The sequence below is a fragment of the Pan paniscus genome, chromosome 1 (genome assembly GCF_029289425.2).
Source record: "Pan paniscus chromosome 1, NHGRI_mPanPan1-v2.0_pri, whole genome shotgun sequence".
NCBI classification, from domain to species: domain Eukaryota; kingdom Metazoa; phylum Chordata; class Mammalia; order Primates; family Hominidae; genus Pan; species Pan paniscus.
In genome coordinates this window covers 104,208,863-104,333,707 of record NC_073249.2, presented here as the reverse complement: position 1 = coordinate 104,333,707, position 124,845 = coordinate 104,208,863, and the positions used below count along the sequence as shown (strand labels likewise).

The following is a 124,845-nucleotide window of genomic DNA, read 5'->3' as shown; positions in this document are numbered from 1 at the left end:
TTTTATTGCAACTAAATACATCTTCTATAAGAAAACTAAGATACATCCCTGATAATCTACCTTTCTCCTCCTATATTCCGTCCATCAGCAAATCCTACTGGTTTTTACCTTCCAAACTTTCCTTGAATCTGTCCTCTTCTACCTCCTCCATCACCACCCTAGTCTAGGCTACCTTCACCTGGGGAGTGGGGGTGGAGGGACTACTGACCTAGTCTCCTTGTGGTTTACCCATATCCCCTTTATCACCTCTCTAATCTCAACACAACAGGCAGAGTGGCTTTTTCAAAATGTAATGTGACCCTGTCACTTCCCAGCCCAAACCACTTAAACACCTTCCCATTCTCTTAGACAAAACCTCCTAACTAACCAAGCCCTGAATGGCCAGGCGCTTTGCCCACCTCTCCATGTCTTCTTACAGGTCAGACCAATTCCATCCTGCTCTCTCTGCTTCAGCCAAACTGGCCTCTTTTACTCCCTATTTACTCAGCTTCCTGGACTCCACAGAGCTTTTGCTCATGCTTTGCTCTGTGCCTGAAGGTTCTTCCAACCCTCATCCTTCTGACGACAGCTGTAGTCTCCACCTCTGAGAGGCAACTTCTGACCTCCCTACGGTGGTCCCTTACTCCCATCACATTGCATAAAACTGTAATCGAGTGGTTATGTTGGGGAATCTACCATCAGCTCCGTAAGTCCAGGATTTGGTTTTGTTTGGCTCATGGTTGTATTTCCACATTTGTGAAATACATATTTGTTCCTAAATGAGAACAATAGATGCTAGAAGTTGAAGTAAATTTGGCATAAAGTCAGAGAAAGGTAAAATGTCACAATCTGATATTTGGAGGCAGAATCTAAAAACTTCAGTTATATTAAAACTGATTTTATATCGTTTTAGGCTGGATTGTTGCAGGGACTCTTTGGGTAATCTTTAAAACTGAGTTCTCAGAGAGCCTTGTATAAACACCTGAATTAATAATGATAGCCCTGGGATGGTCCACATAAAACGAATAACATTGGTTGCTTCAAGAGAGGAAGACCGAGCCAGGCACAGTGGCTCATGCCTGTAATCCAAGCACTTTGGGAGGCCAAGGCTGACAGATCATTTGAGCTCAGGAGTTTGAGACTAGCCTGGGCAACTTGGTGAGACCCTGTCTCTACACAAAATACAAGCAAAATTAGCTGGTAGTCCCAAACACCTGTAGTCCCAGCTGTGTGGGAGGCTGAGGTGGGAGGATTGCTTGAGCCCAGAAGGTTGAGAGGCTGCAGTGAGCCATGATCATGCCACTGCACTTCAGCCTGGATGACAGAGCAAGATCCTGTCAAAAAAAAAAAAAAAAAAAAAAAAAAGAGTGAGAGAGAGAAAGAAAGACTCTTGACTGGTGGCTACTGGTGGGAAAGAGGTTTTTACTACATCCCCAATTGGACCTTTTTGTTTTAAAGTATGTGAAGATAAATAAATGACACAAAAGAGTGCATACCATCCCATTTATTTGAAATTCCAGAAAAGGCAAAATTAATCTGTGGTGAAAAAATCGTAACAGCAGTTCCTTCTAACAGGATATTGACTGGGAAGGCACACAAGAGAAATTTCTGGGTGCTAAAAATGGTCTGTCTTGATAGGGGTAGGAATTAAAAAAATTCAGTTAACATTTCAATGAATGTAAATTTTATCTTAAAAACTATAAAAATAATTTAAAATTTAAAATCTAGTAGCTAACACCTAGTTGAGCGCTCAGTGTCTATGGGTATTGGCCAAAGCTATACATACACAATTTTGTTTAGTCCTCATACTGTCCTCACGAGGTAGGTATTATTATCATAACCCCCTTGCATATGAAGAAGCCCAAATTTAGTAAATACTAAATAACTTTCCTTAATTTATACCCCCTGGAAAATGGGGGAAGAGCTTTGAATACCATCAGTCAAATGCCATAAGTTATTAAATATTAGACCCTATAGCACTTCTCTGAAATTGTAATATTTTTGGTATATATATATATAACTCATCTACTAGATCAAGAGCTTCACAATGATTGAAATCATAGTTTGCTTTTTGTTTGAGGTTTATGGGTTTATTTTATGTCATTATTTTAAAGACTGGGTCTTGGCTGGGCATGGTGGCTCACGCCTGTAATCCCAGCACTTTGGGAGGCCAAGGTGGGTGGATCACTTGAGGTTAGGAGTTCGAGACCAGCCTGGCCAACATGGTGAAACACCATCTCTACTAAAAATGCAAAATTAGCTGAGTGTGGTGGCGCATGCCTGTAATCCCAGTTACTCGGGAGGCTGAGGCAGGAGAATCACTTGAACCCGGGAGGTGGAGGTTGCAGTGAGGCAAGTTTGTGCCACTGAACTCCAGCCTGGGCCACAGAGTAAGACTCCATTTCAGAAAAAAAAAAAAAAAGAAGACTGAGTCTCACTATGTTGCCCAGGCTGCACTTGGACTGTTGAATTCAAGCCATCCTCCTGCCTAGGCGTCTTGAGTAGCTGGGACTACAGGCACACACTATCACGCCCAATATTTTTGTCTTAAGTTTCTAAGGAGTCCCAACACTGCACAGTAGCTGTTCAATATATTTTGAGTGAATGATTAAAAACAAGCTTGGTGTTGATTTTATTGGTACAATTTATATTTACATATGTAATGTCTATATTATATGCTTTTTATATATTTATATGTGTGTATGTATATAATTGGCACCAACGTAGCATTGCTGTGCTTAAGTGCCTGAGATGTATCTCAAATGAATAGACCTGAGGAGAGAAGCTTGTGTCATTAGCTCTGACCCTGCAGCACTAATCCTGGTTTACCCCTTTATTTCACTCACCCTGAGCACATCAATTTATTTGGTGAAAGAGCTTACACTTTAACATCTCACTGAAATAGCTCATTCCAAAGAAAGAGCTAATTCTAACCTCTCACAAGTGCTTGAGCATTTGCATAAGTGAAATTTCACTGTGTGAGTTTCACCCAACACCACCTCTGCTCCAGCTCCTGCTACTCTACTGCTCATACCGTGGAACTCCACAGGTGGAGTAGATCATCAGAGAGAGTTTTGTTTGCAGTAAATTCGGTGTGCAACGGGCAAAGCAACGAGGAGTCAAGGTGAGGCAGAAGAACAGCAGAGGGAAGTGGAAGTTGGATAAAGGGTGAACTGAGTAGGAGCGGAAGCAGGATAAAGAGGTGGGTGAGCAAGAAGCAAGATAAGCAGAAGTTGAGCAGCGAAAACAAAAGTGAGATGGAGTAGTGAGTAAAAGTTTATGGCTGGCAGGATCCAGAGCAAACCAGTAAAAGGCATGCATATGAGAGAGAAAAAGTAGCCTTAAAATGACCCCGTATGATAATCAGCTCATTAAAGCTAATGCATATGGACTGCATATCATGGGTGTACTTAAAATTATGGGATGGAGGTGATGCGGAAGCACACAGGGGCCAAGTAACTAAGCAACCCACCTATCAATCAGAAGGCACATGCTGGGTAGAGATTAGGCAGCCCCAGGAAGAGGAGAAAAAAGAAAAAAAGAAAAAAAAAAAAAACATGTAAAAAGACCCAAAGCCCAAAGTTCACCAAACTGACGCTGATCTCATTTTGCAGAAGTCAGCCCGTTCTCCCCTCTCTGAGAGTGTTACTGTGCTTAATAAGTCTCTTGCTGCTTTGCTACATGTGTGTGTGTCACTTCCAATTCTTTGTTAAAGACACCAAGAACCTGGGACTTCACAACACCAGCCGGTAACAAAGGTATGTAAGCTTGGGAGGGAGGAAAGAAAGAAGGGAGCAAGAGGAGATTCAGACATGAGATGCATTCACCCTATGAGTTGAACCCTGGTCTCCAGCGTGGGAGTTGACAATTCTATTACTGAACCATCAATGCTCCGTGTGGTATAACCTCTCATAGTTTTTTTTTTTTTTTTCTTAAAGATAATCTCTAGTGCTATGGGCAGGCATGAGCAGGCAGGGAGGATGGAGGTGGGAAAGTTCTATAATAGGCTTACACAGATATTTTTGGGAAACAGAGCTAACAAAGCAACAGCCACTTGAAGCAAAGGCTTGCCGTAAACCTTCCACAGTTTGCCAGGAGAAGAAATTCTGTAGTGAAATTTTCACTTTCTCTCTTGTGTAGATCTCTGTAAGACACAAAAGTTGGATGACAGTCGTTTTGATTCTTGGACTTTACTAGAGACTCCAAAGACGCATCTGAGGAGAAAAGCTCTGGGTCCCTGGGATGACTGTGCCACTCGACATAGCCTCCTGGAGTGGCCAAAGAGAGTGTGGATAAGAAAAGAAATATTGGAGTGAACTTTCACTCACTCCCACTTCTGTAGGTTTCTTAAAATATATGGGTTTAGAAGCAAGATACTTGGCGTTTTCAAATGACTCGAAAGAGATGTAGATGAAGAGAAGTTCGGTCATCCCACAGATCTTCCGGAGTAACCTGGACACATCCCTAAATCTCTAGCTCCTGGGTCTTCGAAAGCCTGTTTGCCTCAGGGTTGGGAGGAAAGGGTTTGGAAAGTACCAAGGCAAGGGTTGGCAAAAAGATTACCTCATCAGTGAGGAAATGAAATTTCCAGAAGTTTTCGCCAGATCTGGGACCAGAGACAAATGCTGGATGAATTTCCTATGCAAACCTTTTTTAGAACCACCGCTTCAAAGGCCGTCCAGAGACTTCAAATTAGATCTGGTGAAACTGCTCCCGGTAAGGGATTGGTAGTTCAGCGATAGAGGTTTTTGTCTCCCACGCCGGCGACTCTGGTACGACTCCCGGCCATGCAGGACTTCTTACCCTTCCGGCAGGAAGGGCTACTACGTTTCTACCCAACGAAGTTATTATATTATACAGGCTGTACTGCATTTATGGACCTTGGTCGTGGCAGCTAGAAGCTAACCTGAGGGGTGTGCCACCTCTGGAGCATTCTCTGTGCTCGAACTAATAATCCCGGAATTTACGTTCCTGTGCTCGAAGCCTGTCCTTGAAAGTGGGGAGTGTTTCCGGTGGGTTGCTGCAGTTTTAAATACTGGGAATTAAAACCTTTGCTACTTTCATCTAGTCTCCCGGCAAACCCCTGGGTAACCCAAAGCCCATCAGAGGGATTTGCGTGTTGGGCTTTCCGCTACGTTAGGCCACGTCTCACTATGGAGCGAGGATCAAGAAGGTCCGGGAAGGAGAGAAGCTGCGGGGTCCAGGGAGACTCTTCGGTGGTTGGTCGGAGAGGTTTCAGCGGCCCAAGGAAAAGGGAAGCCTGTGGGAATCTATCCGCGTAGAGATGAGGGGCGCGGCGGAGACAGTCTCACGCAGAGGTATGCCCAAACACCGAGTTACTTAACCTCCTCAACCACCTTGGCATCCGCGCCTTCCGTGGGCCCGTCGGTCTTCCGGGAGAGATTCTGTGTCCCTGGTATTGTGTGTCAACAGGTGTTAGCCTGATAGTTATATTTTTAATGAGAGAAAACGAACTACAGAATTTGCGAGTTTTGTTTTTTTTTTCTGGTTTTGCTTTATACCTCTTGGATTCTCCTTCCAAAGGATTCCGATCTGAGGGGCATTGAGGTGTGACTATGGTAGACAAGGGGTGGTTAATTTTCATCCAAAAATCTTTGGCGGATTCCCTTGCTCTCCCGCTCCCCAGTCTAAGAGCAGTTTAAAACAGAAGATCAGAAACATTTGGAGAATGTTTTTTTCTCTGCGTTCTAATGATAAACTTGATTTATTCAATTCCAAAAGTTTCCTTATTCTGAGGTTGTCCTTCCATATTTTGAGTATAAAACCATGGCCATACTATATGTTGGACCCACGAAGGTTCTTCTCTTCACTTGTTTATTTGTAAAGTCTCTTTGTAATCTCAGAATTTCCTGAGTAAACTGGGAACTGTTATACATAATTCTGTGTTTTTGAGCATTCTTTGTAAACAGGAATCAGGATTGGGGGTGGGGAAGGAGGGAGGAGTAGGAGTGCTGATTTGTGTAACGGAAAATCATAGATTACTTATGTGATGGGACAAAGGTTTAAAAAACTCTTAGCGTCCCCAGATTTCCCCTTTTACTGTTTGCTGAAGAAAATTCTGTCCTTGACTCCCTTCCTTACCCTCTCCTGGCCTGTGAGAAGCTTCCGCCCTATTCAAGTTATTTCCTCCTCCCCTCCCCGCCACCCTCCCCCAGGCAGCCCCCTTCTGTTTTTCAGTGAAGCCGCTGGAGGAAAGTCGGGTTTGTGAGGAGACCCACACAGGCAAGGACAGCAGGAGAACAGTGACATAGTTACACTCTTGTCACCAGCACTGTCATTAAGAAGTTGTGAAAAGACAAAGACAGCAGAGGAGAGCGGAGAATAAAATCTCCGTTTCAGCTATTCCAGGATGTTGTGCCAATTGTCCCGTGTCCTTGATAGGAAGTAGTAAGGAGCTAGGGACATTTTTCCTGAAGGCTTCCATTGCTGGCAAAATCTCATTAAAGGTGTCTACATTGATAGGTTGGCCACAGGATGGATACAAGAACAGGCTCTGGCTTACCTCTGCCAAGATATATGTGTAAGAATACTCTCTGCAACATTAATTTTTATTGTAAAATAGCAGAATAATTTTATTATTCAATCATTATATAATGTTCAAATGTATGTGACTTTATTTGGACAATGAAAAATGCAGTTGTTAAAAATAGACAATACAGATGATTCAGATGATGTTACTGATGAAAATGACAGATGACAATTACTGAGCATTTATGGCACTCTTACATACATTAACTTATTTAAAGTTCAGAACAACCAAGGAAATGAGCAACCTGTGGCGGGCGTGAGAGGTTCTGTGGCACAAAAGGAAGATAGGCATTCAAAGAACACCAGGATAGAAGAGCCGCAGTAGGCCGGGCGCGGAGGCTCACGCCTGTAATCCCAGCACTTTGGGAGGCCGAGGCGGCCGGATCAAGAGGCCAGGAGATCGAGACCATCCTGGCTAACAGGGTGAAACCCCGTCTCAACTAAAAATACAAAAAATTAGCTGGGCGTGGTGGCACGCGCCTGTAGTCCCAGCTATTCGGGAGGCTGAGGCAGGAGAATCGCTTCAACCCGGGAGGCGGAGGTTGCAGTAAGCCGAGATCGCGCCACTGCACTCCAGCCTGGGCGACAGAGCGAGATTCGGTCCCCAAAGAGAAGAAGAAGACCCGCAGTAGGAGGAAGAGGGAGGAAGTGGAGTCGGCCAGCTGGGATGCTGGAAGCCATTGGATAGCTCAGGCTGAGAGAGGGCGCTGTGCGCCGCAAGCCTCCCTGCAACCGCAGACCTCGGGCCGCCTTCCTCCAGGAAGACGCTCCAGACTTCTGGTATCCGTTGAGATCTAGTTTCCCTTGAGACGCTGCAAAGCGCATCGTCCTTGAGCATTTCTCCTCTCCCCAAGACCCTCCGAAGGAAGGATGAGCGGACGGAAGATTCACACCGAAGTGGTCGAGCGCCCAGATCCCCGGCTTCCCCGGAGCATTTCCCAAGTTTCTTTCATGGGTAAGAGTGGGCCCAGCAGGATAATGCCTCCGGTTCTATGAGGAGCAGTGGGGGAGATGCCCACGTGGCCACCTCTGTGGGCTACACGACCCAGGCCTTCCAGGAGGAGCGAGGAGTCCTGGGCCCGGGTCCAGCGGTGCCAAGAGAAGCAGCAAGGCAAGGGGTCCCCTCCTACCTCAGGGTCTCTGTCCTACTGGGGTTAGGAGACGTTCATCCAACTCCCTCTCCAAGTGTTGGAGAGGAGGCTAGGTCTTTCCCACGAGCTGGGGAGGAAGAGGTGGCAGAGGCGGAAGAGGAAGCCGGCTGAGATGTGTGAAGCAGCTCTGGCTATAACCGGTAGGGAGAGGGCGCGCGGGACCCAGGAGCCTCCGTGCGGAGCCAGGCCTCAGGAGCAGCCGCCTTGCTCCTGGAAGGGGTGCCTCCCTCCATCTTCTGTCCAAAGACTGTAGGGAGACCTTCTCGCCTGGTGGGAAAGCGACGTCTCCCATGCTTTCCCACCACGCAGGCCTTGTGTCCCTTTTCCTGCTAGTGTCTGACCGCCAGCCTGCGGGGGCTGCGGCTGCCGCGGTTCTACGCTGGGTGGAGGCTGCCCGCCCGCTAGCCAAGAGCCGCGCTAGGAGGCAAGAGTCGGGAAGTCGTGTGCAGGCCGGGAGGAGTCCCAAGCTCTGGGTCAGGGCTTTTTTTGCCAATAGCCAAATTCAACGTGTAAAAGACAGCTCACATCTGTCTGTTCCTGAGCTTCAGTCGGAACAACAAGGAAGGCCCTCAAGATCCCTAGGAGGGTGGCGGAAGGGTCTCTAGCGGCGATATCCGCGTCGGGGGCGGTGAGCCAAGGACTGTCAGGAGCCTGCGCGAACCCAGCCCCCGGGTAGCGCAAACACCACCGCAGACAAGGGCCCCGCGTGTAGGGAAATCGCAGGGGTCAGAGCAGCTGGAGTGTGGTGGACTAGCCTCAACCAGGGAGAGCTCCCTTCTTGACCACGGTCTGTCCCTCGCCAGGTAAGAGGAGACGAGTGTCAGTACAGCCTCCTCTCCCCTAGCCAGATGCTCAGGGTCACCACCTTCCCCTCTGCTCGCCCGTCGCCATTCTTCCAACCACTCGCTGCCAAAGATTCCACCAACAGTCACCCACAGGACAACCCAGGCCTCCTTTCAGCAGGGGCTCCCGCCCCGCAGCCACCGCGCCCTCTCACCCCCGCAGTTCTGCCCGCCGCCTCTGCCCAGTCTGTGCACTTCACCTCCCTCGCTCCCGCTCTCCCCTGAGCTTTACAGTGGACACAGGGTTCGTCCCAACCCTTCTTGGGAGTACTGAATGGAAAAGGGGGAGGGTGCACAATTGCTTGGTAGAGTGTAGACAGACATTGCGGGATTTGACTGTGGTACTATCCCTTTGATGTCCTAGTGATTTTTACACCTGCCTTCTGCTTAGGGCACCGGCCACAGTTTTCCATTAGTGCCTACTCCACCTGCTGTCGTTGTTGGGTAAGCGAACATCGCCCTCCTGTACCACCCAGTCAATAAATGGGTGGTCCTGGAGGACCTCACCCGCCGCTCACCCCCCTCCCAACCTCGCGGCCATCGCCTCCTGTCGCCTCTTCCGAAGGCCTAAGAAGCATGTTAGCTGCGAACTGAGGTGAGGAGGCTCAGCTGACCGCCTGTGTCAGCTGACGACGTGTGCCGCGCACAAACGCCACGACTTGGCTTGGCCTCTCTCTCTCGGTTATTTGCAGCTCAGCCCAATCGGCGCCTCTGGGATGGCGGAGGCGGCAAAGATGGTGGGCTTCTTGGGTACACCTCCAGGAGAGCTGGCATCTCTGCACGGTGGTGTACACCTGAGCGAGACGCTCAGTCGCTCTCTAAAGCCCCTTCTGCGAATGGTGGACACGGAGATAAATAAGAGGGTGCGTCATGAGAGGCCGTCCACCAGGACTTGCCCTCCTTCGCCAGGGTTTGCACCTTGCAGGGAGACTCTTCTGCCTCTGGCTCTTGGAGCAGGCCGGCTGACAGCGGAGTAAAGAAAGATTACTGCGGGTGGGCAGTCAGTGCAAAACAACTCCCTGACCGGTAATCGAACCCGGGATGCGGTGGTGAAAGGACTGAATCACAGCCACTACACCAGCACGGGGGCACGGGAGAGTCTTTCTCAACCTTATTGCCATTTAAGTGACTGTTTCTGAGTGCGCTGGGAGGACTTGGGCCTTGTGGGGGTCGCTGGTCACTCCTGGAGTCGTCTCACAAGGCCTTTCCCTCCCTCCTTTCTCCAAAAGAGGAGCCCGCAGGCGACACACCCAGCACTCTGCGAGGCCCACCAAGGCCCCGATTCCCGAGTCCTGGAGCGAGTTGCAGCGCCCTGGCTGCAGCTGACCACTGACCTAGAGATGTGCCTTTGCGAAGTGGCAGCGCATGGAGAAACAGTAGCGGGTCGCTGGGGCCAGAGCCGCTCACCGGGTAGCCAGGAGCAGGACGGAGCGAGGAGGCTCCCGGGGTGAGACCGGGGCACCCTGAACATCATAAAGGACTCAGACCTTGGCACTCCCGACGTCATAAAGGACTCACACGGATGCGGAAACCGAGACGGGCTGGATGGAAAACTCTTTCCAGACAGGCTCCGGGGCCCTCAACTGGTCTCCGACCTTCCCCTGCAACCTGCGACACCTGCCATTTTCCCATCTTAGGCTCCAGAAGCAGAATCAAGTGGGATGTCTTGGAAGAAAAACAAACAAAAGGCCCACTAGGTGGAGTGAAATGGATCAGGAGCAATTATGTTCAATTTCACCTTTAAGTTTTCTCAAAAGGAGGAGGATTAAGAATCAGCCACCTTAGTACATACTTAAAGGTAAATATTACATTTAAGAAAATCCTTGTTATCTTAATGTGGCACTGAGAAAATACTATCAAGTACAGCACGTGGACTAAGTTAGAACATTAAATACACAGGATCTCTTGATAGAATTATCCTCAGACTTTCCAGTTTTAATCTTCTAGATTTACTGAAACCTGATCCTGTCCCTGCTGATGAAACGTCAGAGGAATGGGATCCTGTAGGTGAAGATCATCAGCTTATAAAATCCTGTTGCCATCAATGGGGGTAGCAGGAAAATGATGAAGATTGGTTAAGGGGCCAGTGGACTTAGCATTGAAATGAATCATGGACTTGAAGCCAAAAGACTCAGTTTGTGTCCCAGCTCTCTCAAGCAAAGCCCCCAAGTCCCAGTTTCCTCATCTATAAAAAATAATAAAAATACTTAATGGACAAAGTTGTGTGGGAATCAAATGAGATAAAAGTATGCTCTGCATATACCCTAAAGTCTTATTTAAATAAAGGCATTCTTTTCATCTGAGAAATTGAAGAAAAAGATGCCCTGAACAAGAAAGACAGGAGAAAAGATTTTTTTTTTTTAAATGAAGGATAAAATGATGAAATCCCCCCAGGTATTCCTACAGAAAGGCCTTACCCATGAGCTGTAGGCATATATCCGGTCCTAAGGTCCATTTTGGAGTAGCCCAGCACTCAGTCTGAAAGATTGGACACTGAGAAATATGTGCATCCCATTTTTCTAACTAGCAGCATTTTGATCCTGTCTTATTATCTATCCATACCCAGGCTAGCACACATGATTTTTTCTGCTTGCACTTCAGGAGAAGATAGTCATTGGACAAAAGGTGGGTCATTCTCACGTTGACCAAGTTTCTGTTCCAGTATCACCCTCCCAGGTAGGCCTTTATTCACTCTAAATAGATCACACTGTCTAAAATAGCTACCTTTCCTGCACACAGTCTCTTACTATGCCATTTACTGTCAAAGCTCTTCTCACTCCCTGATATGATTTTGCACATTGATTTGCTTGTTCATTGCATGTTCCCTCACTACAATGTAAATGCCTTGCCAGTTTTGATCACTACCATATCCCTAAGGCCTAAGAATGTTCAGTACATACTAGGTGCTCAATAAGTACCTTTTTTTTTTTATAAGTGAATGAATGAATTCTATTCTTGTCCTATTCCATTGACATTTTCCTGTCTTAGCTGCCTTGGACAGCTCTGAAAGTTCTGCTATTTTGTACACTATTGTCTTTCTCTGTCATTTGAATCTTTTCCTTACTTAGTTTGGGTTCCTCCAATAGTAGAGCTTGAGACAAAGGTTTGGATACCAGTAGTGTATTTAGAAGGTGATCCGAGGATTGGAGAGAACAGGGAGAGTAAGAAGAGAAACAAAGAAGAACCAACAAAAAAGTGCCTTACCTGGGTTGCTGATGTGGGCAGCAGGCACTCAATTTCATCTGGGTTTCCTGAGAGATGTGCAGAATACCTCCCAAAATACAGAAGATGGAACATTAATTCACACAAACTGAAAAGTTTGAAAAAAAAAATTAGTCTTTGCCCTTGAGAAAACTTTACTCTGAGTGAAAATGAAAACAAGAAATGCTTGTGACTTATTCATTGTATCAAAGGGAATTAAATTTTATTGAGTACCAAACATGAGCCAGGGACTGTACCTGGCAAATTATATATATTGTCTTATTTCATTATGGCAACAGGAGCTGCCATATATCAGGCAGCTACAATTTAACCAGGTTCTTCACATGCATGCTCTCACCAGTTCTTACAACTAGTCAATATGAGTTTTTATTTCCATTTAAGAGATGAGAAAAGTTGAGACTTGGGGAAAAGAAATAGCTTGGCCTAGGTAACACCATCAATTCATAGCAGATCTTTCTGACTCTATAGCTTGTCCTATAGAGAAACAATTACATGTAAGGAAAATAAAAGGCAATATAAATTTAAGTGAGTGACTACATGACACTTTCTTGTGAAGAGTTATAAGAATTCAGAGAACGCAATGTGCAACATGAGGACCATGGTCAATAATATTATATTGTACACTGGAAATTTGCTAAGATAGTAGATTTTAGGTACTTGTACTGTAAAAAAAGAAAGGTAACTATGTGAGATGGTGAATATGTTAACTTGCTTGACTGTAGTAATCATTTCACTATACATACGTATATCAAAACATCATGTTGTATACTTTAAATTTATATGATATAATCATATAAAAAAATAGAATTCAGAGAAGTGAATGACTGTTGTGAGCTACATTTAAATTTAACAAGATTTTATTAAGAAAATTGGGTTTTTTAAAATTTTTAAGAGAAAAGTGGGGAGGAGAAAATGGATTCCTCTAGGCCAAGGAAACAGCTGGAGAGAAAGGCATGAAGATGAGGTAACTGGCTTCATGGAACCTGAATTATTTTTCATCAAAGAGCTCAACCCCCCATATTATCTTTCATAAATAGGTAGTGTGCCATGGAATTATGGAACATGAAAGGTATGGATTTAGAACATGATCTAGGTTAAAGAAAAAAGAGGAAGAAAACTAAAAGAAAGAAGAAAATCCAGATTGTTGGGATGATTCTGAGGCCCTAGAACCTTAGAAACTCTAAACTCTTTCAAAGTGTATTTGAAGAGATATATATTCAGTGTGTGCAGTCTGACAACAGTGGAATGCCAATAACATTTAATTTCCTGGACTTCTAAACTTCTTAACCTGTTGTGCTGCTGGAATGGGACTGTAAATCAAAATATGCTAAATTGTATGGGGAACATGTGTATTTAGTCTTTCCAAACTGCCCAGTGATTTTTTAAAACACTCCTCACAATAGTATTTATGCTGGTCTTGTTTTTCATAAGTCTTTCTTCTCAACCATGCTGCAACTGGTTAATATAGGCATCAAACACAGCACACAAGAAGGAAGAATGCAGAAAAGAAATTCAGAAATGGATGAGAAAGGCCAAAGTATCCCTGACATCTCTCCCATCCCAACTGTTCTAAATGTTCTTCCATTTTCAAACACTACAACAACAACAAAAAATTGGAATATTGCTTTGGGTCTAGTAAATCATTAGCAAATTAAGAACCTGTTTTTAATAACATTTAACTTGTAAATAATGCATTAATTCACTAGCCTGAATGTTAGTTTGAGCATTTGAAACTCTGCTACTAAATTTGTAATGAAAGAAATGTGCTGCAACAGTAGGCTATATGGTGAATATAACAGATTAAATATGACAGTTGAATCATATTTGTGAAAATGGGGTTATAATTAGAGGACACCTGCAGCTCTTTTCCAACCAAAACAACAGAAATTAAACTTGCATAAATTGTGTGTGTGTGTATTGCATTTTCTATTGGCGTGTTTCTTTTGTTCTCCTTGAGTCTTGTGTTAGGTTTTATCCCCCGTTTTTCAGGTCATATGTTAAGCAAGCAACAAGTGGCCTTTTGCTGGACACACTTTATTGGATCTCAAAATGACACATTTTTGGGAGGAAAAGAAAAAAAGGACACAGAGATCTTTTTTCCTAGGAGTTAGGAGTTACTAAAATTCATGAGTGATAGCCCAGCATATTATAACTGCTCAGAATTAGAGGAAGCCATGTGAAAAGGAACCAGTAGGGATTTCAGTCTCAACTGCCTTGCCTCCAACTATCAAGTAGGATTTCTCAGATGAAAACATGAAGAATGTGGCACCCTGCCAGCTATACATTATTAAAATTATGTATGGCAGTGAGTCAGATAGAGAAGTTGCTAGACATAGGGATTAAACCAAAGATAAACTAAATATTTGCAATGACTAATAATTAACAAAGTGCTGTCATTTCGCTAATTCATTGTTTCTCATTCATTCAACAAATATAGATAAGCACCTTGCAGAGGCTATACTAAACTAGGCCCTGGGATACACAGCCGAATAAGACACAAATCCTATGCCCTCAAAAGGCTGAAAATCTGGTTTGGGAAAATATCTGTAAATCAAAAGAAAGGCAGATCATGCAAGTCAGAGAAAGAGATGAAATACTAAGAAGGAAATCTTGGCACATCTGTCAAATGCAACAGGGAAGTTAAGAAAGATAAAGACAGAAGCATTTCTGTTGAATTTGTCAATCAAAGTTCATTAGTGACCTTGGCAGAAACTATTTTAGTGGAGTGTTGGGAACAGAAACCAGATTACAGTGAGCTACAGGATGAATAAGAAAGAGAATGTAGAAAAGTGAGTGTAGACTGCTCTTTTCAGAAGTCTGACCATGAGAGACTAGAGACAGAGACAGAGAGACTAGAGACAGAGAAAGAGAGTGAGGAAGTTGGGGGTGGTGGGGGAGAGAAAGTATGTAAAGAGTTGGTTTTCAAAGGCCTGAGCAAGTTGCATATGCTGAGTAGTGGTCACACCCGTTGCACACAGAGAATCTTGGCATATTAACATACATGAGTGCACATCAGTTATACATTTTCTCCCTATCAGAAGTTGAAATTCCCTTTTAATATTCCAAGTATTAAATTCTCATTTAATATGCTAATTAGCCTGCATTTTACAACAGATTGTATTAGAGCCTGGATACACATCCAACTCGATTCCATGTATGGAGCCGTAGTTGATTTGGTCAATAACTTGCATTGTTCTGCATGAGAACTTCCACAATTTGCTACCTCATTCTAATAGGGTTTGCTTGAATTATATGAAATCACCACCTTTACTGGTCAAAACCAGCTGAATATTGGCAATTTCATGTGGTTCAACCTAATAGTCTGCAGGGGTCTGGGGAGATCATAGCATGTGAATATAATATTGAATGAGACATAGGAAGAAAGAAACAAGATAGCTGGGACAAAGGGTATTGAATGAGTAGAAAAAAAGTAGTAATCTTTTTGTTTGGGTTAGGTGTGTGTTCCCAAGGGAAATAATTTTTGAGCATGTAGCTTGAAAGTAATAATACCAGTTTTAGGTAGTACAAATGGCTCAGGGGATCAATTGGGATTTAGGGAGCGGAGCTTTTACCTGCAATCTGTCCAATTTAGTCAGACTAACTTGCAATTTTTACACTGTTAAACATCTTATAAATCTGAGACCAACAGATCAAAGAAAAGCTCTTTCAATTGAGTGTCTGGGTAACTTGTGGCAAATTTTTTATCCCCGTTGTAATGTGATTCCTCCATCTCTAAAGTGAAGGCATGGATTACCCACTCATTCTCAATCCAATGTGAAAGGTCCAGAATTCTGTGTCAGAGTTAAGAGAGTCCTGGTGCAGTCAGCAAGGGAAAGTAATTTTTCCAAACTGCCTGTGCTAAAAATAAACCCAGGGTAGTCTCAGGGGAGAGCTACCCAGTCCCTTTCACGGACAGTAAATTCACTGTGGTGGGAGGTGAAGATGGACTGAAAACAAATACCTGAAGAAAGAAAAACATCCTAATGCGGGCACCAGTGGTGAGTTGATGGGAACTGAGCTACCACTGGGAATGCATCACCTGAGCATTTTCTCCAGAGCAGAGTTGTTGGACAAATCTATGAGGAGAAATTTCCACAGCAGGGCACAATTTGGGCTCTGGCTAAGTTCTTGGAATGTCATTTGTCAGCTGTCAGAATCCTATATTCATAAAGGGAGAGGAAAAGTCTCACTAAAATGCAACTAAAGAACACACAGCAGCAGAACCTGGTCTCTTCTGTGTTAACAGAACAAACATGAAAATAGTTAAGCCAACATACTTGGAATTTGTGTCAATCATGATACTTTCATTGCTCGTCTTGAGTTTTCATGTCTATCATGCCACGGCGAGGCAATCACTCAGAACAACCCATGGCATTTTGCAGAGCACCAAAGAAGAAGAAGTGGTGAATCATGGGCCTGAGACTTGGTTACACAGTGTCTTAGAGAAATATCCCAGCTCCTTCTCAAGCTATAAAATTCCTCCTGCTAGGCCAAGAATAGATATGGAATTTCCTATCATCTCTGAATTTTTATTTTACTGAGTTGCAAGCAGAGCTCTTTCTCCTATTGTATTTATATTATCATAAAATTGATCTTGAGTATGTAGAACTTAAGAAAGTCTCCAAAGACAGATCTGGATGGGCCTCTGTCTTCCAGCTTATAAGATGTATTTTGTAAAATTTAGCATAGCTGCTTTTATTATTATAATACCTAAAATGTATGTGATTAAATACATGAACTGCCTCCCTGAAGGTAAGACAGCTTCTAAATTCTAAAGCTAAATAATCTAGCCCACAGGGCCAGACATAGAATTGCACCCAGAAATTCATACCAAATGTCAAGTCACCTTGGGGTTACTCCTGAGGGCTCAATGCTGATCATGGTTAGGAAGAGGTAATTTGCCCCACTGTCTTGCTTGAGGATGATTTTTTACTGCCACACATGGAAAAAGTTGCAGCTAATTATATGATTGTTCCAAATTATGAGTTCTCCTCCCTAAAAGAAGCTTATACTTTCCCATCCCATTGACATCAAGCTTGGTCATGTGACTTGCTTTGGCCATTGAAATGTGAGCAAAAGTGACAATTACCACTTCCCAGTGGAAACTGAGAGCCATCTTGGGGCTCCACAATTGCTCTTCTCCCTCTGCCCAAAGAATGGCATGACCTAAATAGGGACTCAATTTCAGAATGAAGATATGTAGAGCTGCAACTGACCTACAGCCAACCTGTAACAAAAGAGAGAAATAAATCCAGATGGTTGTAAGCCACTGAGAAATGGTGATTGTTTGTTACCAGAGTATAACATAGAAAAAGCTATCCAACACAACAGTAAAACAAACCCATCAGGTACAGGAAGTGGATCTGCTCCCTGAAACCCATAAACAACCACTCTAGCTGTATCTTAGCACAAATAAGGAAGAGGACCAGAAAAGAAAGGAAGAAAGGAGTTAGGGAAAGAAATCTCAATATTTCCCAAGGAAATATTGGTGGTGTTCTAGAAGAAGTGGCTATGTTACAACAGTTGCATCTTAGGACATTTATTCACTTCCAGGCTTTCATCTCCTCTCAGTGCTGCAAGGAATATCCTGCTCTAAGAACACCACTTTGAAAAGGACTGGCCATAGATGACTTTGGAAGACCAAAGAGTTCTGTATTGACCTCAGTTACGTCCTTAATACTCTCCAGCAAACATACAATATTTCCGTAGTCCATTAACTCTCCTACTCCCCTGAAAACTGTTTCATGCCTACTCCTCCCTTCTCAAACCTCTAAATGCCTCTGTCATCCTCACTCCAAGCTGATTATTTTGCTTCCTAGTTCACTGAGAAAATAACAGCAATCAAAAGAAACTGCACTCAGCCTCCAGCACCACCTCCTTTTCTCCTGCATGTGTGCCCATCTGCTCAACTTTTCCTCCTAGCCATGCTTCTAGTCAAAATCAACCCCTTAGCTTGCTGCTAGATCTTCTTTTACTCATCTATTGAAGGACGCTGTTCCAGTGATTTTCTTTTATTTCTTCTACTTTGCCTGTTTTTTCTCTATTTGATCACTCTCACCAACATTCAAACATCTTGTTTTCTCATATTTTTTAAAAGACTCTTTACTCCAATTCCTACTAGCGATTCCCCTTTCTCACACTTCCTTAATAGCAACACTCTTTGAAAGAGTGTCCATATCCCCTGTCTCCAATTTCTTTCCTTTTGTTCTCTCTAGACCTCACTCTAATCAGACTTTCACCTGCACCTCTCTACAGACACTGCTCTGATCAAGGTACCAAAACTCCTACTTTGCTAAGCCAGTGGTCATTTCTCAGTCCTCATTTTATGCAAACAATCAGTAGCATTGGACACAATCACTCTCTCCTCTTTGAAACACTTTTTTTCCTCCACTGAGCTTCCAGACTCTCTGCTTGTTCAGTTTTATTACTACTTGTCTAGTCACTTCTTTTTGTTTCCCTCGATGCTTCTTCTCATCTCTGCAGTTTTACTCCCCAGGCTCAGTCCTTGAACCTTTTTTTTTTTTTTTAATCTATGTTTACTCCATTGGGAAGCTCATCCAATCTCAGAGCTGTAATAAATTGGTACTTCCAGCCTGGCTCTCTCCCCTGAAACTCACACTCATGTCTTTATAAGACATGATACATGCATGGAATGGATACCTAACAGGCATCTAATAGTTGACATGTCTAAACTAAACTCCTAATAGCCTACAGCAGCATCACAAAAACTGCATCTCCCACAGTCTTCCCCATCTCAGCAAGTAGCAACTGTTAGTTCAAGTCAAAACTCCTTGCAGTTTCCTTGAGTCCTCTTTTTTCATACCCCCATTCTAAACATACAAAAAATCCTATTGGTTTTACATTCACAACACATCAAGAATCCCATCACTTCTCATTGCTTCTACTGCTGCCGTTATAGTCTGAGCCACCATCATCTTTTGCCTGGATTAGTGCAGTAGCCTCCTAACTGTTCTCCTCTTTCCGTCTTTGACCTTTTCTAGTCTATTCTCTACACTGTTTTAATGAAGCAATAAAGTTATTTCATTAAAACATGCCAAATGGCACTCTCTCCTCAACATCTCCCCAGAGTCTTCTCTCATGCCTCCTGGTACCCTGCTCCTCATTTATTCCATCCACTCCAGCTATACTGGTTTCCTTGTTATTTTTTGAGAATATAAGACATGCTTCGATGTCAGCACCTTTACATTTGCTGTTTCCTCTCCCTGAAAATGCTTTCATTCTCTCCATGAACTGGAAGCAAAGTCATTATGGCTCACATCTTCCTTCAGATCTTTACTAGTGAAGTCTTCCAAGACTAGCCTACTTGATGTTGCAAACCCCACCCAGCATGCTCTACCCACCTTCCTTACTTTATCTTCCGCTAAGCACTTATGATTGTCTAACATATCATATGTTTGACTTACTTAGATTATTTATTGTCTGTATCCCCCAACCTGGAATGTAAGCTCCATGAGGGAAGGGAGTTTTTATTAACTGCTGTACCCCTAAATACCTAGAATAAGGCCTGGCACATAGGAGTCTCAACAAAGACTTGTTGAAAGAATAAATGAAATGTTTTTGCAAATCACCTTCTTAATGCCTGGAAATGTTGATTTAGTGTTTCATCCCCTTTACTTGGAATAATAAAAGAATATTAAGGTTGCAATGGCTTTAGAGTTAATCTAGTTTAATACTGTCATATGACACAGAAGAAAACTTTGGCCTAGAGGAGGAAATAAGCTTTCTGAGGTTGCACACCTAGCTCCTAGCTAATGGCACAGCAGGGCCAGATGCCCTGGCTCCCAGCCCGTCTCTCCTCCCACAGTACCAACCACCCCATCCTCCTTCTGGCTTCCATGAGTAAAACTAGCTCCTGCTAATGCCTCTGCTTTTATTTTGTATCTCATCTTTGTTATATCATCTTGATATCTTCATAAATCTGCTTTTATCTCATTTTGCAAGAATATTTGTATAAAAATAAAAAGGGATGATTTCCACAGAATTTAAACAAAACCCCTACAGACTCTACTAAAGGTTTCATTAGATTCTTTAAAGATGTATTATGTATAAATATGCAAAAGATGTGTTAGAATTTAAACTCCAGGAAAAAAAAAAGTTTCAGAAAACATGATTAACATGTTAATAATGGCACCTAACTCTCCAAAAAGTGTGGCAAAGATTCAGTGAGAAAACATGCATTGCCTGCCATACATGAAAGACAAAGGAAGCATATGCTATGGCACAGGTTGGTGTGTGTGAGGTGTGAGACTTCTGTGAGTACTAGAGTTCCTACGTATCCCTGTTGATGTTACACAATATTGAGACCCAATTTTCTATCTTAATAAAAACATATGTGGTGAATTTGTAATGGTCCAATTTGTCACGGCAATTTATTATTCTACTTCCTAGAGCACTTTAGAGAATACTTTTTGAATACTGATTTAAAAAAAATAAAAAGAGGCACAACATCTCCCTGAACCAGTAGGTGCCAACAGTTATCATCATCTCCGTTTTGCCTATGATATAAACTAAAGCCTAAAGGTTACTTACCTCCGTTCAAGCACAGCCAAGCAATGGGAGACATGGAACCAGAAGCTCAAATGTCTAATTCCTAAACCTGAATTAGTTCATTGAGTCAGTCAGCCTTGTAAGCACTAGTAAGCAATTCAAGATGAAAAACTAAACATTATTTTTCTTTCATACTAATAATTTTTCACTCTGTTCCCACAGAGAAATAGGGTCTACATCCCATGGCCTTGAATCTGGGTGGTCTCTGTGACTGTTTGGCCAGTAAAGCCATAGCAAAAGTGAAGCCAGCTCAGATTCCAAGTCTACACCTTATGAAACTGGTAGTTTTCACTTTCTGTCTCTTGGAACACTCTCTCTGGAAACCCTTAATCACTATGTAAGAAGTTCTACTACCCTAAAGCCACCCTACTAGAGAGGCCATGTGTAGACACTCCAGACAAGCCCAGCTGAGCCCCACTTTCTAGCCAGTGGCAGTCATGTGAGGAAAGCCATCCTGACCCTCCTGACAAGCCGACCCACCAGCTGAAAACCATTGAGTGTCCTCAGTCAATTTGAAATGGAGCGGAAGAATCACCCAGCAGAGGCATGCCCAAATGCCCAAGCAGCAAGGTCCTGATATAATAAAATGATTGTTATTTTTAGCCACTAAGTTTTGGAGTAATTTGCTATGCTGCAGTAGATAATAAGAACAGAATTTGATACCTGGAAGTGGAGTGCTGCCATAACTATCTAAAACATGTGGCCATGGTTTTGGAACCAGACAATGAGCAAACGCTGCAAAGATCTTGAGGACACTGTTAATGAGAATAGAAAAACCTGAAGGAGACTTCTAGTGAATACTTAGAGGAAGATAGTACAGGAATTACTATTGGAGGCTGGAGAAAAAGTGACCCTGGTTATGAAGTGGCAGAAATTTTGACAATACTGTTGCCTGTTGTGATCTAGACAATAGAATATATACCTAATGAACTGATGGATTTGGCTGGGTTTGGATCTCTGATAGGAATGCCAGAAGTGCCAAATGATTTGTTTTATGCATGTATAATACTGTATAGAAAAAGGTGAGCTTAGAAATGAAATGTTTATTGTAGTTAAATAATTAGTTATATTATTTTGTCATATTACTATGTAATTCCTAGGAAGCAGGACTGAGATGTAATAAAAGAATGTGGACATGTGACCAGTAAGATTTCAGAAATACTACAGACTAGGGACTGCTCTTTGCTTTTCATTCTATTTTTGAATGAGAATGCCAACTGCATTTTTCTTACCTTCATCTCAACATTGTGTATTGGGGATGGAGGAGCAAATAATGTGTTTCTTTAGTCCACAGGTCGAGAGGAACCATACTTGAAGAAACATACCTGAAGGGTTTCATCCATATGTGGGCCTGATTTGGATGATAAAATCCTGCATCTTGAGCCTGATCTTGATGCTGCCTGTGTTCTGATGCCATCAGGAGTTGAGAGTCTAGGGGTTTTAGAAAGGGTGAATGTATTTTCCCACAGGCAAGGAACATAATCAATGGCCAAAATGTGCACTGTGACAAATTAAAGGTTGCTACAAATTCTCTGATACCCTTCCATTAAGAGGTAGGGCAGATATTCCCTCCCCTCAAATCTGGGTGGGCTCCATGACTTGCTTTGATCAACAGAAAACGGCAGCAGTGATGCTGGGCCAGTTGTTGGATCCAGGCCTTAAGAACCAACAACTTCCACTTAAGTTCTCTTGGAACACTGAGTCCCTGACTACCCTAATATCATGTTGGAAAGGCTACATGTAGGCACTCTAGTTGCCAGTCCCAGCCAAGACCAGCTTTTCAGCCATCCCCATCACTAAATTTGTAAATGAAGCCATCTTGGAATCTCCAGACCAGCTCATTTGGCAGCTGGGTATCATCAAGTTATCTCTGCTGACTCCACATGGACAAAGGAATCACCCAGCTGAGCCCTATTCAAACTATTGACCAAAAAAATAGTGAGACATAATAAAATGATGTTTTAAGCCAGTAAGTTTTAGGATAATCTGTTACATAGCAAGAGATAACCAGGACACTAACTATACATGCATAGAGTAAACAGAGGTAGGCATACTTTCCACATTGAATTGTGCTTTCTAAAGAGGTGATGATGAGTTACCTTTTTGTAAAGGTAATACATTTCAAATGTGCTAAGGATGCTTTCTCTTTTTCTTATCCACAAAACATGCAGACAATAGTCACTCTCTCCTTAGTTCATAAGAATTTTGAGAGGAACAAAGGAGATAATATATGTCAAAGGCATCTGCAAAGCATTTCTCACTAAGCAAATGTAAGACATTATTACTTTTATAGAAATTTAAGTAAAATACAGGGTTTTGTGCAATTTAAATAATCACCTAGTTTCTATCAACTTTGGAAGTTTAGCTAATCACATATCTGATTCTTCTACATACTCAGGTATTCATATACAGGTATAAAATTGCTGTCCAATAAACATAGACTTTCTTCAGTACTAAATTAAAGCAGTGCTTGTTAATAAAAAAATCAATAATACATTTTAGCACAATGTTGACATGTAACACATATATTTTAACTCAAATATGTAAAGCACAACTGGTATTAGTTAATTCAATCAAGCAGGCAACTCTTGAAGGAGGTGGGAGGTTGCAGAAAACAGCTAGCTTGAAATGGAAACCACCCCTGTGCTGTCGTTCTGCCTCATCTTGGTTCATGATGTTCTCATCTTTATGCACACTGTGCATAAAGGAGAGAGATAAAGGGGTGTTAAAATACTTTCTTCTGTAGCACAGAATAAAGTGTTATGAAAGTACAGAAGTAGACACGTGCATTGTTTCTTGTTAGGAAACCTGAGACTGTGGAAAACTTGCTGAACTTCAGGTTACTGAACTCAAATATAATGTGATGTTTTATGCTTTTAATGATAGTTCTTCCCTCTCAGAAACTTAGCATGTATAGTCTTTGAAAGGTCTTTTCCTATATTTACTATCAAAAAGAAAGCTAAAAGCATATAAACACATGAGCACACGTACATACAAAAAATTATCCCTTGGTAGCACTGGCAGTGTCTGCTCTTAACTCTAACCTTTCATTTAAATGGACAGTACACAGTGAATTGTCCAGTATCTCGGCTATCATGTCACGCAGTCATCTCTGCATCAGCTCCCCCTATCAATGCCTCTTTGGAGTCGGGCTCCAATCTGCAGAGCAGATAGAATTCCAAAAATCCTGAGCCCCTGTCGCTGTGAGCTTGTTTGCCAAGCACATCACAAGATGAGTGGTGAGATGCTGTTCACATATTGGCCCATTATCCCTTCAATATATGGAGCTTCAAGGATTTTTAGGGCCATATAACTGAAGAGAGTTTACCACCTACCAGAAGAAGGACCAAACTCTGACTGGAGAAATCTTGAAGGTGTAATTAACGTTTGTTTCCATCCCCCTTCAGCCAACACCTTTACTGCACTCACACCTGAGATTCAGGGAAAGTGCTAAAAAACAAAAACTTTTAGTAGAAGCTTCGAAAACATGGGCAAGACAAGACCCAGAATTCATTCTTATTTAGCATGTTGGACTGACTAAGTACATAAAAAGCAGCAGAAGTATTGAGAGCTTACCAGGTATCCTCAAAACAACCCTATAAACTAGATTATCCTCCTCATCCTACAAATGAGGAAACCAAGGAATAGGGAAATTGAGGAGCCCACTCAAGGTCACACGTCTGTCATTTATTGAAAGGAAAGAAACATCCAGCTCCTTGGACTTCAAACCTGAGCCATGTTCCTGGCCACTGAATTATACTGGGTTCTGGGTGAGGATGAGGGCAATAATGACAGCTGTCATTTATTGAAAGACAGCCTAAGAGAGGAGAATCTGAGAAATTTAAGATAGGCAGAGCTCCAGTCTCAATTTCCAAATACCTCCATGACCCCAGACAGGTTACTGAACATAGCTGAGTGTCAAGTTTTCATTTTAAGATGGGAATAATTACAACACTCACTTGTGGGGTTGGTGTGAGTTTTAATAATCTGTCAAGTGGCAGGCATTTAATAAGCACAAGAGATTAATTATTAGTAGTTACTATGTGCCAGGCACCATTCATGTATTCATGTTTCATTTAACCTAACAATAACCATAAAAGGAAAATATTATACCTATTTTACAGATACATAAACTGAGGCCTAGGATTGCCTAGAATCACATAGTTAAGTCAGGATTTGATCCCAGGCCTATGATTCCAAAACCTGTGTTAGTTACACACCGTTATTTGGCCTCTCTCAATACACCAGCTTATGTCAACCTGTGCCACAAATGACTTTTTCAATAATCAGTTAACATGTGTCAGCTACTAATGTGGTGAGGCTGTATTGTTGAGTTAACCTATTGCTTTTCAAATTCTATTTTATGCTCTAATGCTCAGGAGAAAAAGACATTTAACTTATATGTAACTTATCTCTCTTGGGAAAATTATTGAATTTATAAATGGTAGCACTTTAAGAAAATATCAAAGATAGCTTAATTTAGAGAAAATGAGTCTGGACTAAGAATCAGGACACTTGGCTTTTGTTTTCCTTTGCTTTTCACAATTCTCCACTGACTAGCTCTGTGCACTTAGACATGTCCCTTAACCTACAAATACCTCTACTTTGTTTCCATGAAGAGAGACATGAGCTTGAAGGGTATCTTCTGATTCTAAGTTGTTACTATTTAGTGCCTGCGACACATATGCACATATGCACACGCAGAATTCAAGAGCCTCTAGAGCAGTAGTTTTTCTCACTATCCAACAACATCGTTGTTGCTTAAAGAGCTGTTTCAAAGCTCAGATTTTGGGAACCTTCAGAATCTGACTTGGTTAATCAGGTTGAAGCTGGAGGATCTATATTTTGTGAACACTTCCCAGCTTCTTCAGGAGAGAAGTTAGGCTTGGTAATCACTGCTTCAGACCACTTTGCGGGTTTGGCAAAATAACCATGCCCTGAAACCACGAGGATGACCGAAGCCTGCCTCACGACCTCTGTTCCATGGAGTAAGTTCATTGATAAGGCAGAGCTGTAATGCACCAAGTTTGCATTTCTTGGCCATATATTATTACACGGTGTGTAGGTGGAAAAAAAAATTTACAGATTATTTTCCTGTAGAAAAAGGAATGCTGCCAGGGGCGGTGCGGTGGCTCAGGCCTGTAATCCCAGCACTTTGGGAGGCCGAGGCGGGCGGATCATGAGGTCAGGAGATCGAGACCATCTTGGCTAACATGGTGAAACCCCTTCTCTACTAAAAATACAAAAAATTAGCCGGGCGTGGTGGTGGGCACCTGTAGTCCCAGCTACTCGGGAGGCTGAGGCAGGAGAATGGCGTGAACCCGGGAGGCGGATCTTGCAGTGAGCAGAGATCGCGCCACTGCACTCCAGCCTGGGTGACAGAGCAAGACTCCGTCTCAACAAAAAAAAAGAAGGAAAGAAAAGAAAAGGGAATGCTGTCCTGATGGCATCAATTTTAAAACTGGAGTAAAACTCTAGAAAGCAGTAGAATTAACCTACTTATTAGTGGCATCCCTAGTATGGATAATTACATTCAACTTGAGCATCACCCAAAGTCGAGAAAAAGCATGATCAATAAGACCCAAATACATGATCAGTACATGAACACCAAACTTGCATTCTAGTAGATAGATTTAGTGAGCTGGGATCATGACATGATACCTAAACAGGTAATAAAATTGAACATGAGGGGCAAAATGTATTGAAGAGAGTCCAAAGACAAAAACAGTAATATATCTATATGAAGAAATGAGTTATAGCTATTTACCACTGTCAAACCCACCTGAAGTCAGTGTAGAAGGGATGCCACCAGTCAGAAAGGAATGGGTCATATTTTAAAGCATTAAAGCATGAATATCACCCAGACCATCATAGTAAACATGTATGTATCAAAGGACCAATGATACCATGTGTAAAGGGCTGAAGGTTATGTAGGCACAGTCCAGTGTCAACATTTCTAAAACTTAAGGATTATGCAAGCCAGCAAGTAAATGCACAAAAATCATTTGCCAATTTAAAGAGAAATTCTGTGTGTGAACCTCAGTAATTATTTTTCAAGTGCTATTTTCAAAATGGAGCTAACAACTCTGTCTACAGAATGTTTGACAATTATTAAATTATAATCTACAACCACACTCAACTCCTTGGCAGAAAAAGACATGTGAGGAAAGGGGTGAAATGGATGAGAGCAATATAGTCCTTAAAAACACCTGGACACCCTCCCATATAAGCTTCAGAAATCACAAGGATCAGGCATTCTTCGAGATCTAATCTCAAAACTTCATCAGGTGTTTATTATGTACTGTTAAGAAAAAAGCTTAATGACAAACTGAATCCTACATAGATGACTAGCTGCCTGATTGCTCTGCCCAGAGGGTCATAGGAAACATAGGGATCAAAGGGTGTATCCATGTTCATGGAAGCTGAACTCCAGTTTCACTGTCTTCTGCTTCCCTTAGGTACATTTTATTAAGTCTTCTGGGCTGAATTTGGAAATCCTTGATGTTGGAAGAAAAGCTGACCTATTTCCTTATGCTGGAGCTTTTCTGAGCTGATGTTCCTCCAAAATTACATTTTTAGACTAAAAGATAACTAACCAGCATCTTGATTTCAATCAGGAAACAATAAAATATGGTGCTGTTTGGGTTATTTTCTTATCTTATTATTTGTTGGCTGGGTATTCACTTAAACCAGCCTGCCCTATATGTTAAATATCAACCTAAGTCTAAAATATTTTACCAGATGGCTTCTTAGTAAAACTCAATAAAAGTGAACAGAAGGAAAATCCAGAGCACAGGACCAGCCAAATAACCCAAATAGACTCAACCTAAGTCCTCTTCTTAGACTCATTATCACATTACAGTATCTCTTCACCAACACCAAACCCCTTCTGAGGTGACAGAGGGAGGCAAGAAAAGTTTGTGTTTTGTGTTATATTTATTTCCTTTGAAGTCATAAGCCACATATCATCTCCTTTTCAAAATCAAATACTCCTGACTTCCTCCATCATTCCTTTCTCTAATGTTCAGAGGGCTCTTCGTCTATCCCCATCTTCCCTAACCCCAGATAAACTTAAGCTTGTTCACTGTCTCAACTGTCGCTCATAAAATATATAATACAGTAGAAAGAGTACTGTTTGGGCAGGAGATCTGAGTTCTAGGTCTAATCCTGCCACTTGCTAGTTTTGGGACCTACAACAAGTCTTAAACTATTCAAGGCTTCAGTGGCTTTATTACTGTAATAATGCATTTGGAAGGGCTGATATTGAGGATCTAAAATTTTCTAGCTACATTTTCTATAATTGTAGCACTATTGGCTAGCTCCTGAAATTAAGCAAAGATCTCAGGGTTGTCCTATGGCAAATACCTGAAAATGAAATTATTTTTTATGAGCACAGATAATTTTTTAAAAAGCTGATATATGCTAATTTTATTATTTAACAAAGTAAGAAGTCAAGAGATTGTTTCATTCTTGGCACGATTCGAGAAATGTGGGATTATGTATGTTAATTAAAATTTTATGTAAATACAAACACTCCAATCATCATAAGAGGAAAAAGAACAAAGAAAACCTAGTTCATATATCTAAAGAAAGAAAAAAGGCAGCCACAAAGAAGCAGAGACAGAGAGACAGAGAAAGCATAAAAAAAGATTAAAAAGGATGATATGAGTTAAAAAGCTTCTGCACAGCAAAGGATACAATCAACACAGTGAAGAGACAACTCATAGAATGGGAGTAAATATTTGCAAACTACCTCCTCTAACAAGGGATTAATCACCAGAATATATAAGGATCTCAAACAACTCCATAGGAAAAAATCCAATAATCCAATCAAAAATGGGCAAAAGATTTTAATAGACATTTCTCAAAAGAAGACATACAAATAAATGGCAAACAGGCATATGAAAGGTGCTCAACGTCATTGGTGATCAGAGATGCAAATCAAAACTGCAATGAGATATCAACCCACCTCAGTTAAAATGGCTTATATCCAAAAGACAGGCAATAACAAACGCTGGCAATGATGTGGAGAAAAGGGAATCATCATATACTGTTGGTGGGAATGTAAATTAATACAACCACTATGTAGAACAGTTTGGAGGTTCCTCAAAAAACTAAAAATTGAGCTATCATACAATCCAGCAATTCCACTGTTGGTTACATAACCAAAAGAAAGGAAATCAGTACATTGAAGAGATATCTGCATTCCTGTTTGTTATAGCACTGTTTACAATAGCTAGAATTTGGAAGCCACCTAAGTGTCCATCAGCAGATGAACGGGTGAAGAAAATGTGGTACTTATACAAAATGGAGTACTATTCAGCCATAAAAAAGAATGAGATCCAGTCATTTCCAACAACATGGGTGGAACTTGAAGTCATTATGCTAAGTGAAATAAGCCAGGCACAGAAAGACAAACAGTGCATGTTCTCACTTTTTTGTGGGATCTAAAAATCAAATCAGTTGAAGTCATGGACATAGAAAGTAGAAGAATGCTTACTAGAGGTTGGGAAATATAGTTGGGGGTTGGGAGGCTGGTGGAGATGTGTAATGGGTACAAAAAAATATAGAAAGAATAAATATGACCTATTATTTGATAGTACAATAGGGTAACTGTAGTCAATAATAATTTAGTTGTATATTTTTTAATAACTTAAAGAATGTAATTGGATTGCTTGAAACCCAAAGGATGAGTGCCTGAGGCAATGGATACCCCATTCCCCCTGATGTGCATATTTCACATTGCATGCTGTATCAAAACACCTCATGTACCCCATAAATATATATACCTACTATGTACCCACAAAAATTTGTTTTAATAATTTAAAAAACTCTTTTAAGATTAAAAAATAAAAGCAAAAATATTAGTTATGAAAATGAATATAAATATATTAAAGTTATTTATTAAAAGATCAAGGTTCTTAAACTAGGTTAGAAAAAACTCCAGCTATATACTGGATTAAAAAATATATGTATAAATTAAAAGTGAAAAGATTAGCAAAGATCTACCAGGCTTATGTAAATAAAAATATAGTAAAAAGGCTTCGGTAAATAAAAAGGCAAAGTGTAGGCAAAATTCACTAGATAAAACAAGGAATGTAAATTTAGAATGCCAAAAAAGTTAGACTTCACAATAAAAGTATAAGAGGTAGAAACCACTATGTACTTAGAAACTAGTATTAAACTACATAGCTCCTCAATGTACTGGCAGAAATAGGTATATACACAATTGGAGTCTTCAAACAGTGTTTTCATTCCTTGATAAATCAAGTAGGACTAAAATAAAACAGATTTAGTTAATGATTTTTAGTTTAATTGTTGTAATTTAATTTTTACACTTACATGAGTACATATACTTTTCAAACATCTCTGGAGTATTTTTGGAAGTTAATGGTGTAATAGAACAAAATTATAATTTTTATAAAATCCCATAAAGGAAAAGTACACAGCCCACATTCTAAATGTTTATTCTAAAATAAACTAGAAAATAGTACCAAGAATTTAAAATAGGAAAGTGTTTATTTGTAAATTAGAAAACATATACATAAATAACTATTGGACTAAAGAAAAGAAGAATTATGATTACAGATTATTCAAAAAATAATAATGATTAGAAGATTACATATCAAATCTTACAAGATAGAACTAAAACTATCAGTAGGAAAAGCAGATTTATGTGCTTGCTTTATTAGAGCATGAGTAACATAAAATAATTAAGCTGAATTAAATTTAAGAAGTTAAAAGATAAAGTTAGCTTTTGAAGCCAAAAAAAACCAGCAAAAATAAAAGCAAAGATTAATGAAAGCAAACACTAAAAATTATAGTGTTCTGGCAAATTCTGGAAAGTCCAGAAAAAAGAGAGAGAGAGCCACAGAAAGAGAGAGAGAGAGTTCACAAAAACAAATAAATGAGAAATGAGTTATAACTATAGATATGAGAGACTCTTAAATGATAAGACAATTTTATATGCAGTTAAATTTTTTTAATTCACTTATGTTCTGAGAAAATATAAATAGCTAAGATTAACTTGATAAGTAGTAAATCTGGATAGGCTTTTGTCAATAGAAAAAAAGTTGAAAAAATAATTAATTCCAATAAAGTTTCTAAGTGAAAACCATTTTACTAGTCTTTGCAATTTTTTTTTTTTTTTAAACAGGGTCTCACTTTGTTATGCAGGCTGGAGTGCAGTGGCATTATCTCAGCTCACTGCAAACTCTGCCTCCCGGGTTCAAGTGATCTCCTTCGTCAGTCTCCTGGGTAGCTGGGATTACAGGCACGCACCAGCATGCTCAGCTAATTTTTGTAGTTTTAGTAGACACAGGGTTTCACCGTGTAGCCCAGGCTGGTCTTGAACTCCTGGACTCAAGCCATCAGCCCTCAAGTGATCCTCCCACCTCCACCTCCCAAAGTGCTGGGATTACAAGTGTAAGCCACCATGCTCAGTCTAAGTCTTTGCAAATTTTAAAGGAATAGTTTGCACATTGTATATACTGTTTCAGTACAGGAAGAGATGGAAAACTTACAAATTCCTTGTAGCATTAGCATAACCATAATAATCTAATGAAGATAGTGTGGAAGAAAAAAATTACAAACCAATACTACTTATGAAGGTTGATGTAAATTCATAAGTAAATTTCTAGAAAACTGAATGTGTTACTTAAACAATAAGAACTGGCTGGATATGGTGGCTCATGCCCATAATCCCAGCATTTTGGCAGGCAGAAGTAGGAGGATCACTTGAGGCCAAGAGTTCGAAACCAACCTCGTCAACATAGCAAGACCCTATCTCTACAAAAATAATTTTTTAAAAATTAGCCAGGCATGGTGGTGCATGCCTGTAGTCCCAGCTGCTCTGGAGGCTGAGGTAGCTGGATCACTTAAGCCCAGAAGTTTGAGACTGCAGTGAGCCATGACCATGCCACTGCACTCCAGTCTGGGCAGCAGAATGAGACCCTGTCTCCAAAAAACAAACAACTGTAAAGGGTCTGACATCTTACCCTACTTGCAAGCTAACAAGTTAGCCTGCCAGTTTCATGTGGCAGAAGAAATGAGACTTTACGGTCAGAGACAAAGGATTTTGTTGCTCTTGGCATACACAGGAAACAGCATAAGCATCAGTATGTTCATCACTGCTCCTGACCCCTCGCCCACCCGTTCTCAGGTGGGCCATGTGATATGGGCCCAGGTGGACACCTGCACATTCAGTGGATTGCATTACAGGAGAGGAAGCCTGAGTTCAGGAAACTCAGATCTTTTATTTTTTATTTATTTTTATTTTTTTTTTCTTTTAGGCACTTTTTATTTTCCAAAAAAAATTGTCGTTAATATATAAACATCTCATTCTCTCAAAAAATTCTACAACTATACAGCTGTTTGCTCCATTATTTGCATAGGAAATGACCACAATACAAAAATAAGAGGGAAAAAGAAGCAAAACAGCAACCGATTTATGCTTTTCATGTAGGTGTGTTTCCACGTATAAACATTTTGAAGCCTCTTACAAAATTATTTACATCGTTTGTCATCTATTTACATCTTTTAAGAGCAACTTTTCTAACAAACAAAACTATAATTTATCAAGTTATGAAAATTGTCTTCTAAAAAAACTTACTATATTACCACAAGATAAATAAAGATAATATTTTAAAAACAAAATTAAATTTTCATTTCAATTAAGACCCCTTTTGGCATTTTGCTTATTTATTCTGCCCTTTGGTTAACAGCATCAGCATCACATTACTATTTTATATTGCATATATGTAGCACTTGCTTCCTTAAGTTTTCAACATATCATTTATATTTAAAGGCAGACAGAGTCAGTATTAATAGATTAACTAAACTGCACTGTAATTGAGATAAAATTACTGTGCCTCACTGTGTATTACATGCAAAATCCACATAAATTGTCATTTAACCAACAGTACTGCACGAGCGAACATCTCGATATATGAAAACTGCATCATCAATTCAACGTTTCGGTACTTGAAACTGCATCATAAATGCAACATTGTCATATGTGAAAACGACATCCTAAGTCCTTCTTTTTAAAAATGACATTGCGTTTAGCTTATTGTAAGAGGTTGAACTTTTGTATTTTGTAACTATCTTTAAGCTCTTCAGTTTATAATTCATATAAAATGCCTTTTGTATTTAAAATAATCCTATTTTATTCAGTGCATGAAATTTGCTTTTTTAAAGTTCATTTGAACGATTATTCCTTCCCTCTAAAGAAATGATTTTGGTAATGTTGAGAGGTACCTTACCACAAATCCTAACTGTAAGTGTATTCATGGTTATTTTCAAAAGAATTATGACTCTTCCCCAAAAGAATCCTAAAAAACTTGTAATAAACCTATAAAGCTGATTTGCATATTTACAAAATTTTGAATAGCAAATATAGGCAACTCATATATGTATATAATTTTTAAAAACCCACACATTTGTTTAATGGCCATTTGTGAATTGCCAGGTACACTGTATCTCTAAGGAATTACCTACTATTGAAAAAAACTACTCAATGCCAAGTAAAATCTTGACATACAATCCATTCTTCTTCTGGTGCCTGCCAACTGATTTGTTTACTGAACACTGTCACATTAAATGATGGTGCCTAGGTAAAAACGCTGCACACACTCCCCTCCACCCCCACCCCTTACCCATGTTGAGATGTGGCTGCCTGTCATGAGATGAGATCTGCTTGAGTAAAGCCATATACATTACAGCAAGCATTCCAGATTCTTAAAATGACCAAACACTTTGGTATTAATACAATGTATTCCCTGTTTTCTCAAATATACAAAATATACATTTCCAGTTTTAGTTGTGGTTTTCTTGTTTTTTTTGTTTGTTTGTTTGTTTTGTTTTGTTTTTACACAGGAATAGTTAGGTCTGTCATTTGAGGGAGCCCAGGGGACCTGGAACGGGTCACACGGGCAGTGCTCAGTTCTGGTGCCTCTTCATATGCAGGGCCAGGTGGTCAGAGCGCGAGAAGCTGCGGTTGCACACCCCGCACTGGAAGGGCTTGGCGCCTGTGTGCTTCCGGTAGTGGCGGGTCAGCTCATCCGATCACGCGAACCTCCAGTCGCAGCCTTCCCAGGTACACTTGTATGGCTTTTCACCAGTGTGAGTCCTCAGGTGAGCTTTTATTTTTTTTTATTTTTTATTTTTTATTTTTTTGAGACGGAGTCTCGCTCTGTCGCCCAGGCTGGAGTGCAGTGGCGCGATCTCGGCTCACTGCAAGCTCCGCCTCCCGGGTTCACGCCATTCTCCTGCCTCAGCCTCCCGAGTAGCTGGGACTACAGGCGCCCGCTACCACGCCCGGCTAATTTTTTTTTTTTTTTGTATTTTTAGTAGAGACGGGGTTTCACCGTGTTAGCCAGGATGGTCTCGATCTCCTGACCTCGTGATCCGCCCGCCTCGGCCTCCCAAAGTGCTGGGATTACAGGCGTGAGCCACCGCGCCCGGCCCTCAGGTGAGCTTTTAAATGAGAAGACTTGGTATAAACTTTTGTGCAACCAGGGTAATCGCAGTAGTGGATGCGTCGTTTCTCCAAATCGGGGTTACTCCTTCTATTGTATCTGACAGGTTGCATGTTTTGTGAGTTAACTGGCAGGGTGGTGGGTAAATTTGGATTGTGAATTGCCAGTTTAGAAGCAATTGTAGCAGCATAGGATGGAGGTGGGGTTAAATTCTGGAGCATCTCTGCTTGTCTATCTGGACTTCCAGGCTCTGAGCTTGGTGGTGACGGGGGAAAGTAAGTGGCCTGTGGTGGAAGAAACTGACTTGGCATTGTGTATGTGCAAGGGGGCATGCCCTGGAATTGTTTCACTGCAGTCTGCGGAACAGCAGAGGTGTGTGTGTTAAGGCCTGCCATGGCAGCTGACATAGAAACATTAAGAGTGTCCATTGCTGCTGTCTGATTTGTAGAACTGGGCATATCTAGATCCGGTGTATTCAGTAGCTGGTACAGGTGGCCCTGCTGGGTAGGGACAGAAAGATGAAGATCTGGTGTAGGAAGTTCTTGTTTGATGAAAATATTGTTCACCTCTGGAGCTGCGGTCTGGTGTGAGCTGAATATACTGGTGAACTCAGGGAGGGCCTGGGTCGGGGCCGGAGGAGGGGCAGTCGTTTCACTCTGGTGGCTGAAAATGGCAACAGGTTCTGTCTTGATGTGTGTTACGCACGGTCTCTGGGATTTGTAGAGGCCAGTTCTCAGGTGAGTGATGTCAGGGAGGAAGACGTTCATGTTGATACTGTAAGGTAACCCTTCAGTGTCAGTGAAGAACTGGTCTACGACTGAGGCGCTGTCTCGTCTATACTTTTTATGCTCTGGAATTATAGGAACTGGAGGAAGCTGAGGTGTCAGATACTTCTCCATTTCACATCTTGTCTGGACCAGCTCCTCTGGAGGCAGCCGCGGGCCGGTGGCGGGCGGCTGGGCCGGCTGCGGGGCCTGCGCGGGCGCGGGCGCGGGCGCGGGCTGCGCCTGCGGGCGGTGGTGCGCGTGCTTCAGCTCCTCGCCAGGGGAGAGCGCCGCGTCGCGGGCCGGATTCGCGGCGCCCAGCACCAGCTTGAGCTGCGCGAACACCGGCTCGTCCTGCGGTGCCGGCGGCTGGGGCACGGGTCCCAGGCGGGCGCTCATGCTCAGCACCCTCGTAGCCATGGGCACTCGGGGGCACAGCTCCAGGCGCGGGTCGGGCGCACTTCCCACCTCGCCCACGCTGGCTTGGGCCGGCGAGCTCAGCGCGGGGCTGCCGGCGGAGGAGGGGAGGTTTCGGGTGGACTCCTCAGACAGCGGCAGGCAGTTTTCCAAGGCGCGCACGAAAAGCAAAACTCTTCCGCTCTTCCACACGTAAACGCCAACGTCCTCAGGGCGGCCACTTTCTCCCGCCCCGCCCCACCGTGCTCTCAGGCTTTCCGGAGCCCGCTCCCGCCACCGCCGACCTCCGCGAGAGAACTGCGAGCGCACGTACCTGCCCCGCGACTCGAAACTCAGATCTTTTAAAATGGGCAATAAACATGTGCCCGCTGCCCATTGCTCCAGAGGGAGACTTTATGACACTGGATCAGTAAGAATGTTTGTTGCACCAGGGAGAGACACTATATTTTTAAGTCTGTAAGCAAACCTACCCTTCATTATGGAGGAAAAGCCTCTATCCTTGAAAACATACTCCCAAAGAGCAGTCAGTGCCTGTGCTCACAAGGAGTACAGAAATGTGAGAGACCCATGGAGAATTGTCTCCCGACACATCATTAAATATTATTCTTAAAATGCAAGGATGGTTTAATGTTTGAAAATATAATAAGACAAAGAAAAATAATATAATAAAATTCAACATCTAGTGCTGGTTGTTAAAGAGAAAACATTTTTTACAAATAGACATATTCTTTACTTAAATATCTATTCTAAAGCAACAAGAACTGTCATGTTTTACAGTGAAACCCTGTAGACATTTCCATTAAAATTTAAACAAAATAAGGATGTCCATTATAATTGTTATTTAACACTCTTCTGGGAGTTCCAGTCAATAAAATAAAAAAGAAACATATGTAAAAATTGTAAGCAATGAAAGCCATTATTCTAAATGATATATTTATGCACAGACAACTCAGGAGGATTAAAGGAAAAACTTTAAAATTAATGAGGTCAATAAAGAAACTACAAACTAAAAATACTTTTTAAAAATTGTCCACATTGTCCATATGCCAACAATAACCAGTTGTTTTAAACAATGTGAAATCATAACTATTTATATAAGAATCTATTCCCAATAGCCTCCAAACATATAAAATAATAGAAATAACCTGAACAAGAAAGAATGCCACATTCATGAGGACAAATTCAGTACCTGAGACATGCAAGAGAAAATATTTAAGAAGAAATAAATTACAGGTTCCTAGATGGAAAAAAGGAATTCTGTAAAGATATTAAATACTTCCAAACTGAGTTGCGGATGAAACTAGATTCTAACTACATTCCCACTAAGATTTTAGGACAGAGATTTGATAAAATAATTTTTAAATGTATGTGGAAGAATATCACATGATGATAACAAGTTTCTAAAAATAAAGAGTACTAAGGTGGGACTCATCCTTCTAAATATTAAAATATTCCATAAAGCTACAGTAAAAACTTCAACAAACAAATAAAAACAGAGTGAAATTACAGAAAAATTAGTAGGTAGTGCAATGGAGAAAAACAGAAACCAGAAACAGGTTTGGAAACCAGTGGAGAAAGGATGGTGTTGAGTCAACTGTTTGTTTTTTCTTCAAAACAAAACAAAAAACTTAGAACGGTTCTCTTATATCAAATAATTTCTGGATGTCAAAAGTTATACTTTTAAAATAAAACCATAGAATCTAAAGGAAAATATAGGTGAAAATCTATTTATTGGGTTGGAAAGACTTCCTAAACACAAAATCAAGATAGAATAAGTCACGAAGGAAAATAAGAATAGATTTAACTGCATAAAAATAAAAATCTGTATATCCCAAAAGTCATTATAATGATATTCAATAACTACAATAAAATATTATTTAAAAAATAACAGACATATTCAACTATAGAAAACAACATCAGGTAGAGTTTACAAGTCAAGCTACAATTGATGTGCAAAAAAGTTCGTGTGTTATTTATGATGTAGAATAGATGAAGGGCGATAGACTGAAGTGGCTAGGAGCATGGGAGCAAATCCCAGCTCCCTTACTTGCGAGGGGCTTTCATCATGCCTCAGTTCCATCATCTGTAAAATGATAACAATAATACTATGACCTCACAGGGTTATTGGGGGAATTATATGAGAAAATGCAGCTTGACCCAGAATAAATACTAAATAAATGTTAGCAATAGTAACATTAGTTGAGGTATAGGGCTATAACTATTAATCGTTACTTTTTTTTTCTCTTGACTCACTATCTCCCCTCATCTAAATTAGGAGCAAGTTGAGAAACAAATGCAGGAATCCAGCTGATGAACATCTATCTATAATCCTAAAGGTTGGCCGGGCGTGGTGGCTCACGCCTGTGATCCTAGCACTTTGGGAGGCCGAGGCGGGTGGATCACCTGAGGTCCAGAGTTCGAGACCAGCCTGACCAACATGGAGAAACCCCGCCTCTACTAAAAATACAAAATTAGCTGGGCGTGGTGGTGCATGCCTGTAATCCCAGCTGCTCCGGAGGCTGAGGCAGGAGAATGGCTTGAGCCTGCGAGTTAGAGGTTGCGGTGAGCCGAGATCGCGCCATTGCACTCCACCCTGGGCAACAAGAGTAAGACTCCGTCTCCAAAAAAAAAAGAAAAAAGAAAGAAAAAAAAGAAATCCTAAAGGTTGACTAAACTGCATTAGAGAAGCAGCTCAACCTGTGGCTACAAGCCTACCACTTTTCCTTCAGAATTAAACACTTCCATCCCCAACTGCATGTCTGCCCTCTGCAGGAGCAAGAACATGCCAGAATAAGTGAGTCTTGTCAGACAGAGAAGCTGACCACATAGTGGGGCCCAACCAGCCATTCCAAGGAGATGAAACACAAAGCCTCAGGGCGTCGCAGAATTGCTGTGGAGAGTGACTGAACTGACACCTCTTCCATCTCAGCAGCCAGAGGAGTCACTCTGCCTTTGGAAAGAAGGAAGGAGGGGATTGAGAGAGGTGACAAACGAGGGTTCCATTTACATGTCTCCTTCTTGGTCATTGAAGAAGAGCCCCTCCCTCACAAGGAAAACATGAGGTGAGAGGGCTGAATATTCCCTCTCATTATCTGGAAAAAGTTTAATATGAAGCATTTATAAAGGAATATTTTACAGCCATTCAAAATTATGTTTTTTTGAAAGAATGTTTATTTTTTTGCCTCAGGCTCCCAAGAAGCTGGGATTACAGGTGCGTGCCACCATTCACAACTAATTTTTGCATTTTTAATAGATACGAAGTTTCTCCATGTTTGCCAGGTTGGTCTCAAACACCTCACCTCAAGTGATCCTCCTGCCTTGGCCTCCCAAAGTGCTGGGATTACAGGCATGAACCATTGCGTCCAATGAAAAATGTCTCTTAACATTAGACAATTGTTACAATATAATATGGAGCAATTGAAGGGACTATTGTACCATCTCTACCATATTGGCAGAGAAAAATTTTGAAAGAAGTACACTAAAATGTTAAAACTTGATTACCTTTTGGCAGTAGACTTATGGGTGATTATAATTTTGTATAGTTTTCTGTATTTTTGAAATCTTTCACAGTTTTTGTTACTTTGATATTTAGAAATAAAGAAATATGATGAGCTAGTAGCTTCTTAAGACACTTTCGATCCCTCAAACTAACAAGGCATTAATTTAAAAGGACTTAAAGTGCATGATTTACTTCTTGGCAACAGGTTTTTAGAAATGTGTCTGGAAGAAGAGGTTTTTTCTCCTCTTTGTTTCTATATCCATATCAGTATATTTTTATAAGCATGCATTACTTTTGAAAATAAAATATAAGCTATTAAAATTTGCATTTTAAAAAGTATTTAAAATATAAACTTTTATATCAAGAAATAAGAGAAACAAAGCAAAGTCAAATATACATATACATAAAAACTTCAAAATTTATGGCTGAGTTTAGATATACCACAATCCACCTAGAAGATAGGTATTTATACCAGGGCTCTATTTCTGTGTGATTCAAGGGCACCAAAAGGGCATTATAAATATTAATAAAAACCTCAAAAGCTAAACCACATTTTTATGGAGTTAGGAGCACAAACTGAAATAATTAATTTGAGAAGGAGACGGTGGTATTTTTCTATGGTTGTTTTGTTTTGCTTTTACTGAGAAATCCAGTAGTTCCAATTCTGTCACAAAAAGGAAAATTGTATAGCTTGTTGTTTTGAAAATGGGTGATGCGGCCGGGTGCAGTGGCTCACGCCTTGTAATCCCAGCACTTTGGGAGGCTGAGGCGGGCAGATCACGAGGTCAGGAGATGGAGACCATCCTGGCTAACATGGTGAAACCCCGTCTCCACTAAAAATACAAAAAATTAGCCGGGCGTGGTGGCGGGCGCCCGTAGTCCCAGCTACTCAGGAGGCTGAGGCAGGAGAATGGCGTGAACCCGGGAGGTGGAGCTTGCAGTGGGCCGAGATTGTGCCACTGCACTCCAGCCTGGGCGACAGAGCGAGACTCTGTCTCAAAAAAAAAAAAAGAAAAGAAAAGAAAATGGGTGATGCTTGGGCCAGATGCGGTGGCTCACGCCTGTAATCCCAGCACTTTGGGAGGCCAAGGCAGGCAGATCACGAGGTCAGGAGCTCGAGACCAGCCTGGCCAACATAGTGAAACCCCGTCTCCACTAAAAATACAATAAATTAGCCAGGCGTGGTGGCGGGTGCCCGTAATCCCAGCTACTCGGGAGGCTGAGGCAGGAGAATCGCCTGAACCTGGGAGGCAGAGGTTGCAGTGAGCCAAGATTGTGACATTGCACTCCAACCCAGGCAATAGTGAGAGACTCTGTCTCAAAAAAAAAAAGAAAAAAGAAAGAAAAGAAAACGGCCAATGCATGATTGTGTCAGGCCACACACAAACATGCAGAGGATCAAGAATATTGTTTTCAGCACAGAATTTATATCTAAATGTCTAGTTGCTGATCTAGTCCTTAGGCCCTCCAGGAGTTAGGTCATCAATTAGGTGGCAATGTAAATTTGTACATACGTGTTTTCTAAAACCTGACTCCCATAGCTGAAGAATATAAAGGAAAAACGTAACTGTGTAACTGGTCTCTTGAAAATAAAAACCAAATTGAATGAATGGAAAGGATGGGCATTTCTAAGATGAGGCTGCTGGATGGTGAATCCACGGGGACAATGATTAGAGGGGACAACTCAGCAATCCTACCTTCCAGCCAGACTGCATTCCCTGTATAGGCCTGAGAGCTGCTGCATTAAACTTCAATCATAACGGGGCTGTGTTCCATTTACATAGCACATTTCATCCCGAGAATTTGGAGGACTTTGTAGACGTTATCACATTTATCTTCACATCACCCGCTGAAAAGCATGTTGGAGCAAGTGTTATCTTCCTTTCACAGGCTGGGAAACAAAGGCACGTAAACAGTTCCTCCATGTTCCCTGATGAGCCAGAGAGGTAAAGAAGAGACAGTTGCATGTTTTTGTCACTGCGAAGGAGCCAGGCCAGCACACATTGAGGGTTGAACTTTGCCTTCCATTTCAAGAGGAATCCCATTGATGATTAGATAAAGCATCAGTATCAGCAGGTAGAGTTAGCAAATGGAAAGATGTGTAAGGGGCTCAGGAAAAGTCCATTGAACAGCATGGAGAGGGGGTTTCCTTGACTACTTAGATGCCTGAAATTCTACTAACAGAGTTCTTCCTTTAAATTAAGGCACTGCAATTGGAAAAGTCTAGTGTAAAGTATGAATAGCGCTAGAGGCATACTACCTTTCATCACTTTCAGCTATAGCATTGCAATATTGATTAATTTGTTATATTTTGTATCTAGTTATATTGCTGGTTAAATCCTGAGTCTCAATGGAATGTGACACAGGACAAATAGATTTGATAGAAGAAGGAAGTATTAGGATATGTTCTAAAGGCTTAAATCATTTTCAAAAAAGCTACACACTAATTAATTTGATTAACTAACTAGAAAAATACGCCCAGACTGATTCTGATGGAAACATAAGTGATGGTGCTGATTCAAGTCCTGCTGGCCACTCACCAGCTACACGTCCTCATGCACGTCAGCCTCCCAAAGCTCTCTTTCTCTCCTGTTCTGGGAGGACAATTGTGCAGTATGTTGGTGGAGATTCCTTCAAGGACAAATCATGACACAAGGATTGAGAACACGCTTGGGCAGAAATCCCAGAGAGCAATGAGAGGGAATGGTAAGTGAGACAGAAGGGACAGGAGACAAACCAATAAAGTGGCTGCCATGAGGTTACCATGAGGCCACTGCTGTCAATCTTTTTGAAGACCCTCTGGGAGACCTGGGAACCTACCCCAGAATTGTCCCACCATGGGGAATAGGAAGTCAAGAAATTTTCCCAGAAATTCCTACCCCTCAAAGGTTGAGGATCACTCCTGGACTGAGCACCTCTAGCTTAGCCCTCAATTTACCATCTTCTCAGGAGGCGAGGGCACCCTCTCAGGCAAAGGGACACAGCTGTCATGCCATCTGGCCTGCATGAGACCTCCTGGAGTAGGCAAGGAGACAGAGAGGGCACCAAAGGTATTCACTGCATGTATAGCCACTTCTTATAGCTGTTGAGCTCACACAGTCACGGAGAAAAATATGAATACAATGTGCAACATAATGTTAGGCACATAATGAAGGGCCAATAAATGGTAATTGTGGTGGTGAATGTTGCTATATTTTTTAAAATCAAGGCAGGCCTAGGTTTAGTGTCATAGCGAAGGAGCCAGGCACCATAGCCAGAAGCCCCTGGGTAGGTCTGGGAAGTCCTAGGAATTGGGAAAGGTGAAAATAGTACAGGTATGGGGCTGTAAAAGGCAAACTTCATGTCCTGCAGTGTTCTGCCTGTGGCTGGTCCTGAGGAGCATTGGTGGGTCAGTTTGGCCAGACCTCCAAAGAGAGCCACAGGAAAAAAAGAAGGCTAGAGGTCCTCATGACCCACCTCCCAAGATACAAGCAGACACTTGAAGTGGAAAATCCCTGCCACTCTGTAGGACAAGAACTACGTGGCCAAAAAGGGAAGCTGCAATAAATAGTTCTGGTTTAACCTGGGATGCATCACAGCTTCTCCAAAGTTTTGCTTTGACTTTAGGCCCAATTCAACCAACATGAAACACCCACAAATTAACTCCCAGGAAAAACATGGCTCTTTGAGAAGAGAACTGACACTTAGTAAGCAGCTGAGCCTGTCAGTCCAGGTTGCAGGATGGAGCGAGTGAGCTGTCGGCGGGCACAGTGGCTTGCACTAGCTGAATTCATTACTATTCCCTTTGTGTAGCCTTGTGCTTTGACCACCTGCATATATGGAATAGGACGTACAAAAGAAAACTGTTTTGTTTGGCAGGTGGGAAATCATTTCAATTGAGATATTTTTTCTGTTTACTCAAGTAAATATAAAGATGCTTTGATTTTCCACAAAGAAAGAGTTGTTATCCCTATTTGAATTTATGTTGCTTCAAAAACAAACATCTTACTTTTAGTATCAGAAGCAGACCATTCTGTTCCTTAGGGAAGCGACATTCTTTAGTAGACTGGTGGGAGACTTGTAGAATATTAAAAGGATAAGACAAATTCCAGAATAAATAACAGGGAAAATTTATTTTCTGAACTCTAATAACTATGATCTGTTCCTACAGTAGAATGGGCATTCAATAACTGGAACATGAAGGATTGGCCTACAGGGAAAGCCCAGGGTGGTCTGGGACCTCCCTGAACCTCCAGCAGATCTCATGAGACTGTCTTTAATTATCCTTTTCTCTCTCTCTCTCTCTCTCTCTCTCTCAGGCCTACAATGAACACTGTGTGGGGAAAAGAAAGAGAGATCAGATTGTTACTGTGTCTATGTAGAAAGAAGTAGACATAAGAGACTCCATTTTGTTCTGTACTAAGAAAAATTCTTCTGCCTTGAGATGCTGTTAATCTGTAACCCTGGCCCCAACCCTGTGCTCGCAGAGACATGTGCTGTGTTGACTCAAGGTTTAATGGATTTAGGGCTATGCAGGATGTGCTTTGTTAAAAAAGTGTTGAAGGCAGTATGCTTGTTAAAAGTCATCACTATTCTCTAATCTCAAGTACCCAGGGACACAATACACTGCAGAAGGCTGCAGGGACCTCTGCCTAGGAAAGCCAGGTATTGTCCAAGGTTTCTCCCCATGTGATAGCCTGAGATATGGCCTCATGGGAAGGGAAAGACCTGGGAAGGGAAAGACCTGACCGTCCCCCAGCCCGACACCCGTAAAGGGTCTGTGCTGAGGAGGATTAGTGAAAGAGGAAGGCCTCTTTGCAGTTGAGATAAGAGGAAGGCATCTGTCTCCTGCTGTCCCTGGGCTGACCCTCTCCCCACTATTGCCCTATTGTCCTGCCACATCCTCCTCTCCGAGATGGTAGAGATAATGATCAATAAATACTGAGGGAACTCAGAGACCAGTGCTTGCCGGTCCTCCGTAAACTGTAAGCTGAGTGCCTCCGTAAGCTGAGCGCCAGTCCCCTAGGCCCACTTTTCTTTCTCTATTCTTTGTCTCTGTGTCTCTTTCTCTTCTCAGTCTCTCATCCTACCTGATGAGAAACACCCACAGGTGTGGAGGGGCAGGCCATCCCTTCACTGGACAGAACCAATGTACTTCTTACATATATTGATTGATTGATGTCACATGTCTCCCTAAAATGTAGAAAACCAAGCTGTGCCCCAACCACCTCGTGTACATGTCATCAGGACTTCCTGAGGCTGTGTCACAGGTGCACATCCTCAATCTTGGCAAAATAAACTTTCTAAATTAACTGAGACTTGTCACAAATTTTGGGGGTTCATAGTCCTAAAGTCATTATCTTATTTAATGGAAAAGCATTAGGGATGTTTCTACTAACATCAGAAGCAAGACATAAATATCTATTATCTCTGCTGCTGTTAGAGATATTAGCCAGTGCAATTAGATAAGAGAAATCAGTGAAAGGCATAAGAGTGACTAAATGAGTGGTAAAACTATATTTGCAGATGATATAATAATATATGTGGAAAATCTCAGAGAATCAATAATAAAACTAACTCAAACAATAAAATAATTTACTGAAGAAGATGGATATAAAATTAACATAAAAATCAATAGCCTTCATATAAACAAACAGGGGACATAATGGTAGAGAAAACACCATTTAAATAGCATCAAAATATATGTATTTATGAATAAATATAAGTATTTATGAATAAATTTAATGAGGTATGAAAACCTATGCATGGAAAATGTCAAAACACTCCTAACAGACAGTAATAAAAACTTGAATAAAAGGAAAGACATTCCCAGGTTCTTGGATAGAATTATAGCTTTATGAAAATACCACTTCCCCCTAAGTTAATTTATAAATGTAATACAATTCCATCAAAATATGAACAGGCTATTTTCTGGAGTTAGAGATTTTGATACTAAAGTTCATATAAAAAAAAAGATGGGTAGGAATGAGGTAGAAAAACACTGAAAAAGAAAAGCTGTAGTGATTAGGCTTACCAGAAATTAAAACATTTGATAAAGCCTGGAAAATTAAAACAGAGTGGTACTGGAGCACAGAGAAATAAAGAAGCCAGTGGAAGAGAATAGTCCAGAATTAGACCAAAATACATATGGAAATTTAGTATATGATGAAAGTGGCATCTCAAATCACTAGGGTAAAACATACCATATAGCAGTATAAACTCCAAGTGGATTAGTGATGTAAATATAAAAACTAAAACCACATAGCATAGAAAATAAATGGCTACATTATTATTTAGCCTTGGTAAGGAAAAGCCTTTCTAACTATGATTTAAAATCCAGGGGCAATTTTTTAAAAGATTAATAAATTTGACTGCATTTTTTTGTGTGATGAAAACCACCATAAACAAAATCAAAGAACAACTAACATATTGAGAGAAAATATTTGTAACATACACTAGAGAAAAAGGGCTAATATTCCTTATACATTAAAAAACCTTAAAAATTGAAGGACAAAATCCTGAGATGAAAATGAGGAAAAGGCATAAACAAATAATTCATTTGAAAAAAAAAGGAAAAGTTTCAAAATGGCTTTTAAACATGCAGAAAATGCTTAAACTCACTGATAATTAAGGAAATCCCCTTCTCATTTATTGAATTGGCAAAAATAAAACAAATATGAAAATACATTCTGTTGATAAGGCTTGTTGGTGAAGCTATGGGGAAATGGGCACTTTCCCTGTTAGAAATGCAAATTGGTACAACACTTTTGGAGGGATATTAGGCAATATCTAACCAAAGTGCACATACATTTCCCTTTTCACCTAGCAATCCCACTTCTAGGGTATGTATCTCTGACAATACAAAAATGTATATGAATAAACTTGCAATTATCATTTATAATTGCAAAACACTGGAAACAACTTAAATGCCCATACACAGAAGAGTGCTTGAATAAGCTGGAACAATAACATGGAGTACTATACAAACGTATAAAACAGTGAGGAAAGTCTCCAGAGTGGATATGGGGTGCTTTCCATGACATATTAAGTAAGGGAAAAACAACAACAAAACCCAAACCCAAAAGATGTGATTTTGAGTTATGTGATTCCTTGTGTAAGAAATCAGATATAAGAAAACACACAGGTATCTGATCCTTTATGGAAAAAAAAAATCAAGAACAATAAACAGGATTTGAATAAACTCAAAGTATCTACCTCAAAACACTTATCAGCTACAAAGAGAAATACAATAACTGTATAGTTGTAACCACCCAATGGGTTCTTCCTGCCTGCTCCCCAGAGAGAGCCAATTTATCAAGACAGGGCAATTGCAATAGAGAAAGTTTTACACATATAGAACTGGCTAAACAGGAGACTAGAGTTTTATTATTATGCAAATCAACCGCCCTGAAAATTTGGAGACTATGGTTTTTTAAAGATAGTTTAGGAGAGGGGGGTGGCTAGGGAATGGGTACTGCTGATTGATTGGGGGTGCAATCATAGGGGTGTGGAAAATGGTCTTCATGAGCTGCTAAGTCCACTTCTGGGTGGAGCTGCAGGACCAGTTTGTGGGTCTGGGTGGAGCCATCCATTTTCAGAAACGCAAAAATCTGAAAAGGCATCTCAAAAAGCCAATCTTAGGTTCTGCAACAGTCATGTTATCTGCAGGAACAACTGGGAAGTTGCAAATCTTGTGACCTCTGGAATAATGGTTGGTAATTATTTATATCTACATGTTAACAGAATTCAGGTTCCTCTCATCCTCCTAACCTGGTGGTCTTTCATCAGCTTTACACAAAGGTGGTTTAGTTTTGAGGAACAGATACAATCTTTTAAACTATAAACTAAATTTCTCCCAAAGTTAACTTGGCGTAAGCCCAGAAATGAGTAAGGCATTTTGGAGGTTAAAAGCAAGATGGGGGTCGGTTAGATCAGATCCCTTTCACTGTCATAATTTTCTCACTGTTATAGTTTTTGCAAAGGTGGTTTCATAATGGAGAAAACAGCAGACACTAACCTAATGGAGTGCTCAAAATAAATAACACCATTAATAAGGCATATATCAGCATCATGAATCCCTTGGCATGATGTGCTGAAAAGGGATACAGTATCATTTCTGCGGTATTCTTGCCAAAATGGCATGACTTCACTCTAATCATGACAAAACATTAGACAAACCTAAAGTGAAGGACATTCTACCAAATTACTAATCAGTGTATTTATAGGTAGACAGGCATAAGCAGGGCAGGAGTGGGCTTTTCCCCCACCCACTAAAAATGTCAGGTGATAGTTTGGCAGTTATCACATTGCCTCTCTAAAAGTGATAAATTGGCAGCCAGCACCAGGGAGAGGCCTTTTCCTGATGGTCCACACCTGTTGCACTAAAGAGTGAACTGAGTATAGGTGCCAGGGAAACACAACTTCCTAGACATGCGCATTAGGAGATAAAATGGCAGGGTATGACCTTCCAAGGGCACGCCATGAGAAAAGGGAAGAAAGCCTCTAATGGGCATGCATACAGCTTCCTAAACACAGTGCACATGCTCATCTCCCAAGGGTAAGGAGGGCTCTGTGCATGAGGGCAGCCTACTTTAAGGGAAGAATCATGGGAAAGAGGCCAGCCTATAAAGTCTTAGGATCAAGGTTAAACACTACTCTTGACCTTCACATGCCCACTTGGGTCTCTTCCAAGCATAATTTCCTTTCTTTCCTGTTCTAAAGCCTTTTTAAATAAACTTCCACTCCTACTCTGAAAGTTGCCTTGATCTCTTTTTCTGCCTTATGCCCCTCAGTCAAATTCTTTCTTCTGAGGGGGCAAGAACTGAGGTTGCTACAGACCTGTATGGATTTGCCACCAGTAACTCAGATACCTTCCACTGGTAACAATCAGTATCCTTCAAAGAGTGCCAAAGTTATGAAGGATAAGGAAAGACTAGGGAACTGTCACAGATTGGAGTCAACTAGGGAGAAATACAACTCAATACAATGCGGGGTCCCGGATAGGCTCCTGAGGCAGAAAAATGATATTTGGGTCTATGGCCATACCACCCTGAACACACCCAATCTTGTCTGATCTTAGAAGCTAAGCAGGGTTAGGCCTGTTAGTACTTGGATGGGAGAAAAATGATATTTGCAGGAAAACTGGTAAAGATCAGATGAAGTCTGTAGCTTAGTTAATAATATTGTACCGATGTCAATTTCCTATTCTTGATAATTAAAATGATGAGAGAGATTCAACATAAGTGGAAGCAGGGTAAGGGATTAAAGGAACACTTTCTAGTGTTTTTGCAATTTCTTAAAGTCTAAAATTCATTCAAAATAAAATAATGCTTTAAAACCAAAAATAAATAAATAAAATGGGTCTCTTCTATTAAGCGTTTTCTAGAAACCTCCATCTTTCCACCACTCTCCTATAAAAGTTTTAAAACATTTTCAAAAGCCACTTATCACTATTCTTAAACTGCCAGTGATCAAAAGGGCAGCCTCGCGGGTTGCAAATTAGTGAAGAAGAGAAAGCTAGAAGGAAGAGGAAGTGGAGCATCTGAGGGAAAGATTTTTAAATGAACTTCTTTGTGTTGCTAAATTTATTCGTATCCTGGAATGGGCTACAACCATCACAAGGACATAAAAATCATCAGGTAAATTCAAGGACTTTTAAAAAATGCATCTAATCACCTCCTGTCCAAAACATTCAAGCTTAACCTTTCTCTTGAAAATGCAATCTGCTCTTTACACCCTGCCTGCATACCAGATTCTGAGACCTAGATTGCCACAGGAGCAGAACCATCACCTTGTCCTGATTCAATAGGTTCTTGTTACATTATCAGCTTAAGATCCTGGGGTATGTGGAGATGTGCCTATTCATTACTGAAGGAGTTCATGCACAATTTATGTCCTTCACATAACTTTGTCCTTAAAGGCTATTTTCTGAATCCATTTCAGTTATGTTTTCCCAACAGCCATGTTAGGAGGTGACTGTTGTTTTTGCATATTCAAAGTAAAAGAAATGAGACAAATATCTCAAAATGATTGAGGTGCTCACAATAAAAATGTAGTGGTAAAGATAGTACCAGATCTCGTGTCTATAGCTTCTGTGCCCTCTTTCATAGTCCAGAGGACTGAGCTACTCTAGCAAATGGGTATATGAGAACTGGTGACCACAGTTAATCCAGCTGACATGACACCAGCCATTACATTCAAGTGCAGTGATGTATTTTGCATTGCTCAGCTCTTTCTAATTTTCAAAGTCCTCTTCACATATTTCATTGAATTTGATTCTCAAACCACATTGTAATGTAAGTAGAATAGCTATTTCCTTTTAGTAATCGTAACATCATGCCATTCAATATATAAATAAAGCCCCTTTATTAACATTACCTTATCTAGGTCCCACTAAAAGAAAAAATATAAAGTAGTAGTGTCCCCATTTTCTAGATAACTGAGGCTCAAAGATTGACTGGTCCAAAGACACCCAGGCAATGAAGGGGAAGATGGAATGTAAGAGCAAGTCTTTTTGACTCATTATCCAGTCATATTTCCCCCACTGTGCAATAGCTGCATAGCAAAATGAAGAAAAATTACAAGTTTCTGACTATGAGTCCAAAAATGAGTTAACATGTGATTTTATGCTAGAAGATAATCTAATGAGGTCACTCTGCTTAGCTGCTTAGCTACCGCTGTTATCCCAGTGGGACTGGGCAAGAATAGAACCAAGTCATGCAAGTAAGAGTAGCACCTGATTGGGCACTGGGCTTGGATTCAGGTTGTTATCTCTATGGATAGCTGTGCTTCACTGAGGAACCATTCCAAAGATGTTAGAAGAGCCAGATAGAACCTACATTAATTCATTGGTTAAAGCTCAGAAATAATCATGAGGTCTCTGAGACAGGAGACAATTAGACATAGGATGGCTCCTATTATACACAAAATTTCATTGAGTCAGCTCTCTCCGCTTTACTTCTTGCCCTAGTATATCTTAAATATGTGGTTTTCCCCTTGCCTAATCCAGGAGAGCTGGATTTCATAACTAACAAGACTTTAGACTTGTGCTTCACCTTTCAGCATGCTTCTGGGTTCCATGATGTCCCAGAGTCTACGTGCTTATGATTAAAAAAAAAAAAAAAAAGAAACTGAAGAGGGACCCCAGTCTGCAGGAGTGAGATGGGCATGGGAAGAATTACATTTTCTCTGGTTCCTGGGTATGCTGAAGATGACATCCAGGAGAAAACTTCTGGCCCCTCAAACTGCCCCATAGCTCAGCCTGCAGGCTGCGACTTACAGTGACATCAGCAACATGATGGATTCCATCGCCAGCAGTCTGGACTCCAGGAGGCGCCCCAGGCGTGGCTGATGTGCACAGGTAGGAGCATGTCCTCTGCGTGGCCTCTGCACTGGAAGAGCTTCAAGGCCTTTTCCTCCAGGGCTGAGGGGATTTGTGTTTCACCTCTGTTTGTTCTTGTGTACTTCTGTTTGGCGAAACTTTCAAGCACGCAGAGCAACATTCTGATAGATAGTGCAGAGAGGAACTGCGCAGCATCCTGGAGCCGAAGGTTACAAGGAAGAGACCAAAACCGGTAAAGTCACGGATGTTGTGGCCCGAACCTGTAAATCCAAACAATCTCACAGTTACGAAATGGAAAATTTGTGGGGAAAAACAAATGCTTTGGTTATTACAGTGTTACTACATTCATAAAATGTATTTCATTTGGGGGAGTTTACACAGGGGGTAATGAGATTTTTGCTTTATGCGTTATTTATAACTGCTTAATCCAGGTACTGTGGGTTATTTTTTTATTCCTTCATTTTCACAGCTACAAAACACTTCAGTATTTCTAATGTATTTCTGCTTACAATACAGATGTTCTCCATTGTGTTTCTAACTACATTTCAACCGTTATGATCACGTTTATTTGTTTGTGTCAGCACACAAGCTGGGGTTGAATGTGCAACACACAATAGTAAGGCTTCAAGAAGCCTGTAAAAAGGCCTCTTGTGCTTTCATTATCAACAAATTAAAATATGCTGTGTGGCACTATCTTTATCATCAGTGGTTTTAATCTTTGGATAATTCCCCTACAGTTGGGTAGGCAGAGCGACAGCCCTCTCTCAGTGTAGAAAGACTGCATGCCTTAAAACAGCACTTTTCAAGATGACCATTTGGAAGCAACATTTGGAGAACATTTGGGTTATGTCCTCTAACTGAATTTCCAAGCTGTTGGTAACGGACTAAAGAAAATGTAGTCTGTACTGAATACTAAGAAAGCAAGAGTGTAAGAGCCTTGAAGGTCATGTGTAAATATTGACATTTTATTTTATTTAGTAACCAAACTGGGGCCCTTGCATTGCTTATCTAGCCATAAAAACTCCTTACTCACTTTCACTGCCCTGCAGATTGTCAGGGAAAGATCTGATCTGAGCAGCTGTGGGTGCTCTTCCTGCCATTGCTAACAAGACTGAATTTTGTTTGTGCAAAATCTGAGTCAGAGGGGTGTTCCTCCCCTCTCATCTCCACCATGGACTGATGCACCTGATTAGGTAACAGAAATTTGTGGGCTGAATGCTCATGTAGTGACATGAAAGCCAAGATGCAAAAACAGTCAGAGAAAACAGCCTCCCACTCACTCAGAGTCAAGTCAGGTGTCTAAAACCAAAGTTATCTGGGGAACCAATAACTGGCTAATTTGGCCAGAATACCCTTCTCTGTGTCCTCAGCAGCAGTGTGAGGAAGAAATACCAGCATGTCCTCAGGCCCTGTACCCTTCTCAGAAACCAGGACTCTACCTGCAGAGCTTAATCAGGGCCATATTCTGAAGGTGAGATGCAGGCAATGGCCAGGTCTCTCCCCCAGCAGCAGTGGCTAGAATGCCCCACACACTTAACAACTTCCGGGACACATTTGACTGTTGACCTACAACAGCATTGCTTTCCTCTGCCAAAGCAAAGAGCTCTGCTCATGTAGAATAGGCTGGCAGTTTGGTAACTTGCCAGAGGCTCCTGTCTCCCTACAGTGAGGTCACCAGAATTGCTTCCCTCCTGAAACACAGTCGATTGAAATGAAGGTCCAGCAGAAATTAGGGGCCAGTGAGTTAAACATGGAGGCCACTTCCAATGGTCTTTAGCCTAAGAGGTTTTCTCCAAGTGAAAAGAAGAAAATTGAATATGGGAATAAAATGATCTTTTAATGCTTCATAACTCAACTCTCTGACTTACCTCAAAAAGAGAGAAATAGTGTAAAAAGCCAACACTGTTTTCTGCCCTCTAAATTTGAGTTTTGAAAGGTGCTCCTCAAATATTAATGATCTGGTTTCTGTGCCCAAATAAATGTCATGATTTACACCTCATGCTTATGGTTGCAATCCTAATCACCCTTCCCTACGCCAGCTTTGTAAGTCTTGCCCAGTTCCACTACTGAAATAGTGCACTTGGATTCAAACAACACTCAAAAACCTTGTTTTTTGTTTTGTTTCATTTTTAACTATTACTGAGTGGACAGGGTCAATCCCATTCAAAATTCCCAAGTAGACAAAATCTGTCTGTGGCCCTTCCCCTTCCCCTCACCTTCTTGGCCGCCTCCCTCCATTCCCACTGATGAACTTCCAAGCTTCCTACAGCTCCACTAGTCCTTTTCAACCAATGGAAAACAAAGCAGTTTCCTACATTAGTGTATCTGCCTTCATAAAGTAGTTTAGTGTTTTGCACAAACCAAGAGAATGTTCATTTTAAAAGCAGGAAAGAAAGATTACAGATGGAATGTCAGACACCAGGGCACCTGGATAAAATATAATTTGGGGCAGGGGAGTATATTCTCATTGTCCCTAAAGTAGATGAACCAGTCAAGTCAGTACCCATAAGGTAGGCTTGATAAATCTCAGGACCAGGCACCTCCACCCCCAACAAACACACACACACCTTTCCACTGTAATGTTTTAGGCATAGTGTATTGTAGCTCTGCCTATCTACTCAGAACCTAATGTATTCACATGAAAGTAAACTAACAGAGTCTGGCTGTCCTGGTGATTCTCAAGACCCTATTGCCTCCTCACTTACCCAAAAGGAAAGGAGCAGTAGGTTTTTTTTGTTTTTTTTTTTAATTCAAGAAACCAGTAAAAAAAAAAATGTGTTAGTGTTTCTCCAAAACTTCTAAGTTAGAGTGGCACAATTCATTTTTTTTTTATAAAGAATTTGATTAACTCTGGTTAGCCCAGATTTGCTTCAGCCTAAAGCCCAACATCTCTTTTGCAGCGTGGTATCCTTCAGTTGCTCATACTTGAGCCAATAGAGGTGGGAGGGGAGATGGAGAAGACTGGTTTTATTTGAGCTTGTGAAAATGGCTTTTTATCAAGTTCAATGTCGTAAGTTTTCTTCCACAGGAAAGTAGAATATATTTTCTGGTGAGCAATAGTTTTTTATTATATAGAAATGGTTCCTAATTCTTAGCAGACAGGGATTTGAGAAAACAGGGGAGTTCTCCCAAGTCACAACAAATAATGTGATGGTCAACGTGATAGACTATTGTACGCTTTGATAGCTAGTTTCAGACTGATTTTCTGACACATGAGAGAGGAGCAGTGCCTGCTGCCCATGGAAGGCGATTTGCTGGGAGGAGGAACACAAACATCCCCAAAGGCTACCAGGTCAACTGTCATTTTCAAAATTACCATTAAAAGTAGGCTGGTGGGCCGGGCACGGTGGCTCATGCCAGTAATTCCAGCACTTTGGGAAGCCGAGGCGGTCGTATTACAAGGTCAGGAGTTCGAGACCAGCCTGGCCAACATGGTGAAACCCCATCTCTACTCGAAATACAAAAGCTAGCCAGATGTGGTGGCTGGTGCCTGTGGTCCCAGCTACTCAGGAGGCTGAGGCAGGAGAATTGTTTGAGCCCAGGAAACAGAGGTAGCAGTGAGCCGAGATTGTGCCATTGCACTCCAGCCTGGGCGACAGAGTAAGACTCCGTCTCAAAACAAAAAACAAACAAACAACAACAAAAAAACAAAAAAAACACCCACAATAATTAGCTGAGTGTGGTGGTAGGTGCCTGTAGACCCAGTTAACTGGGGGTTGAGGGCAGGAGAATCGCTTGAACCCAGGAGGCTGCAGTAAACCGAGATGAAGCCACTGCGCTCCAGCCTGGGCTGCAGAGCAAGACTCTATCTCAAAAAAAAAAAAAAAAAAAAAAAAAGTAGGCTGGGCATGGTGGCTCATGCCTATAATCCTAGCATTTTGGGAGGCTAAGGTGGGAGGATCACCTGAGGTCAGGAGTTTGAGACCAGCCTGGGCAACATAGTAAGACCCTGTCACTACAAAAAATAAGAAACAATTACCTAAGCATGGTGGTGTATGCCAGTAGTCCAGAAATTCAAGATTACAGTGTGCTATGGCACCACTACACTCCATCCTGAGCAACAGACAAAGACCTTGTCTCTGAAAAAAAAGAAAAGAAAAAAATTATTATTAAAAGTAATAAGAATAGAAAACATAGGCTGTGTATGCTAGATTAACAAAACATTCCCCCTACAAAAGGGGGAAATTTCAATTTTCTATGAAGTTTGAAATCTATAATCATCTGGCATTATTTCCAGGCATGTAGAAAAAAATTCATTTGTCTTTTCATCTGGATTAGTTTGTCTCCATCAGTGTGTACATCAAAAGTACCTGGGGATTCTGTGGGTTTGGGGAACATTTTTTTGTTTGCTTGTTTGTTTGTTTTCAAAATATATGGTAGTATCCCACCACAAATCTATACTAAAATAAAATTTCGCAGTGTATGTCAAATAAATGTGCACTTTGAAAAATTCCCCAAGTAAAGTTTGAGATTGGCTCTTGATTCAGTGACACTAATATAAACACTTTCACTTACTTTTGAATTTTGTGGTGACCAATCTTAAGATTTGAAGCCTACACCTTCTTAACTTGGTCCATGGGGGCACAAAAGGAGAGAGAGTATAAATGCTGAGGATGACCTTAACAAAAGTGAACACAAAATTAAGAGATGTGAACCCAAAATAAAAGCAGCAAAGAACTCTGTCTTCCCTTGTCATCTTTAACTCTGCTCTATCTTGATTCTTCTCTGTGTTTTTCACAGGCTCTTCTTCCTATACCCACTCTGTAAAGTGATTTACCCCATAGCTCTCCACCCCTTTCACCTTGGATCTCTGGTCAGATAATCTCACCTTCCTCTATGGCTTCAAAGCCATATACATTTGACTTCTGAATTCATCTGCTAGGGCAGCCATAACAAAGTACCACAGACTGACTTGGGTGGCTTAAACAACAGAAATGTATTTTCTCACAGCTTTGGAGGCTGAAAGTCCAAGAGAAGGTATTTGTGGCTTTGGTTTCTTCTGGGGCCTCTCTCCCTGGCTGGTAGATGGCTGTCTTTAGCCTGTGTCCTCATAGGACCTTTCCTCTGTGCTGGCACTTCTGGTGTCTCTTCCCCTTCTTACAAGGACATCAGTTCTGTAGAATTATGGGCCACCCTAATAACTCCATTTTAACTTATTACCTCTTAAAGACCCTAATATGGTTTGGCTCTGTTTCCCCATCCAAATCTCATGTTGAATTGTAATTCCCAGTGTTGAATGAGGGGCCTGGTAGGAGGTGATTGAATCATGGGGGGGCGGACTTCCACCTTCCTGTTCTTGTGATAGAGTTCTCACCAGATCTGGTTGTTTGAAAGTGTGTAGCACCTCCCACTTTGCTCTCGCTCTGTTCTGCTGGCCATGAGAATATGTACCTGTTTCCCCTTTGCCTTCCGCCATGATTTTAAGTTTCCTAAGGCCTCCTCAGCCCTGCTTCTGCTACAACCTGCAGAATGGTGAGTCAATTAAACATCTTTTCTTCATAAATTACCCAGTCTCAGGTATGTCTTTATAGCAGTGTGAGAAGGGACTAATACAGAAAATTTGTACCAAATAGTGAGGCATTGCTATAATGAAACCTGAAAATGTGGAAGCAGCTTTGGAACTGAGTAATGTATAAAGGTTGGAGCAGTTTGGAGGGTTCAGAAGAAGATAGGAAGAGAGGGAAGGTTTGGAACTTCCTAGAGACTTGTTGAATGATTTTGACAAAAATGCTGACAGTAATATGGACAGAGATAGCCAAGCTGGTCTCAGATGGAGATGAGGGACTTACTGGGAACTGAAGTAAAGGTCACTCTTGCTATACTTTAGTAAAGAGACTAGTGGCATTGTGGCCCTGTGCTAGAGATCTGTGGAACTTTGAACTTGAAAGAGATTATTTAGGGTATCTGGCAAAAGAAATTTCTAAGCAGCAAAGCATTCATGATGTGGCCTGGCTGCATCTAACAGCATAAACTAATATGCATGCACAAGGAGATAATCTGATACTGGAAATTACATTTAAAAGGGAAGCAGAGCATAAAAGTTTGGAAAATTTATACCCTGGCCATGTGGTAGAAAAGAAAAACCCATTTTCTGGGGAGAAATTTAAGCCAGCTGCAGAAATTTGCATAAGTAAAGAGGAGCCACATGCTAATAGCCAAGACCATGGGGAAATGCCTCCGAGGCATTTCCGAGATGCCTCGGAGGCATTTCCGAGACCTTTGCAGCCGCCCCTCCCATCACAGGTCTGGAAGCATAGGAGGGTTATATGGTTTCATGGGTCAGGCCCAGGGCCCTGCTACTCTGCGCAGCCTCAGGACATGGTTCCCTGCATCCTGGCTGCTCCAGCTCTAGCCATGGTTCAAAGGGCCCCAGATATGTCTTAGGCTGCTGCTCCAGAGGGTGAAAGTTGCAAGCCTCATGGCTTCCATGTAGTGTTAAGCCTGTGGGTACACAGAGGGCAAGAGTTGAGGCTTGGGAGCCTCCACCTAGATTTCAGAAGATGTATGGAAATGCCTGAATGTCCAGGCAGAAGACTGCTGTAGGGGCAGAGCCTTCAGGGAGAACCTCTACTGGTGCAGTATGGAGGGGAAATATGGTCTTGGAACCTCCACACAAAGTTCCCACTAGGGAATTGCCTAATGGAGCTTTGAGGAGAGGGCCACCATCCTCCAGACTCAGAATGGTAAATCCACCAACACCTTTAAGTTCCATTATTTTGGAGCTTTAAGACTTAATGACTGCCTTGCTGGGTTTCTGACTTGCATAGGGCCTGTATCCTCTATATTTTGGAATGGGAGCATTTACCCAATGCCTGTAACCCCCATTGTATCTGGGAAGTAACTAACTTGTTTTTGATTTTACAGGCTCATATTTGGAAGGGACTTAACCTTGTCTCAGAAGAAAATTTGGACATGGACTTTTGAGTTAATGCTGGAATGAATTAAGACTTTGGGGAACTGTTGGGAAGGCATAATTGTGTTTTGAAATGTAAGAAGGACATGAGATTTGGGAGGGGCTGGGGCAGAATAAAATGGTTTGGCTGTGTGTTCCCACCCAAATCTCATGTCTAACTGTAATTCCTAGAGTTGGGGGAGGGGCCTGGTGGGAGGTGACTGAATCCTGGGGGTTGACTTTCCCCTTGCTGTTCTCCTGATAGAGTTCTCGCAAGGTCTGGTTGTTAGAAAGTGTGTAGCGCCTCCCCCTTTGCTCTCTCTCTTTCCTGCCAGCCATGTGAAGATGTGTCTGCTTCTTCACCTTCCACCATGATTGTAAGTTTTCTAAAGCCTCCCCAGCCATGTTTCCTGTACAGCCTGCAGAACTGTGAATCAATTAAACCTCTTTTCTTCATAAATTATCCAGCCTCAGGTATGTCTTTATAGCAGTGTGAAAACAAACTAATGCAGACCCTGTTCCCAAATACAGTCACATTCTGAGGCACTGGGGGCTGGGAATTCAACATATGAATCTGGAGAGACATGGTTCAGAACGTAACAACTTCCAGTTATATAACTTTAATGCTACTTGATGACTGGCTCATATATTTGAAAAACTTTCACATGAAAAAGGGACAAGACAAGGACCAATGTGTGGAAGGTAAAAGCTGAAATTTTCAGCTGAACAAAAGGAAGACCTACGTGATAATGAGGGGGGTCTAGTTATTACGGGCTGCATTCCCTGATAGTGTGTCCCTGCCACAGGAAGGGCACAGCAGAGGCTGAGTGGACCACTATTGTGCCTGTCTTTGGGGAAATCCAGCATAAGCCTCCAAAATCCCTTTTCCTCTTTTAATTTGATGACATTAATGAAGGAATATGAGCTCACAGGGATTAAATCAAGATGATTAAAACAAAGAAGTAGAAAATATGATAACACGTCCACAGTGTGTCTACAAACATGGCATAATCAGATATGAGAAAAAGGATTTTTGTGAAATTTTAAAGTCACACCCTCCCTGATATGAGCAATACAATGGCAAGCAAGGTAGGAGAGGATGTGTTCTTTATCAAGAATGTGAGGCCTAGGGTAAAGCTGGCAGGTAAAGGTGGAGCAAGACCAACTAAGAAGCATCTTTCCCTGGAGAAAACTGTCACTCATCAAGAGGATGTCCATGGCAATCTAAGTGGAAATTTTCCCAAAGGGACTACAAATGTCAGAACCCAGGTGATTTGACATCAATGAATCTTCCTGAAAGCCCCTTGGGATGTCATCTGATGACATGAGTTAGCATTGGTGGACTAGGGTTGGAAGATCTGACTTGAGAGCCAATTTCTCTGTGTACACTAGTCAGCTGACCTAAGGTGTGTCATTGCCTTCTCTGAGTCTCAAGCTCCTCATCTGTAAAATAGAAAGAATATGGCCTTACCCTGACAGCATATTGTAAAAATTGATGAGATATGATTTAACTATAAATGTGCTATGAATTTAACCATGCAATTTAATTTATGTAACTGTGAATTGTAGATTATTATTTAAATATGTGGTATTAATATTATTGTCATGTTTTCATTTTGCCCAATGTGATTGTCAATACTGTGTGCTATAAATGTAAGTGAGCTCCTCATTAGATGCAGCATGAAAGATTCTGAGGGATGCCCTTTGATAATTTGATTCGCTCAAAAAGATACAGACTTCCTAGTCACAATGGGGAAAGTAATCCAGTGGAGGTATTCATATTCCAAAATACCACTGGGAGATACAAAGGAATAAAAAATTAAGAAATTCCATACATCAGAAGGACAAGAGCTCTTGAGGTTCTTTCAGTGGACAGTGGTTTTAGACTTCACTGTGCATTAGTTCTGTCCAAGATGCTTATTACAGATGAAGGCTCTCCTTCACTAGAAGCCCTCCCCATCACTACTCTTGATTGCATGGTTCAGTAGGACAATACTTTGAAAAACATTTCCCTGGTGAGTGAATTCAAACCCTCAGAAGAGGGATTCCATGCTTCATACAACACTATGGAGGCTTTGAAGTGTTTACCATACTTGGGTTCTATTGGCAATATCCAGGGGTGACTTGGAGTTTCCTTAAGGTTCCTCTCAAAATTTCCCATTTACTTAACTCCAAGATATGTCAAAATAAGCATTCAAGCTAGGTAAAAAATTGGTGCTTGTTAGACAAAGCCGCTTCAAGACAATGCCCTTGATCCTTCCTCCTCTCCAGGGTGCCACCCTAAACCCCTCTACCTAGAAATTTTGGATTTGCCAATTGCCCAGAAGGATGAAAGCCTCACAGTGCAATCATTGTCAAGTCCTGCTGAGCTGTGTGGGAGCTGGCTTATGTGGAACTGCCTGAGCTTCTCAGGGGCCTCCTCCTGGCACATCGAGCTCAGATGAAATGGAAGGCCTCAAAGCCCCACTCACCCCACCCTACCCACCTTCATTTATACCAGTTCACAGAAGAATAAGGAAAACAGACAAATACCATATCTGGAAGATATCTCCAAAGACCTAAAGCCCTAAATAGGAAACTGAGAAATTTGTGGGAACCTTTAGAATTTTGATCTCTTCATACACACTGCTAGTCACTGTTACTGAGAAAGTAGCAAGACCAGCTTTTTCCATTCATTGTCATCTGCTCTTGACATGCTGGACTCACCTGCTGTGTCTCCAGATCATGTGCATGGATGCATGCAGTCTAGGGTTCTCCACCAACAGGCAGATCCACCTCAATAAAGGAAATTACTTGAATCAGTGAGGGACAACTAACATCAGGTGACATTTTAAGGTAAACTCTTTTATGGCTATACTATTTCTGTCTTTACTAAGTATACTTGTAATCTGATCAGTAGAGTATAAGTAGCCTGCTCTCTCATAATATTTTTGTAGAAATCAATACAGTGTAATCAAATTGGTGTCAATAGGTTAGATTCCTTATTTGTAATTATTGAGGGTTTTCATATCTTCATTGAAAAACTATTGGTTTACATCATGCCATCTGACTTTTGGTTCAAGTGCTTTCAAAGAAACTGATTTCTTAAAATGCATCCTTGCAAGCCTGACAGTCTAACAGTTGAAAATCTATGTCAAGACCATAAGGCAGACTAAAGATGGGTGAGAAGGCAGGGATGGGGGTAACCAAGGACAGAGATACTAAGTACACAAATAGATGTTTTCCAGCCAAAGCTGGAAGAGCAAATGGAGCAACTGCTAATAAAAAGTGGGCATGTACATTTTGATTTCAATATTTAAAAGTAGCCCAGTGTTCCATTAAAAAAAATGCAGCCACTATTCAAGGAAAAAAATGTGTGTAATATGTATGTGTGTGTTACATTAAGAAAGGAGTTCCACTTCAATTTCTGGGCTTCATAAGCAATCATCCTTGTGATCTTTCATTTGTGTAGTTTCATAGTCTACAAAACACTTTCACAAATATTACTTATTCATCCAACAAACATTTATTGAGTTCTTCCTCACCCCCAAGCATTGTGCCAGACACTGGAGATACAAATATCAAGAAATAAGCTCTCTCCTCTCTCCTCTCTCCTCTCCCCTCTTTCCACGGTCTCCCTCTGATGCCGAGCCGAAGCTGGACGGTACTGCTGCCATCTCAGCTCACTGCAACCTCCCTGCCTGATTCTCCTGCCTCAGCCTGCCGAGTGCCTGCGATTGCAGGCGCGCACCGCCACGCCTGACTGGTTTTCGTATTTTTTTGGTGGAGACGGGGTTTCGATGTGTCGGCCAGGCTGGTCTCCAGCTCCTAACCGCGAGTGATCTGCCAGCCTCGGCCTCCCGAGGTGCCGGGATTGCAGATGGAGTCTCGTTAACTCAGTGCTCAATGGCGCCCAGGCTGGAGTGCAGTGGCGTGAACTCGGCTCGCTACAACCACCTCCCAGCCGCCTGCCTTGGCCTCCCTAAGTGCCGAGATTGCAGCCTCTGCCTGGCAGCCACCCCGTCTCGGAAGTGAGGAGCGTCTCTGCCTGACCGCCCATCGTCTGGGATGCGCGGAGCCCCTCTGCCTGGCTGCCCAGTCTGGAAAGTGAGGAGCGTCTCTGCCTGGCCGCCATCCCATCTAGGAAGTGAGGAGCGCCTCTTCCCGGCCGCCATCACATCTGGGAAGTGAGGAGCGTCTCTGCCCGGCCGCCCATCGTCTGAGATGTGGGGAGCACCTCTGCCCTGCTGCCCCGTCCGGGATGTGAGGAGCGTCTCTGCCCGGCCGCCCCGTCTGAGAAGTGAGGAGACCCTCTGCCTGGCAACCGCCCCGTCTGAGAAGTGAGGAGCCCCTCCGCCCGGCAGCCACCCCATCTGAGAAGTGAGGAGCGTCCTCCCTCCTCGTCCGGGAGGGAGGTGGGGGGGTCAGCCCCCCGCCCGGCCAGCCGCCCTGTCCGGGAGGTGAGGGGCACCTCTGCCCGGCCGCCCCTATTGGGAAGTGAGGAGCCCCTCTGCCCGGCCAGCCGCTCCGTCCGGGAGGGAGGTGGGGGGGTCAGCCCCCCGCCCGGCCAGCCGCCCCGTCCGGGAGGTGAGGGGCGCCTCTGCCCGGCTGCCCCTACCGGGAAGTGAGGAGCCCCTCTGCCCGGCCAGCCGCCCCGTCCGGGAGGGAGGTGGGGGGGTCAGCCCCCTGCCCGGCCAGCCGCCCCGTCCGGGATGGAGGTGGGGGGGTCGGCCCCCCGCCCGGCCAGCCGCCCCGTCCGGGAGGGAGGTGGGGGGGTCGGCCCCCCACCTGGCCAGCCGCCCCGTCCGGGAGGGAGGTGAGGGTATCAGCCCCCCGCCCGGCCAGCCGCCTTGTCCGGGAGGTGAGGGGCGCCTCTGCCCGGCCGCCCCTACCGGGAAGTGAGGAGCCCCTCTGCCCGGCCAGCCGCCCTGTCCGGGAGGGAGGTGGGGGGGTCAGCCCCCCACCCGGCCAGCCGCCCCGTCCGGGAGGGAGGTGGGGGGGGGTCAGCCCCCCGCCCGGCCAGCCGCCCTGTCCGGGAGGTGAGGGGCGCTTCTGCCCGGCCGCCCCTACTGGGAAGTGAGGAGCTCCTCTGCCCGGCCACCACCCCATCTGGGAGGTGTACTCAACAGCTCATTGAGAACGGGCCATGAAGACAATGGCGGTTTTGTGGAATAGAAAGGGGGGAAAGGTGGGGAAAAGATTGAGAAATCGGATGGTTGCCGTGTCTGTGTAGAAAGAGGTAGACATGGGAGACTTTTCATTTTGTTCTGTACTAAGAAAAATTCTTCTGCCTTGGGATCCTGTTGATCTGTGACCTTACCCCCAACCCTGTGCTCTCTGAAACATGTGCTGTATCCACTCAGGGTTGAATGGATTAAGGGCGGTGCAAGATGTGCTTTGTTAAACAGATGCTTGAAGGCAGCATGTTCGTTAAGAGTCATCACCACTCCCTAATCTCAAGTACCCAGGGACACAAACACTGCGGAAGGCCGCAGAGTCCTCTGCCTAGGAAAACCAGAGAACTTTGTTCACTTGTTTATCTGCTGACCTTCCCTCCACTATTGTCCTGTGACCCTGCCAAATCCCCCTCGGCGAGAAACACCCAAGAATGATCAATTAAAAAAAAAAAAAAAAAGTAGTAATACTTACCTTCAAAAAGGCCACAGAAGCAATCTGCAATCTCTTACCCTCAACAAATTTAAGGAACAGAAATATCTTTGCAAAGAACAGAATGGGAAGATGATTTTTTAACTTACAATGCCCTGCTACAATCCAGATTTCCAAAACCCTAGGAATGATAAAGGAGAGAAAAAGATCATGAATTTCCCAATATTTTGAGAAAGCCATTATACTGCTTCTCATTCATTAGACTCCATTGCTAATTACTGGAGTTTCATACTGTTTAAGGAGGCATTCCTCCAATGCCTTTCTGAAAGTTTCTAGGGATGTCCTAATACCTACAGACATCTCCATTTGCCATACACCTGGACTGAAAGGGGATAGTATTCTCTCTCCTTAATTGTAATAGGTTAGGCATTCAATTGACAAATAAACCTTGAGTACATTAACTTAAAACATAATTGAGGATCAGCTATGATGTGTCATGCACTGATTGGAATTATAAGAGATGAGTAAGTCCATGCCCCTTGATCACAAGTAACCCAGGAAGGGAGAAATATTTACAAAAAGCTAGGTAAAATAAAATGTAAAGCAACTGCTCTCCAGTAGTGGGAAGGGCATACCCTAGGGCAGACTTTTTCACCTAGCTAAACTTCCCAACCTCTGACTCCTGTCTTTGCCATGCTACACGTGGTAGGACGAGCATCCGAAACAGACAGCTGACATGCTTTAGGCACTGTGTTGTGTGCACTTAGATTCTTCAAAATTCTGGAATGGGAATATGTCCTCTCAGCCCATTAGGAAACAAGCCAGCCTAACTTCACTTTTTAAAAAAAATCTCATCAGATTCATCTTATTTTGATAGGAATATTGAGTTAGGTGACTAGAAAGATATAGGGAATCTTGACTTGAACAAGAATTCTGAGAAAGTCTCAAGATTTCTTGCTGGTCAAGCTGGAAAATAATTTGTACCAAATGATACCACACAAGATTAATTCATAATATTTAAATGACAGTGCCCTAAGGGTGCTGGTGAGCCTAGAGGAAAGTTTCTAAAGATATTTCTTTGCCTGTGCCCTTAGCTCTGTATTATCCAAATATGTTACACAACAATTCAGATGAAGGTATAGAAATCATGCACAATTAAAATGCCAATGTTTAAAATCTTAGAATATGGCAAATAACTGGCACTGTGCTGGCTCATGATAAATATATGTTTGACTTTCTAAAATGAATGAATGAATGAATGAATGGCTTATACAGATTTGAAAAGGAACTAACACTAAAGAAATCACATGTAATGGGATAAGTTTAAGATCCTGCACTAGTATCCAAAACTAAATACTAAAGCACAACACACAAGAGGAGAGATTTTACTGAGAAGTTTAATTGGAGATAGTCATTCCCCATCCCTGAAAAAAAAAAAAAAAAAGATACATAAACAAAACAACTCATATCCTACCTTTAGACTGCATTAATAGAAACATAATACCTAGAATGAAGGAGATGATAGTTTACTTTGCACTATCAGGTCACATCGGGGGTGTTTTGTTCAATTCTGGATGCTACACACTGAACTGACTTCAGGAAAAATAGAACAGTGAATAGGCTAAACAGCATGTGATGTGAGAAATAATTTATTGTGTCTGATTATCATTATAATCATAAAAAGAACTAAGTGCCAAGTGCTTTACATGCATTTTCTCGTTTAGTTCTCACAACATTTTGCCTATGAGGCAAGTACTATTATTATCCCCATTTCACAAAAAGAAAATAAAGGCTGAGAGAGGCCAGGCAACTTGCCCAAAGTCAGAGAGGTGATGGGGGGTGGGCAGCCAGGAATCTCAACAAGGCTTCTCTTGTTCTAGAGCCAACACACATAGGAAGGGGAGACAGAGCCGGGTGCAGTGGCTCATGTCTGTAATCCCAGAGCTTTGAGAGACCAAGGCCGGAGGATCACTTGAGGCCAAGTGTTCAAGACCAGCCTGGGTGACATAGCAAGACCGCCATCTCTACCAAAAAATTAAAAATTAAAAATTAGCTGGGTGTGGTGGCACATGCCTGTAGTCCCAATTACTCAGGAGGCAGAGGTGGAAGGATTGCTTGAGCCCAGGTGTTTGAGGCTGCAGTGAGCTATAATTGTGCCACTGCACTCCAGCCTGGGTGACAGAATGAGACGCTGTCTGAAAAAAAAGAGGAGAAGACAAATATTAGAAAGACTACCACTTGGAAATAGGATTGGTGCATAGTCATACTGACTATAAAAGGGAGCACTAAAACCAAAGAATGGGAAAATTGGCCCGTTAAGTGGAAAAATGTACAGTAATTCTTTTAGGTGTCTCACACAGATCCCTTCCCAGGCTTTTCAACCCCATTTCAAATCAAATTGATTATTTCCTTGAACAAGGGCAATTATATTAATTGCAAAGAGTTTTCTGTTTGCCATCTACCAAAGGTTACAGCTCAAACATTTAAGGTAGTGTCTTTCTGTTGGCCACATTTCTATGTCTCTTTCTATTTCTGTTCCTATTAACTACTGCATGGATCTGAATAATGCAAATATTAAAGATGTTAGCTTTGACTTTACAAAATATATCAGCTATAGGTGCCCTTGAAAGCCAGGACTTGCTCCTTCCCTTGGTGCCACCTTGAAACCAGGATGGGAAATTTGCAGGTCACCCTAGGTTTTGAAAAGAAGCGATCCATTTCCAAGTTGCAATCTACTTGAAATAATCTCCCCAGTTACGTGGGAGTAATTTATTCCATATTTACTTTCTGCTTTGGACTATCAAATATCTCTTCCTCTTACCCCCGGGGGCAGCATTTGGGATTAAAAAACTTCTACTACCTGCCCTGCTGGGGCTGTATTATTTAACTCTTTCATGCCTATTTAAGAGCAGGCAAAATTTGCAGCAAATGATAACTGAAGTCCCTACTAGCCCTAACATGTATTATTCTACGTTAACTTTATTTGTTTTAGATGTACTCTATTTCCAAAACTGTTTATTATTTTTAGCAATATTTTTTTAACAACACTGAGGCTGACCTATATATAAAGTTAAGCAGCTGAAAGTAAAATATTTAAGTAACAAGTTGACCCATGCAATGCCAAACTAAAGAGTAGATGTATTGTTTATTCCAGGGTCAGACGAAGCTCAAGTGGTGCTAAACCTAGAGGTCCCCTCATTTGGGTCAAGTCTCACTTTCCACATGAATGGATTGCCACCAATGAAGGCAGCCAGGGGACTGTTTTGTTTCAAATTCCCTGTCCTGGGTGTAGCCCTCCAAATATCAGTGCTTGCTTGTTGAACTTCTTATGGAGAAGAAGAAAAGTCTTTTAAAAATAAATCTTGGACCCTCACATCTCAGAGCCATGGGCGAGCCTGACTTGCTTTTGTTTTTAATAATAGACTACCTTTTAGAGTTGTTTTAGGTTTACAGGAAAGTTAGGCAGAAAGTATGAAGAGTTCCCATATACCCTCTTCCTACCCTACCCCTACTCCCACAGTTTCCTCTATTATTAACATCTTGCATTGAACATGACTCTTTTTTTTTTTTTTTTTTTTGAGACAAGGTCTTGCTATGTTGCACAACCTGGACTTGAACTCCTGGGCTCGACTGATCCACCCACCACAGCCTACGGAGTAGCTGGGACTACAGGAGCACCCCGTCAGGCCCAACTGAGCATGACCTTTTGACAGAGTAGTCCAGGTTTGCTATTCTTAAGTTCCCTGACCTTAAGATGGCAAAGAATACTGTAAGGCCCATCCCTGTTCCAAATAGGACTCACTCAATCTGTAGACCTTAACCAGCTTCTAGGGCTAAGGCATTCCTCCTACTAAGAAGCCTTTGTCACAACAACAGGAACCTGACCCAGACGCAATCTCCCCTAAAAACAAGCCAGACAAGAGAGTGGGCAGGGAGCAGACAGCAGGAACAGGCTCTGGCGAGGGCCTGAGAACAGCAAGTTTCAACGCGGTACTTTTGAAGAGATTGTTGGCTACATTATCTTATTTAATTACCGTGGCATAATCCTTACATGGCTAAACTATTTATCAAAAACAAGGCTGTGCAACAATTCAGCAAATGTCACTGTGTTGTTATTGGTGAAAGTTGCTCCCACAAACTGCTCTTTCGGGGTGTGCTGTGCTAGGAAGAGCCTTTTCCAGGTGCCTGGCCATTCTTCTGCACCAGTTTTTAATTGCTAATGAGTTAAACTTTCCAAAGAGATAAGAATAGTGTTGTTTTGTTTGCGCACAGATTGCATGACTAACAAGGACGATATAAATAAAACCATTCCAAGCTTTATCTGTGGGTGGACAACAGTGCCTGTGTTCAAGTGAAGCCTGAGATGGCTCCCACACAAGATTAGGTTGTTATTGCGGAAGCTGAGGCTTGCACACTGTTAAAAGCCCGAGCTAATATGTTCGCTTAAGACATTATGCCTAATTATGCTATGTGTCAGTAAGGGAACCTGTTCCCCAAACGTTAAACTATCCTGAAGCACCAGTGTGGGTCTGAGCCAAGTGGACTCTGTAGGATTCTGAGCTAACTATGCTCCATGGTGTTTATGAAAATGGGTAAGATCTGATCCTGGTGCATTCTCTACCTTCAGGATGATATGTATTCCTACTTGGACCAGTAACTATCTTAACAAATATATGTGAGGAGAAATGTTTGTGCTTTTATTTTTGGAAACTTACCATAAAAATCTGCAAACATTTCCTATAAAATGCAGAGTTCTCTGTCCATCAAGTTGTTTGGGGGCACTGAGGAAGGAGATGTTTATTTATGAGTTTGTTTCCAGTTCAAAAAAGGAATGCCTTCATGAGCAGGAGAAATGACTGAGGTCTGGATTTCTGAGTCATGATTTGGGCTTGGCTCGTGGTTTTAGGAGAGTTGAACATCCTTTAGCTAATGTTTCTTGTCTCTATGCGGTTGGGGTGTGCTATGATAAGAACACTAGCCTTGTTTTGGCTGAATGTTGAGTGCAAGAATCCTTTGCTGACGTAAGACCATCTAGAACTGCTAGAAATTCAGAATGGCTAGAAATGTATGTGTTGTGTGTGCCTTTCTCTTTGTTCCAACCCTAACCTTAATTGTGTGTGTGTGTGTGTGTGTGTGTGCACGCACACGCGGTCAAGTCAAGCAGGGTAGAAATCTGAGGCACTGGTAGCCCACTGGGATGCCTTTGTCTGGGATTCACTCACCATCAGTCGAGAGGCTTCAAAAATTAATTTAATTTGATTAATGGGAGATTGAAATCCCACACCAAGGCCTTAGGAAATCTCATGGTGAATTAAGTCACATGGATCATTTCATACCTCAAACTTCCTGTGGCTTCCAGGGAGAATCCATAATCTCCAGGAGTTGGTGAGGCAATCATTCACCCCTAGACACATCTGGACTCTGACTGCAACAGGTAGAATCTTGACTCTGTCCAGCCATCCACATCTCTACTCCCAGCCTCTTTCCATATATTTTCCAAAATACTTAAAGTCACCCTGAATGCCCCTCTTAGCACTTAATGCTCAGTATCATCATTTAAGCTCATTTTACAATTTTTCAATGTGTCTAGAAGTGTCCTCATTATTTCCTAAAACAATATCCTTTTCCCTGCACCCCACATTTCTTCCTAGAGGATGCCCATTCTCTCCTCTCCCTTCCATCAGAGCTCTAACCAAAGCCCATGGTTGCTCCCTACTCTCTGACTTCAATTCCTCATTCTTCCTCATTCTCACTTTCACTGATGCATGCTCTAATCACCTCAGTTCTCCTAGTCTTTCATCATTCTAACCCACTCATAAATACTATTTGTATTTGTTTACACACTCAGTCAAGAACTTTTTACTGTCATATCTGGTTCAACATTTTTCCTGCCTCTGTGTCAATTTGGTTCCCTTTTTTGTTCTAAATGTATCATCCACTATTCATCCTTTCATCTAAATCCATCTTTCCATCCATCTACTTCACAATTATTTATGGAGCACCTAATGGGCTTTATGGACTGCTTTAAGCACTGAGAATAAGAAGGTGAATAGGTGGCAGCCCCTATTCCCAAGGAGTTCACAGGGGAAGATGGATGCACATACATCACATGTGGTTAATTATCTGGGTGTGATAAAGGCAATGAGAGAGGAGCACAGAGGACCAGTCTAGACCAGGGCAGGGGAAGGTAATCAGAGCAGTCAGCTCCTCCTCCCCAGCCAGGCTGGTCTTTCTGCAAAACCATCACGCCTCAGTTCATGGCTTCCCATGCCGTGTACCTGAAATGCCCTTTCTATCCAAATCTTGGCTATTTTACAAGATCAGAGGTATTTTACCTCTACCTCTGGAATTTTACCTCTACCTCTACCTTAGGAATTGTTTGATACATGATGCTTTGCCTTCTCAAATAGGTTACGGCTTCGAATTTAAGGAGAGATCATTGTGTCTCAGTACTTTTGTGTTCCTTACAGTGTGCTACCAAAAACAATGAATTAAAAAACAGCACATGGATAATTCATTCCTAGATTTTCCCGACCATCTTACCTTTTCTGCCAACTTGAGTAACACCTTATCTATATGTAGTAGGCACTTAATAAAATAAAGACATTGTGAGACATTGGAAAGAATAAGAACTTCAAACTCAAGTTCAAATTCTAATTCAATTACTGGCTGTTTGGACTTAGGCAACTTTATCTTTTCTGAGCCTCAGGCTCCTTAAATGCAAAATGAGGACTAATAACACAAACTTTATTTCTACTTAGGGGACGATTAAATGAATCTGTATATGTAAAATGCCTAGCACTGTGCTTTGCATATATTAAGGAATCAAAATATGCTAGATCCTGTCCCTCCCTCTATTCTTCGTCCCCTCTCCATCCCCATCCCTTCATGCCAGGCAAAATTTGGCAAGAAGCAATACAGACACTTAAAACTTTAATACCTGCATGCTTTTGGTTGCAAAACAGTGCTTAAGCTTTTCTCAAACTCCCAACATAAAGCCTGGGAAGGACCTAGATTTGTTCATCACACCCAGCTTGTCACAGGGAAAATCTTGGTGTATGTATTACTCAGTCTTATTATGTGGGCATAAATGTGATAAAAGTTCTGTGATCTTTGAATTTTATGGCTCTCAAAAACATGTGACACTCTACATTTTTTACTGCCCTTCATCAGTCAGCTGATTTTGAGACCTAGGGAAACCCCTGTGGGTTCTTCGACCCACAGAAAGGGTTAAAGATTCCTACTACAAAAGGACTCAGTGTTCTAACCCTAAATGTCTTGGGAACATGGCCTGGAAAGGCTGAGGGCCATTGCATTACACAATTACCTATTTGCTGGAGACAGTATATTTAATAACTAATCATCTAATCTAATAATACTGAAGAATATCAGACTCAAAGGTCAAGTGTTTAAGATTAGGGAGAAAGCAGACTTAAAAGTACATTTTAAAGAGCCTCACAGGTCAACAAGTCAGCCTTAGAGCCTGCCATGCAACCACCACTTCCAGGCTGCTAGGGGAATCAGAAATGTCACTACCTTTCAAACTTAGAATATTGATTATATCCACTCTACTCATAGGGGCTTTATTCCATGACATCTCTTAGTTAGCAATTTAAGAAAATGATTTCATCCTATATAATGCCAGATTAGCTCAATGATGAAAAATGTTACACTAGGAGCTCTTCGATACACACTTGAGAGCTCTTACCCAAAATGTTATTTTCCCTCTGGACTTTCCTGTGTTGATAAGTTCTGTTTGCTTCCAATTGTGGTTCACTCTTGTGGATCTTTTTCTCAGAGACCTAAGTGATCATCATTCCTAGAGATATTTGTGGTACAAATTCTTTATTTTCAAGTTCTGAAAACCTCATACTAAAAAGTCACCCTTTATTTCTCACTTTTAAAAGCGTGAATGGGCACTCTTCCTCATCTTTCATGAAGTTAAAGTCTTGTCACAATTCAAATTCCCTAGATGAATCCCTTAAAGAATCACCACACAGTGCTGACTCTCCAATGTGCACACTTGACCAGCAGGACGTGTATGTTTATTTCAAATATTTGAGTCCTTTTGCTTGATCTTTTCATAAGTTGCTCTCACTTCAGTCCCCTGATGGCTTTAAATCTTGGTACTTTGCTCACAATTTCTCAGAGAAGAACATTTTTAGAGAAAGATCTAGACATCTCTGCTTTTTCTAGGAAAAATAAAAACATAAAAACTAAAAATCCTGCAACTCTCAGGATAGACTGGATTATGCTGAGGTAACAAATTAACCCTAAAATCCCAGTGGATCATCAAAACAAAGGTTTCTATTTTGTTTCACTACATGCTCATCACAAGTTAGTGAGATGCTCTGCTCCTAGGGCTACTCAGGCACCAGGAGCAACTCCAGGTAGTTCCTCAGGGACCCAGGTTGAAGGTGATTACACCATCTGGTCATGTCCCTACTGTAGAAGACAAAGAGGACCTCATAGCATTCTTCTATGCCTAGGCCCAGAATGAACATTGTCCCACTTCAGTTTATAGCCCATTAGCTAGTGCAAGTCACAAGTCCCCTAAGTACCAGGAAATGTGGTCTTTTCTGTGTGCAGAAATAAGAGAAGAACAAAAAAAGTATGCAAACACACTCACATCACCATTGCCTACATTAAGATTTTATGCTTCAAGAAGAGTGAAGCCAACAGAAAAGGCTGAACATAAAGGAAATCTCTAAGCCTGGACACCCGGTGGATCCAGAATAACCAAAACATAATTAAAATACTTACTGAGTACTTACTGAGTACTTTTCTCAAGATTAATGCAAATTTCTATTCTGCCTTTAATTCCTTGATTTTTAAAAATATTTTAAGACTTTTGCCAAGCTTTTACATTTTAGGTTATAAAAGAATTTCCAAGGCCTGGTATGGTGGCTCATGCCTGTAATCCCAACACTTTGAGAGGCCAAGATGAGAGGATCACTTGAGCCCAAGAGTTCAAGACCAGCTTGGGCAACATAGTGAGATCCCATCTCTACAGAAGATAATAAAATTTAAAAATTAGGAGGGCATAGTGGCATGTGCCTGTAGTACCAGCTACTCAGGAGGCTGAGGTGGAAAGGTCACTTGAGCCCAGGTGGTTGAGGGTGCAGTGAGCTATGATGGCACCACTGCACTCCAGCTTGGGCAATAGGGCAAGACCCTGTCCAAAAAAAAAAAAAAAAAGAAAAGAAAAGAAAAGGAAAAAGAAATGATCTTCCAAGAAGAAAGGTTGATACTAATTTTTAAATGTAAGGTCAATCACTACTTGGTTCACATTAAATTTTCTAGCAAATCTTGGGTTCCTCGTTTGCAAGATTTGCTTCTGATTTGCTAGATTTGCTTCCTGATTTCCCTTGGTTTGCTTCTCTTTGTTCAGAAGATAAATTCACACTCAAAGTAGCACAGGGCCTGACATAGATGTAAATGCTAAGCATATATACCAATGCTTAGGAATAACAAATAAATGAGTGTGAAATTAGAAGCATCACTACCAAGAATATTTATACAAATATCTAGACTTATACTCCATGCTACAACAATAAAATCCAAAATCAATGTGTCTTACCTTTTGCATATGATCATTAATGCGAAAGGGCAGTACTGATTTCATTAAAAGAACAATTAGAAAAAATGAAGAGAGATTTTCCTGTTTTCCTCCAATTTTGAATCTGTCCTCCTTTTCCCATTTTCCCCATTTTCACAGATTCTTATGATAAAGTTTTCATTTCTCAAGGAGCCAACGTCACCCCAGACTCACACAAGGGAACACAACTGTGTTATCATTGCTTGTCTGAAGGAAGGGAAGTCACCAATCCTCCTTCAAACAGGAAACCTTGTGGAAAATAATTGTGAATGTAGAGCACACCTGAGCAGAAAAAAAATGCTGACCAGAACTGTGCAATAAGTTTCTTCCATGTTGGAAGAGTTTAACTTACAACTCAGCCATTCTCTGCTGCTTATATAAGAGCAAAGTCACGTCAAAAAAGAAGCCAAAGGAAACAGAATGTTCTCCATTGCAAGAATGACTGAAGTTTTGCCAATTAAACTTTTCCTTAGGCATGAACATAAGTAATAACCTAACACATCCTGAGTACTACTTTGTGCTATGCAGCCTGCTAAACACACTACATGCATTAAGGTTCTTGAAAGTGGAAGTAATGCTCCCAGTATTTGTGCAGGATAAAAAGAAAATATTAAATTATTTGTTTTTGTTTATTTTGTAACCTTATTATTTAGTTTACTTTTTTGCATTTTATTATTTACATCATACTGTATATAGTATATCGGTACCTATATAAAATAAATATATACTCGCACACACATATGTTGAGAGCATACAAATAGCAGTTGCAGCTCAGTTTATTTTTAATCGATGAGAAAGGACTATTATTATTATTGTTAGTTATCATTATTCCTGTTTACAGAAAAGGAAACTGAGGCTTAAAGAGGTTAAAAGGACTTACCCAAAGTGTCAAAGTTGGTAAATGGCAGAGCTGGAATTCAAAGAGTCTGATTCCAAAGTCTATATAGTCCGGCGTGATCATTAAAGGAATTCCTTGGGTTCAAAGAGCGGTGCTTGAAAACCAAGCTCATTTGTGCCTGCAGAAATGCCAACCTCTGGGGTAGAAGAAATGTCATACTTTGATCATCTTCCACACTGAATTAGGAGGAAAAGCAGAAGAAAAGAAACTGAGGGTACCCTCCCAGCCCTACCCTCTGGCAGGCTCAAGTGTGTGTTGTCCCCACCCCCACTCTATCTGTCCATGTATTCTCATCATTCAGCTCCCACTTATAAGTGAGAACACAGAGGGTCATGATGATGCCACTCCTCCAAGGATTTCAGGCTTCCCAGACGCCTAGTTTTCGGTCTAGTTCTTCTGTGAGATCTTACTCTTGGGGAGCTACACGTTCTCGCGTTTGGGGCTCTTTCAGGTTCTATCTCCATTTTCCCCTCAATTCCTCCCCATTCTGCTACAATAACAAAACAATTCTCACCTCCGGAAGATCCCGCCTCTGCCTCCGCATGAGCCTTTCAGGAGGTCTGAATGTCTGGTCCACCGCTCCCCGGCTTCTTTCCCCGCTTTTGCTTTTCCCTCCCCCCGCTCCCGCCCTCCAGCCTCACGACCCGACCACCGCCCAGCTGAGCCCCCTCGGCTCCACTGCGCAGAAGGTGCACTGGAGGCCCTGCCCGTTGCCCGCCCCGCGGGGTGCCGAGAAGTCAACCTGAATAAACGCCTTGTAAAAAGAACTTCCTAATGGAAAAAATATCTTATGATTTCCATTCTCAACGCTCTTCAGAGGACTAAAAGATAAAGGCCACGATGGATTCATTCAACAAGTCCTAATCCTGCGCCCTGGTGTGTGCCAGACCCTGCTCCCCGCGAGGGGATCCACGAGCGACCCTCACCACTATCCCTGCCCTGGTGGACCCTCCGTGCGGGACACGGCATCCGAAGATGGCAGCGGAAGCTCCTCAGCGCCCCGAAAGCGACTGGGCAGGGGGGCACAGGCTCCCTCACTGGGTGAAGGCCGCACAAAGAACCGGAAGAGCCATCCGGGTAGCTCACCCGGCGTTCAGCTTCCCTTGGGCCCCCTGGCTGCTCGGGCCCGGATCGCGGACCGGGGCGTTTCCGGGGATTTCTGAAGCGGACGAGGGGCAGGGTGGGCGAAGGCCATTCGGCTCTCCTTCTGGCTCCAGAATCTCCCAACCCGCAGGTGTGCAGTGTGACCAGCGCGACTCACCGCTCTAATCGCTCCGATTTTCCAAGGCCTTGCTCAGTAGTCCTGCCAGGCGGGCCCTGAGGCTGGAAGGGATGGGGGAGTTCGGTGAGTGCGCCCTGCCTATAGCGCCCAGTGGAATCACTAGTACCTGTCTCTGTGGCGCAATCGGTCAGGTCAGCGCGTTCGGCTATTAACCGAACGGTGAGTAGTTCAAGACCACCCAGGGACGCCTGTTCTAGCTTTTAAAGCATTCATGTATTATCATCACTAGAGAATCTCCCCCTATTCTTCCCATAGTCCTAAGTCCGAAAGGTTGGTTCCAGGCCAGCCAGGGATATGCCCATTTCAGGAAGGTTTTTCTCTTCTCAGGATTCTAGTCACAGTTAACAGCGATCCCTATCAAGAGCCACCCCACTCAGAGATCCAATTCTGACAGAGCATCTCCTGAAATGTCAGGTTGTCTTGTGCCTGAGTGCAAGAATCAGAGACCAAACAAGTCACTTCTGGTGCGATAAAATCCTCATGCCTGCCCCTTATAGGCTTGGATGGATTATAGACCAGCTTCCATTTTTTTCATTTTTAATAGGAGGCCTAGAGAGGTGTCCTGTCCCCAGGATGGGCCTGGATTTAGTGATTGCTCAATCAATAATGTGACCAGTGGAATCATTGATCATCATAATAATCCTCTCCATCATTTTTGAAAACAGCATTTCCCCCCTCAGTTTGTACATGATTTACTTAACCCTTTTCAAAATGTGAAGAGATTGGCTTCATGATTTTAGTACTACAAAGAATCTTGAAACCATCATTCTTGTACATATATCTTTGACCACTGATATTTCTATAGTGTAGAGAACTAGATGTGCCACTGCTACATTACAGGCTTTTTAATTTTTATTTTTAGTTTTTATGACAGGGTCTCATTCTGTCTCTCAGGCTGGAGCACAGTGGCCCAACCATGTCTCATGGCAGCCTCGTCTTCCCAGGCTCAAGTGATCCTCCCATCTCTCAGCCTTCCCAGTAGCTGGGATTAGAGGCGCGGGCCATGGTGCCCTGCTAAATTTTGTATGTTCTGTAGAGAAGGGGTTTCAACATGTTGCGCAGGCTGGTCTCCAAACTCCTGGGCTCAAGCAGCTCCGAGGCCTCCCAAAGTGCCAAGATTTACAGGCATGAGCCACTGCAATGGACCTTACATAATGCCTCTAACTTCAGCACATTTAGCACATTTATCCTCTGCACGAGCGATACCAAATCATATTCCAATTTATTTCTCAACTCTCATACTGCCCCTTTCTTCATTTACTTGCTGGCACAACAAACTGTCTGCCACCCTACCCACCCCCCACCCCCACTTTATTTTAGACTAGGTCTCACTCTGTCATCCAGGATGGAGTGCAGTGGCTTGATCTCAGCTCACTACAGCCTCCACCCCCTGGGCTCTAGTGATCCTCCCACCTCAGCCTCCAGAGTAGCTGGATCTATAGGCATGCACCACCACATTCACCATTTTTTTTTTTTTTAAGAGAGAGGGTCTTGCTATGTCGCCGAGGTTGGTCTCCAACCCCTGGGCTCAGGAGATCCATCTGCCTCGGCCTCCCAAAGTGCTGGGATTTCAGGCATGAGCCACCGTGTTTGCCATGTGACCATGATATTCTAATAAGGGGACAGGTTCCCTCCCGGCTTAACTAAGGGGACAATACAACAGAAGGACATGGTGGACATTACACACAGATATTCTGTTGCATAGGATGGACAGCTAAACTTCTAAGGCATTTTATGTTTATTTTATTTTATTTTATTTTTCGTGACAAGGTCTTCCTCTGTTGTCCAGGCTGCAGTGCAGTGGCATGATCATAGTTCACTGTAGCCTCAAAATCCTGGGCTCAAGTGATCCTCCTGCCTCAGCCTTCCAAGTAGCTGCAACTATGGGTATGCACCATCATAGGTGGCTATTAAAAAATGATAATAATTCTGTAGAGATGTGATTTCACTATCTTGCCCAGGCTGGTCTCCAACTCCTGAGCTCAAGTGATCCTCCTACCTCAGCCTCCCAAAGTTTTGTGCTGAGATTACCGGCATGAGCCACCATGGTCAGCCCTGTTTCTTTTTAAAATTTATTTATTTTGGGACAGGGCCTCACTCTGTCACCCAGGCTGGAGTGTAGTGGCATGATGACGGCTCACTGCAGCCTCAACCTCCCTGGGCTCAGGTGATCCTCCCACCTCAGCCTCCTGAGTAGCTGGGACTAGCAGCATACACTGTCATGCCTGGCTAATTTTTGTATTTTTTTGTAGAGATGGAGTTTCATCACATTGACCAGGCTGCTCTCCAGCTGAGCTCAAGCAATGCACCTGCCTTAGCCTCCTAAAGTGCTGGTATTACAGTCGTGAGTCACTGTGCCTGGCTTGTCATTGTTTCCTGTGGTGACCAAGTCACATGGGTCCAGAGAAGACAGATCACAGTGACTTCTTTGATAGCTTTCTGCCAAGTCGCTTATCCAAAGAAAGCAAAATCACAATGGTCCCAGATATTTTTTTTCTCCTCCCCTTTCCTCTTTTCTTTGTAAATCTTGATTTTACTTTTATTTGCTGAAAACAATCTAATGCCAGTTCTCCCTTCTATATTAATGGAGAATGAGCATGCAAATAAGTGTCTCTATATGATTCCTTGATAGATTTCTTTCAGAGGCTATGTCTATAAAAATTAGTCCATCTGAGACCCATCATTGGAGCCAATAGAATCCTGCACCTAACAGGCTCCTGGTGCAGACCTGGATCCTTAGAGCTATTGGCTCTTGTTCCCGCAGTTCTTCTGTTTTCATGAGCAGAAACTGAGCAATTTTGCTTTAAAATACTAAGTATGGTCATTGGACAAGTCCTTTCCTTCTCTCTCTCTCTCTCTCTCTCATGTTTGCATCATTGTTTTCTGCCATCAGTGGCATCAGTGTAGATTTCTGGTAAATATTATGGAGTGAATTTCTCAGGACACTCTCTGTTGGGTGGTGTTTGGCAAGAATCCATCCATTTGGTGATACCTGACAGCTAATCTAGTCTGTGAGTCTTTTTTGATTGTTTATTCATTGTCCTGAGGATAATTATAGTTCCTTATATTTGAGACTGCAGCAAATGGGAAGTTGCTCATATCTCATCTTTCCAATGTTTGGTAAAAATTTTATGGGCCCAGTAGCTGTCAATATCTGCAAGAGTGGCATCTCTATTATAAAGATGATCTTACTACTCAATGCCCCTCACCCCCAACCAAATTTCATTCCGTAGGAGCTCTTGGCCGTAACAAATTAATAGACCTAAAAGAGATCTTAGCACAGGAGGAAAACTGAATCTGCAGCATGTAAGGAACAGTTTTCTTTGATTCATATATTCAGGTTTCTAACTAGCTGAAAAATTCAAATATATGCCCTTTAAGGATGAAGTTTAAATCACACTACAGAAAGGAGAAAAAAAGAGTGATATGATCACAAGTAAGCAATGGAATCAGCAATTTGAGCACTTCTCACAACTACACAAATCAAATTTAACAATCTCTAGAACAGTAAGGAAGTTCAGCCCTTAATGAAAATGGATGAAAAGAAATTATTCATTCACTTTTATATGCCTGGAAGGAGAATGTCCTGCCAGACTCAAAAGGGGATCAAAGAATTACTCAGATTTTCAGCAGTGAGGGTTTTCCAAGGATCTAATGATGTTAATTTTTCAGTTTGCTTCCCTCACTCATAAGCATTGTTAATAGACACAATTGCCTCTGTTTTCACCTTAAATGATGTTACATAACCCAATTATTTGCTTTCGAATGCCCCCTGGTTTGGTGGAAGGAATTTTTCTAATGTATAAATATATTTTCTTATGAAACCAATTGGCATACTCTTTCAGTGGAGTGAATAGATAAATTAAGTCTCTAAAACTTTAAAGAAATTACTGCCTGATTATCTGAAGTACAGTAATAATCACATATATAAAATTAAAATAAGAAAATTAAGCAGGGTGTGGCAGCTCACAGCTGTAATCTAGCACTTTAGGCAGCTGAGGAGGGAAGATCGATTGAGGCCAGGGGTTCCATACCAGCCTGAGCAACATAGTGAGACTCCTGTCCCTACAAATTTTAAAAAATTAGCTAATTAGGCCAGGCACAGTGGCTCATGCCTGTAATCCCAGCACTCTGCGATGCCAAGGTAGGTGCATCACCTGAGGTCAGGGATTCCAAACCAGCCTGGCCAACATAGCGAAACCCCATCTCTACTAAAAATACAAAATTAGCTGGGTCTGGTGGCACATGCCTGTAATCCCAGCTACTTGGGAGGCTGAGGCAGGAGAGTCGCTTGAACCTGGGAGGCAGAGGTTGTAGTGAGCCGAAATCGCATCATTGCACTCTAGCCTGGGCAACAAAAACGAAACTCAGGCTCAATAGTAATAATAATAATAATAACAAGAATGCAAGGATGTAATAGTCCCTTCCCAAAACTAACCCCTGAGGAGCTAAGGGATGTATGCACACAAGTAACCGTGTTCTATTCAGGTGACCTTACCAAAGAGAAAGAAGTTTCAAAGCCCCCTTGGGCCCTCACTGCTGCCCAGATGTCTGGGAGTGTCAGCCACCTCTTGACCTCAATCCCCTGCTTCTTACCCCTTTCCCTAACATACAAGAAGCCAGAAATTTTTATTAACTTGAGATGTTTCTTTAGGACATTAGTTCACCATCTTCTTGGTTTACTAGCCCTCTTAAATAAAGTCACCTTCCCTGCCCCAACACCTTGTGTCTCCTGACTTCTTGGCTGTCATGCAGCAAGTAGGGTGAGATTTGGACTCAGTTACTTACTAATTCAGTAGGTAATATCTTTAAAAGGAGATAATTCTAGAAACTAGGAGACTGAATTATTCCACTTACAATTTCTTCGTAAATATATTTAGATGTCATCTAATACATGATGCCATCATCCTCTATTAAATGTCAGCTCAATGTGTAATTTCAAGATATATAGTTAATTTTAAAATCCATGACCAATATTAATGATTATATGGAGTTAATAATGGAGTTAATAATTTTGATAATAATAATAGAGTTAATAAATAATAATTAATTTCGATTGCCTTAAAATTAGTTAATAAATAATAATAAATAATTTTGATTGCCTTAAGATTCTCTCTCTATATTACTTTACTTGGAGAATAGTGTTGCTTGTTGAGTTCACAACATATGTATGTGTGTATATATATGTGTGTGTGTGTATATCTATATCTATATATATATATATACTTTTTTTTCTGTTTTTGAGACAGAGTCTCACTCTGTCACCAAGGCTGGACTGCAGTGGTGCAATGCTAGCTCACTGAAACTTCAGCCTCCAGAGCTCAGATGATCCTCCTGCCTCAGTCTCCCAAGTAGCTGAGACTATGGGTTCCCCCCACCACACCTGGCTAATTTTTGTATTTTTAGTAGAAATGGGGTTTCACCATTTTGGCCAGGCTGATCTCAAACCCCTGACCTCAAGTGATCCGTCCTCATCCTTCCAAAGTGCTAGAATTACAGGCATGAGCCACCTCGCCTGGCCCTACATATTGAATTTTTTTACGTGGCATTAGCTTTTAAATCGAAGCTACCACCAAAAGCCAGCTTTGCAAAGAGAGTATATCACTGAGAACCATGTACAACATGTAACGCTGGTGAGTTTTAATTATACCTCAGTAAATTTGACTTAAAAAAAAAAGTCATTCCCAGATTTTGGCACAACGGAAGCATTATAATCTTCTATTCATTTCTGGCAAGAGTATAAATAAGTTCAAAAACTTTGGAAAATTGTTTGCCTGTATATTCTAGTGGTAAAACACACATACATATATGCTGTGACCCAGAAATTCAACTTTTCTACCCCATAGACTTGTGCTTTCCAATATGATAGCCACAAACCACGGGTAGCTATTGAACACTTGAAATCTTGCTAGTGTCACATGGGGTAATGATAATACCTTAAATATATTTAGTTGAATATATATTATAAAAAATAATTTCACCTCTTTCTTTTTACTTTTTAAAACATGTCTATTAATACATTTAAAAGTACGTATATGCCTGGCATTATATTTCTATTGGAATTTCTATTTCTAGAGAAACGTGAATATGGTTTACCAAAGACATGTAAAACAAATACATATTTATTCAAAATATTCCTAAACTATAAAGAATTCAAATGTCTGAGGAAAGAAAAGAAATTTTATGTGAGGAAAGTGAGTGCTTTCAAATTAACAAGCCCAGAGTTAGGCATTAAAATGAGACAGCAACAACGTCTTATGTCCCTGTTTTGAAGCCGTGTATTCATCTATTGAAACAGCTTGCTATCACCACAAGTGGCTATAAAGCAATCTAAACATGCTGCACTGGACACCATCTCTCACTTCCTGTAGCTGAACAATGTATAGCTAATCATTAATCAATGTTATTTCTGTAAACTTCAGGGAGCTCCTGACGGCAATTTTGTACCAGCCAACTCCCCGTCTCCCTTTTTGGTCTTTAGAAACCTGCTTGTAACAAAGGGCAAATGGAGCCCACATCCAAGATTGCTTGGATCTGAGTCTTCCAGGCAAGTGTCCTCACATTGGCTCAAACAAACTTTTTAAATCATGTTTGTGCTTAAGCCCCTTCCTTCTAGGTCGACGTTTTTGGCCCAGGGAGCAGAATGCAGAGCGACTCAGCTCTGACCATCTGACTGTCCTCTCAAAGGCCTCCAGGGTGGCTACATAGTAGTAAGAATTTGATTGGTGAGATCAGTTTGCAGTCCAGGAAGAGACAGTCTCCAGTGTGTGTCTTTTAAGAGGTGCTTTCTCTTCAGAGAGAGAGAGAGAGAGAGGGCAGGTTGGTTTTTGTGCCTCACACGGTGTGTATCACACAATGGAGTTATACATATTCAGCAGGTTTGGAGAAACGCCATTTCTGAGGGGTGTTGAGCTCATGTGCAACGGGTAAACATATATGTAACGTGCACCCCATCTTCACATTGGGAAGAGATTTTAGCATTAAAATTAGATGGAAATTGGCTCTTTATGTCAAAAGGTGAACTATAGGACATGAAGTCGGTTTGTGTGCAGTCCCTGTAACATGGCTGAAACTGGCTTGAGGTCTGCAGTTGCTTATCAGGAAAGAATGGAAGGGCACTCCTCTGTCCCATCAGAGGTCTGGTGATCTGGGTTGTAAATCCAGTTGAGAATTGCTGGGAAGATTTTGACAATTTGCCTGCTAGCTCCTATTGTTAAGGAGTTTAGCAAGAGTGTGGTTTTTCTTGTAGACACAGAAATTTAGGAAGTTGCTATGCCAGTCCAGCCCTGAATCCTTGACCCGTAGATAACTTTTGTTTTCTTAACCTTAGAGTCTGTCTTAGTCTACAAGGTGACATCTATTTTTGTCTCTCAGACCACATTCCTCCTGGACTAGGTGCCTGGCCAGCTTTGAAATCCTCACGTTCTGACTCAGAGAAACAGATGGGCGGTAAGTGGTGAATCCTCCTGAAATCTGGACTTTCCCACTCTTTGGTTGAAGGCCTGGAGTTTGCTTGAGTTGTCCTTTCCAGCCTTCCCTTTCTACAATGGAGATTTTCTGTCTTTACCCTCGGGTTAAGAGACTTGAGTTTCAGGGGGAAAAAGCTGCCCTTTCCACCTCTGCCTCAGGACAGAAAGTTTGGGTCACAGTCAGGCAAAGGACTGTGTGGAAAGCTTCTGCCTTTTCTGCCTCTGTCCCTCATCAGGAAGGTCTGGGTCAAGATATTGGCAGGTAGGCACCGGTGGTTTTGTTTTCTGTAGCATGCTTTTATGAAAGTTTGAACTTAGGTTTTCACTTGTGACTAATTCTTGTTCTTTTTTTTTTTTTTCCTTGAGACGGAGTTTTGCTCTTGTTGCCCAGGGTGGAGTGCAATGGCGGGATCTCGGCTCACCACAACCTCCGCCTCCTAGGTTCAAGTGATTCTCCTGCCTCAGCCTCCCAAGTAGCTGGTTTTACAAACGTGCCACCACGCCCAACTAATTTTGTGTTTTTAGTAGATACAGGGTTTCTCCATGTTGTTCAGGCTGGTCTCAAACTCCTGACCTCAGGTGATCTGCCCACCTCGGCCTCCCAAAGGGTTGAGATTACAGGCATAAGCCAATGTGCCCGGCCCCTGTTAGTTCTTACCTGGAAAATGCACGGAGGTACTTTCTCCAGCCCTGAAGAAAAGAAGTGATCTGCTCCCGCTGACCCTTTCAGGGGCTACAAGTGACCAGGGACGCTGCAGAGGTGTCACGGTCACTACTCACCATGTGAAGGCGGCCTCATAGAGCATTCCCCATCAGAAGAACGTATTTACGAATCCCCTTTCCTGCTCTTCTGGGAGGGTATATGAGCGATGGGTCCCCCAGAGCAGATGCACTCTGTGGCCACCTGGTGGTTAGAAACAGTGGGAGCCACTGAGACAGTGATACACAACTCCGGTGATATCTGTAAGAGTGACTACATAAGCAGGACACTGTGACCCAAAACACATCCCAGATTTTGGTCATCTTTGCAAAGCTCCTGAATTATGGGAAATCAAGCTTCAAAATCTGAGCATACTTTGAAGAAACAACCGCGTTTAGAACCACCAGCTGGGTTTCTGTATAACAGTTATGAAGCATCCTCTTGTAAATATCCAAGAAACCTGACCCACCTAACCAGAAAAACTCATAAGTAGAATGGAGAAAATGGGGAACTTTTGAAATGACTAAAATAATTTATTAGGGCACACAATTGGAAAAATTTGGTTTTAGAATCAGGCAAATTAAATGGGAGACTTACTTCCAATGATACCTAGAAATTTCTAAAAGAACTACTGAGAAAATTGCCTCCATCGAGGATTTAAACTGGGGATATCTGATGCTTTTTCTGAATTGAGAAATATTGAGGAGGCTTTGTCTCTTTCGCCTCCAACTGCTCCTTTTCCTCCTGCCCCTGCACCTGCATAGTCTCCCTTACCTGAGCCCTCCTGTCCTGCCTTGCCTCTTCTTCCATCACCATCACCTGAGGAAAGTCCCCAGGGCTCTGGCCCCTTCCCTGAAACTTCTGTTCTGACGGCCCCTTTCAAGGTAAAACCCACAGGAAGAGGGGAGCCTACTATTGTGTATACTGCTTCACCATAATGTGAATTAAGAATATTGTAAAAGACTTCCCTTTTCTAAATTGAAATACATTTTCCTCTTCTCTTTCTAAAGCAGGCTCTGCTTTAGATTTAGAAGTAGATTGGAGGAGAATTTAGCAATGCACTTAAAAGGCCAAATAAATCTGTCATTGATATTTTAAATGGTTGAAAATAATTTATTTATTTATTTATTGAAACAGGTTCTCACTCTGTCACCCACGCTGGAGTGCAGTGGCTCCATCATGGCCCACCACAGCCTCAAACTTCTGGGCTCTAGCAATCCTCCCACCTCAGCCTCCGAGTAGATGAGGCCACAGGTGCATGTCACCACGCCTGGCTAATTCTTCAACTTTTTATAGAGAGGAGGTCTCACTGTGGTTTCCAGGCTGGTCTTGAACTCCTGGGCTCAGTCAATCCTCCCGCGTCAGCCTAATATTTACACTGACCACGGAGATGCATTTGGAGAAGGTGATGATTTTGGAATGCTTTAGAAGCAACCTAGGTTTCTTATTTCACCAGGTCAACCCATCAAAAATGACCAATAAGTCTCTGAACTCTTAGGAGCAATTTGAAAACCCAAATCTTTGGCCATCATCAAAATTCCTTGTCATTCAAAATTAGGTACTCTGGAGAGCAAGGACAACCATTTTGCTGATGCTGCAGCTAAGAATGCAGCTCTGAAGGTGACAAGAGACACAGAACTTCTCTAAATGACCTTGCTGACTTATGACCCATTGAAAACGTTATTAGAAGAAGCACACGTGGGATCTCCCAAGCAGAAGATAGATCTCTGGCAAGATAAAGGGAACAAGTTTTTCTTCAGAAACAGGCGTATGGTATGGGCCCAATGATACACTGATCTACCCCTTAGGCTTCAATTACCCTTTTTAAAGTAGTTCATAAGCTGACTCATTGGAATTCAGACTAAATGATAGCATGGGGAAAGCAGTGCTATTGAAAACCATCGCCTATGATTGCACAAGAGGTTTATTCTTGTAGTACTATCTGTTCTGTCCCAAACATAATCCTGGAAAACCCCTTCATGGGTCACAGGGACATTTTAACTTTAGGACCCTTTGAGACATGGCAGTTAGACTTTATCCAGCTGTCTCCATCTCAGGGTCACAGATACTTTCTGGTGCTAATTTATATGTGCTCTCACTGGGGTGAAGCATTTCCATACTGATGAGCCACAGCCCAAGTAGCAGGTAGATTGTGATTAGAAAAAAATCATTCCTCATGGGGAATGCCATCTGATCTACACAGCAACCGAGGAACACACTTTATCAGGCAGGTAGCTGGATCCATTTGTAATGTTTAGCCTATGTCCCAACATTTCCATTGTGCCTGTCACCCCTAATCCTCTGGACTAGTGCAACTCAATAATGATACAATAAAAACTCAATTGACAAAGATAACAGAAGTTTTTAACCTTCCCTGGCCAAAGATCCCCCACTGTTTCTGGAAAACTTCCACTCCCTCCCTTTGAAATAATAACAGGAAGACCCATGCAGTGGTTAGATGAAGGGGCTTATGAACCTGCACTTCTTAAAGGTAACATTCTCCATTATTGCTAAGTTCTCACAAAACTTCTTACCAAGAGCTCCAAAATTAATAAAATATTCCTTTCATAATGAGCTGCTGAGGGATGAAAATATAAAAAATTATGCCTATAAACTGGAGACAACATCAAATACTGGAAACAACATCAAATAAAATATTCCCTCCAAGTCCACTGGAGAGCACCACGTAGGTATTATTAATATTATTATTATTATTTTTTGAGATGGGGTCTCACTCTGTTGCCCAGGCCAGAATGCAGTGGTGTGATTATAACTCACTGTAGCCTTCACCTCCTGGGATCAAGCCATCTTCCTCCCTCAGTCTCCCAACTAGCTGGGACCAGAGGTGCCACTGCACTTGGCTCACATCAGGTATTATTTCCCAATCTCTGTGGCAGTAAACATAAGGGCATTGACACACAGATTCATGTTTCTCATATCTAAAAGGCAACCCTACCACAGTGGACATCTGTCAGTGGAGGTTTTCACTTAAAGGTGACCTGCAATCTTCCTAACCAAGATGGCGAGTAGCTGACATCTGTTATGGTACAATTTCGCCCAACATACCGGCCTGTATAAGCAGTTATTCACAATTCCAGTGCTTACTGCAACTGAAAGAGTTGATCTCTTTTTCTATTGACTGGAATACGTACACTGTTAGGGCTCCTTTAAGTTGTAAATTCCTCCTGATTGCACTGACAATGCAAACCAGGGTCACATCAAGCAAAACCTGTTTATCGAATCTGTCTGACTCATCCTTACCTTCCTGCCCCATGTTTCAGTTTAACCCATCATAATTGTACATCAAAATAACTGCCTGTAATCCCAGCACTTTAGGAGGCCAAGGCAGGAGGATCACTTGAGCCCAGGAGTTTGAGACTAGCCTGGGCAAAGTGGTGAAACCCTGTCTCTATAAAATATACAAAAATTAGCTGGGCATGGTGGTGCCCACTTTTAGTCCCAGCTACTCAGGAGTATGAGCTGAGAGGATGACTGGAGCCCAGGAGTTCGAGCCTGCAGTGAATTCTGATGACACCACTGCACTCCGGACTGGGCAAAAGAGTGAGACCCTGTCTCAGAAAGTAAATAAATAAGCTGGGCATGGTGGTGGTGTGTCCCTGTAACTCCAGCACTTGGGAAGCTGAGGTAGGATGATTCATTGAGCCCTGAAGGTCAAGAGGTCAAGACTGTACTGGCCTGTGATCTTGCCACAGCACTCCAGCATGGGCAACAGTGAGACCCTGGCTGAAAAGGAACAAAAATCCGAAACAAAACCAACCAAACAAAAAATGTTGCCTCACTCTGAAATAGCAGTGGTAAACACCATGATGCTATTGGAAAGTTAAGAGAAAAACACTCCCTCCTGCAATCAGGATCCAACCTGCCCTCTTGCTCTAACATGTGTGACCCATAGTTTAAATGCCGAAAGCTGATGTACCCAAATTATACTACACTTACCTGTTGTGCACCAGCATTTATTTTGTCTCTGGAGGAGATCACCATCCATGGCCCTTAAATGTCTGAAGGCATGGAATGATGAAGTGCAATGTCTTTTAGGATATTTGGTCACCGCTATATATATATAGCTCTGAAGAAATCCAACATTGGATGAGTGGGGAGGCCGAGGCGGGTGGATCACCTCTGGTCAGGGGTTCGAGATCAGCCTGGCCAACATTGTGAAACCCCGTCTCTACTGAAAATACAAAAATTATCTGCATATGGTGGTGTTCACATGTACTCCCTGCTACTCAAGAGGCTGAGGTAGGAGAATCACTTGAACCCAGGAGGCAGATGTTGCAGTGAGCCAAGATCATGCCACTGGGCTTCAGCCTAGGAGACAGAGTGAGACTCCATCTAAAAAAAAAAAAACAAAAAACCAACCAAACAAACAAAAAATTGGATGAGTGTCCTCAAGCTTTTCACTAGGCATGCCCACCACTCTATTTTAGTAATAGATGGAGATCCTTTTGGGGGAAAATTTGCTAATTATCTGCCTGGCCATTAAGAAGTAACTCCAAACATTTTCAGGGGAGCATGCTTTTGCTTTGATGGGATGTTGCTTTCCATGGTTAGAAATCCTTCTTTAGCCTTAGGTAACATTGCTGATAAAAACTGGGCATGGTGGCTCTGGCCTATAATCCCAGTGATTCAGAGGCTGAGGTGGAAGGATCACTTAAACCCAGGAGTTCCAGGCTGTAGTGAGCTATGACAGCGACAGTGCACTCCAGCCTGGGCGACAGAGCCACTCTTCCTCTCTGAAAGAAAAATAAAGAGTCCAGGCTTGGGGGCCTATGCTTGTAATCCCAGCACTTTGAGGGGCTCAGGTGGGAGGATTGTTTGAGTGTAGGAATTTGGGACCATCCTGAGCAAGATAGTGAGACCCTGTCTCTAAACAAACAAACAAAACAAACAAACACAAACCAAAATTAGCCAGGCATAGTGGTGCATGTCTGTAGTCCCAGCTACTTGGGAGGCTGAGGTGGGAGGATTGCTTGAGAGAAGGAGGTTGAGGCTGCATTGAGCTGAGACTGCACCACTGAAATCTAGCCTGGGCAACATACCAAGACCATGTCTTAAAAAAAAAAAAAAAAAAAAAAAGAAAGACAAAAGAAAGAAAGAAATATTGCTGATGAAACTGTAGCCTCTTTCACAGCTCAAATAAAAGCTATTTATTCACTGGCTAAGGTTGTACTAGATAATTGCATCACTTTAGATGATATATATTTTCAAAGACACTATTAGCCTTATTTAAAAATGGGTAGAACCTAGGCTCAGTGGCTCACATCTGTAATCCCAGCACTTTGGGCAGTCGAGGTGGGTGGATCACCTGAGGTCAGGAGTTTGAGACAAGTCTGGCCAACATAGTGAAACCCCATCTCTACTAAAAATACAAAATTAGCTGGGTGCAGTGTCATGTGCCTGTAGTCCTAGCAACTTGAGAGGCTGTGGCAGGAGAATCGCTTGAACCCAGGAGGCAGAGGTTGCAGTGAACCAAGATCGTGGCACTGTACTCCAGCCTGGGAGACAGAGAGTCTGTCTCAAAATACAAAAACAAAACAAAACAAAACAAAAACAATGGGTACATACAGCAGCACTTACAGAGTTCATAGAAGGAATTGTACATTGTCAACTGATAGTGTGGAGAGAGCAGCCCCCTGCCCACCTGGTTGTGATCTCTGCACAACGCTTGCCCACAACCACCTTCTCCACTTAGTACAATGCAGCCCAGAACACCAAGGGGAGAGCCCCAGCAGCAGCAGCCTCCGCAGCCCGCTTTAGATGATAGATTTAGCTGAGCAGGGAGGTGGATGTGTGGTGTTTACAACCTCTGGTTGCATATACATAAATAAATACTTCCCATGAAGTAGAACCTCATCTAGAAAAAATTAGAAGTCATTTGGCTACAAGAAATCATGAAAGAAGAACTGGGATGTGATGTTTTCCCTGATGTTTTTCGTTGGCTCCCTAATGGAATAGGTTCCCTTACTGTTCTGGCATATGGATTCTGTTTGTGATTCTCATTCTTGTGTGAATTATATGTGTACTATTCAAATAATTAATGCTATATATTTACTGCTTTACTTCTGAGAAAACTGATTTTATAGTATCTGAAGACTAGAAATGATTCAACAAGTGATAGCTGCAGACTTAACTGAGGTCTCTCTCTCCTCTTTTTTTTCTTTTCTTCTCTTTTTCTTTTTTTTCTACTCGGTGTCACCCTTTCAATTGGGCTTTTGGGCGCTCTTAAAAATTCCTCAGTGAGGCAGCTCCTTTCCTCCCCTGCCCTCAGTGTGGGAAAGACTATCTGGGAATGAGCCTTCCTGGCAAAGAGGGACACCTTGGCTGAGCTTTTGATCATCAGTGCTTTCAAGAAGAAAGATTTTTTAAAGAATTTTTATCTGAGGAATGTGAGCCACTTCACATGATCAGAGACACATTAAATCAAGACAGCAACCACTTTCTGCTTCCTTCCTTTTGAGCTATGTATTCAACTGTTGAAACTGTTTGCTATCACCCCAGTTAGCTGTAAATTAATCTAATAATGCCACACCAAACACTGTATCCCACACCCTATTACAACGGATAGCCAAGCTCTCATCAACACTACTTCTGAAAACCAATGAGAATTCCTGACAGCCACCTTTCCATCAGCTCATTGTGTGTCCCCCTTTTTGACCTTTAAAAACCTGCTTGTGACAAAGGCCAAAGGGAGCTCAGATCCAAGGTTCTTGGGGTGTGAGTCTTCCCAGCAGCTGCCTTCACTTTGGCTCAAGTAAACTCTAAATTATATTTTGTGCTTCAGGGTCTTTCTTTTAGGTCAACATGTTCAGCAACAGTAGAATAAATAAATAAGTTGGCCTATATTCATACAAAGGAATACGCACAGAAACAAATAACCACATGAATAACATGAAAAATTCATAGATGTACGACTGAGTGAAAGAAGTCAAACCTATGCCTCTGCTCCTGAGACCGACTTTGAAAAAATTATAACTGGGACAATTATCACAGCAAAAGAGGTTTGACCTAACTGCTTCCATCTTTTTTCCAACGTCCAAGCTGTCCTTGTTCATTCCTGGGCACAGGCCAAAATAACTTTGAGAGAAACTTAGTTTATGGTTTAGCTGTGAAACAAAGATGATAACAGCTCTTTCCCAAAACAAACCCCCTTCCTGCCTGGGGACTAGACTGCCTTTGCAGGACTAACAAATTAGCCACAAGATTAGAAATGATGGTTTAGGAGTCATGCAGCCTCCAGCTTTTAAGATTCTAAACCTCCCCAAATTGTTCCTGGGGATCACATCACTATTGTAAAACCTAAGATCAGTGCGTGAGGTATTTTGCAGTCCTGCACTCCATGCATCAGCTGGCACCACCCAGATGGATAAACCAGCTCATCTGATCTTGTGGCCCCCACCCAGGAACTGACCCAGCTCAAGAGCATGCTTTAACTCCCTGTGAGTTCATCTCTGACCTGACCAATCAGAACTCCCAACTCACTGGCCCCCAACCACCAAATTATCCTTAAAAACTCTGGTCCCGGAATGCTCAGGAAGACTGATTTGAGTAGTAATAAAACTCTGGTCTCCCACACAGCCGGCTCTGGGTAAATAACTTTCTTTATTGCAATTCCCCTGTCTTGATAAATTGGTTCTGTCTAGGCAGCAGGCAACGTGAACCCATTGGGCAGTTATATTCCCACAAAACCCACTACACACTTTATGATTTGATTTATATGAAAGCAAAGGACAGGAAAAACTCGCCTGATAGATTTGGAGTCTGTGGAGTATTGTCAGAGTTTGGGGTTGTATTCTACAGATTAAAAGTAATCAGTTGAGCACCTCAAAATTTCCCCCCAATTTTTTTTCCTCCAAATTTGGACCACCTTGTTTCTCTCTTTGCAGAATATAAAGTGCTAACATGAGGTTAAGTGCTAAGGTCTAGAGAAGGTGGAAGAGATGACAAACTCCAGCACCATGCCTGCGTGTCCAGTGTGCTCTGCTGGGACAGCATATTTGTACATTGCTGTATTTGAAAAACCCCTACAAGATTCATGAAATTGGACCACCGTCCTTATAACACTACTAGTGGTAAAACAAGTAAGGATGGCTGGTTTGCAGTCATTTGAGCAGCATCTCTAGTTTCATAGATATGGTTTCTCTCTGATATTGAACGGCTTCCAATTTCAAGTAGAATGCTACATCAGAAGAATAACGATGGGAAGAGAACCGGTTTCTTGTGTAATCCAACATGTTTTAGTCTGCGCATTACAAACCATTATTTGAAGAAGGGTGGACAGGCTCTGGTAGCATGTTGGTCGGCTGAGTGGCGGAAAATGGGGCGGGAAAGTTGACGGAGACGGGAAAGGCGCTGTCGGTGACATCACGGATAGGGCGACTTCTATGTAGATGAGGCAGCGCAGGGGCCGCTGCTTCTCCACCTGCTGCTTCGCCACGAAGGAGTTCCGTGCTGTGGGAGCGAGTCCAGGACAGCTGGTCGGACCTCAGAGTCCCAGCTGTGTGTCAGGGCTAGGAGGGCTCGGGGACGCGCGGGGCAAGTGACCGTGCGTGTAAAGGTTGAGGCGTATGGAGCTGTGGCGGGGCGGAGGTAGGCAAATTCGTAGTTACCTGTGAGGGAAAATGGTATCGTGAAGGTCGTTTTTCCGAAGTGAGGTTTTTCTATTGTGTGTACGGATCCTTGTGATTTTCCTACATGTAGAAAATTCCATTGCATAATTTGTAGTAGTGGGAGGGGCTGCGTTAGTGAATTCCGCTGAGATACTGCAGTGCAAAACGTGAGCTCTACGCGAAGGGCTACTCTTAGTTTCTACGGGTTTGTAGCTTTGACGGCATGTTAAGTGTCGTCCTTACTGTCTCAAGCGTGAGAAACAAAGTATCGCGTTACGGTCCTCTCCGCCGCTGTCGTGAGCTTATTTAACACAAACTAAGTGGCCGCAGGGCTCTTCCCCAACCTTTCTACGTGGGGCTGCTTTTTGCAGACTTTGCTTCATGGTCTCCAGTCTCTTGGGTTCTCTGTGAAAACCTTCGTGTTTTTTCGTAGCTTCCAGAGTCACCCTTCACACAGCCTCTGCTTCTAACCGCAGCCCCCGCAGTAGTTTGTAGGATTTCTGTGCTAGCAGGGAATGTGTTCTCACCTCCTAGAGCCAGGTAGAAACTCTACGCAGACGGGTGCTGTTCTTTGGGATGAAAGCAGTGTCCCCGTTCCGTTGTAGACACAACACGCTTGCTTTCTGTAGGGGAACGGCTCTCCCCGCGCCCAGGTGCCCTTGCTTATATTCACCGAGGCCCGTAGGTCGGAATCGCAGTCTCATCTGTCGGCAGAATGTGCTGCGATCTACCCCAACTACCCGAACTACCCAGCAATAAAATGGGACACATTACGGAAACATGAGATAAAGTGGATCATCTCAAAAACATTATGCCGAGTGATGAAAAGAGTGCATCCTGTGTGGCGCCATCAAGGTGAATTTCTAGAACAGGTGAAACTAACCTGTATAGTGATAGAAAATACATCATTGATTGCTGGGGTAGGGGGAGGGCGGGACTGACAGCAAAGGGCACAAGAGGACCTTTTAAAGTAATAAACACGTCATCAAACTTGAAATGGATGCTTTTATATATGCTTTTATATATTTTTAATATAGTTTTAAAATGTATAATTATATTTAATATATAATTTTTATATATTTTAAATATATACAATATATATATTTATTATTTTATAATTTTTTCAGGTATATATATCCTTCTTTATTATTTTTCCTTCTTTTTCCTTTTGTAGGGCCTGGGGGGGGACAGTCTAGCTAAAATATACATTCTTCTCTCTGTAGATATACCACAAGACCATGAGTCAAGTGTTGCCCGAATGTCCGAGGCCCAGGTCGCCCTGAGAAGGGGGTGGGGACTTCCTGGGTCGCTGGGTCCCTGGCGGGGGGGGGTCCAGGCCTCCGATTGCACGGGGCTAGGAGGCTCGCCCAGGAAGGGGACCCTGCAGGCTCGGTGATCCCAACAGGATGATTCAGCAATTTCCCCGTGGTCCGGGCCACTGTGATAACTCGGTTTCTGGGACCCCGAACACCGAAGAGGGAGACGAAGAGGGTGACATCGCCAGGCTGAGACAGCGGGAGCAGAAGGGACACCGAGACCTGCAGCGCAGAGCTTCTGAACATCAGCGGAATCTCCATTCCATTTAGGAAGTAAAAGACGGCCTTACCATCCCAATGAAACACAAAGGTTCCACCGAGATTTGAACTCGGATCACTGGATTCAGAGTCCAGAGTGCTTACCATTACACCATGGAACCACGCAACACAAGGTTGTTAAAGGTGTCTGAAGTAGTTCCCACCCACCCATGTTAAGGCATTTCTTTTGATTCCACAAGCAACACTTAAGGTAGGTGGACCTGCAGGAAGGAGCCATCCTTCTTGCTTTCTTTCTGCCCTCTCCGTTGATCGACTTCTGTCATTTCATTTGCACCCCGGAAAAAGAGGCAAAATCCACTGTGGGTTTAGGGCCAGAGAAGAGCCCTTGAAGCCTCGGTCATAGAGTTTCCTGTGCCGAGGTGAAATTCCTTCCTTCCCTTCCCCTCCCTCCCTCCCTCCCTTCCTTCCTTCCTTCTTTCCTTTCTCTCTCTCTCTTTCTTTCTTTCATTCAAGCTTCGGTGGCAGAGTTTCCTGTGCCGAGATTAACTTCCCTTCCCTTCCCTCCCCTCCCCTCCCCTCCCCTCCCTTCCCTCCCCTCGCCTCCCCTCCCCTCCCTTCCCTCCCCTCGCCTCCCCTCCCCTCCCCCCTCCCCTCCCCTCCCCCCTCCCCTCCCCTCCCCCCTCCCCTCCCCTCCCCCCTCCCCTCCCCTCCCCTCCCCCCTCCCTTCCCTTCCCTTCCCTTCCTCTCTTTTCATTGAGACAGAGTCTCCTTCTGTTGCTCAGACTGGAGTGCAATGCAGTAGCAGTGGGTGATCTCCCCTCACTGCAACCTCCATCTGTCGGGTTCAAGTGATTGTAATCCCCAGTGGCTGGGATTACAAGCATGGGCCACCATGTCCGGTTAATTTTTGTATATTTGGTAGAGATGAGGTTTTGCCATGTTGGCCAGGCTGGTCTCAAACTCTTGACCTCAAGTGATTCGCCCGCCTTGGCCTCCGGAAGTGCTGGGATTACAGGTGTGAGCCACCGCACCCAGCCCGGAGATGAAATATCTGCAAATTTTCTGTTATTTTCTTGATGCTTTCCCTCTTTTCCATTTGCCCAAGGAGGCCAGATGATTGTCAAAACAGGACGTGGGACTTCCTGGGCACCTTGCCCCCTTCCTCCCTGTAGTATATAACAGAAGACAGCAATCAAGTGAGATTGGGAAGCAGGGAATCCTTTATTTTTTTATTCATATACTTCTATGTTTGTTTGGTTGGTTGGTTGGTTTTAACAAAATTTTCTCACCAGAAATGGAGATTTGTTGGATTTAAAATAAAAGCAATCAGCCATGTTTTACATTTCTGTAAAACACCCAAACCAGGCCATACTCTCCTATTTTGACTCAAAATCAGCCATATACTGTCCAGGTCAGGAGGCAGGGCCCTGACATTTAAGCACAGGGTGTTTTCTCAGAATTGGCCAAGTTGATGCCATTCCAGTTTCTCAATATATCATGACCCATTAATTTCAGTCTTTAAAAGTAAACACGTATTGTTACTGAAAGCCCAGGAATTCGGTCTAGGCCCTGCTGCTCAGCTCACAGAAAGCCAATCATTAAGACATTGAGTATTGCTGAGGAAGAAGGCTTTAATTGGGTGTTGCAGCTGAGGAGATGGGAGATCAGTCTCAAATCAACCTCCCTGATCAACTAAAGTGAGGAGTTTATGTAGCAGGGAAGAACTGTAACTGTGGGTGGGAAAAGAGGAATTAGGGAAGGGTGAGGAAGCACTCATGATGAGTGAGGGGTCTGGCATCTCATTGTCTGGAGGCTGTCATCTGCTGAGTTTCAGGTCTATGACGCTTTTTGAGAGGCCCGAGAGGCCTTTGCTGAGGAAGGAACTCAGATAAAACAAATGTCCTAAGTTTCAAGCTTTAAGACCAGAAGGGTCCATTTCTATGTCTATCCAAAAACACTGTCTGTGGGACTCTTGGGTTGATTTCAGTCCCCACTTTCTATTTGTCAGTTCCTCAATCATGGGGAATCTGATCATCCATCTTTCTGGCTGCATCATGAGGAGGAGGGGCATCCTGAGCAGCTTCACACCATGGGTGACTGCATGGCCACCCAGGAATCAAACATTCATCTAATACCGTAGTTTCTCCTGAAACACAATCTTCCTCTCTCCAGTTCCCCATTTCCACTAAAGACAAAACACAGCAGGACCAACCTAAAGAAGCATCAGTCCCATATACTTGGCCTGATTACCCACACAAAGTGCAGCAAGAATCCTTGTTCATATAGGCTCTCCTAAATAGGCTTTGCTGGAATATTTCACAACGCCATTTCAGGCAAAGCCCTGGGAAAATTACCAATTCCTCCACCTGTGTCCTGTTATAAAAGAAAACAGAATCTTATTGAACTTATGCAAACAAACACATTGTCATGAGTTAAGAATATTCAGTTTACAAATTCTGTAGAAATTCGGCAGAAAGAGAAAAATATGCCTCAAATTCTGTTTAGAAGACTATTCTACTCAATTGTTGCAGGCTATAAATAGCTCAAAAGGAAACAAGTTCTCCAGACTCTGAAGAATCAACAATGTTTGAAACAAAGGCCATAAAAACTTATTTCAGTCCTCCATTAGTTTGATCCATGCAATCAACTCGTGCTCTGTCATATTCGGCTAGCAATCTCTATGAACACATCAGTCTTTCTATTAGTGCCCTGGAAATTTTCTCTTAAGTTCAATGGCACAATCTCCAAAGTTATCAGAAACCTGCATCCAAGAGTCCTTTTCATGGACTTCCCCAAAGAAGCAACGCCTGGAATGTAACTGATTATAAGTCACTTTTTAAGAAGAATCAAAGCAAAACAACAATTGTGGATGACAAAAGCCTTAAGACAACCATGGTTATAGATACAATTGACAAGGGAATTCTGTTGCTTCTGTGGCACACAACAATTTAACATAATAATCATAATTATTACTGACAGCATAGCAGAACTCTAGGAATCTCATACAATCCTGGAACACACATTAACAACACATCTGTGTCAATAGAACCCAAAGGAAGTGAAACACCACCTCAGATATGACAATGCTTCTTGCATAATTCTACATAACAAATAAGCCTAAGAAGCCTAATATATCTCTCTTGGACTTCAAGAACCTAATATCCAAAAAGTTAATTTGAGGCCCAAAAGGCTGAATTTAGAAATTTTACTCTTAGAAAGTTTGCCAGATATCAAAGTTTTGAGACACTTGACATCACAAAATAGGATCACAGATCACCTTAGAATAGGCAGTCATTCAGCCAAAATGATAAAACAAAAATGTTCACCCTTTGATACGAAGGAGGCTGAGTTTTCTAAACAGTAAGAGCTAATGAAGACATGAGGCCATCTCTGTCCGTCTCTCCCTTTCATTGTTTTGCCCTGCAGTTTACTTTGAAAGTAAACAAAAATATTTTATGTATTATTAATACTGCACAAACATTTTGATCAAAAGAGAAAACCAAATTTTACCTTTGTGTGGTGTATTAAAATGTTAAAGCTAATTTTAGTAAAACCTTATACACAAATTTAATTATAATCAGTTTGAACATGAGGTAAGAGTTCCAAAAACCTTCCATAACCTTTTATACTTTTGTATTAAAGAGTAGATAAATGCTGTAGAAAACCCTGATATTGCAATACACGGGCCCAGATGCTGGCCTTGCATCAGTGTGTTTCTGAGTGTAATGTCTAATTTATAGAAAATCTCTGAATTTGAGAGGCCAGAGTGCGTGGATCACTTGAACTTAGGAGTTTGAGTCTAGCCTGGGCAATATGGTGAAACATTGTGTCTACGAGAAAAAAAAAAAAAAAGAAAAGAAAGAAAGGGAAAGAAAAGAAAGTCTCTCAACTAAACTTATCCCTCAAACTCCAGCCTTACAATTCTCACGTGCCCACCTCTTCTGTCTAGAGGAAGAGGGGGCATGAGGTGGAAAACGGGACATGTGGGATTGTTGGGCCTAGAGGGATTGAATGGTTTCAATTTCTGGTTCATGAAAGCAGTTCATTTTGATTTTCATCTTCCCCAGGATCTGAAGATGAGGCATTAATTGGTGTCAATATTCAAGATTTAGCAAAAGGAGGTATCTTTTTCAGATCCAGGAGTCAAAGCCCTATAAGCTAATAGCACAAGGATTAGTTGATAGGACATTCGTACTGCAGAAAGTTCTATTTCTCTCTAACATGTCACCAATAAAAACACTATGATCGGCTGTCCAGTAGTTACTGCCTGAAGCACTTCAAACCATTGTATTAAAGTGGTTAGGATACTCCTTGCAGGTAACTAGTTGCCAGCATTCTAATGAACGAACTGTGATTGAAAGCATCAAAAATGTGACAGAACCTATGCCAAACTTTTCAAAGTAAGACAATTAAATTTTCTCTCCATCATTTAACAAAATGCTAAATGCAAATATCAGTTTTGGAAATTCAGTATGAGGATAAATAATCTCCTTTTATTTAAATACTATACAACAAAACAAGAGCAAAGTGAGAGTAAACACACAGTCATTTCATTTTTTTCAGCTATTTTACTTATTTATTTTGAGACAGAATCTCCCTCTGTCACCCAGGTTGGGGTACAGTGGCAGGATCTCGGCTCACTGCAACCTCTGCCTTCAAGTCCTGGGTTCAAGGGATTCTCCTGCCTCAGCCTCCTGAGTAACTGGAATTACAGGTATACACCACCATGCCCAGCTGATTTTTGTATTTTTAGTAAAGACAGGGTTTTGCCACGTTGGCCAGGCTTCTGGCCTTGAACTCCTGGCCTTCAGTGATCTGCCCGACTCGGCCTCCCCAAGTGCTGAAATTATAGGAATGAGCCAACACACCCGGCCTTCTTTTCAGCTCTTTTAAAAGAGCATAATCACATCTTTCCAAGATTGGTTTCTTGATATGGTACTGATTACTGATTAGGCTGCTTTCACCATTAAAATCTTCAAACCAGTGCAACAATTGCACATGTTTTGTTTTCAAGTACACACATGAAAGCCCAACAGTGATACAAGGCTTGGGATCAAAAATCACTAGAAATTCTCACCTCTTGTTTTTATTACCACTTAATCCTGGTGAATGTCACTTAATTTTAATAATGGTAAACACAACTTAAGGAGTTTGAGAGGGATCCAATCAATATAATATTCTTAAGGAGAAGGCCAACTTTTCTGACCGTGGAAGCTTTGTACCCACATCACAGTTTTTCCTCATTAAAGGAAAGGGTCTGCAACCAACTCAAATGATTGACTGAAACCAACTCACTTACTGATTGGATTGAGTGTGTACCAAACCTCAGGCCATGGATGCCTGAGTCCTAGTGTTCCTGTGACATCCCCTTGGGGTAGTGGAACTCTGCCTTTCAATGATGGGAAGTCTTGGGCAAGAGCAAGTCTCCTCCCCTTGTCCAGTATAAACAGCTTTTGTGTCTAACTCTACCTCAGCAGCTGGCCTACACCTGGGGCCAAGGGTTGGAAGGGTTCCTTGTTGCAGCATCAGCAGTAGATGCCTTTTGTTTCATGTGAGAGAAGTGACCAGGTATTGGGCCTGTACTCTGGTGGTGGCCGATCATGACCTATATGCCTACACCACTGTGGCAAGCTCAAGAAATTCTCTTTCCCTGCCACACATGTCTTGTCAGCACTTAGGATGTGAGAGGAAAGACCCAGCAAATGGGCAAAAAACATGCTATGTGTCTGGGACTCTCAGAGATTCTAAGCTGTCACAATAGTTCACACTTGGCCTTTAAGAAACAATAAAAACTTCAGTGATTATCTCCAACCAACATTTATGGCTGTCATCTTTTCCTTCCATTATCTGTCAGAGATGAACTGCTTCATGTGTTTGTCCTTTTGTAGTGGGGTTTCTCATGCTTTGGACTTCAGTTGACCCAGGGGCCTTGCAACTTCAGCTCTCTGGTGAGATCGAAACACATGATTTCGCAGACCATACAGCTTTTTCTCGTCATTAGAGTGGGAACAACTGTCTCTTACAGCTTTCTACATCTTAAACAACTGTTGAATCACATGTCTGTTTAAAAAAATCCTTATATTCTCCTTTATTTCTGGATTAACTTCCCTTCAGGATACTACACAAATTCTGTTAGCTGATCACTTATTTTGAGGCTATGAGGTAGACATAGTGAGCACCTTGACGATCCCTGCCAATGAGCCAATTCATTAGGTGCTCACGGGAAACCTGGGCCCAGACCAGTACTGAAACATGCAACTGTCACCCACAGCTCTAGCTGAATTTTTGTCATGAGGCTCTTTCTCCTCAATCAGCATACTAGTCTTAGAACAAGTTTGATATTGGGACTATCTTAAAATAGTCTTCCTGAACAGCTACTAAGATTTGCTGGGACTCCAATTTCTGGTCAAATGTGAGCCAGCAGAGTAAAGACATCATTCCTGACCCAGGAGAAGGCAACAGTACATGGATACACCATATTTTTCATCAACCTCAGAACAGTTATCTCAATGATTATTGAAATTAGTGATTGAAATACTTGTTTCCCCAAGCGTGAGATGCTGAAAATTGGAAAAGTTTCCTTGGTTGTCTAAATGATTGTGTGCTCAGATTGAATTTGAGGGTACACAGGTGCAGCCTCCAGTGGAAAAGATTCTAAGAACTGGATGTGGGTAGAGGATGCAATTATGGAACTTGATATCTTTCCCACCTTCTTTTCTTTCTTCCTATTTCTACTGGTCTTATAATGCTAGGCCCAGGCATCAATATACATACAATTTAAAAAGGCAATATTAGTGCAAAAGACATAATATATATACAATGAAATTAGATGGTGCCTATTGCTAAAGTTACTTTAATTTCACATTGTGTAGCCCAATAAAGTGAATGCCGCCCACCTACCAAGGGTATTAGTCAGCTCAGGCTGCCATAGAAAGATACTAAAGGTTGGGTGGTTTAACAACAGACTTTTATTTTCTCAATGTTCTGGAGGCCAAAAGTCAAAGACCGATGAGCTCACAGAGTTGGTTTCTGGGGAGGCCTCTCTTCCTGGCTTGCAGAAGGCCGCTTTCTTGCTTTGTGCTCCCATAGCCTTTCCTCGTGCCTGTGTGGAGAAAGAGAGAGATTCTTTGATGCCCTTCCTCTTCTTATATGGACACCATTCCTACCAGATTAGGGCCCTGCTTGTATGGCCTCATTAACCTTAATTTCCTCCTTAAAGACTCTGTCTCTAAATGCAGTCAAGTTGGGGGTTAAACTTTCAACATATGAATTCAGGGGAAAATAATTCATTTTATAACACCAAGCAATAGGGACGATCCTACGATTCTTTACCTATTAAATCCTATGACATTTGCCTGGTGGTGGGGCCAGGAAGAAGTTGTTAGGAAGGCTGCTATTATTGCTAATTCTATGATTAGGAAAGCATACTTGAGCTGAAGTGCCTGCCATATGGGAAAGAGTGCAGGTCAAACAGGTACGAAATAAAAATAGGGGAAAATGGTAGCAAACAAAGCAGTGCTTTTAAGTGAGTCATGCATCTAGGAAGGATTGAAATTGTACAATTTCATGGAAATCCTATTGTCTTTATCAGGAGAATGACTTTACAAGGTTTATAAACTAGGGGGAAAGGATGGTGTGGATTAAGGACCACATCTGATTGCTCAGCATAATGTGATTTCTTGACTAAACAGCTATAGGATGTGAAGGAAAGATCAGAAGTCAAAGAAAACTTAAAGATTTTTTGACTGAGCATATGGAAGGATGCAGTTTCCATCCACAGAGGTGAGAAAATAGCAGGTGTGGCAGGTTGTAGGAGGAAAAGCAGAGATCAGTTCAGGGCCCTAAAACTTTGCTTGAAAGAGTTTTCCATTTGCCCCGTCTCCATTTCTGCATCCCCTTGAGATTTCTGTGAGGCTGAATGCAGAGGTGCTTGGCCACTTCTCCCCCTGGGCACCAGTCATTTCACCTCCTGACAGCATCTTCCATGGCCCTGGCTCTGATGACCATCTCCCAACACAATGTCATCTTGCAAAGGTGATCTGAGCAGTAGCTGGAGCAAGACCATCCACTCCTTGACTTGTGTGGCCTTGGTGGGCCCCAGGAGCACTTCACTGCTTCTCAGGGTAGTAGGTCTTAGGTATGGCATGTTTCTGAGGAAAACAGGGAGGAAACAGCCTGAGGGGTGGAAAGGGAGGGCTGTACCAGGCAGCCTAGGAAAGCTGAGCAGACCTAGGCTCTCAATGCAAAGAGCATTTACCATCTGAGAAGTTCTACTCATTTACTATTGTTAGCTTAGAATCTCATCTGTTAAAATGGTATAGAAATTTGTTTTCTTCCTGGTTATATGTACACCTACATAATAGCCTTGATTTTGCCTCTTGGCTCACAAGCCTGCAATACTTACTATCTCTGGCCCTTTATAGAAAATGTTTGCTGAACTCTACAGAAAACAATCCCCCATGCTTTATAGAAAAAGACATCCAGGAATCTCTTTTACTAATTTTCTTTTGTTGGACGTTTTTCTGGCCACCAATAAGGTAAATTCCCTTTCTTGGCTTGTAATGATTAGTCTCTGGTTGGTTGTCATTTGCAATGGCACAATACATACTGAGACCTCAAAGCAGAAAAATCATAGAAGAAAACCTAGGAAATATCATTCTCAACATCAGCCTTGGCAAAGAATTTATGGCCAAGTCCACAAAAGCAATTGTAGCAAAAACAAAAATTCACAAGTAAAACCTAATTCAGTGAAAGAGCTTCTGCACAGCAAAAGACCATCAACAGAGTCAACAGACCACCTACAGAATGGGAGAAGATATTCACAAATTGTCAATCCAACAAAGGTCTAATGTCCAAAATCTATAAGGCACTTAAAAAAATCAAAAAGAAAAAAAAAACATTAAAAAGTGGGCAAAGAGACATGAACAGACACTTCATAAAAGAAGACATATAGGCAGCCAGCAAACACAGAAATAAATGCTCATCATCACTAATAATCAGAGAAATGCAAATCAAAGCTACAATAAGATACCATCTCACACCACTCAGAATGGCCATTATTAAAAAGTCAAAAACCAACAGATGCTGATAAGCCTGTGGAGAGAAAGCTTATAAACCCTTGGAGTGAATGTAAATTAGTTCAGTCACTGTGGAAAGCAGTTTGGAGATTTCTCAAAGAACCTACAACAGAGCTGCTATTCAATTGGTAATCTCATTTCTGGGTATATACCCAAAGGAATATAAATCATTATGACAAAAAGACACATGCACTCCTATGATCACCACCAGCCTATTCACAATAGCGAAGACATGGAATCAAACTAGGTGCCTATCAATGGTGGATTAAATAAAGAAAATGTGGTATATACACAACATGGAATACTACATACCCATTAAAAAAAAAATCCCATGAGGCCGGGCACGGTGGCTCACGCCTGTAATCCCAGGACTTTGGCAGGGCAAGGCAGGTGGATCATGAGGTCAACAGATCGAGACCATCCTGGCTAACATGGTGAAACCCCGTTTCTACTAAAAATACAAAAATTAGCTGGGCGTGGTAGTGCCTGCCTATAATCACAGCTACTCAGGAGGCTGAAACAGGAGAATGCCTGGAACCCTGGAGGCAGAGGTTACAATGAGCTGAGATTGCACACTCCACTCCACCCTGGCGATAGAGCTAGACTCCATCTCAAAAAAAAAAAAAAAAAAAAAAAAGAGTCCCGTGGACAGAAGATTTTCCTGGTGGAGTGTAAAACAAACTGGGGTGATAGAAATGAGTTCTGTGGACGTGCTGCTCTCCACTTGGGGCCCATCCTTCATTTTGCCGAGACCACCAAAGACTGGGCCTTCCTGGACAGGAGGGGTTCCTCCCCACACGCCTCTCCTTGGGCCCCAGTCCCCCACCACTGCGTGTGTCCGCCCAACCCTACAGCTTCTCTCCTTTCGGGAATGTCATTTCTTGAACCGCACTCCATCGCAAGATGTGGTCCAATGGTCTATCCAAGGTCCAGGCAGAGAATCCGTGATCAGGTGACTCTTTGTATTGCAGGGATCCGACAGCAGAGACAATAAAAGTAGCACCAGTTTTAGGGCCAAATATGCAGAAACGCAGAGACCAACCAGACCCACTGGCTGCTTCATAGACTGTCTCTATAAAGTCCCTGCTTAGATAAATTCCGCTCCAGGGCCGGGTACACCCTGTAAGAGGCTGGTGGATTATGTGAGGTCAGGAGTTCAAGATCAGCCTAGCCAACATGGTGAAACCCCGTCTCTACTGAAAATAGGAAAATTAGCAGGAAATGGTGGCACAAACCTGTAATTAGAGCTACTTGGGAGGCTGAGGCAGGAGAATCGCTTGAGCCCAGAAGGTGGAAGTTGCAGTGAGCCAGGATTGCACATATTGCACTCCAGCCTGGGTGACAGACCGAGACTCTGTCTCAAACAAACAAACTAACAAAAATAAATAAATAAAAGAAAGATTAAATTCAGCTAGGGAAAGAACCCGAGGACTATACAGTAGCTTCCATTTTTTTTTTTCTTTATTAGTGTGGCTGTGACCTCTTTGAGGGTCACAATTACAGTAAGTAAATGTAAAAACCACAGGGCACAAACCCTGCATTTGCCAGAAATGGAATCCAGGTCTCCCGTGTGGGAGGTGTAATTTCTACCACTGAACTGCCAGTGCCTCCTGACCCTGAGCTCTGCAGCCTTGGAAACAGTTAAGACACAGACTTGGGGAAAGGAGTCAAGATTTTCGCTGTGTTCTCTTTGATGTGACTAACAAAAAAGACACCCAGAGCAAAGGCTCGCAGTGGTGATTTGCATCAGGCAACACCACAAAGTTATGGCTTCACATTAAAAGAGCTGACTTGAAAAAGCCTTATTCTGAGTAGGCTCTGTGCAACTTGATAACAAACCTCTGTAGGAAAACATCAGAAATTCACCCAGTTTCTTGTCTCTGGTCCTGTATCCAGTGTGAGCCTGTGGAAAGTTCTTGCCTCGCTTGTTGATGTCTTCTCTTTGCCTCCCCATTGCTTGGTGCCTCTCAAACCCTTTCCTCCCAACCTTGACAGGAACATCAGTACTTTCTCCAAAAAAGGCTGTCAGAGAACAGGGACCCTGGTTTGGAAAGCTGAACTCTTGGGACTATGCCTGGGATACTCCAGGAGACCAGGGTGATAATTGAACTTCTCTCCTCCTACACCTCTTTTGAATTCCTGGAAAAGGCCTGGGATTGGATCTTGCTTTTAACTTCTTATGCCTTACAGAGACCTAAGCAAGAGCGAAGAAATGGACATTTCACTCCCAGATTTCTTCCCTTCACCTCACCCTGTTTGGCCACCCAAGGAGGCCAGTTCAGGGAAAAACAGTTCCATTTGATTCTAGGTAGATGCTAGGATATTACTCCTCTAGCTAACAGAAAGTGTTCTTTTGTTGTTTGCTTTTGTTGGATATTCATGTTTTCACTCTCATTCTTTTGTTTATAATGAGCATGGTACAGATTTGCACTGCTCTTTTTGTTGTTGTTGTTGTTTGTTTTCTTTCCTTTTTACATTTTTTATTTCCAACTTTTATTTTAAGTTCAGGGTACATGTGCAGGATGTGCAGGTTTGTCTTACAGGTAAACGTGTGCCATGGTGGTTTGCTGCACCGATCTTCCCATCACCCAGGTACTAAGCCCAGCATCCATTAGCTACTCTTCCTGATGCTCTCCCTCCTCCCAACCCCCACCCTCCAATAGGCTCCAGTGTGTGTTGTCCTTGCTCCCCAACCCCATGTATCCATGCATTCTCATATTCAGCTCCCATTTATAAGTGAAAACACACGGTGTTTGGTTTCCTGTTTCTGCGTTAGCTTGCTAAAGATAATGTGTACTGCTTTTGACCTGGCACCGTCATTCACACCTGTAATCTCAGCAATTTGGGAGGCTGAGGCATGTGGATCATGAGGTCAAGAGTTCGAGATCAGCCTGGCCAATATGGTGAAACCCCCATCTCTACTAAAAATACAAAAATTAGCTGAGCACAGTGGCGCGTGACTGTAGTCCCAGGTACTCGAGAGGCTGAGGCAGAAGAATCACTTGAACCAAGGAGGTGGAGGTTGCAGTGAGCTGAAATCATGCCACTGCACTCCAGCCTGGTGACAGAGCTAGACTGCGTCTCAAAAAATATATATATATATATATGTATATCTCCCTCCTATACAATATATACGTATATATATATATAATATAATGTGCACTGCTTTGAATATTTAACCCTTTTCTGCCCATTAAACCATTAGAGCTGGCATTTCCTTTTCTATCCAATCTGAGAGACTTAAATCCATTATAATTCACAGCAGTTAGTGTTACATTGGAGATGACAGGCACAGTTAGTCTCATTCCCACCACCTCATTGTATGATTTCTGTGTTTTGGCTTTGTTTATAAAATCTCTTCCTGCCTTTCTTAACTAGACTGGTCTGTCTGGGTAAATTTTCTGTTTTTCTGTAGTGTTTTTGAAATTCCATGTCCCTGATTAGTTAATATGTTTTCTTAGATCTCAGGTGCACAGGGAGAAGGTAATCATGTACCTTAGCTCAGGGCACATTATGGTGGCAGCTCTGAGCAAGGCACTTACTGTCTTTCCTTCTTTTCTCTGTTTATCCCACTCCCATTTCCCTGTCCACTTCCAGAAACACGTTCTGAGGAGTTTAGTATATGCTCTTTTATCTCACACTTTCTCTGCATATTTCAATAAGGGGATGTCTTTGGAAGACATACATTGTTCTTTGAGGATGGAGGATATTAAAACAACTTTAAAGTTTGAATTGGTTTCCAAAAACCCATTCCATCCTCTTTACTCCATTCTGTGTACTATCTTCTCAACTTTTCTATTCAAATAGAAAAGTTTGTGTATAAATGTGGGGAGGAAGAAAAGAGTCAAGCCAATGTAAAATGGGCAAAATACTTGAACGGTGTTTGTTTACCAAAGAGAATTTCTTAATGGCCAAATTGCCTAAGAAAGGATTCTTGGCATTATTACTCATTCAGGAAACACAAATTTAAAATGCCATGATACTCCATAACACACCCATCAGAATGGGTAACATTTAAGAGACAGGGAAAGCCACTGGCTTATAAAAATGCAGAGCAACTGTAACTCTTGTTGCTGGCAAGAGAATGCAACAGTATGGCTGGGAGTGGTGGATCATGCCTGTAATCCCAGCACTTTGGGAGGCCAAGCTGGGTGGATCACTTGAGGTCAGGAGTTTGAGACCAGCCTGGCCAATATGGCGCAAACCCACCTCTACTAAAAATACAAAAATTAGGTGGGTGTGCTGACAGGCACCTGTAATCCCAGTTACTTGGGAGGTTGAGGTTGAAATAGGAGAATTGCTTGAACCCAGGAGGCAGAGGTTGTAGTGAGCAGAGATCGTGCAATTGCACTCCAGCCCGGGTGACAAAGTGAGACTGTCTCAAAAATACAATACAATACAGTACAATACAATACAATACAATACAATGCAATGCAATGCAATGCAATGCAATGCAATGCAATACAATACAATACAATAATGCCACTATTCTAAAATACTGTCTGATAGTTTCTAATACAGTTAAAAACACACCTACTTCATGACCCAGCCATTCCATTGCTGGGTTCATGCTCAACAGAAATGAAGGCACGGGCCCATAAAAAGGCCCATAGTAGAATATTTGTAAACACCTTATTCACAATAGCCCAAACTAGAAATATCCCAATTGTCCACCAACTGTAGTATATTCACATGTTGGAATAACACTCATTAATAACACCAAAGAGCCAAGATACATGTCATAAAATTGAAGCATCTCATAAACATTGTTGCGTTTAAAAAAAAAAAAACAGTCAAAATCAGTATAGTCCTTTACGTGATTTCTACAAGAAGCAAAAGTATACCACAGAGATAGAAATCAAATAGTGATTGCCTAAGTGGGGATGGGGTGAGGATTGACCAAAAAGGGGCTCTCAAGTCTTCTCGGTCTGTTGAAAATGTCCCATAACTTGACCTAGGTGATGGTTTCTTTTGTCAAAGTGCACTGGGCCACGCACTTAAGATTGGTGCACTTTGGTCTCTGTTGATTATAATTCAGTCATTTACTGATAGCAAAAATAAATAAATAAATAAATAAAAACAAAATTAAAAATTGGGGTTGGAGAATGTCATTGACTTTAGATTTTATTGTATTCTATAGGTTTTACTTAAAATACCCAGTTGGAGTGTGAACTCTCATCTTCTCTTGTTCATTTCTGATTTGGCCTGAAAAGGCCCCACGGATTCTTGAAATATCTGAGCCAGAAAAACGGGTACAGCCACATCATGTCAACAGTAAAAGATTCCAATAAGGCTGACTGAGAGGGAGCACCTCATCTTTTGGGTGTTGTACTTGCTCAGAGAGGAGGCAAAAGTCTTTCAAGATAACCGGACCCCTAGGCGTGCAGGGTAGAGGTTCCTTCTATTCTCACCACTACAGAGAGTTCCTAAGTCACAGGAAAGTTGTGACCTCTCTAGCCTCAGGTCAGCGACGTAGCCTAGGCTGAGATTGGAGGCGAAAGGGAAAGAAGAGCCTAGGCTAGAATGGACGTTGCCATGACTGGGATTCCAGCCACGGCTGCTGCGGCCACAGCGTAGAGTACTAACCGAGATACGATCACCGCAAGCCACAGGAGCTGAAGCGCGCCGGGCTCCTTCTTTGAACTTAATGCAGGGCTGCTTCCGTTTTGTAGACCTAAGGGTCCACGTAGATTTCGTTCGTTCTTGGTGTTGCTCCGTTTTTCCTCCCTTTCTTCCCCATTCTGCTACAATAAAAACAAAACAAAACAAAAAAATTTCTACAGTGTAGAGAGCATTTCTGTAAGTGTAGAGAACAGGATGTAACATTTTTACATTACAGCATTTATTTAATGCTTCTAATTTGAGTACATTCTGCAAATTTATCTTCTGTGGGAGCGATACCAAATCATATTCCAATTTGTTTCCCAATTCTATCAATGTCCCTTTTGTCATTTACTTGCCGGCACAACAAACTTTCTACACGTCGATGTATGATACTCCACTGAGGGTAGACGCATCCTCCTGGCTTAACTGAGGGGGTGCACAACCGAAGGACATGGTGGACATCACACACAGATATTCTGTGGCATGGGATGAGCTGCTAAACTTCTAGGATGTTTTAAAGTCCTCCAACATCTGTAATTGTTTTCTGTGGTGACCAAGTCACGTGGGTCTGGAGAAGATGGGCCACAGTGACCTCTTTGTCAGCTTTCTCTCAAGTCGCTTACATAAGGACAGCAAAATCACAAAGGTTCCAGATGATTTTTTTCTTCTCCCCTTTCCTCTTTTCTTCATAAATCTTGATTTTGCTTTTATTTGACCAAACCAATCTAATGCCCGTTCTCCCTCCTATACAATGGTAAATCAACCTGCAAATAGCTATCTCTTTATTATTCTTTGATAGATTTCTGCTGTGGCTATGTCCATAAAAATTAGCCCATTTGCGACACATCATTGGAGCCAACAGAACCCTGCACCCAACAGGCACCTTGTGCAGACCTGGACCCTTAGAGGTATTGCTTCATGTTCCTTCATTCTTCTATTGAAAATCATCAGTAGAAACTGAGTTCTTTGGCTTTTACCCACTACTCTGGCTATAGTACATTTTCTCTCTCATCTCTCTCATTTTTGTATCATGATTTTCTGCCATCAGTGGCTCCAGTGTGGGTTTCTGGTTTTGATGTTATCAAGGGAACTTCTGGGATCATTTTATGACCATGTAACAGTTGGTATTAAATTATTCTCTTGATGAAGATTTGTGTTGTTCCCAGTTTTTCCTTAGTATAAAAATAAGTTTAACAAGAACATTTTTGGTAGAAGCCTTGTTGGATGTATTGTTTATTTAACGGGGGTAATCAATAAAGGTAAGTGTGCTTCCTTCTCAGGTAGGCTTAACTCGATGAGAAACTGCCAATTATTAGAAAAACTGTTGTGCTAAATTGCAGTCCAACTAACATCACACAGCAATATCTTCCACACTCTGTATGAGGAAGTGGGAGAGGCAACAACTTTCAAAATCAGTTTTTCTATGTTTCTTTTCATTTTCTTGTGAACCCTTAATGGTATCTTTGAAGGTCACATCAAGTGTCACCACCAGCCTATTCAAGTTCTGCCGCAGAGCCATGGAGTGATACACCAGGGCAGCCCAGCCAAGTCTCAGGCTCATAAACACCAGGCAGGAATAGATGCCTATGAAATGAGAAGGGTCAGATGATTCTTCCTCTCCTGCCATGTCTGTGCCTCTCTTTGCAGCTGCTGTGTTGCTAAAAACAATTGCTCACACTTATTTTGTCAAAGATAAAGTCAGACATTCGTCAAAGCTGTGAAAACAGATTTTATTCAGTAACTACTGACCATAGAGGAAGGGGCTGAGCTCCATCGCATTTGTGCAGAGGTGATGGCATTTTAATCGGAGAATGAGGCAGGGGAGAGGGCAGGGGCCAGGACACAAGTGAAACATTACAAAAGATTGGTCATTGTAAGCTTCTGCCTCATCAGGGCAGCTGTGTCTGCCAGCTGGCAATATTAGACGTTAGGATTCTAACCTCCCACAGAGACCAGAAGACAGAGATTCAGTCCTTCCTGAGGACTACACCTCAAAGGAATGGCTTTCAAATCTGGCAGAAAGACACACTGGAGTCCCTAGGAGATACATGCATATCTCAAAGGGATTCCCTTCTTAGTAAGTGATATTAGAAAGAAAGATCCTGAACCTACCATGATCAGCAGGTATTGGTTAGAACTAAAGTATGTTGCCACAGTACCAGGAGATTGACATTGATACAAGCAAGGTACAGAACATTTCCATAAACACTGGGATTCATCATGTTGCCCTTTTATAGCCATGAACCTGTCTCTTCAGTGCTGCTCCTCCTTCCCTCCTTAACCCCTGGCCACTACTAATCTATTCCCCATTCGTATAATTTATTCATTTCAAGAATGTTACGTAAGTGGAATCCTACATGTCACCTTTGGGATTACCCTTTGTCCACTCAGCGTAATTCTGTGGAGATTCATCCAGGTTATTGTGGCTATCAATAGTTTGTTGTTTTTTAAAAAAAATATTGAGGACTATTCGATGCTATGGATATATAACACAATTTGTTTAACCATTCACCTCATGAAAGTTGTCTATACATTTTTTCCCCAATTTTGGCTATTAAAAACAAGGCTGCTATAAACTTTAAGTACATGGATTTTGTGTGAACATAAGATTCTATTCCTCTGTGATAAATGCATGGAATACAATTCCTAGGTGGTATGGTAGTTGCACATATAGTTTTAAAAGTAAAAACTATACAGATATTCTCCAGAGTGGGCTGTAACCATTTAGATTTCCACCAGCAATGTATGAGTGATCCAGCTTTCTCTGAATCCTTGACAGCACTTGATGTGGTTACGCTTTTCTTTTGGCCATTTTGATAGGTATGTAGCAATTACTCATTGTGATTTTAATTGGCATATACCAATTAAAACTAGTTGCTACTAGTTTTAACATGAATTTGGGGTGGCTGGGCACAATGCATCTCATAACAGTGTGTATTCTGGTGTGGTTGAATGTTCAAAAATTGTCAATTGAAGTCCTGCTGGTTGATCATGCTGTTGGGTTCTTCTATATTCTTGTTGATTTTCTGTCTGGTTATTGTATAAATTGTTGAGAAAGGGGGACGTTGAAGCATATAGCTATATTTGTGGATTTGTCTAGTTCACTGTTCAGTAATTTCAGTTGTTGTTGCATAGACATTTATGACTTTTGTCAGGGGAGGAGTTGGTGGATTGGTTGTTTCCTCATTATATATTGTCCCTCTCTGTCTCTGATTAGTTTCTTTATTCTGAAATATACTATATCTGACATTAATATAACCAGTCTTGCTCTCCTTTGTCTAAGGTTTGCATGATACATCTTTTCCCATCCTTTGGATTTCAACTTGCCTGTATCATCATATTTGAAGGTAGTCTCTTTGTAGCCAGGATGTAGTTGTGTCATGTCCATTAACCTACTCTGCCAATCTGTGTCTTGTAATTGGTATATTTAGGCCATTGATATTTACTATGATGATTGATACGGTAGGGCTTAAGTCTGCCATTATATTTTTCCTTTTGTGTTTGTTCTCTCTGGTGTCATTTTCTGGATATGCTTTCTTTTTCTTACCTTACTGTGGTGACTTGAACATCTTTGAGAATGGCGTTTTGCCTTATCCATAGTTTTTTTTTTTTAGTATATCTGTTTGCATATCTCTCAGTTTCCCAGATATTCATATGTCCATGCATCTATATCTTACCACACAGTATAGTGGTGTCATTGTTGTAGCAGTGTGAATGAATGATAGATGAGTTACCTCCCTTGTAGGCCTCTTTACCCTCCCAGTTTATAATTGTTTCAAAGATTTTTCTTTTTACGGAGAGTTAGAACCACATCAAATGATGCTATGATTTATTCTGAAGACGTCAACCATAGTTTAGAAAACTCAAGAGAAGAAGGAAGGCCTATTTTGCTTAGTGTTTGTTTTTTTTAATTTTCTTTCTGATGTCCCAAGGTTCCTTCTTTAATCATTTCCTTTCTGTCTAGAGAACTCCCTTTAGCCTTTCTTTTAAGGTAGAACTGCTGGTCAGAGATTCCCTTAGCTTTTCTTAATCTGAAACTGTTTTGATCTTCCCCTTAATCCCTGAAAGATGTTTCTACTGGAGAGAGGAGTCTGGGCTGACAATTGTTTTCTTTCATGGCTTGAAAAGCACCTGGCAACTTCATTCTGCCTCCATGGTTTCTCATGATAAATCCATCATCACCAGAATTGTTTTTCCTTTTTAGGTAAGATGTCACCTTTCTGTGTTGCTTTCAAGATATTTTCTTTGTCTTTCATTTCCAACATTTTATTTTTTCATGTGTCTTGCCATATACCTCTTTTGATTTTATCCTGTTTGCGGTTCTCACAGCTTCTTGAACCTGTAGGTTTATATCTCTTGCCAACTCGGGGAAGCTTTTAGCCATTTCCTTCCTTATGTTTTCAGCCTTGTCCTCTTCCTCTTCCCCTTCCAGACATAGATAACAACGTGAAAGTGAGACCTTTTGAGGTAGTTTCACAGGTCCCTGAGGTTCTATTCACTTTCTCACCCAGTCTATTTTTTCCCTGTTAAGATTGTGTAATTTCTATTTCTTCATCAGTAGTGGATGGATTTCTTTGCTCTGCACCATCCATTCTGCTGTTGAGCCTATGTGCTGGACTTTTTATTTTGGTTGTTGTATTTTCCACTTCTAATACTTCCATTTGGTTCTCCTTTAAGTCTTGTATTTATTTGCTAAGGCTATTTGTCCATTTGTTTCGAAAGTGCTCATAATTACTAAATCATTTTCATCAGGCTTGCTGGCTTTAAAATCTTTGTCAGACAATCCCAACACCTCTCTCATCTTATTGCCTGTGTGCATCGGCTGTCTATTTTCATTCAGCATAAGATTTTCCTGGTTCTTGGTATGATGAATAATTTTCAATTGAAACTTGGACTTTTGGGTATTATGTTATCAGACTCTCGATTTTATTGAAACCTTCTGTTTTAACTACCTTTTTCTGAGTCTGCTTCTGCAGGGGAAGGGGAGTGGCGCCATCTCATTGTATCCAGGTGTGTGTAGAAATCCAGGTTTCTCACCTGACCTACCTCTGTTGACACCCTGAGTGGAGGGCCCTCCACTCAGGAGGAGCGCTGCGGATGAGGCCCCTTGGCTTGGGCGAAGGGCGGGCAGGGAGGGTCCTGCGGCTCCTGGGAGGAACAGAAGGGTCGATAAACTGTCAAAGCCAGGAGCCCTGATTGCCGGCGCCAGGGAAAAGGCCCCGAGGCGGTGTCCACAGCCCTGGAGGGGTGGTGTCCACACTCCTGCCCGCCTGGGACTCGGACGCTCAAAACCCGCCTGTTGCTGCAGCTTCTGGGAGCCGGAGAGTGTTAGCCTCGCGAATCCCACACACGGGCGGGAACTGGATACCCCGCGGGAAGAATCGGGATCCTGTAGCCCGGTTATGGGTCTCCACGGTCTTCATTTCGGGAGCAGGCGGGGAACCCTCAGCCCGGGCCTATTGCGATCCGCAGTCTTCTTACCTGAGGGATCGCAGGTGCTTCCCGGGGCCTTTTGCTAGAACTTTCCTGGGGCTGCGGGAATGTCGAGATGCAGTCGAATTTCATCTGTCACAGGCAGCAATACGCAGTTGCCCAAGGCGGCGCCTAAGATTTTCGTGGGTATGTCCTCAAGGGGCGGTGCTCGGGTCGTTTAGCTAGAGTAGGGTCAGCAGGTTCGCCTCACACACGACAGGTGGCTTTCATAATGACCTTTTCTTTTTCTGTTTTTTTAGGGGGGGGGGAGCTGAGGGGTGGGATGGGGGAACCTAGCTGCATCTTTGATCACAAGAAGCACGGGAGGGGTTCCATTACTACCTGAAACCCCGCTGAGCACTAGGAACCAGATCTGGTTTGTCCGCCGTGAGTTGGATCGGGAGACGAGGGCGCCAGATGAGGTGGACTTCATGTTAGCTTTAGATCCAGAAATTTCCAGTCTTCTCATCTACCACAAAATCTTCTTTCTGAAGATTTCAAGCTGACAGCTACAATGTCCCTGAAACCAAGGAGGTCTTTCCTGTGAAGCCCACTTGGCTTCCTCGCGCCCCGAGGACAGTTGCGGAACCGGTCGAATTGTGTGGCGGAACAAAAGAAAATGAACGTAAATCTGCACCTGGAGCTCCAGCCAAAGACCCATCCATTCAGTTTCATGCTCTACTAATTGAGCTAGGTGGGGGCAAAAGGGGACCCCTACACATGTCTTTATTGGTAGAGCCCCTTGCACCAGTTCAGAGATCAGGAAGCAGAGGGATTCGGCTCACAATGAGAGCCAAGTCCGCACTTCGGTGGCAAGGAAACTGAGGCTCGGAAACAGAGCAAGTTCTTGGCTCTGCCTCACACCTTGCTACAGCTAGGCTAGAATGGAACACCTGCTCAGTTTCCTTGTGGCCTGTCCTCAATACAGCCCAAAGCAGCGGCCAGGCTGGCAGAGGTGAGAGGTGTTGAGCAGCTGCTCAGTGACTGCCTGGAGCCCTGCAGCCCTGCAGCCCTCTTGGGTCACAGACAGCCACTTTCAGTTGGCCGCTCCGTCTCTTAGAAAGTTCATCTTTCTTTACCTTCTCTTTTTTCCTCTGAAAAGGAGATGGTTGTGTGGGTCAGCTTCCTTGGTGGTTTAGTGGCTAGGATTCGGTGCTTTCACCCGTGCGGCCCGGGTTCAATTCCCGATGAAGGAATACGTTTTGTAACATCCCCAAATTGTGTGTGAAGATTTGATAGAGAAACACACAGGTGATGATTAAAATGCAGAAATATGTTCCCAGCAGCAATATTTATAATAAAGAACTGCAATATTGTAATAATAAATGTTCACCAATTAGGAAATGTTATATGTTGTGATCACTCCATACCCTAAAAGGATATGCAATTATTTCAAAGATGGATGTAGATAATAATAGCCGTGATGAGGCCACCAATGATAATGGTTAATGCTCTTGGAGCATTTACTATGCCTCAGGGCATGGGTTCAATGTTTTACTGCCCTGTCTTATTTAAACTTGGAACAACCCATTCGGAAACGCATTCCTATTGGGCCCATTTTAGAATGCAGAAATGGAGGCACAGAAAACCTGAGTGAATTCAGAGTCACACTCTCACGGAATGAGGCTATCTGATCGCGTCTACGGCTTCATGGACAGAAGTGTCCAAGGTTCTCTTGTTCTTCTGCTAGGGATTGTCATCTTCTCAGAGATGTGCAGCCTGAAGAATCAGCGAAGGCAGGTGCAACGAGGACGGAGGTACAGAAAGGAGGTGTATATTGGGCTTGGGGTAGGTAGATTCTGGAGCTCCAGAACTGAGCTTTTGCCTAAAATGCACCTTTTGTGAACAGCATTTATTTTTCTAACAAACCCCTAAGCCTTCAGGCAGGATTTTCATCTAACTTGAAGCAGATGGGCAACAAAGACCCCATATATCTGGATGTGGAAGAATGAAGGTCAGAAAAGAATAGTTACAAGTTTAACTACGCTCCTGCATGGAACAGGATGAGTAGTCTTTAGTTTTTTGCTGATGACTGCCCTGATTGCTCCACAATGAGACACGTCGTGCCTGGAAGTCTGACATCTGCCTCAGACATCTGTCTATTATTAAATGCCCCCATCCCCAGGCTGCACATCTAGATGCCTGAGGGCATAGTGGCATGGAGGCCAGAAGTTGTGTGGTTGGGCACGTTGTTACCAGGCCGTGTGAGTGGGGGCAAGATGCAGGAATGCCAGATCCAGGATATTCTCCCTGGCCCACACTGCCTCCTGCACTTCCCCTATCAGAAGCAGCCCCACCATAACCTCTTGGTCTGAAGTCACCCACTTCCCCATCCTTCGCTATGCTTCATTTGTTGTGCTCACCGCTCATGTTCCCTGTGCCCGAATGGGGAAACGCTCATGGGAAGGACATGAGCTGGTTGTGTTCCCACTGTCCGGTCCCTTCTTGATGCCTCCAGACGTGGGCTTTGTGGGGCAAGACTTGCTCACCATGCAGCTACTCACCTAGAGCAAGGCTTGACACCTCGTGAGCACCCAATATATGCTCAGTGAATGAAGGCATCCCAATGCAGTTTTCTGAGAGACATCAGGAATTCTACTGGACTTCTCCATTTTAGTCCTTTGAATAATTTGGGTAATGGGAAGATAGAAAAAGCTTTTCAAACCTGGGTGTTCTTTGTAAGGTTTATTCCAAGTCTAGAGGGCACCTTCTGGAATGAGCTCCCCTCTCTGTAAGGGGACACCCCCTCAGCCTGTGGGACTCTGCAGGCAGAGGAGAAGGTGAACCCTGAACATTGAAGAGGAGGAGAAGAAAGTGGGTAATACTGGGGGCAGCCTGGGGTATGAGAGACAGACAGACAGACATACACACAAGACACAGGCACACACACACAGATGGAGAGGTTGGAAAGGCAGGGCTGGATCAAGGAGGAGTCGGGAAACGAAAGGACCTATATGTCCAAGAGCCAGATTTAGGGTGTAAAAATCAGAGTTCAGTTTTGCTGAAGAGAGTCAACAAAAGAACCAAGGCAAGGGGAGCCAATAACTCCAAGGATCCAGGTCTGCATAAGAAGCATGGTCAGGTGCAGGATCCTATGGCTCCAGAGATTTGTCTCCAGTGGATGAGTTTTACAGAAAAACAAAACAAAACAAACACGGTCAAGGAATGAATAAGACAGAGGTAGTTATTAGCATGCTAATTCACCCTTGTCTAGGAGGGAGAACGGTCTGTAGATCGTTTGCATTCAACAAAAGCAGGATGCAATTCATAAAGAAAAGAGAGGAGGAACAAATGTCTAGAAGGAGCCATTCTTTCCCCTCCTATTTGATAAGCCTCTTGACAGGAAGCAGTTCAGGGTCCCTCCAGCCAGTTTTCTCTGGACTTAGTTAGGTAGATCACCAGAGAACACAATTACAATTATTGGAAGACTGTCTAAACATCTTGGAGGTTTAGCTGTGGAACACGTGCCAGACAGTATCTCTGGGGAGTGTCCACCATGTCTTTCTGTGCCCCTTTCTGTGCCCAGTAAGGCAGGGCACCACCCCCTTACTGGTACATCAGACTGGTGTATGGAAACTTTACTGTGCTGGCGAGAGCACGAAGGAAAAGGCTCTCTCATTGAGTTGGAAAAATATATTGGAAGATAAATTGGCACACCTCCTGTTGAAGTCAAACTAAGAACACGTAAAGAGATGCCTTCGGCTCCCAGCAAAGTTCGAGTAACAGATGCCTGATTTACTCTCCTGCCTGAAATCTGCCCACTGCTCCTCTCTGTAAACAAACAGATGCCTGTAATCCCAGCAGTTTGGGAGGCCGAGGTGGGCTGATCCCTTGAGCTCAGGAGTTTCAGACTAGACTGGGCAAGATGAGGAAAACTCATCTCTACCAAAAAAAATTCAAAGAATTAGCCAGGACTATAGGTGTGCCTGTAGTCCCAGCTACTCAGGAGGTTGCAGTGGGAGGATTGCTTGAGCCTGGGAGGCAGAGGTTGCAGTGAGCTAAGATTACACCACTGAAGTCCAGCTTGGGCTACAGGGTGAGACCCTGTCTCAAGGAAGGAAGGAAGGGAGGGAGGGATGGTGGGTCCAGGTGCGGTGATTTACCACTGTAATCCCAGCACTTTGGGAGTCTGAGTCCAGTGGATCACAAAGTCAGGAGATGAAGATGATCCTGGCTAACACAGTGAAACCCCCATCTCTACTCAAAATACAAAAAATGAGCTGGGCGGCATGGCACATGCCTGTAGTCCCAACTGCTTGGGAGGCTGAAGCAGGAGAATCACTTGAACCTGGGAGGCGGAGGTTGCAGTGAGACGATATCATGCCAAAACCACAATATCAGAGATGATAAATTCGCTGGATGGGATTAACAGCAGATTAGATGTTGCAGAAGAAATGATCAGGGAACATGGAACCATGAATAATTGAAAATATGCAAAATGAAACTCACAGACAAAAGAGATTTTTTTTAATGAAAAGATTATCAGTGAACTGTAGGGCAGACTTAAGAGGTCTAATTTTTGAGTAATGGGAGTCCCTGAGAAGGAGCAGGGAGGAAAGGAAACATTTATTTTCTTTCTTTGTTATTTTTATTAGGAATGGGGTCTCAGTATGTTGCCCAGGCTGGTCTTGAATTTCAGGCCTCACTCAACACCTCCCGACTTGGCCTCCCAAAGGTGTGAGCCACTGTGCCCAGCCAATTTCTGAAAAAAATAGCTGGAAAGTTCCCAATCATAACAAAAATTATAAATCCAGTGACCCAAGGAGCTGAGGAAACCAAAGCGCAAGAAACATGAATAAAACCACTCCTAGATACATCATAATAACATTGCTCAAATCCAGCCAGAAGAAAAAGACATTGTACATACACAGGAGCAAAGATGAGGATTGCATCAGCTTCCTTTCTGCTCTCGCCGGCCTCTACCAGGAGCAGCAATGCACGCAAGCAGACAGAGAAGCAACATCTTTAAGGTACTGAGGGCAGGAGAAGTAAATGTAGAATACTATGCCAGAAAAAATAAATTCCCAAAAGTGGAAGTGAAATAAGGACATTTAGAGATGTACAAAAGCTGACCGAATTCACTACCAGCCAACCCACACTACAAGAAACATCAAATGAGTCCTCCAAGCAGAAGGAATCCAATACCAGATGAAAATCCAGATCTCCACGAAGAAATGAAGAACACCAGAAATGGGTAACTATACTAGGTATTTTTTTATTTTGTAAATTTCTTTTGTAAAAATTTGACCATTTAAACAAAAGCAATAACAATGGGTTGTGGGGTTTATAACATGCGTAAAAGCAAAGTGCATGTCAGCTATAGCGTCAAGGCCAGAAGGCGAGGTGTAATATCATTTGAAAGTTGACTGTGATAAGTTAAAAAGGTTTGCTATAAGCCCTAAGGGAATTACTAAAATAACAAAAGAAAGAGTTATAGCTAATAAGCCAACAGAAGAGAGAGAATAGAATGATATAAAAACTTTATGAACAGTATGATAGAGTAATTGTTCTTCCTATAGTAATTGCACCTCTATCCTAAAGAAATATTTAGACCAGTGGCTGAAAATGCCCGTACAAGAATGACTAGAGCATTATATGTAATTGTAAAAAAATCACAGAACCAATTTAACCTCAAAAGCATATGGAAAGGGCTAAATGAATGACAGTTAAAAAGAGAGAGAGAGAGAGAGAGAAAGAGAGAGAGAGAGAGAGCAAGGCGCGGTGGCTCACTCCTGTAATCCAGCACTTTGGGAGGCTGAGGCGGGCGGGTCACGAGGTCAGGAGAGTGATACCATCCTGGCCAACATGGCGAAACCCCGTCTCTACTAAAAATACAAAAATTAGCTGGGTGTGGTGGTGCGTGCCTATAATCCCAGCTACTCGGGGGGCTGAGGCAGGAGAATTGCTTGAACCAGAGAGTCGGAGGTTGCAGTGAGGCGAGATATCTTGCCACTGCACTCCAGCCTGGCCACAGAGCGAGACTCCATCTCAAAAAAAAAAAAAAAAAAAAAAAAGAGAGAGAGAGAGGGTTCCCAGAATCCTAGCGGACCTTGATTTACGTCCTCACGTCCTACGCGACACACGGAGGAGAGGAGGGTAAAGTTAGTCTCCCTCTGCCTTTCCATGATACCATGTGCTGGATAGAAGAAAGTTGCCAGCGGTTTAAGCATTTTTAAAATGCAAGAAATGCTCCATAGAACAGGCTCGAACCACCCACCTTCGGGCTTGGAAACAAGCACACCAACCGACTGAGACACACAGACAGACGACTCTCACTCTGGTATCACCATGCAGAGCAAGCGCCCATCCAACGTTAGGAGGAGCCACCGCCTCTTTTAGAACAACTGTGCAGGCTCTAAAGCCTCGGAAAACCTGAGAGGCGCATCTTGCTGGCTACGGTTGAAACCCGTGCATTGGGTGATTCCGAAGCTGGAAGGGCAGCGGAATGGCCTTCGCCCCGTCCTGACCCTCGCAGGCGTCAGACCCAGCATCCCAGGAAACGCCCGGGTCCGCGACTCCCTGGGCCTGAGCCGCGTGGGTCCCAAGGGAAGCAAGCAGAACGCCCCGTGGGCTCTAGTGATGGCTCTTCCCCTTCTTGGCTCCGCCTTCACCCGATTCTCTACTGCTGCTTGCGCTCCCCTCGCTCACCTCGGCCTCGGTCGGTGGGGCGGGAGAGAGGAGGGGTGAAAAGCAGAAATACGGAGAGGCCCCACAGAAGCAGAGGAGGTGCGGACCAGGACAGAGAGACCTCCCGGGAGAGGCTGGTGCAGGGAGGCCCAGGCTGGAGTGGAGGAGATGAGAATTGTTCTCATCACGTATGAAGATTGGGAGGAAGGGAGGGAAAAGCAGAGCGGGCATGAAAGAAAAGCGCGAGTCCTCTGTGGCTGTCTGGGAACGAATCCGCCTAATAATCGAAATCTATTGACGTCAAAACGGCTAGAGCAAGCTCTGCCATCGCGGCTTAGCTTGTGGCTCGCCGTGATCGTATAGTGGTTAGTACTCTGCGTTGTGGCCGCAGCAACCTCGGTTCGAATCCGAGTCACGGCAATGTCGTTAGTCTAGGCTGTCAGCTGTTCCCTTTTGCTCCCGCAACCAGGCGCGTCAGGGGAAGGAAAAGAGACCTCACACCTTACTAACTTGGCGAGGAATCCAAGGGAAACCCTGGACGTGCTCCCTCCTGTTTCTGAGCCTCACGCAGCAAATAACCCAGTCGGCCCTGTTGGTGGCTTACACGAAGGCAATGGTGTGCTCAGAACCGTTTTTCCGGTCACTGGGGGCACGTCGGGGTAAGGAAAAGAGACCTCACAGCTCACTAACCTGGGGAGGAGTCCAAGGGAAACTCTGGACGTCCACCGTCCTGTCTCTGAGCCTCACAGAGCAAATAACCCAGTCAGCCCTGTTGGTGGTGGCTTACACGAAGGCAATGGTGTGCTCAGAATCTGTTTTCCAGTCACTGGGGCTGTTACACACGAAACGACAAGAAGCTTTTAATGACTTTTAACTCCAAACTCTTTGTTGTGGCCTACAATGGCTTGTCTCTGTGCCCGTCACCAAGGTTGTATGCCAACAGCAAAGTGTGGGGAAAGGCAATCTGGTGCCAGGGGTCTTTCCACCTCCACTCTGCCACGTAGGAATGGGCCTTGGGCCTGGAGCACTTCCTTCCTGAGAGATAAGGAGTCGTCACAGCCTGTGCTGGACTCATCTCCTTGTGTGGGAGTATCTTTCCCCCGATCAGACTTGGTGTGTACCCCTTTGTTCCACTTAAGCATGTGCATCAACTGGCACCTGGCCAGCTGCTGTATCTGCCCCCCACTGAGGGGAGGGGGCGGGGCCCTTTCTTCTGCTTCTCAAGAGGCTGTGTGCAGGCCAAATGGAGCGACCTCCTGGCCATGGGGGACCAACGCCCAAGACTGAAGAGGAGCCCACACCCCGCTCTGTCTCCTCTCTGTGTGAATAATGTGTTGTTCTTCCATCCAGTGCTTGGCTGCCTTGTATTTCCTTGGCGACTCTGATACCAAGAGGCTAGGGCCAGAAGTGTTCAGACTCCTGCCGATAGGAAACAGATGCCACTTGCTGGACAAGATGAATGAAGATTCTTCTTGTGTAGGTCTTTTTGTGGACACGTACATTCATTTCCCTTGAGGAATACCAAGTACTGGAATTGTTGGATCATAGGGTAGGTGTAATATTAACTTTATTAGAAACGGCCAAATGGTTTCTTCCAGAATCCTTTCTCATCAGCAAGGAGAGTTCCACTGGCTGAACATCCTTGACAGCACGTGGTGTTTACTGTTTTTTAAATACACCTGTTCTGGTGGATGTAAAACAGTACCACATCGTGGCTTCAATTTGTGTTTCCTTTAATGAGTAATGCTGTTGAGCATATTTTCTAATGCCTTTTCACCGTTTAGCAATCCTTCTTTGAGAAGACAGGCTTTGAAGCATTTTCCCTAATTCAATTGGCTTTGCTTTTTATTACTGATTTGTAAAAAGTACTCTCTATATTCAAAATTTGAGCCTTTTTTTTTTTTTCAGGTAAACACAGTGCAATTATCTTCTCCCAGTCTGTGGCTCACCTTCTCACTTTCTCATGGTGATTCTTGATGAGCAGAAGTTGATAACTTTGGTGAAATTCTACTTTGCTTTATTTTCTCCTGTTATCTCTTAAGGCAGAAATGTATTCTGCTACATTCTCTTCCAATAACTTTAGGGTTTCGTTTTAATTTCTAAATCTATGGCATATCAAATTCATCTCCTGACCACAGCAAACTTAGCATCTGCTAATGTCCTGATCACCAGAAAACTTCTGTATACTGTAAATACACTGGCAAGAGTTACTTCTCTGCTGTTTCACAGCTATGGGCCCTGTGCCTCCCTCCATTTCTTCCCTACTCCTCTTTCCCTCCATCTCCTTCTCTGTCCTTCTCTCTCTTCTCCAGTGCAGCTGAGAATCCCAGAGACACCGGAAACAGAGAAGTGGACAGGTCCAGTCTAATCTATGTCCAAGAACCCGGGTCTGTGTTGGAAATCTATGTCAGCCCTTGCTTGACCTTGGTTAACTATATTAAATTTTATGTGCCTCAACATGTTTCTATGGAAGGTTGGGCTACTTTGCAAACTCTGCCTTACACTGCTGTTGTCAGACGTGCCTGGATTTAGTGACTACTCAATCAATAACGTAATCACTAGAATTATAAAAATCATTATCATTGTCCTCTGCCTTATTTGTGTACAATCACTCTCCAGATTGTTTTCACTTTACCTTTGCTTGTAGAACTTCACGCAGATGGAATCACGTTGCATCTACTCTGTTCTACATGCTTCTTTCTCTCTGCATAATGTCTCTCGCTCTATCCATTGCTGAGTGTAGCAGAAGTTCATTCCTCTTTCATTGCTGAGTAGTATTCCATTGCAAAGAGACAGCACAGTTTGTTTGCCATTCTCGCCCCACCTCCACCCCGATAATGAGCGTCTGGGTATTGGCTATTCTGAATAAACCGGTATTGGGTATTCTGAATAAGCTGGCTTTGAACTTTCTTCCCACAAGAGATTTTGAGGGCATCTATTTTCGTGTCTCTTGGGGAAAACCTAGTTGCCTAATTGCTGGTACCAAAGAGTGGAATATGTGCAAGTTCATAAAAACTGACAAAACTTGTCCTGAAGTAGTTGTGTCATTTTACATTTCCAGCAATGACGTGTGAGAGTTGTGGTTGTTCTTCATCTTCTCCAAGATTGGGTGTTTCCTCTCCTTATAAATTTAGCCATGCTACTGGGAGTTATAGTGGTGTCTCAATGTGCTTTTAATTTCCATTTTCCTGATAGCTAAACATATTGTATGTGCTTTATTGACCATGTGTGTACCTTTTATTCTTATGTATCTGTTCAAGTCTTTTACCCATCTAGCATACTTGGGTTGATTGGTTTTTGTTGTCATTGTTTTTGTTTTTGTTGTTTTAATTACCAGGTAAGAAGATCTCACCATACTTTATAGTTACAGGGTTTGGAGGTCGGATAGGTTTCATGATTATTTTCTCCCTGTCTGAAGCTGTCTCATTTCTTCACTTTCTTTGTTGCCTCTTTTGATGAGAAGATATGGCTAATATTGATGAAGTCTAATGTATCAAGTCTTTCCTTTACACATTTTTTTTCTGTGCCCCGTTTAATAAATCTCTGTCTATCAACAAGTCACAAAGTACCCATGAAATGCTTTATAACTTTAGCTTTTAAGTTTTGGTCTATAAGGTGTCTCAAGTTACTTTCAAGTGTAGTGTGAGGGAGAAATAACCTTGTTTGTCTCTCCCTTCTCCTTTATGAAGACAATTAATTGAAACTATTTCCTTTGCCCCATTGAACTGCTTTTATTGAAAACCTATGGCCGGTCATGGTGGCTCATGCCTGTAATCCCAGCACTGTGAGAGACTGAGGCAGGTGGATCACTTGAGCCCAGGAGTTGGAGACCAGTCTGGGCAATGTGGCAAAACCTCGTGTCTACTAAAATGCACCTGTAGTATGAACTACCTGGGAGGCTGAAGCAGGAGGATTGCTTCAGCCTGGGAAGCAGAGATTACAGTGAGCCGAGACTGGGCCACTGCACTCCAGCCTGGATGACACAGTGAGACCCTGTCTCAGAAAACAAAAAGAAATTAACAAACAAGCAAAAAACCTATGTACTGTATAGCTGTGGGTCAGTTTCAGGTCTACCAAGTCAGTCTGTTGATGTATTTGTGTCTCCCAATGCCACTTGCACACTGCCTTGATTATAATAGCTTAGAGTGAGTCTGAAACTCAGGTTGTGCAAGTCCTCTGGTTTTGTTCTTTTTCACACAGCATAATAAGCTTTGAAATAGGTCATAATTCATGTAACCATCACATAGATCAAGATATGCAGTCACTTCATCCCTCTCATTTCAGCTTGGGACACAAGTCCTTGCTCATCTATGCTGATTGCCCCCTTGGGGACAAGGATCCATGTTATGGGAAGTCAGGGTCCCTGAATGGAGGGACCGGCTGGAGCCAAGTCAGAGGAACATAAATTGTAAAGATTTCATCTTAATATGGACATTTATCAGTTCTCAGATAATACTTTTATAATTTCTTTTGCCTCTCTTTAATCTCTTAATCCTGTTATCTTCGTAAGCTGAGGATGTACCTCACCTCAGGACTACTGTGATAATTGTGTTAACTGTACAAATTGATTGTAAAACATGTGTTTGAACAATATGAAATCAGTGCACCTTGAAAAAGAACAGAATAGCGATTTTTATGGAACAAGGGAAGACAACCATAAGTTCTGACTGCCTGTGGGGTTGGGCAAAAAGAGCCATATTTTTCTCCCTGCAGAGGGCCTATAAACGAACATGCAAGTAGTAAACATATCACTAAATTCTTTTCCTAGCAAGGAATATTAATATTAATACCCTGGGAAGAGAATGCATCTCTGGGGGGAGGTCTATGAATGGCCACTCTGGGAATGTCTGTCTTGTGCAGTTGAGATAAGGACTGAGATAAGCCCTGGTCTCCTGCAAAACTCTTAGGCTTACTAGGGTTGGGAAAACTCGGCCTGGGTAAATTTGTGGTCAGACCAGTTCTCTGCTCTCAACCCTGTTTTCTGTTGTTTAAGATGTTAATCAAGACAATACACGCACTGCTGTACATTGACCCTTATCAGTGGTTCTGCTTTTGCCCTTTGCCCTGTTCCCTCAGAAGCATGTGATCTTTGTTAGACCCTTATCAGTGGTTCTGCTTTTTGCTGTTTGAAGCATGTGATCTTTGTACCCACTCTCTGTTCTTACACACCCCCTCCTTTTGAAACCCTTAATGAAAACTTGCTGGTCTGAGACTCAGGTGGGCACCACGGTCCTACTGATATGTGATATCACCCCTGGCTCCCCACCTGTAAAATTCCTCCCTTTGTACTGTCTGTCTTTATTTCTCAGCCTGCTGACACTTAAGGAAAATAGAAAGAACCTACGTTGAAATATTGGGGGCGGGTTCTCCCAATAGATCCTCTCTTCTACCCTCTGGAGAGAATAAATCTTCAGTTGTCTGCAGGGAGGATGAACACACAAAAAGTCCACAACACTCAGCACAGAGTCCAGATTTTGGTGGTGGGGTTGGTGGGGAGGAAGCTCACATTTCAGGCCTTTCAAAATCTTAGGAAAAGTTTTCTTTATTTCTAACTGTGAAATGTACAAAGCTTTGGATCATTTATAATTTCTTCTTCTTCTCGAAAGATCACAGGAGACCTAATATTTGTGTCCCCCCAAAATGCCTTGGTTGAAACCCTAACCTTCCTCTGTTGACTCCTGGAAAGTGT

At 42.6% G+C, this 124,845-nt stretch overlaps 1 protein-coding gene, 2 long non-coding RNA genes and 2 other non-coding genes across 9 annotated transcripts; 2 read left to right on the top strand and 3 right to left on the bottom strand.

Annotated features, from left to right (window-relative positions):
* Positions 1–10,220: 10,220 nt before the first annotated feature.
* Positions 10,221–83,421, bottom strand: LOC129394502 (Krueppel-like factor 5). Of its 5 annotated transcripts, none has more exons than XR_010112636.1 (9): positions 82,173–83,421; positions 72,746–72,939; positions 63,742–64,462; positions 59,388–62,448; positions 54,305–54,407; positions 53,769–53,868; positions 40,167–50,049; positions 21,637–21,742; positions 10,221–11,831 (listed from the first exon to the last, which is right to left on the bottom strand). XR_010112636.1 is itself a non-coding variant. In XM_063606058.1 (8 exons), exon 8 carries the CDS (start codon positions 34,971–34,973, stop codon positions 33,750–33,752), a length of 1,224 nt encoding a protein of 407 aa, XP_063462128.1. In that variant the 5' UTR covers positions 34,974–37,920; positions 40,167–50,049; positions 53,769–53,868; positions 54,305–54,407; positions 59,388–62,448; positions 63,742–64,462; positions 72,746–72,939; positions 82,173–83,415; the 3' UTR covers positions 31,726–33,749. The 5 variants fall into 5 exon arrangements, 3 of the variants coding, with proteins under 3 accessions (XP_063462128.1, XP_063462112.1, XP_054958146.2); XR_010112635.1 differs by having other exon boundaries at positions 10,221–11,792; positions 82,173–83,420; XM_063606058.1 differs by lacking the exons at positions 10,221–11,831; positions 21,637–21,742 and adding an exon at positions 31,726–37,920 and having other exon boundaries at positions 82,173–83,415.
* On the top strand, positions 33,354–59,355 carry LOC134730757 (uncharacterized). The gene is made up of 3 exons (XR_010112710.1): positions 33,354–33,445; positions 33,662–33,782; positions 56,654–59,355. It is a non-coding gene; the product is annotated as an uncharacterized LOC134730757 (long non-coding RNA).
* Positions 83,422–92,465: 9,044 nt separating the features above from the next.
* Positions 92,466–92,537, bottom strand: TRNAQ-CUG (transfer RNA glutamine (anticodon CUG)). The gene has a single exon. It is a non-coding gene; the product is annotated as a tRNA-Gln (tRNA).
* Positions 92,538–99,276: 6,739 nt separating this feature from the next.
* On the bottom strand, positions 99,277–108,057 carry LOC130540955 (uncharacterized). Its single transcript, XR_008954995.2, has 3 exons — positions 107,040–108,057; positions 100,343–102,825; positions 99,277–99,478 (listed from the first exon to the last, which is right to left on the bottom strand). It is a non-coding gene; the product is annotated as an uncharacterized LOC130540955 (long non-coding RNA).
* An 11,447-nt stretch (positions 108,058–119,504) lies between these two features.
* TRNAH-GUG (transfer RNA histidin (anticodon GUG)) lies at positions 119,505–119,576 on the top strand. The gene has a single exon. It is a non-coding gene; the product is annotated as a tRNA-His (tRNA).
* Positions 119,577–124,845: the final 5,269 nt, after the last annotated feature.

Bases quoted from the DNA above. Each gene is read 5' to 3' on its own strand.
- LOC129394502 (XM_063606058.1), bottom strand. From the start codon at position 34,973: ATGGCTACGAGGGTGCTGAGCATGAGCGCCCGCCTGGGACCCGTGCCC.